This window comes from Vigna unguiculata, chromosome 11, assembly GCF_037176805.1.
Source record: "Vigna unguiculata cultivar grain cowpea cultivar isolate G323 ecotype 2 chromosome 11, ASM3717680v1, whole genome shotgun sequence".
Classification (NCBI taxonomy): Eukaryota; Viridiplantae; Streptophyta; class Magnoliopsida; order Fabales; family Fabaceae; genus Vigna; species Vigna unguiculata.
In genome coordinates this window covers 43,518,918-43,642,600 of record NC_140802.1, presented here as the reverse complement: position 1 = coordinate 43,642,600, position 123,683 = coordinate 43,518,918, and the positions used below count along the sequence as shown (strand labels likewise).

Genomic DNA, 123,683 nt, shown 5'->3' with positions numbered 1-123,683 from the left:
TGTAATTTCTTTTGTTATATTTCATTTACACCTTTTTTAATGTTTTTCTTTGTCTTTTCGTGTTTTATATGGGGCTGTGTATTACATTTAATATATATATATATATATATATATATATATATATATATATATATATATATATATATATATATATATATATATATATATATATAAAAGGTGATTCAAATGTAAAATATAGGGATTGATTATATTTCCAATTTTTTAATAAAATGAAAATTTATTTGTTTGTTTATGGTTATAAATTTGAAAAATAACTGATTTTTGTCACGAATTAATTCATTTAAGATATTTCATTTTTTTTTATCTTTTTAATATTTGAAAAAACTGAAATAAACTCATGAAAACTATTAAAATTTATTATTTTCTCTGCCTACGCTTATTCATTCTGAGCGTATCCAAGTGCTGAAGTGTGAAAATATGATAATATGGATTACAGTTTATAACACGCAAACACACAGATATGATAACTATTTGAAAAAACCAAATATTAACTAATTATAACATTTATGTCTTATATATTTAGAACTACTACATCTTGTTTTTATATTCATATTCAAATATTATATTAGATATTCTTGGAGTCAAATCATGAAGTCATATATCAATATTTATGTAATAAAATATTTTTTATACTATTGTCTACAGTATAAAATATCTAATACAAAATAGTTCCAGCTATTAAATTCAATCACTAAAAATATATAATATATTAAAATCTAGAAAAAAAATACTATTCACGATAATCTAATTTGATTTGATATAATTTCTGGATTTTATTTATTTTGAGAAAAAAAAAAACATTTTGAGAAAATGAAGTTTTTATTATTATTTTTAAATCAGATTCCTAACAGAAACATTATCTTACATGAGGGGTGGAAAAGTATAAATTTTACTCAGGAAAATATCACTGTTATTTTTATTAAATTAGTTAGTGTGATAACAATTTTAAATTTAAATAAAAAAAGTATTATTTCCTGATTATAGAAACTTGTATAAATAATCTTAATAACTATATTTTACCAAAATTAAGACAAATTTAATCATTCTTAAACATCATAATATTTAAGTATTCATATTTCCCAAAATTATGATTATCTGTTAAATACCAAAATCTTATTTCTATAGTAAACGCTTCCTTATGTTTATTTATCCTTTCACAAATAAAAGTTCCTAATTTTGACGTATTATTTATTTACTAGTAGTTTTAAAATAATAATTTATTTAATATAATAAATTGAATTAATTACTAATAGTTTAATGATTAAGAGGCTATTATAGTGCATTGTAATATTATATTGTAATATTCTATAATGTACTCGCAGTTTTTTTTTTTTTTTTTTAGTTTTTAAGTAGGCAAACTTATCGGTTCCTAAAAATGTGCATGATCGTGTAATTTGTCTATTTAAAAATTTATATCATTCTAAATAAAATATAGAAAAATAAAGCAAGATTATTTTTGAGACTTTTTTTTTTTTCAGTAACAAATGACAAGTGAAACAATTTTTTCAGACACCAATCCCTCGTTTTAAATGGTCATTATGACCATTGGTTTATATTAATGGAAATTTGTCTAAGGTCTAAGAAATACTAGCAAGTAATGGTGTGTTAAATAATAATGAAGGGCTAATTGATGAACAATAAAAGTAAATAGATGCATTAAAGCTAAAAGACTCGAAAAAAAAAAAAGTATTTGTTTTAAGCCAATGATGAGTTTATTTTAAAAACCATTCTCAGTTAAGAAACTATAGATATTTGTGATTCAATAAGAAGTATTAAAGATATGCAAGAGCCAAGAGGCAACAATCTCAAACTCTACTTGGCCGGTTTGAAACAATTTGAATGATGTTTGGAGAATCAATCACAAACTTGCATGTGTGAGGATGATTACAAAATGTCACAAACTATTACTGTTATAGAGTTCAAGAGTTCAGTTAATCATTCACCAAAAACTATCTCTTTATGTAAAACTCTCAACCGCTCGCACTAGGTAATCCAAATGTAAATCTAGGAAATAAAGCGGATAGTGTGATTGTTGATAAGAAATGTATCAAAGGCTTGCTTATCGGAATTTTTTTTCTATCTCACATTACTGAATGTTGTTTTTGCCACGAAGGAAGAAGATTATACTCTAAATTTGTCTTTATCTCTAGGTGTGACTTTTAACCATTCTCTCTCACGTCAAGATATATACATTTTAAGCATTTTGAACGTGAGACTAGACATTAATAGATGATTTAATAGCACATGTAAACCCAACTTGTAAGGATAAATTTTAAAACGCATACCATGTTAAAAAGTAGATTTTAAATCTAACTACAATCTTACAAAGCTGATATATAAAATAAAATTTACATTTACTTATATAACTAACAAACCAAATTTTGATGTTAAGTTAAACTTAAAATCGCAAATAGATCTTCTAACATGTCCAACCACATTTACTCTTCAAACATGTACACCTATGAGATGGAATCTGCAAGCCGAAACAAAAATTCAATGCGCTGCCGACTTGTGTTTCTCCATTACAGTTTTATTGATAAAGATTATTAGCAATTAACTGCGTTGTGTGATGAGTTGCATGAAGTATTATAATATGTTAGTGTGATGTGATGATGAATATGTGGAGGAGAAAACATGATCTAACCCGCTCTAGAAAATAATTCTTAGTAGATATTTTTACTTCATTTGTCCTATAATGGTTGCATCCGTGGAGCATATATAGTCATGCGCATGCAGGAACTGGAAATATCGTATATCCATATGTTACATGGTAGTTTGTCGTGTCAATAATTTTCTAGTAATCCATGTTGCAAACTAAATATCATTAAGTTTTGCAATATATACGCTAAAACTTCGTTCACTTGGCTAATTAACTTTTGCAATACTTAATACAAGGTTTGTACAAAGTGGAGTGTAAAAAAAATCCATGCCATGTGTATTTACAAGTTTCTGGATCACTCAGCTAATTAACCAAAACAATGTTTATGTGGTAAATGGACCCGGAGTGACCCAGGTTTGGAACGTGCTCAACTCCGGCGACTGTTCGGACACGCGCCACACCTTCACCGACTTGTCCAAGCTCCCTGTGTACACAATCCACCGCTGATCCCCTTTCTCGTCGCGAGGCTTCTCCGGCTGCGCCTGATCCTCCTCCACGGCGATACATTTAACAGGACCCACGTGACCCGTCAGAACCGAATGGCACGTGTGGAACCCACTCTCGTCGCGCTTCCACACGCACACTTTCTTATCCGCAGACCCACTGAAGAGAAGGTTCCCCGCCACGGCCAGGCAGAGCACCGCTTGCTTGTGCCCCCTCAAAACGCCCACGTGCGTGAACCCAAACTTCTCGTCCCTCTCCCAGAAGTTCACTATTCCATCGGAGGAACCGCAATAAAGCACCGTGCCGGCACGGTTCACCGCCAGCGCCGTAACCGCGTTCTCCTGCTTCAGCAAAACCCGGTCCAACACATGCTTCACCTTCTTCCCCTTCTCATCGCTCACCCTCCTCCACATCTTCACCGTCCCATCGGCGGACCCCGTCAACACGCACCCTCCGGACATCGCCACCACCGCGTTCACCGCATCGTCGTGCGCGTTGATCGACTCCAAGCACTTGAAATCCGCCACGCGCCACACCTTCACCGTCTTGTCCCACGACCCGGAGTACAGCAACCCTTCCTCCTTGTCCAGGCTGAGAGTCGAAACGGCGTCGAAATGCTTCACCTTCACCGCGTTCCGGTTCCGGCGAACCTCCACGTAATTCTTGGGGTTGATGGAACACTTCATGTATTCTTTGAACGTCGGCAAGCTCCCGACGCGTTTATGCTTGCTTGGATTCTTGGACGAGACCTTCCACACCCTGATCTTGCCGTCTTGGTGGCCGGTGAAGATTTTCCCGCCGGCGATTATTATGGTTTTAACCAATCCACTGCTGGATTTGAAGCCGGTGTAGTCCTTGAGATGCTTCCAGACTCTTATATTCTTGCTGTCGGAGCCGGTGTATAACAAGTCTCCGGAAACGGCCAAGGAATATATGTGACCCTCCTCGCGAACGAGGGATCCGATGAGGCTGTTGCCGGGAAGGTCGTCTTGGTGGTGGTGGAAGGGGTTTACGGCGGGTGAGGCGGGTAAAACCCACGGAGACTTGTTGAGAGGAGATGCAGAATGGTTTGGGTAGTTCCACGGGGACATGGAGTTGGGAGAGACATCATTGCTGCTATCTGTGTAGTTCCTGTGGGTGTTGTGGGGGTTGTATTGGAAGTTATCGTCATCGTTGTTGGGTTCGGAGTGCAACAAGGCTCCAAATTTGGGTCTGTGTAAGGCGTTGTGTGTGTTTGGCTCCACCAACATGGAGCCGCCTTGTGCGTTAGTCATTGGATAAGGAGAAACTAAGGAGAAATCTTAAAACGTTGAGATGTGTTTTCTGAGGTTGTTTTTGTGTGAAGGAATTGAAAGTTGAAAGTTGAGGCAGAGGTTTGTTCGGGGGATATATATAGCGAGAGGTGGAGGGAGATTGGGGCGATGGGTGAGCGACACGTGTGTGGGAGAAAATTGGCACGAGTTTTGGTGGGGAAGGAGTGCGATGTGGCGTGTGTTGGTTAATGAGAAGGCGATTTGTGAATTGCGATTGTTATGTTTGACTTTTGAATATCCATTGCGGGAAGAGAAGGGAAGGGATCGTCTAATGTTGACCTTTTTGGCTTGTCAAAAAGCCGCTTTTTAGCTGATGTCATCATGACGTTCGGGCATCTTTTCCTTTCCACATGCCGTGTCCCTTCTGCTCCTTATTTTTATCATTCATGGAGTCCCTTACATAGCACAATATATTAGAAGGTTGAATTCAACACGTAGAGTGGGTGAATTTAACTTCCTTGTTCCCACTGTCACAAGTGCAAACGTCGCAACCGTCCATCACCCAACATTCTTAATTACTGAAAATTCCTTATATCCCAAACCATGCATACACCAAAATATGGAAATGAAATTTCACATGACACCAGACACAGACAAAAATCTGGGATGTGAAATCAAAATGTTTGTTGAACCATATGCACTACGCTCTTTTAGGGTAACATTTAGATTCTAATCCAAAACTACCCAAAATGTTCGCAGATGGTGTTTAACTGTTCTTCTGGGTGAAATGTCTGCGCACTGTATCTGTCTACGTCTCTCGTATTGCCATCAAAACTTCAAACGTTGTTCAGTAGGACCACTAATTTTCTTAAGCCTAGCCCAGATCGAACTAATACGCGTGACCAAACATCTTCCTCTGTTGTCTTTCCCCTTTCATACTAGGAGCAAATAATTGTTTCAAATGTGAACTTGAATCTATGCTGAATACGAAGTTATGAACATGGGTAACGGATACTTGCTATATAAGTAAAGTAGGTCGCATCTATTTCTTGACTACCCAAACATTTTATGCCCGTTATAATTTAATCTAAGTCTACCGCTTCTTCCATCTCAAATTAATCTCTCCTCAAACATTTCCATTTATTTTAAAATACTTTTCATTCTGTAAAAATTATATTTTTCTTATAATACCTATATTTTATTATAATAAAAATACTCCTGTCAAAAATATATTTTGTTATTTAACTTGTATATTTAATATATTTATTATCTTAGAAATGAATAGCGTATAAAGAATTTATTATATTACGGAATCTTGTTGTACGGACTAGTTCTACATTTTCCCAAGGACGATTTAAATCTAGATCCCAATTCACAAGCATGACGAATATACACGTACGTTTACGTGTGTCTATATATCACGTGACAATAATTATATTATTACTATTACTATTATTATTATTATTATATTTTAAATTAATGTATTTTATTATTGCATATTTTAGATATAAAAGTTATAAGGAATTTGATGTCAGCATATATTTGTTTGAAATATTTTTTTTTCATCAAAAACTTTAAAATGAGTAAGCATTTAAATTATAAGGTTAGAATGTGTGAACGGTCTTATAATCTTTTAACTCTTTTGGATATTTTTCACTTCTCCTTTAGACCACAAAGCATGATAGTAAAATGTCAAATTTTATGAATCACTGTTTGAATAAATTCTGTTATTATATCACATTAAATGTTTAAGTTAAACTTTCTGGATAATATGTACAGTTGTAACTTAGTTATACATTTAAATGGAAATTTTTTATATGAAAGATGCAAATACTATTAGATTAAAATAATACTAAAAAATGTATGATTTTTTAAAATTTTAACAATATGCATATATTATATATCCTTATATTTATAGTTTTTATTTATCACAATAAAAGCAATGTTTCACTTGATGCTATTCCATAGCTTTATATTATATTTAACGTGTGCAATTTCTATAGTTTGTGATCAAGAACAATGCGAAATATGCAATATGATTTAATAAAAAGATTGATTATACCTTTTATTTTACAGGAAACATATGCAGAAAAGAAAAGAAAATATAACATAAAATAATAAAAAAATTACTTTTGTTAAAAAAAAGGAGAGTTTTTGGGGGACTTATAATAATAAGAAACTTATTTCCCCATATGAATTAAAAAATACACGAAAACCTCTCCTTTTCTTTCAGTTTCTTAAAAATTAAATATTTTTATAACGTAAAAACTGAAAAGATATATTTACCCTTACAAATATTGGAGTTAAAAGTTTGTCTATTTGGATTAAATTTAAACGAATACGCAAATATTTTCATTCAAAATATTTATTTAAAATACTCTATTCCACTCATCAATTAGTTTTTTTCTTTCTTTCTTTCTTATTGTAATAGATTCAAAATGAATGTATAGTATATATTCTCTACTTATGTTTTTCTCTTACAATAAATTATACTTATCTTTCATTTGTGTCAATTTTATTTTTTCTTTTCTTTTCTATTTAATTTTTAATTTAAGCAAAATAAATAAATGTGTTTTCCTGTTATTATAGTATCCTTTGGAAATGAAAGAAAGTTTTTGCTTCTCATCACATAATAAAACATCTAAGCTCTCACTTTCTTATTTGCAACGGGTATGCAAATGTCATCTAAAAGACATCATTGAGGTTTCAACACGTAGATAAGATAGCGAATTTAAAAACTATGGGGAGTTCATCTATTTTTATACATGTATATATGAAACGGGTAATAATAATAATAATAATAATAATATAATAAAGGAGATTCTATAGATGTCATCCGAAATCTACCGAATCTAATAAGAATTCGTGTTTGGATTTGGATATTATTATTTATATAAGCTTTATAGTTTAAATGGAATAGATGGCGGAAAAACTAATCGATTTTGCATAAATTTTCTTTGTATTGAATTCAATGTACATGCATAAATTATTTTATTTGTGATAGGCATAACATGCTTGTTTATATCATAGTTTCCTAAAAATGTAAGCAAACCTTTTTACCTACATTTTGACTTCATTGCAATTGCGTTAAGAATTGGGAGCCAATCATTTAAATTTTATACATTTAGTCTATCATAGTCGTGCAATTAGGTTAAGAATAAGAAGTTATTGCCAATTGTATTAATTGTTTTGTGATAAAGATTAAGTTTGACAAGCCACCCTTATATTATGACACGTTTGAGTTATTACATTATGTAAAAATAAAAAATAAAAAAATTAGTCTTTTTAATATTTTATATATATATATATACACTTTTTATCTAATAATAAATATTGAATTTTTAATAATTAGAGTGTAAAATCTATGATTAGGGGTTCGAGAAGAAATTTTTTTCATATAACTCCATATTTATATCTATAAAATTTAAAACGTTAAAGTATTAAATTTGTAACGAAGATGGAATTATTATTTAATATAAATTAATTTCATATTTATATTTCACCAATAAGACATGGATAGAGTAGAAAGGGTTGCACATGTGTCAGTGAAATTGGAGAGTCTGGAATGAACGTTACGCACGCATGGTTGAGTTCATTGAATGGCACCATGGTGGATCTATTCAAGTTCGTATAGTGGTGGTGATGTTAGAGTTAAACACTCGCGTGATTCATATTTCTCGTTTTTATGAGTAATCATGACAAAAATATGTTCATTATTAATCTACACATACGTGTCAGTTCCTAAAAAACAAAACATGTACGTGTAAGGTGTGAGGCCAACAAGTCAAAATCACAGACCTAAAAATGTTACCAGGAATTTGTCTTGGACACTTGGCGAAACATGCAGGCTTCATGTTTGGCGAAATGCAAACTTTCTTCCTCGCAATTGCATGTTCGCTATAACTCGCTCGTAGTTGCACCAAATCATGAATCAGAATCTTTCACTCCTGATGAGAATTATTTTTTTAACTTTTTTTTCTTTCCTTTTGTGTCTGCTGAGCATCAAACACGTTATCGTGAAACCAAAGTACGATTCTCGCAAACATACTTCAGTGGCAATCTAACTAAATTTAGAAGAAAATAATGTTGTTGTCGGAGTATAAAGTACTGGTTGTTTAGCAAAAACTTTGTGATTATTAATTAATCTGGGACAAGTGTCCCAGTGAGCTGTCCCGTTGCATCATAATTAATAATTAAGTTTGGGGACATTTTTACACGATAGCTACTTAATGCAATGACTCTTTCATTTGCGTTTTTTTTTTATAGAGATTCTTGCGTATGTCTACTTATTGAAAGAAAGTGAATCTCCAAAACAAACGTAGAAAAGTGAGTAAAAGAATTTAAAAGCCCTAAAAAAATGAGGTAGACCAAACAAATTATAGGCTTGCCGTCGCTAGCTACAAAAGAAAATATCTTGAAGTTTCTTGCACTTTTTCTTAAAGCCTCTTACACTTTTCTTAAAGTCTCTTGCACTTTATTTAGCATAGTTTGAAATTGAAGGAAGGGTTGGCGATGAAAAATTCAATCCTTTGCCTTTGGAACAGAATTTAGTACCAAAGAAAGAACAATGGGTTTATAATTATTCATTTTCTCTTAATTAATTTGGAGAGAAAATTGGAGAATTAAGTTATATACAGATATAACGAAAATTGTTCTAGTTAAACAAGATAATAATACACATAAGTTAAAGCATTTATCTTTTTCTTAATTTCGAGAATCCTTTAATTTTCTTTTCTAATGACCTCCTAACTTTTTATTAGTTTTTACTATTTAAAATCTCCTATTAACTTTCATTTGAAATATTTCTGTTTTACTACGCGACTCTTTTCATATTTTCAAAGATTATTAGATTGTCATAGAATCTAGTGATTCAATCGGTATTGGTCATAACATCATATAATTCGACTAGTCTTAATCTAAAAAAACATAAAATAAAATAAAAATCTTTTGTGAATATTAAATCCTAAATCCTAAATATTAAACCAATCGTGCATGGGTCTATCACCATACAAATAATATCATGGGTTATTTGATTTATTCTTTTAACTTTGCTTTCTTTTTCTACTTAAACAAAACATGTACCGTAAATGTTAACAAAATAAAACGCTAATGAACCTAAGCGCTATATTTGATGAGTTAACAACAAGTCAAAAAGTAGGTAAAGCTAAGAATGTTAGGAATTTATTTTGGTTAGGTAAAAAGAAATTCGTAGGTATTAAAATTTGTAATATTACCGTTTAGAAATTATTATACAAAATATCTTCCAAGTGTTCAAAAGCTAAATATATTTTCCAAATTTGATTGCTATTTTTTTTTTTTTAACTTTTAGGGACAAAAGTCGATTCATCCGAAAATTTAAGGACTAAAACATAATTATGTTAAAAAAAATAAAATAAAAGTAAATATTTCTAGAAAGTGAACATTTTCTAAAATTGTTTACGCTTTTAACAATAATTGAAGAATTAATGTTAGCAAAACTTATTTTTAATTGGTTTTAGTTTATTTTTTTACCAGATTTTGTTATAACTAAATACAAGATTTGGAACTAGGCTTCGGAACAAATGGAGGGTATTTGAAAATTCTTTTAGATTGGTTTTGTTAATATCTTTAAAGTTGCTTTTACTATAACATGATATAACTTTTAAGTAATAATAATTTTTTCTCATTAACGTTTAAAATCAGTTTTAAGCATTCCTGTTAACATTCTTTCTTTTCAAACTGATGAACTGTGTCTTTGGTTGTTTCAGTCAAAGTTTTTCTCAGGTGTGTAAAAGAACTGAAATACTCTTTGTGCCGTATCAGTGAGAAAATTTACTTCAAAAAAGAAGAAAACTTTTTGCTCCTGCATTCATCTAGTGATTTCTCAACTTTTTTGCGTGAGAACAAGAGGAACAGACATCAAGCATTAGGACATAGATATATTATTTAATGAATCTGATAATGATTTTAATATAATAATATTAGAATTTATGTTCGTTTTGATGACTAAATATATAGTTAAAGCATAATATCAAAATAATGAATTAGACTTTGTACATATATCTGTTACATAATTTAGAGTACAAAACATTTAAAAGTCATAAAAATAACAAAAACACACTTCTTCTGGTAATCTTATATTCCCATTTTCATTTTTCAGTGAATAGATATGAATGATTGCGTAGCAAGAACGTGAAGCCTTTGAATGATTGCAATTTTCCCTTTTTCTGTATACTTTCATGATCGAAAAATTATGTTAATGTTGACAACGTGGCGCTCGTCTGTTATAGTTTTCAATGAACTATGAAATTCTTCATTCATCCCCGAGAAAAAGCAGTACAAAAGAAGAAAGTAGCTGTTTCTTGTTTTTGCCCCAACAAAACACAATCATTCATTTCAACATATATGTCTGTCCCGCATTCTTCTTCTTGTGTTGTCCCACAAATTAGCCACAACCAATTTTAAAGCTTTTCCAGAAGACATTCTAATGGCCAGCTCCATTTCTAACTATCATTCCAAACTGCTATTTCTTTGGTTTTGTTTTACTGTATATATATAATTGATGTTCATTTTCCAGATTATGCTGTTTAAAACACTGACAATGAAATGACTACAGTAACTGATATAAATAAAACAAAGCAAATTTGACAGTACAGTATATTTATACATATATAATATATTTCAGTAGCATCTAGTTTAAAACTTTTTACTGAAACAGTGTCCATTAAGAATCCACAGTTTTGTCCTTTTGTGTATATATATATATTTCAAGCCGTTCTGATTAATTCATAGGTTCATGATGACATAAAGCCCAAATTTTACTGTTTGTGAATAGTGATCAAATAGTATTAGGACTACTTTTGATCATATATATATATATAGCTGCTAAATGAAATGTGAATATGATCAATTATCAGTAGCACTCGACATTTCACATGTGGACAAACTTGTAAAGTATGACGAATTATGATATTTTGATTATCATTATTTCATTTCAGTTAACAAAGATGAACTTTAGAATAAAAATAATAAAAATCAACATTAATTGGATTTGATGATGTGAGAAATGGAGGCATTACAGAAATATCAGAAGAGTGGAAGCAGTTCTAGAACCTGCATTGTAGTTGTAGATAGGAAATGAAGATCGAAGCTAGTGCTGTACACATGGCGCGATATTGGAGAATTATTGGAGCATGTTGTGGTTGGGATGTAAATGTGACATAGAAGAGTGAAGAGTGTGTCCAAGTAATCTAATCATTAACTTCACCAAAAAGATAACATTGTGGCTAGAGCCACCAACCGCTGTTAGTGCTCTACAGATGGCTATATTTTGCTCACTGCTTTGGCCCATTCACTCACCACACCCCAACCAAAAATCAGTGTCTCTCAACAACACATGCATGCAGTCAAGCTCCTCTTTTTGACTCTCAAACAAAATATCTATCATGTTCATCAATCATGGAACCAGGATTTCTGCATATCATGTTGCTTCATCCCTATCCCTGTTATCTCTAATATAATCAAGGATAATATACCAATGCAGAACCTTTCGTTAAGGATTTTAAACTCTAACATGTTACTGTGTTAACAACAATGTTTTAACAACAACAGAGATACAACACCAATGAGACTTGAATTCAACCATATAAGATATTGACATCATTCTTAACCCAAAACTTTAAGATAATAGGTTTATGGATCTTTATTTTTATATAATGTTCTACTTTCTCGTTTTTAACCACAGTAAAACTTAAACTCACACTTGAATTCTTAACAAATATGACCATTGATTTATGAGAGTCTCACATTGACTAAAGAAATAACTGATACTCAAAGTACATCTGTCACCATTCGTCGTGACTTGATCTACTTGATTAAACCTGACAAGTATATTACTGCCTCTGTGTTTGTTTTAGGGTAATTTCATGGATAAACCATTAGATGACCCAAAAACCTGTATTGGATGAAAGGAATATATATAAAGATATTATAATATTTAATGTTATTTATTTTGATTTTGAAGTTAGGATAATGACACTGGTATCATTATCATCAATCACAATTTAATTTATAAACTTTATCATTCTAATAACTTATGATTTTGAACTCTTTATGGGTTTAATCAAGTGTTTTATATTCTTTTATACTGATAGCTACAAGCATTATCACCTATTCTAACTTTTTCGTCATTGTATATCTTCTTCTGTAAATGGATTAATCTGATTCATAAATTTGTTTCTGGTCCTACAAGCGTTAGAAGTGATTTTGTGGGGATGTTGGTGTTGGCAATATTAATGAAAGAACTGTAGTATACGTGTCAGATGGTGGTATACACAGTTGAGAAGAATCAAGACAAGAGATGAATGATAAACCAATAATTGCAATTTTCTAGAGCTCTCACACTTCTTCAGCTTCATATTGCTCACTGTTTGCACTCAATTGGAACTGGAGCAACCTCAAAATCTGACGCATTTATATACATATAATTTAATTTTAGTAAACACTTTATACAAACTTACTAATCATAACAGTATTATAATTATTCAAAGATGACACATGGATATATTTATTCTGACTCTCAATAATCATTGATGACCTGAATGTTATTATTCTATGAGATCTGCAATGCATACTTTTGACAAAAGCATGGTGTATATAGACTTGGTTTTAATATATAATAACATGACTTATAATCTACACATTTTTTTTAACCTCTCATTAATTTATTTAAAATATCTTTTAATTTAGAATCAAATAACTAATTTTGTTTATGTCTTTAGATAAATATAAGGTTAGTTTATTAAAGCTAATCTTATCAAATAATTTAAATTTGTATTATCTATGGTGTGATCCTCCTACAAATAAACAAGAGTGATATTTCTACAAACAATCATGAAAATAACTCAACACTACAAAATTGACAAGAGAAATAAGCGTTGGGTTGGATCGACGAGCAAATAGAAAATAAACTAACCTCGAAGTATGAGATGGACCGACCTCAACGTCACTTTAGTTACTTATTCTAAAGATTTTTTAACATGTAGTTCACATCTTTGTAACATTAATTTTTTACTCACTAGCAAGTCATCTCTCACTTATAACATGAATCCACCAACTCTCAATTTTATGGGGAGGTGAAAGTTAAGGTTGTGAACAATATTTTTCTTGCTTATAAAATGTGAAAATTCATCTCGAATTGACACGACCAAAATTTACTCGATACATTACTAAAGGATTTTTATGTAGGAGATTACAGTTTTCTCTCCACATGATATCTCTTTCTAAGATGAGATTTGAGAGTGATGTAACCATTTTACTAATATACCTTCATTATTTTATTACAAAAATACAACACCATTGCTCGAAAAAAATTAAAATAATTTTTCAAATCAAATATATTATAATATTTTTTTTTCAATTAATAATTTTATTTTTCATTAAAAATAATTTAAAATTAATTACAACTTATCTAAATATTATTTTATGTTATTTTTAACACCAGAGACAATTTGGTAACTTTACTTTTTTATCTATTAAATTTTATTTTTTATTAATTATAATCAAATCATTCACAAACATTCACAAAATTTACATTCAAATTAATTTCACTATCACCTGTAAATCTCTTATAAATACAACATAAACTTAATCGTGAAATCCATCTAAATAAATCATCTTCTTCTCTCAAATCATTTATCCCATAATAAACACGCCCTAAGACTTAAAATCAAGTTCAAATTTTGCTTTCCTATCGCTGAACAAAATCCAATCAATTAACATGTACACTTTTAGTTATTTTATAATTGGTTTTACCAAAGAAAACTTTTAGGTCGCATTTGGTTGGCAGAAAAAATTGAGACCCAAAAATCATGATTTATGATAATTATGTTGGAAATCACCAAAAGAAAAATATGCTCAATTTGAAAAAAAAAACTGCAAGCAATTTTTTTTTACAACTGCGTGAAAAATATTTTTTATCATGCAAGAAAAAATGTCTATTTGAATATAAGAAACCTGAAAATTGATGGGTGTGAAAAGTATAAAGAGGAGTTCTATTAGTAATTCTTCAAGCATATGTAGGCCTGCAAGGTGAATACTTTACAAATTGGCTTTTCTCCGTTCTCCGTTATAAAGGAAAAATAAAAGAGAGAGTTCATTCTCAAAAACTCATTCCAAAACACTGTGTTCTAGAAAACTAATTCTATATTATATATGTTACGAAAAACATGTTTTAGAATATTTCTAGATCAATTAACCTGTGAAGCCACTTTTATAAGAGTAAAGTAATAATTTAAAAAATTATGGAGCTACAAGAAGAAAAAGCCTATAAGTTGTGAATAAGTCCAATAATGGCCCGATAAGAAAGCCCACATGAGAGTTTTTGTTGGATCTTTCTCCGAAAAGTTGAGCCCTCCCCCAAAAACTCTTTTTCTTCCTAAATATTATTTGAAAGAATTTGACATTCTTTCAGAAAGAATTGAATATTCATCATTTTTTTTGTAGGAGTTTATAGTTGTGGTATAGAATAAACTTTTTGTAGGAGTTTAGAATTCATCTTCAAATTACTTTTGTGGAAGGAGTGTTTGCAAAAGAAATTATCCCTTCCAAAAGTAATTATACTACTTAAAATCAAATAATTTTGATTTTATTTAAAAAAGAAAAAATGAATTTTTTTAATACTCTTTTCTTTTTAAATTTTTTTTCATACTTTCTCTTCAATTTAATTTTAGTCATTCAATTTCAATGAAAATATTATTAACTTAGTCAAAGTTCAGTCTTTGTCCATTCATCATTATTTTTTTTATTGATATTGATAGATAATCTTTTCTAAACTAAAGTCAATCATAGTTACTTTTCAATATTTACTATCTAAGCTTTTTTATTGACATAATATATATATTTTTTTTAATTGATGTCAGTTTGAATTTATTTTTCCTATCCACATCAATAATATTTTTGGATTAGTATTTTTTGAATTGATGTCAGACATTTTTATGTTAACATTAATAAAATATTTTTCAATTGCTAACATTTAAACTATTTTTTCAGTGATGCCAATTAAAATATAAATTAAGATTATTTTTCAGTTAATGCTAACACAGATTTTCTTAATTAATTTTGACTGAATTTCTTAATTAACGTTGAAATACACTATTTTCTAATGGTTGAGACTTTTATTATTAGATAAAATTATTGCTCAGCAAATATTTATGAGAATTTTCTCCATTAATACCAAATTCCTACATGTAATTTCTCTATCTAATTATAGAAGTAAAACACATTCTTTATTATAATTTGTTGCGTCATATATTAAACTATTTTATCTTCAATCATCAGATAAATATATTTCCATTATTTAATAAAAATATAAATGGGAAACATTATAATCTCTCAATTTCACAATCTCTCAAACTTAAAAACAATTTTATAATCTCTTAAATAAAAAATTAACCACAATATATGTTAAACAATTAAAAATGTAGACATATCTAATTATTTTCATTGTATTTCTCCATACAATATTCTTTCAAAGACACTGCTTTTTACAAAAGTGATTTATTTTTCAAAATTTTATTATCTTAGCATAATTGACACGCGCACACATGCATATCAAAGTGCTTGTATTTATGCTAACTATATAATATTGTAAATTAAACTTTCTATAATCTAATTTAATGATAACTAAATTCACTTTTTTAGGATCATTTATAACAGTTAATGAATAATAAATTTTAATAAAGTGAGATTAATACAGGGAAAACATATTTTTATTTTATACTATAAACAAGTATTATTCAGAGGGAAGTTGCTTTCGCACATAGTATAATTGAATTATGAGTCATAAAAAAGGATGAATAGTAGGCAAACATCATTCATGATGGAGCCCGCCAATGTCATGTATGTGTCATATGAGTCATACATAATATAATTGATTTATTATTAAAAAAAATCCAAAAATTGACATACGATATTTTATTTAACATTGTTATTATGTCATGGAAAAAATATGATTGTATCAAATTTTTTAAAATAAAAATTAAATTGAGATAAAAATAGAGGAATCAAATTAATATTTTGTTATGAAAATAATTTAATAAAAAAAATTAATAACTAGTTTTCTTAATGTGCCTTATTTTCATATTAAAAAATGTATAAGATTTTGGTCTGATAAGAAAAAAGGAAAACAATAATTGAATTCTCATACTCATCTTATCCTTGGCATAGCAAATTCAAAACATGGTACTATCATAATCATGTACTTCCATAAATTCGTGGAGCCAGTGGGCCAAAACTAGAGAAAAAAAATGTTAACAAAGCCAATAGTTTTCTCCCACCGAATATCTAAAACTTTCGAAGCATATCCAATTCAATTGACTGAGTCCTGTGTGCCACTACTGCATCCAAGGTGCTCCAAAAGCTCCTAGTTTTCACACACCCTTTATACTTTCTTCCTATATATACCACACTCTCTTCACCACCAACGTTCATGCAAAAGCACAGAGCAAAAAATCTACAAAGCAAAGGTTTTTACTTCACTGGTTTGCAGTTGCTGAAGAAAATGTCTGCTGTGGTAGAGGTGTGGGTTGGGGAGCTGGCAAAGCTGAGAGAAAAAGTACTTTCACGGAAGCCTTTCTCATCCAAAGCCAAAGAAGGATCAGAGAGGGAACAGGAGGAAAAGGAAGCTCAAAAGAAGAAGAACACTGCAGTTACGAGAGACAGTAGTGGAACCATGTCAGAGGCAACCATGTGTTTGCTTATGGATCGATTTGTGCCTTGGTGATATGTTTTTTTCATTGAGGATGTTCTTGCTGATTTCAAGGAATGAGCAATAGAAGAATCAAATGTTTTGTATATTCCATTTCTGTTTTATCTATCTGTCAGTTCTTAGCTTGCGAGTTATGTAATGGAAATGTTATGAACTGTTGTACATAAGTTCTGATCTAATCAAACATCATATTTGGTATATCAATTTTTTGTTGAGTTTAATTTTATGTTTGATTATATACTTCAGTTGTTCTGTTTTAGTTTTGTTGACTCAATAATATGGGTAAAATATGCAATTATAATCTGTTTAGATATGTCAGTGGATTTCATCTTGCAGAAAAGTTAAAATCAGTGCATAATTGGTGCTTGCATATGCAACCTAATTGGTACAGTTAAAATCAATTTATAATACTTTACATGAAAAGGTAAACAAGAATGACTTTCTTTCTCATAAGGGGTGCCTTTTCGTTCAATTGTTGGTTAAATTGTCATTGTTCTTGCTTTTATGAACAAAATATCTGAATCTGCTGCTAATTTCCACTTTTTTTATTCGCATAAAGTTTGGAGTAGCTTTTTACCAAGGATATTTTTTAAGCCAAAAAAATATCAGGGTCAAAAAAGATATCAGGTTCAGTACGTGACAAGAAGGTTACACTCAGCTCAACCCCAGTTCATTGATTTTTGTCACAAAACTCCATTCAACAATTTGCATTATAAAAGGGTGATATTTAACAATTTGTATCATCGTAATATAAAAAGGAGGGTAGGAAAACATATTTCAGCAGAGTAAAAGCAAAAAACTTTCATTCTGCAGCTGTGTCGGCAATGAAAAATGATCCTGTAGTTTCTAGGATTTGATGTTTGGCAAACTTTAATGTTGACTGGTTTTGATTTTACAAAATCAGTTTTATTTAAAACTATATTTCAAGGGAAGTGATTTGTGTTAACAAAAGTTTTATCTTAAACTTTGTAATACAAATTTATACACAAATTTAACCTCACATAAAAGTATAGATTTTGTTTATTTCTAATCAAACATGAATGAATTTAATTTGATTTATTATATCATACAAGAAATTGTCATTCTAAAGTCACATTTACAGAGCATGTCTGGGAAGAGACTACTTATATGGTGGTGACAACAATGTTAATCCAGTACTATTGACTGGTTCCAAAATGTGAGGAAAAAACTAGAGAATTTTCTAGTGGTGATTATAGTTATTAAATTTTTCTTCAGAGCTTGCCTCAAAAGTTGTGGATGTTATCTCAGACTTTTCATTTCTCAAAGAGGGGTCCCATTTTTGCCACACCATAACCTCTCTGGCATATCTGAGAGCTTCATCAACAGTAGAAGGTTCCAACCCAGTAACCCGTGAAACAAACAGCTTTTGACCAGTTAGAGAATTGAACCAGCTTTTGAACTTCATACCAATGTATTGAAAAGCACGTTGAGCCAGTGGAGGATGGTTGCTGCGTTTGCTAATAGCAGCGGTTTTATGGTTGTGGCTAATAACTGGATCAAAGTCAAAAAACCATTCACACTGTGTTAGAGGAACCTGTTCAATCTTTTCCTCGAACAGATCAAACTTGGTCAATATCAGAAGAAATTTGGTGTTGCTGAAGACTCTATGAGTGATGATGTTTTGAAAGAGATGTTTGGCTGCTAAAATTTTGTTGGTAACAGCTCCTTCACTGTCTACCGTGTACTCATCATAGTCAGTTAAGGCCACTGAGAACAAGACTACATCAGTGTCTTCAAACATGTCCAACCACTTGCATTTTTCTCCAAGGCTTTTTGAATTTACTCTGATGAGCTGATACCTACAAGCACAAACAAAGATTCAACAACACAGTCTCATATGGTTTATGCTTTGAGTGGCATAAATCAGCTAGCTTAGTTTTGGTTTGGAATTGAAAAAATGATGAAGTTCATAACTAAAAAACCGAACATTGTTATCTATGTGTAAGCTTAATGGAATGAGAGGTGACCTGAGTAAAGGATCATGTCGATACACAGGGTCCAATGAGTCCTCATGACCTGACACAGGAAATGAAAACTCCATGGAAGAAAGGCCATTGGATAAGGTTATCCCCTCAGCATACAAGATGTCCATCTCCAAGGGTTCATAATCTATCCTTGAAATTTCAACAGCCTGCATCAGAAGAAATATTTAGATATTTAATGAGATTGAGGTAATCTTGTGTTACATAATCCTGTATCAAACTTAAACTAACTCAGGAAGTTCAAATGGGATTAAAAAGAGGAGAAAAGACAAGTACTTTCTATGAAGTAATAGAACATTATTAACCGTGTGAACTGTGTCATATCAGTTATTCCAATTCTTTTTCTAAACAACTCCAGTATAGAGAATGGCAGCAGAGTAGAAAAAAAACACAACTTTATGAATTATGATGTGATGATGAATATGTGGGAGCTAGCTAAACATTATCTTACCCGTTCAAGAAAGTAGCTTGCAGTTTTTGGCAGATTTTTTATCTCATTTCTTCTGTTGTACGTGGCCTGAATGGCTGAATCCCTCCACAGTTCCTCCACCACTGGGGCATATTCACGAGCAGCTGCTGGGAATATTTCATCCAAGTTACCAGACATCATGTATTTGAGTAGCCAATCGGAGAAAGTTCTTAGTCTTGGACTAATGGAATAGGTTGTCGTGTCAATGATTTCTCCAGCAATCCCTGTTGTAAACCAAACATCAATAACTTCTCTCCTTAACATTATGTTTAGCAAATGAGGAAATTAGCAATAATGTTGTTATCAAAGACTGCATGGATAAGGCCATTTTGCTTTATGATGTTCATAAAGAATGCAAAAGGAAAAGGTGTTCAATGAAATGTGGACAAACACTTCATTCAGACAGCACAGACCTCCCAGTTAGTTTTTTTTTTTTTATATATTTAAAGAAACACAATTACCAGAAGAAGTTGATTCACCAACATGTTGTTCGTTACTTTTTATATACAAACTCTCTTCAAAAATTTCTCGCGCCTCTAGTATGATACCAAGGTACCTATACAAGTTTCTTTGAATTACCAGCTTCATGTTGTGGAGCTCGGTTCCAGAGAAAGGAACATTATACAGAAGCCTGGCCTGCAATATAAAAGGTTCAGTCTAAGTGTCACGAAACTCAAGCCTTCAACATAAAAATTACAGACAGTTATTCATGTGTCAAACAAATGCATTCAGCATGTTACCTGTTTATATATGGTACATGTTCCAGAATTGACAGAACCGACAAGTAAATATTTGTGAAGCATTTTCTGTTCAATGTTGTGTTCGCTAATTCCACTTTCTCCTTCACCAGCAGGAGTTAAGGAGCTAGAAGGAACTGGAAGGGATAGAATTAGAGAAGCAAGCTTCACTGTAGACTGTGAAAAGCATGAACATATATATATCAGAGTCATTGACATGGGATTTATACCTTAAGAAAAGCTAAACAACATGAATTACCTTCTCCCATATGTGGCCCTTCACATTCTTCTGTCCCACTTCCATGTATGATCCATCATGGCTCACCCAAAAGTCTGTTGTTCCATCACATGGCACTCTTGCCCACTGCAATCAAACAAAGTGATACTTACTTCAGTTTTAACAGTTTCAAAATATATACTTTGAAAGTGCACAGATCAAGAACCACCTTCAGTATCCATAGCTCTTCTTTGGTAATCTCTCGACCATTTATAGTTACTTCTGTCTTTCCATTGCTTGCATTTCTCTGCAAGTGACCCCCAACCTCCAACTGTGGGCTAATAATTTGACATGGTCGTTGACCTTCCTGCAGGATCAAGCAGTACACCATATTTGAGCTTTGCTTGTGAAAAACATAAAGGGTAAGTTCAAGTTCACTCAGATTGAACTAACAAAAAAGAGTATATCTATAAGCTTCACCTTTCCCCAAAAGCCAGATGCTTTATCATACCAATAGAAACCCGGTTTCAATCCTTTTGGGGGGTTTGAACAGGTCAAAAGCAGCGTGAGCTGATCCCAGTCGAGAGGTTCTCCATTCACAATAACATCTTCTGCTGGTATTTGATTTGTTTCACAAAACATCTCATCCTTCATGATTTGTTTCACTTCAGCCTTAGACAACAAGCACTTGAGCATCCGAGAAGGTTTTCCAAGCTTCCCTCGCATGGTCTCATCAATTCTGTGACCAATGCAAGTGACACATTTTCTGCCTTCAGGCATGGACCCCATTACTCTAACCACACACTTGCGACAAAACTTTGCACCGCAAACAATGCAAACCTCCCTCTCAGTTAGACGACTCCCTTTAAGGCATCGATAGCACGAACCCTTCTTCCCAACTCTCTCAGCATGCGGCCTCACACGTTTACCATTGTTACCACTACTTTCTCCACTTGCAGCTTCAACAATCTCTTCATCCTCCTCTATCTCATTTGTCTCAGGATCACGAAAAGTCACCACGGAGGGCCGTTTAACATGTTTTGGGTTAAAAGGGTCATCATCATCATCATCATCATCGTCATCGTGATCCTCTTGTTTGATTGACAGTGGATCAGAAGAAACAGAAGCAGTTGTTGAAGCCAATTCTGCATTGGTTTTTCTAAAGGGTTGGATCACTGGGAGGGACAAGTTGTGAGGGGGAGAACGAGCAACAGGTGCAAACGGGACTTGGTCAAGGTTGAAAGGAAGAACTTCTGGGACGGAGTAACCGAGAGGAGGACCTTTGTATTCCTCAGCAAAAGAGTACTCATAGCTGAAATCGCCACCATCATCATGAACAGAAGGCACACCGGGACGTAGATTTTTCAGAAGCGAAGCCATGTACGATATAATATATCATCCCAGAGTAAAAGTTGATCAAATCAACACAACTTGATGCTGCTTATGCTATTCCCCAACCTTCACTCTTGTTCTGATACGTCATATCATGAATTAGGAAACAGCTGAGTGAGTGGCAATTGGTGGAGAGTATATGAAGGAGACATGCGAGGGAAAGAGTGGCACAGGTTTTGGTTTGGTAACGAACAACGTATTCAAAACGTTGGAATGGAAATTGCTGAGAAAAGAAATGGACAACAACGACGGCGTGCGTGGAACTTTTCAAACTACACCAACAGCTATGGTTCCTGTGTTTTTATCCTTAAATATCTGTTGTCGTGTTACCTTTAAATAAATGCAAAGCATTTTTAAGTATATACTAGTAACTTTCTTTGAATGGAAATGTAATTTGCTAAAAGAAAGGAACAGGTCAATTGAAATTGACACATGCAGTTATGTATTTTAAAAGCATAGTCAACAACACCTAACAAAAATATATGTATATATCTATGAATGGCTAGTATTTGTTAACCGTAGAGACCAAAATATTAAATATAATTCATTAAAACGCGTGCTGGAATCTGGTTTTCCATATCTCTAGAAGGACCAAGTTTTTCTGAATTCAAGTAGAACATTCCTCTCAGAATAGATAATATCTTTATTTTTGTCTATTTTTTTGACTAAAGTTTGAAAGCTTATCCTTTTTTTTTTAATATAACCTTATCTGAACTTGGTATAAGCTTATACCGATGTTTAGCATAGTCTCCACATGCCTTTACACGATGAGTTACATATTCTATTTACCAGAGGTTACTGGTAGCGAGTACTAACAATTTGGGTGTAAAATTAAGAGAAGAAAAGGAAAATTAAACAGGTGATTTTATTAGAGATATGAAGGAGCAGTATATACACACACAGATACACATGATTCTAACTTTGAAAGGAAGAAATAAAGTGAGTGAAGCATTTATTGTTTTCTTCAAGGGCTAAAACATTGAACAAGCATGGAAAGTGAAGCATCCGAAAAGAGCAACCTTTGCTTGTTAACTTGCATGAGTTTGGCATCAAGTTCAGCCAACCCAGATGAGGTGTGGTCCTTTTTCTGGAGGGATTGAGCAGATTCGTGTTGAATGGAAGCAGCATCTTTTTCCCTTAGCTTGGATTGTTCTCTTGTCCATATATCAACCAGTGCAGACATGATTTCAAATCTACCGAATAAGCAGAAAAAGCCAAAAGCAATAATCAGAGAGCTAGTAAGAGAAATAAGGGACTGGAATTGAGATGACAGCAAAAACAAGAAAGACACTTCTGGTAATGTTTAGTTTGATGTGAGAAGTGTGTTTGGCTAAATATATATATAACGTGGGTGAGGTCATTGGGGTGTTAAGATTGGGATAAAGTGGAAATATTTGGAAACTGTGTTTTCTTTTTGTGAGTGTGCTTTGAAACTGAAACGTAAAACAGGAACTAGAATCATAGATATGCGCATGAAAATCTGATGGCGTGAAACCGTGTTACAGCGCAAAAGATAAACAACATGCGTGGCATTTGTGGAAGTGCCACTTGCCTTTGAGCAGGGTACGAGATTCTTCTTTTCGATCTAATATTTTGGTGAAGTTTTAAGTGATAGAGGATTTTGAGTTGATATATTGAATGTTCAAAATAATATTATTTTTTTTTATTTCAAACAGTGAAATACTAAAAATAGAAAATTTGTTAAATATTTAAAAATTATGTTATCTCTTGGTATCGGTAGATAATTTCTTCTTGGTCTTACTCTTTTACTAACACTCTCATTAGCACAAGTCACGTGACTTTCTTTTCTTTTATCATTATCCTCAGGATTTGATTTTCCAAATAAACCCAAGAGAATCGTGGGGTCAACTTCTCACTTATGTTTATTAGTTTTCGTTTTCACCTACCATATTTTTCTTCGGTATACCATACTAACTGGACATAAGCATATATTCATTTTTATTTATATAATTTTCTTTTTAAGTTTTATATGCTTGAAATTAATTGGATGTTCCCAATATGATCTTCGCACTACACACGTTGAAAACAATGATAAGGCCATTTTTTTTTCATACTTAATAATGAAGTTAATCTACACGAAAAAACAAATGTCCGTCTGTAACTTTCTTTCTAAACTAAATAATTCAAAATTTACGTCTCATTTCATTGCTTAAATATTAATCTGACATCAAAGTTTGACATTCCAAATTCCTTCATCCAACATCCAAAATCTAAAATGTAAGAGAGGTGTAGGGAAGAGGATGGCAAGAGCAATGTTAATATTTTTTTTTTAAAATGGTACTTTTAATTTTTAATATTTTTTAAATTATAATATTATATTTTTGTAATATTATCTAATATATTACATTATTATTTTGTCAATATCGATTCTATCGTATCATTAAAACTTTAATCTATCTTATTTTCAGAACATTGGTTTATTCAACTGGCAACGTTATTCCAATATCTTCGAAGAAAAAAAAAACTGGAATATTGGGATGCAGATGAAGGCAACTTTAGGTACATGGGAGTGGATAAAAAAGATGGAAAAAGAATAAAAGAACGAAAAGATGACAAAAGGAATTGAAAGTTACAAATTTGGTCACAAGCTCCAATCTTCTCCATGTAAAAACCACATAAGCTGGTCTTTGTTGCTGTGCGGTAGCCAATGAGAAACCAAACACGCTGCAATTACATGAGAGATCAGCAATGCGCAATTGATTACTTGACCTATCAACAGATAAATGCTTACACAGATACGTGTAATTCATCCTGGACGTGGGTTTAGCAATAGTATGATGCTCCAGCTAGAAACAAAACATTTTTTTCAGCCTTTCAAGAGCCGAGGATCCAAAACATGCTCCTCAATGAGTATGGCAATGCAAGTTGCAGGAGCTAAAAGCTACACTACACTGGTAATCGTTTTTCATCTCCCACGAGACCAGCTGTGAGCCCGGGACTTCACTGTGGGATGGTAGATGAAAGCCCACAAGTAAGGTCAAAAATAGTAACTCTGCCCCGACAAAACCTGAAATCAAAAGGAAGGCAGAAGATAGATCAGTAATTGTGATCAGCAAAATACTTCAACAAATGGCCAGATTAATGGGACCTGCAAAAACTTTGTTCTGGTGGCTTCCTGCGTCACCAGGAAAAAATAGCTGGCCTAAGGACCTATTCCTCACCATGGTCAACGCAACGAAGCTTGAGCCAAATTCTTGCGTAATATTGGGAATGGGACTTAAGATGCTCCAGTCTGAGGAACTTCTTGAACCTCAGATCCATGGTGTCCAACCTTCGTACATGTTGCATAGATTATCTACACTAGTGGCTTGCTTTAGTAGATAATCTACTTGCTCTGCAATATCAATTTCTCTGAAATCCAAAGAAGGCCCAACATTAATAGAACAATTCAGTAGAAGATTTTGTGATTGCGAAAATACCCTACCGACCTGCTTTCAGAGATATCTCGACCATCAATTTTCATCTCAACCCGCCTCAATACTGACAAGGCATAAGCATTTTTACCTAGCATAAAATGCAAAAAGCCACAAATGAAAAAGGGCATGTCAATTCCTTTTACATTCAATCACATAGGAAATTATGATGTCTGAACGACATAGTTATAATGAGGTACTAGTAGGCGTAAAAGATTATTTGGTGGTTTTTTTAGTACTGTTTCCCTTTTTTAAAAAAAAAAATACAGTTCATGAATATCATTGGATATCAAAATGCAATCTCCATAACTTGGTCTAGATATTGAAATAACCACAATTGTAAACTGAGATACCCAAACCTTGGTCCATAGTCAAATTAAAACTTTTTAGATTATTTTAACTGTGATCAAGGCAAGATCTGGACCCTAAGTCAGTCTCTTCTAAAACGAGCAAGGAAATGAAAGGAAAAACAGATCATAAAACAACACTTTCTTCTTACTTTTTTACATTTAAAAGAAGAAAAAACTCATCAAATTAAAGAAAAAGAAACTGTCTAATTTGCCCCACAGAATAATTGTGTAATCATTATACTGAAGGCAACCAGGGTCCACTTATATCCATTAGGACAGTGCGTTTTCTTTTTTATTAGAAATGGGTAACATTAATTTTTTAAGATTCATATTCTTTCATGTTTTTATTTATGGAACACCACTAGAGAGGGTTAAAAATCTTAATGAAAAACTGGTTATTTATTTTACTGATATGGGATTAATAAATTAAATAAGCAGTGCTACAAAAAAATAATACATAAAGATTTTGTGCATACCCCTTCCAACACGAGTATTGGCATTTACATTCGGAGCATCACGGTGTTCTGTAGCATTTTTAACTTCTTTTGCAGAAAGGGGCTCATTTGCTGAATCAAATTTGTCTATGTTCTCATTTGCTGGATTTTGGGAGTTAGCAGGCATGGCAGCAGTTTTATCACCTAGTAAAACTATTGCTTCAGAATGTTCAGTGGCCTCATTGGTTGACTTCACAGAACCAGAACCATTAAGATCAGTTTCTACAGGAGAAGATTGTGACAGCCCAAAGGGTGAGATTTCTTCCAATTCAGTTTGAGAGAATAGAGCAGTATGCATAAGACCTGTAGGGTTTCTACGACTAGACCCCTGTGAAAGCTGGTCTTTATTTCCTGCAGAATCATTCAAGCTATCAGGAAGACTAACTTCGGCTGCTGTCATGTCAGATTCAGAGCTAGTACAGCAGATGCTATCTGGGGGTGATATCCATCCCTTGTCTTCCAAACTAAGTCGAGAAAAGCCAACGAAATCATCAGTTTCACCATCTTCAGACCTAGAGAGACCCTCCCCTTCTTTACCATCAAATTCAACAGCCTCACCACCCCCACCATCTGATCTTGACAAAGTAGTATCCACTGATTTTACTTCCTGACTTTCTCCTATTCCTTCAAGCGCCTGAAAACAGAGAATATGGATCTTTCAAACTATAAAAAGAAAAATCCTTGGCCAGTCAAGATTTGACCGAAGCAGTGGCTGTTTATATACAGACGTATAAACACACACACATATATAGTAGATCAAGGACAAAGTTCCGCCCTATGATATATATATATATATATATATATATATATAGAGAGAGAGAGAGAGAGAGAGAATAGCTTGAAACTGTCAGATTACTTTGTGCAGGTTGCCAGCATGGACATTAGCAGTTCTTGCTAGCCTTGTCAACAATGAATAAAGTCCCTTTACAGCTAACATCAGAGAGGGTACCAAGGGCTTAAAGGTCTGACAAGCCTCCCTGATTCTTAAACAATATGATTGATATATAGCCTGTCCATGGATGTGTGATATTTCCTTCTTGGTCTCACTTTCCCTATCTATTGCATCAGCCATAGCAGCTACATCCTTAGACAGCACCGATTCAAGTGGAAAAAGGATGGCATTTGCCTAAAAAAACAAAACCAACAAAGTACAAAACTGACGTTAGGGAAGCTTAATATCAGGAAATATAAAATTGACAGCTAAGGCAAAGCCTAAAGGTCAATATATTTTACAAACTGAGAGACAAGAGGTAAAAACCTTTGAAAGGCCTTCCATAAGAGAAAGGTGGACACCAGCTGCCTCTTTCCCCAGATTGTAAACATCATGTATATCTTCAGTTATTGCTAAAACCTACAAAGCGAAGAAATATTTAGTTTCAAAAAAACAAAATACGAAGAGGACATAATGGTAATTAATGGTACCGATAGTAAATTATTTGTAATAATTGTGACTGTAATCATATATTTATAATAAGAAGCAGTAGATCTGGTGACGAGGAAGAGGAACAGAACCCTTATTCAAATGCATACTAATCCTTTTTATTGAATTGGGATATTTTGGGAGGGGGAGGGGTCAGTAATTTACCATTACCTTAAAAAGTAGGTCTAACAATTTCAGGATTGCTCAGAATGATCCATGGAGCCAGAATATTTTGAAAGAATTTCATCAAATTACATTTACGTTAATTTTATTTCATCTGTGAACAACTTGGGTCATGCTAAGATTTAAAGACCAGGTGCAAAGCATAATTTCATTAACCTAAAATCCTTTTGCCTACTTATAAACTAGCAGTTCTAAAATTATCTCTGTATAGAAACATGTGTACAATGCACGGATTGACATCAATACAAATATCAAATTCTTTAAATAAACTATCTGAAAGAATTAGTTAAACATTATACTTCACATTAACATACAACAACGATGAAATTTGGATACTACCTCTTCAAGCATTGAACCACTTTCTGAAGTTAGAGCAGTTTGGATCCTTGAAATCCGAGCAAAAGCAGACAGTGCAACACTAGCCTCATATGCACAATCCCTCATAGAAAGAACCGTGTTTTGTAAATCACCTATGAAAAAGGCAAAGAACGCAATTCAACATGTTAGATATTGTTTGATATTATTAAGATATTGTTAGATATTGATAACCACAATATCAAACAATATCTTCTATTTAATCTTTTTATTTTCAGTTACTCTTTTTACTTGTACCTCTCTCTATTATAAATAGATTACCCTATGTGTGGTTTATACAAAAGGGAGATTAATCTCAATCCATATTTTCTTTATTCTCAACATGGTATCCAGAGCTTAAGGTATCTTTTCTTTTTGTCGTTGCCTCTGCCTCTGTCGCCGCCGGACCACCGCCGGACCTTTGCCGGACTTTTGCCGGACCTTTGCCGGACTTTTGCCGGATCTTCGCCGGACCTCTGTTGCTGGAGTGCCAATTCTGACCGGCAACCTTGAAGCCGTGCCTCCTCCATGACGTCTTCCACTGCCTCTTCCCATTCTGAAAACTCTTCTTGATCATCTTGCCCCGAAAGCATCTACTCTCACTCCTGCTGAGAACGACTGTTGGGAAACCATTGATGCTCCATTATGTGTGGTTCTTAAGGGTACTCTTGATCCTTCATTAAAGCAACTTTTTCGTTCCTACGAAACGTGTGCTCAAATCTGGGAGCATGCCAAGTTATTATACACCAATGATACTCAACGTCTCTATGGTGTCTGTTCTAAATTTGCAACGCTTATTTCCTCTAAACATCAAGACTCTATGACTGATTATATGGGCAAAATTCATGCTCTATTTCATGAATTCAATGAATTATTGCCTCCTTCCCCCGACCCTGCCACGGAGATCGAACAACGCTCAAAGTTCTTCATGCTCGGAGCATTACACGAACTTGCTGATAAATATTCACATATTCGTGATCAAATTTTGGGTTCCCCGGTTGTCCCCACCTTAACTTCAACATGCTTTACTCTTTTGCGTGTACCAGAACAACCTAACACTGATACACCTGCTTCTGTTGATGATTCTTCTGCATTGGTATCTCATCGTGATGACCGGACTCGCCCTCGCAAACCGGGAAAAGGGCGTCCTAAGTGTGACCACTGTGGCAAGCTCGGTCACAAGATTGACAAGTGTTATGCATTACATGAGTGTGAACATTGTGGCAAGTCAGGTCACAAGATTGACCGGTGTTATGCATTGCATGGACGTCCTCCTCGCTCTGCTGCAGCTGTTCAGACCAACCTTTCCCCACCTTCCTCTACTGGGGATCCTCCTTCTGTTTCACCTGATACACCTGCTATGTTCAACAAATTTCTCAAATGGTATAAGGATCATGAGTCTTCTAGTTCCACTGCATCTATCGCTCACACAGGTACATCTTTTGTTGGTCTGACTCGATCTTCTTCTCTTGGTCCTTGGGTGTTTGATTCAGGAGCCACTGATCATATTACTGGTAACAAATCTTTGTTCTCTTCTTTATCCTCTCCTAATCATTTACCTTCTGTTACACTGGCTGATGGTTCTAGAGTCTCCTCTCATGGTGTTGGCACTGTTAAACTTTTTCCTTCTTTAACCATTGATAATGTTCTTTATGTCCCTGGGTCTCCTTTTAACCTGTTGTCCATTAGTCGTCTAACTTGTTCTCTTGATTGTGTTGTTTCTTTTACCCACAATTCTGTGTGTTTACAGGACCGGAGTTCGAAACAGGTGATTGGCACAGGATGTGAGTCTCATGGTCTTTATCATCTCCGTCCTTCTACACAAGTTGGTGCAGTTATGGAGTCTCCCTCTCTTCTTCATGCTCAGTTAGGTCATCCAAGCCTTGCTAAGTTACAGCAGCTTGTCCCTGCCTTGTCCAAATTATCTCATTTGGTGTGTGAGTCATGCCAATTAGGCAAACATAGTCGTACTTCCTTTCCTCGTAGTGTCACACGTGGTGCTTCATCCCCTTTTGCATTGGTTCACTCTGACATTTGGGGTCCTAGCCGTGTTAAGTCTACTTTAGGTTTTCAATATTTTGTTACTTTCATTGATGATTATTCTAGATGTACTTGGTTATTTTTAATGAAACATCGTTCGGAATTATTTCATATCTTTCAATCTTTTTTTCATGAAATTAAAACTCAGTTCGGTGTTTCTATTCGAGTTTTGCGCAGTGATAATGGCCGTGAATATCTTTCTCATTCTTTTAAACAATTTATGGCTTCTCACGGTATTCTGCATCAAACTTCTTGTGCTTATACCCCTCAACAAAATGGTGTAGCTGAACGTAAAAATAGACATCTTATTGAAACCACTCGCACTCTTTTAATTCATGGAGCGGTTCCTGAACATTTTTGGGGTGATGCTATTCTTACTGCATGTTATCTTATTAATCGCATGCCTTCTTCGGTTTTAAAGAATAACATCCCTCATTCCATTTTATTTCCTCATGACCCTCTTCATCCCTTACCTCTAAGAGTTTTCGGGTCTACATGTTTTGTTCATAATTTCAGTCCTGGTCTTGACAAGCTTTCTCCTAGATCACATAAGTGTGTTTTCTTAGGGTTTACAAGATCACAAAAAGGATACAAATGTTTTTCTCCTTTTCTTAATCGTTATTTTGTGTCTGCAAATGTCACCTTTGATGAGTTCTCCCTTTATTTTAAGAGTCAAACTTCACCTCTACCTCCATCTAGTTCTGACACCTCTTCTCATACCTTTAATGTTCCTCTTGTTTGTGACCCTCTTACTATGTCTTCGTCACCATCGGTTCCTGCTCCACAGTCCGCTTCTCCACCACCTCTTCAGGTTTATAGTCGCCGAAACCGATCACAACTACCACCATGTGACTCCACTCAAGTGCCAACTGCTCTGTCTCCTCCAGCTCTGACACCTGAGTCTGACCTTCCCATTGCCCTCCGAAAAGGTATGCGTTCTACCCGTAATCCCTCTCCCCATTATATTGCTTTGAGTTATCATCGCTTGTCATTACCTTTTTATACATGTCTTTCCTCTCTTTCTTCTGTGACCATTCCAAAAATTGTTCGTGAAGCTTTAGCCCATCCTGGTTGGCGTCAGGCCATGACAGATGAACTAAATGCTCTTCATAACAGTGGAACTTGGGATCTGGTCCCGTTACCGTCTGGAAAATCTGTTGTTGGTTGCAGGTGGGTGTTTGCTATCAAAGTTGGACCTGATGGTACTATTGATCGCCTCAAAGCTCGTCTTGTGGCCAAAGGTTATACTCAAATTTTTGGTTTGGATTATGGCGATACTTTTTCCCCCGTGGCAAAGATGGCTTCTGTTCGTTTATTTATCGCCATGGCTGCTCTTCAACAATGGTCTCTTTATCAACTGGATGTTAAAAATGCTTTCCTCAATGGTGATTTGCAAGAAGAAATCTATATGGAGCAACCTCCAGGGTTTGTTGCTCAGGGGGAGTCTTCTGGGATGGTATGTCGTCTTCGCAAATCACTATATGGCCTAAAACAATCTCCTAGGGCCTGGTTTGGAAAGTTTAGCAATGTTGTTCAACAATTTGGTATGACTCGGTGTGAAACAGATCATTCTGTTTTTTATCAACACTCGAGTGCTGGATGTGTTTACTTGATAGTATATGTTGATGACATCGTTCTTACAGGGAGTACAACCATGGCATCTCTCAGTTGAAACAACATATCTGTCACCATTTTCAGACAAAAGATCTTGACAAACTCAAATATTTCTTGGGTATTGAGGTGGCACAGTCCAATGATGGTATTGTTATATCTCAAAGAAAGTATGTCATGGATATTCTGGAGGAAACTGGGTTGGTGAGTTCAAAGTCTGTTGATACACCCATGGATCCCAATACTAAACTTCTACCAAATCAGGGGGAGCCTATATCTGATCCTGAGCAGTATAGAAGATTAGTTGGAAAATTAAATTATCTTACCGTTACTCGTCCTGACATTTCTTTTGCAGTCAGTGTGGTAAGCCAATTTCTTAATTCCCCATGTGAAGATCATTGGAATGCAGTCATTCGTATCTTGAAGTATATTAAAAGATCTCATGGAAAAGGATTGTTATATGGTTCTAATAACCATTCAAGAGTTGTTTGCTATTCAGATGCTGATTGGGCAGGATCTCCTTCTGATAGAAGATCTACATCTGGGTATTGTGTCTCCATTGGTGGTAACTTGATCTCATGGAAAAGTAAGAAACAGAGTGTTGTAGCAAGATCCAGTGCAGAAGCAGAATATAGAGCTATGGCCTCAGCTGCCTGTGAACTTGTTTGGCTCAAGCAATTGCTTCAAGAGTTACAATTTGGAGATGTTACTCAAATGACACTTGTGTGTGACAATCAAGCTGCTCTTCATATTAGCTCTAATCCTGTCTTTCATGAGAGGACCAAACACATTGAGATTGATTGTCATTTCATTCGAGAAAAGGTTTTGTCTGGAGACATCAAGACTGAATTTGTTAACTCAAGTGATCAGTTAGCAGATATTTTTACTAAGTCTTTACGGGGGCCTAGAATTGATTATATTTGTAACAAGCTTGGCACATACGATTTGTATGCTCCAGCTTGAGGGGGAGTTAGATATTGTTTGATATTATTAAGATATTGTTAGATATTGATAACCACAATATCAAACAATATCTTCTATTTAATCTTTTTATTTTCAGTTACTCTTTTTACTTGTACCTCTCTCTATTATAAATAGATTACCCTATGTGTGGTTTATACAAAAGGGAGATTAATCTCAATCCCTATTTTCTTTATCCTCAACACAACACATGCAACCACGACGTTCATATATCAACAGAGAAAGAAAACATGCATATGCATGTGTGAAATTTAATGTGTACATGAACAGAAACAGAGATGGCAAGCTCTACCTGAAGCTGACTTAGCTTTTACAGAGGCAATGCAGAGTTCATTGGTAGCAGTATATAATCCATTGGAAGCAGCTTCAACAGTGCATTGTGCAAGCTTCCACTCTTGTTCAGTACCTATCACAAGAAAAGGAGAGTACGTGTTCCCTTTATGCAGACGTTCAACTAATGGGGAAGTTCAACGACATAAGAAAATAGCAAACTCACGTGAATAAGAATGGAAAGTAACATCTAATCTTGTTAGTGCTTTCAAGTACACCTGCTGCCATGTCTTGGCATCAACGCTACTCCTAAAGGGATAAGGTTGGTCTGGTATAAGCAAATACCCATCTCTTGATGCTTCAAATTCTAACACTGACACACACAACTTCACAATGTCTGATGCCTTTTCTCTCGATTCCCATAAAATCTGCCTCCGATTCTTAATATGTTCATGGAACTCAGGAGGAATTCCTGAATTTGTTGTTGAAGTATTTCCAGAATTACTGGAATTTCCACAAGCCCAAGCCATTGCTCTCTCAAGCTGTCCTTCAGCCATAAGAGAATTTCGTTCACAAGACTGAAGACAATCCATTGATGTTGTGATTTTTGACACAGCAGATTGGACATTGTCCAGTAATTCAGATCGGTTGAGATTTAAAATGATTGTATACAAGCTGTCATCAGTATCTAGATACTTCTCAAATCTGATTCTTCTGTTATATGATGGGTTCAAACTAACATCATGCATCCATTCCATCTGAACTACCTCAAGGGCAGTTTTCCGAAGAGCTTCTTTCAACTCATTCACTTGTTTTTTCATGACAGAAGCAGCTGATTTTGCTGCTCTAGCAGTTTCATGTGCATTACAATATTCTTCGAGCATAAGTAAAACTTTTTTCACTGCCCCATCCTTTTTCCCCTGATCTAAAGCAAGTTCCTTTGATGACTCTGTAAGTTGCTTCAAGTACTCATTTTCTTTATCTAAACAAGCCAGTAAACTAGGAGCAACTCTTTCTTTTAAATAGTGACCAATGTGTTTCTGAAGTTGGATTTCAAGCTTTTTCTTCATAAAATTGAGTGATTGGTCAAAGCCTAGATTTTGCTCAACTGATGAAGCTACATCATGAATGCATGCATCAAGAAAAGAATCTATGACTCCTATTTTCCAAATAAAGAAGGAATGATTATTTAATAGACGTCCAACTTTCCAGACATATTCAGATAAAGAATTCCCAGAGTTTATCAAATCTGTCAAAGTATGAAATTTACTCGTGGGCATGGCAACTGAACCATCAGTCGTAGACAGCAAAATATCAATGGATTCCAATTCCAAGAAAGGCTTAACAAGTGAAGCCAGTAGTGCTTTGCTTCTCAAAATGTGTAGCTCCCTTTCTTCTTCCACACCAACAAGAGATTGAAATTGACAATTCACAGAAACCAAGGCATTTTTAATGTCTGTTTCTCTCTTGGTAAGAGAAGAAGTCCTTACATCCCTTTGATTCCAAGTTTGATGAAGTTGGTCCAGTTTTGCTCTACAAGCTTCCTCTTGGGATGCAAGTTCCTCTGCCTCTTCCCAAGAAAGATGATCTCTGCCCTTAACTGCAGCTTCTTCAAGGGCCAGCTGCTGCTCAGTAATAAGACCAACCTTAACAAAATAATTCTGTTCAAGTTCATTAAGTGATACTCTCTCCATTTCAACTTCCACAAGCTGCTCCAGTGCAGTTTCTATAGATCCCCGAACTTGTGAGATCAATCCAAATGCATCCATAACTTCTGAATTTAATGAAACAGCAGCTCGTATTACATCTGGCAGAACAACTTCTGTCATTTGACTAACCAGTCCCTTACAGGAAATTAAAATATTTTTGAAAATCGAAACCCAATTACTTTCAGAAGAAATCTTCAAACGAACTTGGTTAATATCAATAGAAGGGATGTCCTTTCCAATAAATTGGCATAGATCATGAACAAATTCTGTCACAAGATTACATTTTTCTACTTGTTCTTCAAACTCAGAAAAAATAGTTCCAGAATCATTCTGCAACATATTGTATTGATTTCTCCCTCCGGATGTATCATTATAAATATTTAATATTTTATGCTTAACCTCGTTATAAAGTGAACTCACGGCAATATTCAAAATTGAAAATGCTTTCTCCCTCTCCTCTTCTAGCTCACCTAAAGGTCTAGCATTGTTCATCCCACTGTCATATTTAGATTGAACAGAAGATATTCCAACTTCCTTCCTTAAAAGACCAATGGACTGCATGAATTTCATAAAAGTATATAAAAGACGATCCTTAGTTTTTGATTCTGATTCAGAGCCAATAGAACTCTCTATTTCAGCACACTCTTTTTGTAATTTTTCTATTTCAACTGCATATTTCTCCACTCTGAAACAGAGATCATCATGACTGCATTTGATAGAATCACTGTTATCTACATGAAACTTTGCAATAAGTTCAGAAGCCTGTCTTCTGGCAAGAGAGAGCATATCTGATGACAGGGCATTGATAGATAGTTGTAGAACTTGTGCCCAGTTATGCACTGCACTGGTTGAAAGGTAATTTAACGGTAGAATTCTTTGCAGGGCCAAGGAGTATGCTTGCAAAGAAGCTGTGGCAGAAGTTAGTCCATCACCCAACTCAGCTATGAATTGAGAAACTTCCCTATCTATATCCTGACATTGTGCCTGTGTTGGCTCAGGAACAACAGTTAGTGGAACACCTGCTACAATGACAGCAGATGTAAGAGATATGACCGCTCCCATGTTATTCAGCTTAAAAGAAGTATTTATTTCTGGGATTAAGTTACACCGTAAAGCATCAAGAATCCTTCCATGCTGCTCAGCCCAAGTCATTGCCTCCTGAGCTTTCTCAGCAACCATAGCCTTTGCTTGAGCAAATTCCCGAGCCTGAATTTCAAAAGAAGCTCGAATTTTCTCTGAATTACTGGTTGCTTCAGCAACAATTGACTTTGCAGATGTCTCATGCAATATAAGGCTTGACCTCTCCTGGTCAGCTCGACAGTACAGACTAGAGGCAAGCTCATATTTGTTTAGAACGTCACCAAACCTCTGGAACATACTTCTCAAAGTTAATTCAAATTAAAAAAATTATGAATTGAGAGAAAAAATAAACAAAGCCACAATTTAAATGTAGCCAAAAAATTTCATGGAATTGATTTCATCAATACCTCAAGTGCTGATTCAACAGCTGGCAGGCTAGTCAATAATTGATCATGGTGTTCCTATTCACAGATTTAAGGGGGAAAAAGAATCATTTATTAGTGAAGTTGAATAGATCTCAAGTAAATATATATATAAACACGTAGGTATACTGTTAGACAAATTTCACACGCTGGATTTTGTAATTGAAGGTTACAAATTAAAGAATTTAAATAAAAATCAAGAGTGCAAGTCGATTTCAAATACATCACAAAAATTCTAAAATGTATCATGTAATATCCATAAATTACACAATTGCTTGAAGCACAAAAGTATTTATGTGCTTGCACACTTGTTTTAACGCATCTGAACCAAATATCAACCACAACAAGGTTAGAACACTGCTTATCTAATTATGTCAGACACAAATATTTGCTTGTGTACATACCTGTAAGGGAACCCGAATTTCCTGTACTCGAGACGCAAATAGACTCAAGCTGACAGCCAACTCCATACCTTTTCTCTCTTCACCGCCAATTGCAGCTTCATCATGAAAATCACCCCGTGTCCATTCCACAAGTGGATCCCAAACAAACACTTCCAATAACATCAAAAGCACATCTTTGTTCTTCCTTAAAACACCAATAACTGTCTCGCAGTTTGATCTGAAACTACCCTCTATTCCAGTTAGCCCTAAAGCTGCTTCAATTATTTGGGTCAAACGGAAAGGAACAATCTCTGGAACTTTTAGTCTTTGTCCCTTGTCAAAACACACATTATAATCAATGTGTACGATATCCCCACTACAAAAATCTATAAGAATGTTGTCTAAATGCCTGTCTCCCAGTCCCAAAACATGACCAACCATACTCATTGCAGCAACACTTCCTGTATACCTACAATTGATGAGGACAATTATAATAATAGTAAAGCTAACTGCAGTATCAAATCTATCATAAAGTTTTGCCTCAGAAAAAAGTTCATCATTTGCCAAGCACAAGCTTGGAAGGAGGTACATTCAAATAGAATAGTCAACAGACAGAATTCCGTATTTGACAACTAATGATAACAAGGTCATGCCAAACTTCTTAACTCTATTAGAAAATAAATGAGCAAAAGCCTAGGATATGTTAGTATATAATAAAAGAACTAAAGCCTTCAAAACATTGATTGAACTACACTTATTGTTTTAAGGCTTTGTTTGGTAGAGAGAGTAGAGAAATAGGTTGAACAGAAATAAGTTGGTAGAGTGGAAATAAAGGAGAAATGAAGTAGAAATTAAAGGTGTTTGATTGAAGAGAAATAATACAGATGAGATGAGGAGAAAAATAGAGAGATGAGTATGAGCACATAAGAAATACTATGGTGGGTCGCACCATTTTTTAAAGTTGATTTCCTCTCCCATCAAACATACAACATTAATTTCATTCCCTACTATATTCTCAACCAAACAAGGTGTAAATGGAGAACCAAGTTCATGATTAATGTCACATATATCCCTGTAGATATGATAGTAAAAAAACAAATTCCCAAAAGCCAAATCCATATTCAGGGAACACCTTTAACCATTGAGTTTAACTATAAATGGCATAACCACAAAATGCGCCAGAGGTTCAGAAGTTCCTTTAATGTACCTCTTCAATTTTGAGCTGAAAGCTTTATATCCTTCACTAGCACACCACAGCTCCTGGTAAAGAAGATGCCTAGGCACCTCCTTCATGAGATCAAGAAGAACTTTACATTTGACTTCATGAGGCCAGTCCCTTCGGGAAATCACCCTCTTTATGCCTTTCTCTTTAAGTGCAGGTATGATCTTCCCGTAAAACATATCACTGGGACGTGGAACAGGTGGAGGAGCTGAGGATTTTGTATTTGCAGAGCCCAATGCCAAAAATTGTGCTAGCTGGACACGGGTTTGCCAAGATTTAAATACACTGTAAATACTTACGACATTGCCCGCCCACTGGATTAGGCCAGCCCGACCACTGATTGGAGTCACAGAATAATAGCGGATGGTAAGCGAATTGCTACATGCAGAAGATGAAGAATGCAGAAAACCATTTATAGCCTGCAATAATTGCATGATTCTAGCATCAAGGCGCAAATCTTCTCGTCCTTTGAGAAGATATGTGTACTTCTGACCATCTGAACCAAGTATACCTAGTTTCTTAGGCTTTGTCTTTGTTGATAAGATGGTAACTTGCTCATGAAATGAAGCAATTGTGACAACCCCTTGGTGATCAGTTGCTTTGTCAGAGTCAGGTACTTGCATTTGTTTCTCAAGACCTGGCATTGGAACATCTGAAGATGATAACAAAGCCAAATGTGGAGCCACTTCTCCCAAGGAAACTGAAGACTTCCTCTGATATGAGGCCAAGGATGCAGCAATACTATCAAAAGGTCGCCACACATCACCTATAGCTGCAGAAGATACTGGAGGGATTTTAAAGGATAGTATGGCTGATTTTAGTTGGTCTTTATACTCTTCCTGGAACCAAGCTTCATGAGGAGTCTCAGGTTTTCGAGACGTTGAAGCTAATCGACGCTCCAAAGCCACAACTATTGGAGCCATCATTGCAGAATATCGAGCAGAATTTATCTTACTCTTCTCATTCTGACTAAGTGTTACATTTTCTGCAATTCTTGCTGCCTCTTCTTTCAGTAAGTTTATCCGTCTCATCACATCTGCAAAAAAATATGGTTAGCCCTATTTCTCTTCACCTAATTATGCAATAAATACTCATGTACCTTCCTCAAACACCAAAAAAGAAGTCATCAATTATCCAATGCAATTCAATGAAATGGATCTCATGATCAACAAAATATTGGAAAAATTCAGTAAGCAACCTGTATGAAGATCCTGAAGAGTACTCAGCCATAACTCCTCCCAGAGAACAGTAACATTTCCGAGTTCATTTATCATAAGCTGAACATCCTGAACCAGTCGGGGGTAAAGTTCTCTCTGCATGGAACAAGTAAATTTTAATTATCCTATTTGCTAGTCCAAACAAGCAAGTTAACAAAAGGTCAGTATTAAAGCAGTAACAACGATAGAAGTGTTGGTCAAATCCATGAGCACATCACATCATGTCTAAATAAATATGCCAGGTCAAACTAATGAGTAGCCAACAAGATGCTTATTATGCCTGAAACTAGATTAGTTTTTATTTTTCCACCCAAATATATTACAGACACTAGAAATGAAACTACTAAATCCCTGAAAAAGATTAATTGACCAGTGACCACACTTCACTGTCTTTAAATGCAGACGTGACCATTGTCAGGTTGTGAGAATTTTGATGCCAAATTTTGAAGTAAAAAGAATACATAAGCTACAAATGCAAACAGAAATTTTCATATTACCAGACAGCCCAGCACATGATGAAGCTCTTCGGAAGGTTTCTCTTCATAAGCATTAACATCAACTAGTGTTGGGTACACTATAGAATATGGAGATTGTTTCGCCAGCATTGTTAGTAAACCCTCCAACTGCTTTCGAATCACTTGTTCAGGATGCGAACTTATACGTGCAAACAGTTGAGGTGTAACCTCCTATAAAGACAATTCCAGTAGCATTTCAGTTAACTATACTCCTCATAAAACAGAAAGAAGTTAAAGTAAAAACTTGAGAACGAGCATGCAACCTGCCATGGCAACAAAGGAACAACCAGAAGAGCAGATTCAAGGGTATCTTTCAATTCCACACCATAATTGAGAAGTATATGCAATATATACAATGTAGCCTTCAGGGTGTAGCTGCCAGCTTTTTGCTTCAAAGTCTCATATTCAGAACCAGGCACTTGACTATGGCAAATACGTGAAGATGAATAAGAAAGATATTGTATGTAACCATGAGCAGCATGTCCAAACAAGGACACTCTCCTCCTCCTCAAAGACCACCAAATATCAACAAAATTATCCAATGCAGAACTAATGTCAGATTCTCCAAGCTCAAAATTTGTGCTTAACAAACAAATCCTCAATTGAGAAGATACCATGTCTGAAAGACATTCACCACCAGAGTTTTCTGCACCTGATGCCCCTGCAGCGGTTTCTATAACATTCACTATATTCCAAACCAATTTCTGCAGAGGACTCTCACTAATTGAGAGCTCTGCAGAATCAAGCCAAGAGCCTCGTTCTTCTTGTTCATCTGTGAAACCTTTCATATCTATATTGTCCTGAAAAAGACACAAAACCAATGACTTAATTCTTTGCACCTCATCCTTAGTCAACTTGAATCTGTCAGGTAGAATTTCTGGAACAAGTATGGAAGAAAACGAGCATGAATGAAGGATAGTTTCACTCTGAACATGGAGTGAGTCTCTTGCTTGCTTAAAGCACCAAGAAGCATAAGAAATCCACGACTTGCCCATGGTGGGGCAAATACGAGAAGACAATTTTGTTGTTGTACCAACAATTTCCTCAATAATAGAACCCAAATTTGATTTACAACTTAAGTTTTCTTTGCTGCCATCTTTGCCATGTGGAGATGATTCAGCCAAATCAAAATCTGCTGCCATCTGGAGAACAACACCCTCTGGACTCCAGTCTGAATAATCTCGTCTCAACCAATCTGAGAGTTTCAAGCATGCTTTGGCCTTCAGAATCCTCTCTTCAACATCAGATATTATAGATGGTTTTGAAGAAAACATGCAAGGATGCAAAAATGACCAGAGGTTTGTGAAAGCGTCTTCAAACTTGTTTTCAGCATACTGTAGTAAAATGCTCTCATACTGCAAGTTTAAGACCAGAAGATTTCGATGCCTCTCCTCCGGGCAAGCAAATACATGATCTTTTATGTAGTTGTTCAGGCGATTTGCCAACAAAAGATTATTTTGCTTGCGCGCTAAATTATGTAAATTAATGCAGAATTTTAGAGTAACTGGAGAACTTGGGGAAATGGTTTTATAAACCCTTAGAACTTTCAGCCATAGATTACAATCTTGACGAATTTTACTAATGGAAGATGGCAGTGATTCAAGAGAATTTAGTATTGATGGTAGTTGTTTGGTCTTCTCATGATTTGTTTTAAGCTTGCAATTCTCTTCTACAAGGAAAATGCAGTGCAATTGAATTGCGAGAGGTGTTGCTTCAGCTAAGCCATCAAGTGGCAGAACAGAAAGTGGTTCCTCCAACATTGACCTAGCTTTCTGCAAATCATACAGTACCTTATCACTTTTTTCCTCCTTCAGGAAGAGCAAAGATTGCAAGAGCATCTGCTCACTCCGTTGCAAGGCTATTTTTGGATCAAGGGTAAGCTCACTATTGCTTTTAGGTGTCAAATCAAGGCTTGACCATGCAGCCTGATAATCACCCTCATCAAAACGTGCTAATGCATGGATTGCATTAACTTCATTTCCAGCCATTGTTAGAGCACCAGAATAACTTCGACCAGTATGTTTAGCACGAAGCTGTTGTAATTCTAACAGCCAGGTTTCAAGAGATCTCCAATCAGATACAGCCGTATAACTCTCAATTATGCGTGCTATGACAAACTGTATACCATCAGAACCAAGGGAGCTGAGTGACTCTTCTGTCTGTAGCAAGTGCGTAAAGTGAGCTGCAGCGTTTTCATACTCACCTCTTGCCTGATATATAAGCCCACTTATCCAAGAAAGTGGTCCAACAGTTCCACCCTCACTGAAGGACTGATTTTCGTCCCCAAGTAAGGAGAAGGTAATGGAAACCCATTTTTGAAGGCCAATCAAAGACTCTGGATCAGAACTCTTGCAAAGAGCTAGTGAAACATCTCTTAAAACTTTCAAGACATCTCCTCTATACCTTCCTCTGATATTGTGGAGGTTATCAGTTACCTGGGTCCTAGATTTGTCCTTCAAAGTTGACACAGAAAGATTCTTGAGCTCCTGCAAACGCAGTGTACAATACTGAATAACAGCATCGTTACAATGTACAGCCAATCCAGCATTCATCATTGGCTCACAAATACGAGAAAACCAATCCTCACATACTTTTTTGTTTGCTCGAAAAAATAAAGTACTCTGACGAGTCGCAGGTGGTAAAATGACAGACCCCTCATATGCATTATATACATTTTTCTTAAGAGCCTCAACAAAATCCAACAATAATCTCATTGGTAGCAAGTGAGCACCAGAAGACCCTATCATACTTAAGTTCCCATCGCTTTGCTCATTATCAAGTTGCAAAAGGTGTGCAATGTCCAAAAGCATACGTTCTAGAGCAGCAAATGTTTGGGTAGGGCCACCAAGGTTAGTCCGCAGTCTTGTAGCTATACAGTACCGAGCTGCTTCTTGTACTGCCCACCAGGCACCAGCCAAATTATTGACAGAACAGATTTTTTCAAGTATGTCTTCATCCACTCGTACATCCAACCATGGAGAATTAGCACCAAAAACTCCTGTTTCTTCAGGCAGACTTAAAACAGCATCCTTTGAACTCTGGCAACTATGAATAAGGCGCTGGATCCAAGAAGAAAGAGGTACCTTCCATCTTTGTGAAATGTAACTTAAGATCGACACAAGATGTTGGGAGTGCAGTTGCAGTGGCAACTGCTTCAGGGCAAATAATTGTTTCCAGTGCATCTTAGAACTGTTTCCTAACACAGGGTCAACAGGCCTAAATCTTCCATAATCATACAGACCACATGTGTATATAGTAGTAGGCAAAATATGGGCAAGAAGTCTTACATATGCATCCCGTATTTCTAAAGTTGGATCCCCAAGTTTCTCCAGTATGACTTCGGCTAAGGGATAAAAACACACAGGATGCAAAAGTTTTGCCTGCATAAACATCTCCAAAGTTATGGCAACATGTGACCTCACTTCCTGTTCCCTCTCAAATGTACCACCTAAAAGTGAAAAAACTAAGTTCATGATTACACCAGCATATTCACATGCTTCGTAGGAAAAACCACTAATGCTTGAGACCTTATTAACAGCCATTACACTCTCGCAGAACTTTTGTCCCCAATCAAGAACAACTAATTTAATTGCCAGAGGAGAAGAAACATGAAAGGCTTTTACAACGAACTTGCTGTACTTCTCCAAATGCTCAGTAATCACAGCCAAACGCTCATTACTGAATTGATCATCTCTGTCCTCCTTTTCAGTTGGAAACTCAACAAAAGTCTTCTCACAATTCTGTTCTCTCACAGAACACTTAATTAAGAAGTCAACTGAATTTATCCGCTCCAATGTCTTAACAACAGTGATCTGCAACTCCATGAAATCCTGGATTGGTAATTCAAAAGGATTCATCTGTTTTGTTATAAACGACTCTAACTTTTCTAACCTCCTGAGATACAACGAAGCAATATCCTTTTGTCCAATCAAACTGCTGTCCCCAGCCATGCAAACACACGCTAATAGTACTTTCAAATCAAACTTGATTAAGGCCAATAACTCAGCTTTTGAAAATGTTTTAGTATCTACAATACAATTAAATTCATAGGAATGACCATCGTTGTTTCCTATTAAACTCTTCAAGAGCTCCAGTTCCTCAATCAACGAGGTGACTGCTTCATCAACGACTTCTGTATTCGCATGCTGAAGCAAAAAAACGTAAGTAGCTGCAGAACTCCCAGTCACCAAATGATTTGGATGCAACCGCAGTTGAGAGACCGATGCATCAAACTTCAATAACTTCTTCACGGACAACGGAAGGAGCCCAAGCTTTTGCAACGACAACAACTGAAGATTAGTCTTCAAAACCCCATGAACTTGGAAAGAGCTAATCTTCTTCAACCCTGGCCGCTGCACTGTCACTCCAAACTCCAAGCTCTGAAACAAAATATCAACAGCAAGAGGATAAAAACTTGAAAACCGCTCCTGCAAAATCTCAGCCAAAAGAGTCAAACACTTCCACGAATCCTCAATCCAGTCAGACCACCCAAATTTCTGCCCAATCATAGACAAACACCGCAGCAATCTTGGCAGCAGGGCGCTAAGCGGCTCGCATATCTGTTCAAGCAGGTTCATCTCCAGTAATCCCGAGGCAGTGGACTGCAGAATAGTTGAAAAACAAGAAAGCAGAGCAAGAAGCCGCCGAAACTGCTGCGGCGTGCCTGGAGTTCCATCATGAAGCAAAACCTCCATGTCCCCCAAGAACTTAGTGAGCAATCTCAAGGACATGGGAAGACTACCAACCCAATGCTTCTGAAACTGCAAGAAGCTATCCAAAATAACACGCCTATCCGATTGAGCTAAATCCGGCATCAAAGCCCAACCGAGAAGCAAGTCAACAATGTCAGGGAAATGAGGCTGAAAGCACCTCATAAACTTCAACGATATCAAAGTAATAACACCAATAAGTCTGTGTAACAGAGCCAGAGAGGTTCTCTCATCCTCAAGCAACACCTGACAGGCCTTCAGAATAGGCAAAGCATACCTGTCCGTTCCACCAACGTTGAGGAACTCGCGGAGGCCTTCCAGCGCCAGTTCTTTGGTGCCATCGACTGCGACGGCGGTGCTCAGAGACGGCAACGCCCAGCCGATGAAGCGGTCGACGAGCATGAGGAGGTTTTGTCTTCCGTTGGAAGCGACAGGGATTGAAGCGGCCACGGCGCAGAGCGCACCGTAGGCTGTGACCGCGGCCTGCCGCACCTCGTAGCATCTGCAGGAGAATCGAAGTTAGTTGAAAACGGATGAGTAGTGTGAGTGAAGTGAGTTTTGAAATTAGGTCAAAAACGGAGTGAGGTGAAATGAGTTAGTTACTTGTCGGAGAGGAGTTGGGAGAAGGCCTGGGCGAGGAAAGTGGCGGAGTGAGAGAGGAGGAGGGAGTTGTGAGGGTGGAGGATGGCGCGGTGGAGGGAGTGGATCGCAGCGAGGCGAGGGGAGGGGTCGTCGTCGGAATCGTCCTTGGGGAGGGCCGCGGAGACGAGTGCAGCGAGGTGTTGGTGTTGCTGGTGTTGGTGAATTCCTTGCATCACTGCGTTTCATTGCTTTCTGCTTCCCATGTCCACCAAGTAACCATACTAATACCTTTCTGTCTTCCATCTCCTCTTCCCAAATTTGTTTTTCTTTAAATTAATAAGCCATGGGAAATATTTGGAAAAAATAAATTAAACAAGTTTAATATTTTATACAACATTTAGAATTTTAAATTAGTCTATCACTGAGTTGCAAATTTTGCGATTAATTCTTCGAAATTGGTTTATTACAGTTTGATATAAGAACATGTTTATGATAATAATATTTTTAAAATCATTTATTCTTATAAATAAAAAGAAATGAGATGGCACTTACTGAAATGAAATATGTACTCATAGAAAGCACATTCATTCAACATCCTGGTGACCAACATTTTAAACACGAGGGCAATAAAATCTAATTCTATTTTAACTATTTACTTTCAAAAAAATATAAATTGTAATTTATTGTCATAAAATATTAAAATATTCTTCATAAAACTATTGTTTATTTATTATTTCAAAATTAAAAATACGAAATTCATCTTAAGTTTCCAAGTGAGTTCGTTGGTAAAAGAGTTCTTGCACTTTTAGATTTTATCCTCATGTTTGGATTGAGAAAGAGGTTGGAGAGAAAAAATAAAGAAAATTGACATTTTATATTAGTTTTCTTATGGTATGGATTTATATTTATAGAGAAAAAATAAATTTCAATTTCAATTTTCAATGTTTACTTAATTTAATAAGAAAATTTATGACTTCTTTCTCTCTCTATATATATATACTTTTTTATTTTTTTTAATTATCATTTTAAAAACTAATTATCAATTTTTATATTTTAGTAACTAATTTTTAAAATTTAAATAATTAATTAATATAAATGTTTTTTTTTATTATTACACAATATTACTTATAATATTTTGGCTTAATTATGCAAATTTGTGATAAATTTAGAATTCAATTATGTCCTTACTAAATTTTTATGGTTGTTAACTACCAAATAAATTAAAATTTTTTAAATTGAATTCTCAAATTTAATTTTGGCTTAAATACCTTTTTAGTCCTCATTTTTGTTGCGGATGGTCCTCATGTTGACAAAATGTTTAAAATGGTCTTCATTTTCGCAATTCATGTTTTATTTGGTCTTCTTCTGTAACGCCGTTTAAATCATTAACGGAGCATAGGACAGGTGGCAAGTTTGTATTAGAATGTGTTACATGTACTGTACATATGGCTAATTAACCTTAATTTTTTTAATTTAGGAGAAATTTTGCAATTAGGAAAATTTATTCATCTTCGTCTTTCTGGAAGACTTTTAGGATGAGGACCATTTTAAACATTCGGTAAGAATGAGGACCATTTTAAACATTCTGTCAAAATGAGAACAACCCGCAACAAACACTACGAAAATGAAGACTAAAAAGATAATTAAGCCTTTAATTTTTCTTCTGATGTGGTTGTTACGAGTTGATAGGGTTATTATTTTTTCATGGTAAGTTATCACGGTATGTAATTTGATTATTTTGTTATTTTATAAATTATAATTTTATAATTTTATAATTGTATTATTAGATCGTCATATTGTTATATATGTTATATTGTTATTGTTATCGTCATAATGTTATATCACCACATCGTTATATTGTCATAATGTCATATCATTATATAGTCATATTATTTATGTTGCCTTATCATTATATCATGTTGTTATGTTGTCATATTGTTATACCATCATATTGTGGTATCATTATATTGTCATATCGCTATATTATCATATCGTTACATCGTCGTATTGTTATATCGTCATATCATTATACCGTCATATCATTATATTATCACATTGTTATATCGTAATATTGTTATATTGTATATCGTTATATCATCATGTGGTTATATTATCGTATTGTTATATATATATATATATATATATATATATATATATATATATATATATATATATATATCATCATGTGGTTATATTATCATATCGTCATAGTCATATTTTTATATGGTCAAATTGTTATATTGTCATATTGTTATATCGTAATATTATTATATCGTCATATCAACGTATCATCTTATTGTCATATTTATAAAATTATTAAAGTATACAATTTTAAAATTATAAAATTATAAAATTATAAATTATAAATTATAAATTTTTAATTATAATATTTAAAATAATAAAATTATATGTGATAATTCAGCTGATACGACGAAATAATAACTATGACTACTTTAGCAAAATATAAAGATTTATTAAAGATTAAAAGTTTCAAAATTTACGGGACACTTCCAACATAATTAAACCTAATATTTTATATTTCAATAACTAAAATTTATTTTACGTATAACTATATCTATATACACATTTTATTTTTTCAATTTTACTATATAATTATTACTTTTAAAATTTAATTATTTATAGATATTTAAAAAATACGATAACACATATGTTTACATTAATATATATAAAATAAAAATTCTTGTGTAATATATATATATATATATATATAATTTTGTTATTTAAATAATTGTTATTTTAAATTAAAATAATTATATTTTTATTTTAACTGTTAATTTAAATCTAATTATTTTTAAATTAAAATAATCATTTTATCAATTTTTTATATTAAAGTACTATTTATTTTAAGTTATCTATTCTTTAATTAAATTAATCATCTAGGCTACTTGTTTTCACCAATAATAAATAAATCACCTCTAATCACTTATTCATTTTTCACCCGAGTTATGCAAAAAAAAAAACAATAAAGAAAAAAAAACAACTGAAGGTTAAGAACTTTATTTATTTGAAGGACCCTCCCATAAAAAGGAAAAACAAAACTTACATTAAAGCAATTTAAATTGCATATCTTAGGTTTTGTGGTTTCGAGGGTGCGAAATTCTCCAAATTGAAGGGTTTAAATTGTAAATTTAGTTAAAGGCAGGAATCTCCTCTTTCGTTTTGCTGCCTATTGGCGTTGGTTTTGTTGTCGAGAGAGAAGAAAACCCTGCGAAAGGCGAAAGTCCAGAAAGAGCAAAACGATGTCGTATGACGATGTGGAGATCGAGGACATGGAGTGGAACGAGGAGTTGCAGGCCTACACGTACCCGTGCCCTTGCGGGGACCTCTTCCAGATCACGAAGGAAGACCTCAAACTCGGCGAAGAGATCGCTCGCTGCCCTAGCTGCTCTCTCTACATCACCGTCGTCTACAACATCGAAGATTTCCTCGCCGATTCCGACCAAAATCGACGGAACAAGGGTATCCAACCTTCCAAACAACAAACCGTAACCGTTGCTTGAATTTCAGGTAACTCACTGTTTCTCGTCCACATCTATTTTCCTTTTCCAGAATTAATAGTGCGCAGTGCAGGGAGAAAAAACGGAATGACTTATATGTTTTTATATTACAGTCATGCCTGTGAATTTAATTGTAAGTATATTGATAAGGAGAATTGTAAAGTTTTGGGATTTCTCTGGAAACACTTTTTGGAGAAGAAAATAAAGAACACAAATTAAGTAAATTTCTTTGTAAGTTAATGCTGGTGCATAAGTTAAGAGTCTGAGTTTGAAAAACTTATATAAAGGAGATTTTACAAATTAGCTTGAAAGATTTTTTTTTTCTTCTCTTTGAAGTGTTTATGAATAAGTTTATGCAAACAAACTTCAATGAATCATGATTGAACCGATTATCTTGGTTTAACGTTGGATGCTGGACCCATGAACTTTAAAAGGCAAGCGGAGCAGTTGGTACAAGGTCTAGTTATGCTGGCGTGTGTGGATTAATAGCGAATGGAGTTAGCTGGCTTCTGATGTGTTTAACTTTTCTTGGATGGCTCGCTGATTGAAATTGAAGTTCTGTAGTGTGCTCACTTTTGGCAGTTGTATTCCTTGACATGCATTTTGGTTTTATAAACTTTCGTTTTATTAATTGTTGTGTGTGGATGAGTGGCCAATTGCATGTGCTGTGTAACTTTGGGTGCAGGACTCTTGATTTTATATTGTAGGTTCTATTATCATTTTATAGATTTCAAGGAATTGAAAGTTGAAGGATGCTTGAATGTAGTTGTTGTAATCAGGTTACTTATTGTGGTTATTATTCTTTGAGAGCGGATTACTTATTATTGCTTTTTATTAAATACTGAATTGTAAATATGTTGTTTTATTTTCCTTAACCGACTGTGTACTTTGTCTTGCAGATGTCCTGACTTGTGGGGTGCGTAGTAGGTTTTGTCACGGCAATATACTGTTTTGCAGATCGGAGTTCTTGGTATTTTTGATGGAAAAGGGAGAAAAGAATTTAAGATGATAGATTTATTGCAGCAATAATGCTGCTGTTATTTGCCCTTCTGAAGGGAATAGGGAGCCAAAAATTTTGTCATTGAATTTGTTTGAAGTTTGATATATCTCATGTACCTGGCCTGTGAAACATCTCGTTGTAATAGTTAGACTTCATAATACCACCCGTTTACTGAATTATATAGCTGCTACTTATGTGCAAGTTTTCATGTTGAGCAAGTGACTCTTGCTGTTCTTTATTAGAATATTTATGTGTATTAGCTTACTGTTTAGGTTTCTTTGTAGAGTTGATTAATATAAAAGAACCTTGATTAATACAAAGGATTAAAGGACTCCAAATTCCAATCCAAGGAAGAACTAGACAATAGTGTAATCCAAATGATAGTGCAACCAATAATAGATAAATATGGTAGTCATTACAAGTCAAAATGGAAGAAACCATTACAAAAGGAAACTATAAGCATTAATTACTAAAAATATTTAGAGCATGTAAGGCAAGTAGTCCAAATCACTGGCAGATGAGTGTGTGTTTATTCCCTCCTAGTACCTATAACGTGCACCAGAAATGTTCTTACTACTTGGTCGTCCCCTGATATAACTTCACAGATGCATACATCATTGTTTTTTATCTTGTTCCTTCTACTAAAATTTGCCCAACCCTTGATACATATTCTATCATCCTGCCACCTACACACTTTTCCCGTCACTTCTAAGTATCTTTTTCTGATGGGTGCCTGTTGTGCCAAGTTGAGATGATAGTCTTGCAATTTGCTTCTTTGAATATCCTGTTGTGATAATCAAAGTAAGCAGCTATAACTTCAAATTATCAGAACAACCCCATTAATACACATATTATACCTTACGCCGGCAGTGTTGGCAACATTTAAGGGTAATCTTTTCAGGAAAACTGAGGGAAAAATCTTGAATGGCGATTCCTGGAATATGCTGCAATAGAAAGGAATCAAATCAAACCAAAAGTGAAAAGTACAATAGATGAAAAAGTGAAATTGCTTAAACAGAGTCAGGACATGGGGAATCAAACAATTAAGACTTTAAACATGAACACAATATTAAAAGGGCATACAAACCAAAGGGAATTTAATTAGCAACGGAAAGTAGAAGGAAGAAACAAAGACTTAGAGCAAATTGACTCACTCATCTAACAGTGCTTTAGTGTCTGAAAAGCCAATAGCTATATGCACGTTAAAAGGACAGAACTAGAACAAACAATATTAGAATTCTAAGTTCTAACCAATTCGTTGGGTCTACTTCTGTAGAGTTTTGCTTCAAAAAAATTATTCTCTGGCTGAATGCACGTTTCTGGATCAAATTCATCTTCTTTGAAAGGGTCTTCAGTCTGGGGGTAGGAACTTGTTGCAGTGTCCTCTAAGAAAGATAAATCAGTGGGTAAAGGCTGATTCATGCACTCATATTAAGACATGGATAAGAAAAAAACCTAGTTTTCGAAATTAGTTGAAAATTTAATTACTTCTGCAAGCTTTGCGATAACTTTGACTGGTGTATCCAACAGAACCAACGATGATTTCTTCTTCACTCTGTTCCTCCATCTCTGTGTTCTCATCAAAATCACTATCGTCATTGTCGTCATCATCGTATTCCTGATCTTGGCTGTCTTCTTCCTCGTCCTCTGTGTCACGGTCCTCAGCTTGTTCCTCCGGTGTTATCACTGTCTCTTCAACTTCTTGTCTCGCTGCTCTCTCTTCTTCATTCCCCTCCTCCTCCTCCTCCTCCATCTTTACCAGAGTTTTCTCACACTGTGTTGATTTTTCAAGGATTGTGACCCTGAACTCATTAACCCCATCATATCTAAATACCAGAAAATCTGCATTTCCTAAGCAGTTTTCTGCATGGAAAATCTTCCACCCTTCATCGAAATATAATCTATCTCCAAAAAACCGTGTTTTAACATGCCACACTCTCTCACTACGATTCCTGAGGAGGACATCCTCAGGGATCCTTCCCTGTAACCCTTCCAGCTTCACAAAAGCATTTGGAATAAGCTGCAATTTAAGAGAAGAAAAAGAACAATGCTCACTGAAGATCATTACTTGAGATCTTATAATACTTTGATAGTGTTTGGAATCAAAAAAACTGCATTTGTATGTTACACTACTAAAGCAATACATAGATATAACTAAGTTCTTACAACTCTTACTATTTTCAATAAATTTAACAATCCATACAATGTATCACAATATTCTGAGTAGTACTCTAAGAACACCAATGTTATAGTTGCAGAAAGTACCATTCTTTCAGAGTGTTGCTCTTGAAGGAAGACTTTGAAGAAGTCTGGGTGCTTCTCTGCACCAGTCATCGTGCTATTGCTGCTGTCAAAGGAATTTTGAATTCTTGAATTTGTTAAAGAATTTTGGATCCTTCTATGAAAGGCTTAATCTTTTCATAACACAAGTTCTGAAAATTTAGCATCCTCTTGATATTCAAAACAATGAAAATTTTCAAATAATTTGATCAAGAAATTGAATGCACAAAGACGTAATATTTATATGGTTTAGAATCCGAAGCACGTGATTTATTTATATAATCGTAATAAGATATATTTCAAATTTCACATCATTTAAATTTTTATAAATATATTATCCATAATAAAATTTTATGTATTTCTAAATATCATAGTATATTATTCATCAAAATTAAATGATGGGATAAATTTTTAAATAATTTTGGAATTGCTTAAAACTTTGTATCATAATCTAATTAATAAGAATATGAAGTTCAACTGTTTGCATTAATCAAATTTACATTTCATAAAAAATATTAGATATAATTTGACTAAGCTTTTATGCATGGTGTAAATATATCCCAACCTTATATTATATTATAATACTGTTTATTTCCTAGTTTTTTTGGGGGAAAATGTATTTTTTAAGAGTTCATTTTTAATTGCATTCATATAAAAGAATGTTAGTCCAATAAAATAAACTAAAACATTTTCTCAACACTAAATATTTAATATTTTTTTAATTAATACAAAAAAATAAAGAAAACTACTAAAAATGATTAGATTAGTGTACGTGAAAAGAGAAAAAAAAAAGAGATAATAACAACTAAATGACCCTATTATATCAGTTCAATTGAACTATTCATAATCTCTATTTTTAGGATTTTCTTTATTAAAATAGAATTTTTACTTTCAAGCTCTCTATATTAATTATGTTTGGCTCATTTGTTTTCATTTAAAAGAAATCCCGTTCTCTCTTTATTAGGGCCACTTACCTTGTAATTATGTTTAACACTGCAAAAAGATTCGTAATTTATTTTCTGTAAAAACAATTAATACAGTTGTTCATCATTCACCTACTAAGGTTTTATTTCTGAGTTTAATGTCAAAGGACAAGTTAAATCACACACAGGTTTAATTAAAGAAGCTCTTTCCTTTTTTCTTTTTCTTTTTTTCATAAATGGACTTTTGATAAAGAAGAACTTAAACTTTTCTTTTTTTCTCAAAAATAATTTCAACACAAACATATGCATGCATGGCAGTAGAAAACTGCTGTTTCTTAACCAAACAAAAAACATTAACAATGTTATGATTAAAGCCATATCAAAACTAAGGATAAACTCAGACAAATGAGTCATTCATGTTCGCAGCTACCAAAACAAAAAAAAGAAAAGAAAATCAAACTAAGGTTTTTACAAAAATGGAACAAACATTGCACAAGAAAAAACCCATGTAATCAGGTATTTTTTATACACTCAAAGTGTTAAAAACCAGTTCTTCCCAACCCTTTTGAGTCTTTAAGATGGAAATGTCCTCACTTTCGAGCTAAAAGTTTTCCAGAAGGATGAAAAAAGCAAAAGAAGAAGAAAAAACTAAGCTTTATATTTGTTCTTAAAATTTTCAAATCATAAATCCCATTCAATCTTTCTTTTTTAAGAAAAGGGTGTTATAGAAGCACAAGGTTTGGTTTTAAACAAGTCTTACACGAAGCATTGTGAAGTTAAATACAGTGATACTGCAAACCCTAAATACAAATGGTACAGAGAGATCATACCAGTGTATGGCTCAGTCACCTCAACGAACAAGAATCAAAGTTAACATTAATCTGTGAAAGTTGGAACAGGTACGAGATTTGGAGCTGTTACACCTTGATTATGCAGAAGATGTTATTGCAGAAGCAACTATATATTCACATGCCCTAGTGCTTTGAACCACACATATATAGCAGAAGCACTTATCTTTGGGATCTATTTGTTTTCTTTGAGAGGTTTGGTATGAAAGATTTGAAGAAGAAGCAGAAGGGTAGGGTAAGGTTGTGGGTTTTTTGTGCAGGCTTCTCAACTTTACGGTAAGATTTTGGAATAATGAAAATATTGGTTTCTGTGATCTGATTCTTATTATCACAAAAAATTAATGAAATGGAAGATAAATTTATTTTTGGTTTCTTCAAGACTCCAAGAAACTTCTGTTTAAGTGTCTGATGAGCCTCTCATGATTGTTGTGATTCTTTCTTTTCTCGGAAAATGATTGTGAAAACATGTCACACAACATGGCATGCATGGTGCATGGTGCATGTCCAGTACTGCACCAATTATTTCAGTTCAGTGTAGATTATGGCAATTAATCTTCCATTTTTATCGTGTGGTCCATCTAAATATTAATGATTCTACGTACGAAATGCTATATTTTAACCTCAGCAAGCATCTTCTAAGTTGCTTTTCTATTTTATGAATAACGTGTATGGACAGGATTGACCCTATAATAAGCTATAATTAACCTTAATGATATATAAGTCTGATTTTTATTTCAAGAAAGATAATTTTTTTTTGTATTACAGGAATTAAAGGGACAACACTAGTTAACCATAGTTGAGTAAATATCAAATTAAGAATGATTTGGCATATGATTCTTCTAATATTGTGAGCTTAATCCATGATTCAAAACAAGGTTCATGTGTCACTTAACTTTGAATGAGAGCTATAGGAAGTTATTGAGAGATTAAAACCATTTTTTTATTATCATTGTTACACGTGTACTATATAGGAAGATCATAGAAAAGAATAATAAGGTTTAGAAATTATATTCAACAATGAATTCAGGTGAAACAATGTCAAAGTGAAAAATTTTAGCAGTTTATCAAGTTGTAAGGTAAGTTATTAAGTTCGTTCAAGCTGAAGGCAAAGCCAGAAACACATAATCTTTTACCACTTTGACCAAAGAAATACCATGTTGTGAATTTTCTAATCACCATATTCACTTCTTTATTTCCTTTCTAAAAAAATACTCTCTAAAATCATTCCAAATGTGATTTTTTTTTTTCACTCTGTTAGTTTGTCTTTCCAAATTTAAATTCCATATCGCTTTGTAAAAACTTGCTTTCGGATCTAATTTTTAAGTGTATTCGTATATTCCAATATTAATTTTTAAAATATATATATATATATATATATATATATATATATATATATATATATATATATATATATATATATATATATATATATATATATTCTAAAGTTATAATTTCTGGAGTCTACTGCTTTATGTTGGAATCATAATTGTTTAGTTTGGAACATAATGTTAGAACAATTACAAATAGGCATACAAAAGTTTAATTAATTTCAAAATGGACTTTTGAAAGTTTGACTCTTCGGAGTTTCTAAAGGACGTGTGCTGTGTTAAGAATTAGGGAATTGATATATCAACTGCAGAATTGATATTTATTTAAATCAAAAAGCAAAGAAAGAAAAAAAAAAGTAGTCTGATCTCTTAGAAACAGTAGGGTATGAAAAGTAAATACTACTTAGATAAACTTCTTGAAAATAAATAAAAAATGCTTTTTTTTTCATTTGTTAAAAAAAATTTATAACCTTAAAAACAAAATAACCTATTTTTAGTGTCTCCTTGTATATCCATCCATCCATGTCACAGAAAAGATGAACATGCAAGTAAACTCTCAGACACAACTTACTGCAATCAACAAAAACAGTGAACCAAAGCAATATAATTTAACTTGAAACTGAAAGGAAAAGAAAAACAGCAATAGGAAAAACATTGACTCGGTTTCTGATGAGCTAGATTGAACAATCTATTTACAACCCAAGTCAAAAGAAGATGAATGAGAGAAAAGTATGAAAACTATAATAACTATGTTCCACTCAAGTCACCCTGAAAAGTGCATCTGAGTTCCACACATAAGCAAGGGATTATTTGATACAGTCGAGCTATAAGTGATGAACCTGCTGCTAATTTCTAACCATTTTAGTTGAACTAAGGTGTTGCTGCAAGGGAGTGTTCAGCAGTTTAACTGAGCTCAGGTTTTGGTTCTGCTGCAAAGGAGGAGGGTTCAACAATGCAACTTCCTCAGTAATGCGAAAGATGGTAACTTGCAGCACTACTTCTTTCACTCTAAGAAGCTCAAACACACACACATCACCTTCTCCTAAATTGTTCTCTAATGAAAACTCAAACCAACCCTGGCTTAACTTGGCTCTACCTACCCTATAAAGGCAGCGAACTGGCCACTGTCTCCCATTAGAAATCTGAAGTTTAATAAACCCAGAAACTCCATTCAAATGTTTTTCTGCAAAACATGATGGCAGATACTGAAAAAAAAAAACACAAAGATGAGTTTTTAGTGTACAAGTTTAGCTGAAAAGTTATATTTGTAGTGTCAAATTCAAAGGCTCACCATTATGCATCCCCTGTATAGGTAGGAGGGCCTTAGGACAACCCTACAGAAAGGATTAGGTGGTTCAAATGCTTTTGCTGCATTGATGGCCCTCTCTCTTTCTTCTGCTGTCACAGTTCTTTTTCTTGCAGAAGCACTTTCATAAAATCTGAAGCGCATTTCAACTTCCTCTTCTTGCTCTGCAGAGGCTTCATGTCCATCTGCACTTCACAAGTTGTATTGATCTTAAAATTCAGTTTGTAGATAAACAGATCACAGAAAGAAAAAGGAGTCAAAAGGGACCTGTTTTCCGCTTCTTTCTTGCAGTTTTCTTCATCCTTTCCTCCATGGAAGCACGTAGTTTCAATTCCTCAGTAGATTTTTTAAACTCCACCGCGTTAAATTGAACTCCTATGTCTCTGGTGAATCGATTATCCAGTGAATTGGCACTTTTGGAACAATGCGTATCACCACCCTCTCCCCAGTTTATGCTGTTGAGTTTAGATCCATTGAACAGATTCTGTAATGCTGGAGGTGTATAACTCTTTGCAGGCAACATTTTATCTACTGAACCAGCCAGAACTCTATTTTGCAATGAACTTGGAGCAAGATGGGAAGGTTGTGAATCCAAGATTTCAATGGAATCTTCATCATCCATTTCCTCAAAAAACTTAAGATTTGCAAAGTGAGGCCCTTCATTACTGCATCGTATGGCTGATTGATAGTTTATCTCAGAAGTAGCCAAATTAAAAACATGAACATTGAAACATGACTTTCCTTCGTATCTGAAAACCAACAAGTATCCTACGCCAATGGAATAGTGCTGAATAAACTCTTGCCAACCGTCACGGAACCAATACTTGTTGTCTACCTTTTTCAACCCTACACGCCAGACACTACCATCAGGAACAGAGAGGGTAACAATTGGAGAAAGTTCACCTCCATATTTCCTCATAAAATCATCTGGAAGCCTCTGCAATTCATAAATCAAGTTTGATTCCAAATATTGGTAATTTTTTGTAAGACAAGACCTCAATGATGTTCTAAACTCTAAGAACCAAATTTATCTAATGATGTACAATAATGTACAACGGATGGTACTATAAGTAAAAATGGTTTGAGATGTGTGCAAAACTCAACTTCAGATTCTTAACTAAACTAATTCTCAAAAGAAGTTCAAACCCCGCTACAATTCTAGAGCTAATGTGACCGATGAAGCTCAAATATCAAAGACAGAATTGGATTCAATACAGATTCCCTTCCACAAATATTTTTTAATATAATTGCAGAATGGATATGGATTTACTTCAAGTTCAGGTTCTTCCTCTATCAGTTCCAATGTAAGTTGTGAGATACTTACAAATCTCTACCTAAGTAACACAGAATAACTATTTTAAGATCAATTTGAGTGTATACTGTGAGAAACACTGTTCAAATGCATGATTACTGTTTCGTACTAACTAGAACCTGTGGGAAAAGAAATTGGTAGTGCTCAATCAAAAGATAGATGTTATATACATATATGTTAAACATGTGATTTCTCAGAATTCCCCCAGCTAAAGCTTATTTCTTCTGTAGAAGAACCAATCACCAAATCATGGTCAACCAACAGAGTCTAATTTCAAGAAAACCAAAAAGTCTGGCTATTTTACAGGGTGTTTTTCACTTAGGAACGTGGACAAAGCTGAAAAGCTTACTAGTGAGATCACTGTTGAAAAAAGACATAAAATTAACCAATCACACTTTATTGACTTCAAGTTCTACACTAATTTCGAGTGAGCCAACACAAAGAACTCTGTCTTCCAAAATCCCAAGACCTTGTCCCAAAAGAAATTTTCTGACTTTTCTTCACAACCACTCAACCAGTCTTCTGCAGTAAAAAATTGGAAGCAAGCTAATCATGAAATAAACATAACAAACCCAGAAATTTAGGTTCAGAACTCATAATTCCACTAAAATAGTTCTTTATTTAACTAAAAGAACTAATTAGACCAACATGCACTTTTCCTCCCAACCCTACCAGAACAAACAAGTACTGTACAGATAGGAATTGGTACTCACACTCCAGATGGAATTTAAAAAAAAATCCAAACTTGATTAACGAGCTGACAAAGTTTGGGAGATGGGAGTGGTGGGTGTGAAGAAAAGGCGTAACCCACAATCATTATTTACCCCTTTCACTTTCACTCAAATTCCTCACACACCCAATAAACAACAACAGCAGCTCCAAAAGGCATAAAAAAAAACCACAAAATAGGTGGGAAGAATGAGAGAAAATTTAGGTACCAGTTGTTTGGGTTGGAGAGTGGAGGGTAGAAGAAGCTTGTGGAAAGAAGGGTGCGTCATTTCCTGAGTGTGTCGGAAGACAGAAAAACCAAACCAAAGTGCTAAAGCATTTGATCACCCTTTGATTCAAAGATGATAGCTTTGGGCTCTACCTACTGAAAATTTTCACCTTTCAGATCCACTTCACCATCACTCCCTATTCTCCAGTCCCCACTCTCCTCTGCTTTTTGAGTCAAACAATGGTTTTTTAAAACCTTAAAATAACAACAAAAAAAAACTCAACTTGACATATATGAAAACCTTATTAAAAAGCTAAACGAGTGAGAGGACTCGGTGAGTCACCACCACCTCAAACTGAAAGTCTAAGCTTTGATTTGTTTTCCCAGTTTGGGTTTTGCACGTTACTTTCTTCTGAAACCCCGTTTGTTTTGTTTAGCTTTCACGTTAGGAAATTGGAACAGGGGGTGTTATTTTCAACACTTGTTGCTTTTGGTCCCTTTGATTCTTTGTTACCTGTTGTGGAAACAAACACAGAGCCACGCCACCTCCATTTATAGCTCTCCCTATAAAAAAATAAAACGACAATACCTTCTCTGCCCAACTTATGTCATCAATGGACACAGTGCGCACTATTTTCCAACCACATTCAATTTTAGGTCACCATTTGTGTTATTACACAAACACTTGTGTTCTTTTCTGTAGCGTGCCGAGTGGCACAAAGTTTAGAGAAACTGTTCTTGTGTGCAGAAACTATAATTTTGTTTTTGCAGGTGTTTATGCTTAGAAACCATTAAAAATAACACGAGGGTTAAATATGTTTATTTTTGTTAACTTTTATCGTTTTTTTATTTTAAAATTTTAATTTTGTTTATTTTTTAATTAAATTTTATTAAATTTATTTCACATTTAAAACACGTTTTTAAGTAAATATTAAAATAAAAATGAGTTAAATATATATTTTAAAATAATATATATAATTTCATATATTAAAATTTAGTAAATTTTTAATGTTATTTCTAAAGTGTTATTATCATAAAGCAAGTCATGATATTTTAGAAAACAATATCACTAAATAAATTTAAAATAATTAAAATTTGATTGCAAAATATTTTTTATAATTTTATTACTTTGTAATAAAAGAATAAAATTATTTTAAGTTAGAAAGTAAAAGAACTATGGTAGGAGAATATTGTGAAAGGGAGGGATTTAAAATTATTGTTTTAAGTAAAACCATAACATGTACCAAAGTAAATGTTTGAAAATTGTCGGGTGTAAAAGTTTGTGCTAATAAAGACATCAAATTGTTTCAGTTTTTAGTTATGAAATATTATTCACAAATATAAACGAACTTCTTAATAAATAAAAGATTACAAAATTATTAGATTAGAAATAGGATTAAATTATAATATATAATTAAAATAAACTTTATTTCATTTAATCAATATTTTTTAAGTTAAATTAGACTTAAACTTATTACTTTAATTAAAAGAAATAAATATAAACATTAAATAAATATACTATTATCATTTATTAATTTTTATTATATACATATATTATTAATTCAAGTTGAAAATCAAAACAAAACTGACAATTCTACTTTATTCAAGTTTTTAGCAACTTGTTAACTTTATCAATTTTTACTTCCAATCTCAACATCAATTCAAATACTCGCATCTCAATGATTTACTTTCAAAGACTAATTTCCTTAATTTTAAGGGTAACATATCAATATTTCAAACTAAAATAATTCAATTATATACCAATTCAACTCCATTAATTAGGAATACTCATTTTCTTTTCAACAACTAACATTACACTAAGTTCTAATCTTCTCATCCTCTACCAAAATTACAGCTCAACTGAAATGAAGTAAATATATTATACTCATTGTTTTTTTTCCTATTTAATTTGAAACTAACGCGTGTTATAATTTTTCTCACGACCAATTAACATTTTATTTTTTTCTTCAAAACTAAACACATTTTTATTTTGTTTTATATATAGAAAGTGAGAGATGATTTTTTTGTCACATATGTGTTGTTTCAAAACCTTAATCAATGTTTTCATTCAACATCAATAAAGAACAACACTTTTTAGCATCCTAATAACATTTTAAACAAACATTAACTCTCTAATATTCCCCTTTTGCATTTTTTTTAATGAAAACCATAGCTCGTTTTTTCTTTAAGCCAATTCCTTATTTATTTATTTATTTTTACATAATTCATTGCTTAAGAAACAGAAACTTTTCAGGAATGAGCTTGAGAGTATCCATAAAGTGAAGTAAAAAAAAAAGTGCTACGAAAGCAAGAAAAGAAAGTCCTTATCCGAGTTCTAAACATGTAAAGATCCAGAATTATCAGAAAAAGATATTGTGAGACTTTATTCTGTTCTTTCACCACACATCTTTTGTAAAAGAACAAAAAATTGCAGAGTGAGGAAATGCAACTTTTTTACACGTGCCAGCATGAGGATAACAGATGAAGAACCACGAAAATTGAAGATAACAAGGATCCATTTGTAACTTTTCCTAATGTCTCATATTTATGGCAAAAGGGATTGAAAGTACATGATAAAAAGGTGACATCTATTGGTAATTCCTTGTTTTGTAAAGTTCTCACACTCCACCATTTTCTCTTTTTGCTGTTTTTGAGATACGATTCTCCCAGTAGTCTGAGATTTTGCTCAAAAGAAATCTCCACAAATTAATGATAGCTTGTAAGCACAGGAAAAAAAGCTTGAGTTTCTTTCAACTTTAATTTTGGATTGTTAAACTCCAATAATCCCTGTTCCAGCTTTTTTGTTCTGCTGAATTTTTAAGAATGTTGGATTTTCTTATACCTTTAATTATCTTTTGATCTGAGAACGGATTGTAAGTCCAACTAGTATGATATTATTCTGCATTTGAAACCTAAACAGTCTTAAGATTGTGAAAGATAAAGGTCTATGAAAAAGCCATTATTAATTTTTATCAAATAAAGAGGGTTAGACTTATTAGTAGTTATACTGGATAAAAATTCATGTTCTCTTTAACATGATCATTTCATATTCAACAGGATGAAAGAATCTAAATCGATTATGAGTATGCTATGTACAACACATTTTGCCAAAGGAACTTGGATTGCAATGTGTTACGAGAGGGTTGAACGAGAAAGGAGTACTAAGTATATTTAAATTTTTTGATCTCGACTTCTAAGTAATATAAAACTATTAGGTGTACCGATACACAACGTGTCCTTTGATGAAAAAAGAAGATATATAATAGCGTTAAGATCGACAGAGATAAACATCATGAGTAACACAATGAAAAAGGAAGTAGTTTCACATAATGATAAATTGAAGATAAATCCAATGCAGTATTAGACATTTGAAACAAAGCTAAGGTTTGTCAAAAACAGTGGATCCAGATTAACTTGGTGCACATCTGGTTCTGAATATGTGAACCTTCATATGGAGGTCTTTGTTTTCTTCAAGTTCAAATATGCAAGTGTCACCTCTCATGAGCTTGTTATCACGAACGAATTTTGCCCATCCTGTAGATAAGTTAGCATAACTTCTACTTTGAATTTTAAAATAACTCACTTGAACTTTCCAGAGTGTTCCTTCGGAATTTCCCATATGGATCTGTTTCACTTCTTCAGGAATATACTTTCTCGCAAACTTACTAGCAATAGGCTGCAAACAATGATCATTACCCACAATTCATATCCATATTATGTGTTCTAAATATCATAGGTGTGTGTGATATGACTCATATGTTGCTCAGATACGGACACGGATACAAATATGACACGGACACATATACAGAAATACGGCTAAATTGAAAAATATAGGACACGGGACACGATGTGTATATACATATTAGGTTTGAAACTGTCAATTAATGCATTGTCAACTAATACAAAAATGAATCTAATCTATCTATCTAATATCCGATATGCGAAAAGTAGTGATAGAATAAGATTTGTTCCTTTTTTTAATCATCAAAATCATATCAAAGATAAAAAAAATATCTTTCAGATGGGACATAATGTGTCCTATAAGTATCATACGAGTGTCCGTATCCGACACGTATCGGACACGGGACACGCCATTTATGAGACGTGTCAGAGCATCATAAATAAACACCCTCAAATAATTGTGAACCATTTTGTTAACACATGTCACTCAATTCTATAGTGAAACTAGTGCAGAAAATAGATTCACACTTACCAATATGCAACGACCTTCCACATGGCATTTTGTCATGACGTGCTTCCAATGAGGTTTGCAAGAGGTAAAGGACTCGGCCAATTTCAATGCTTCCGAACTTTCAATTTCAATTGGGGATTCCTTCGGCTGAGACAAGTCTGTTGCAGAAAAAAAATACTTATGAAATGAGACATGTTTGAGGATGTGTTGAGACAAGTTTTTACGTGTATGTTTACCTTTTTTACAAGACTTTGATTTATGGAGGGATGAACCAGCAGAAGTTGGAATAGTCTTCTTAGGTATGGTCGTAGGTTGTTCTTGTGTTGTTTCTTTGACGCATAACCTCTCCAATCCATTGGTGCCAAAAATTTGAACATGGAAACAGTTATCTCCATGATATTCAAAAAGCAAGAGCTCATGAAGCACCAATGAGTTATCTGTCACAAACTGTGGCCAACCATTTTGCATATACACTTCACTTCCTTTCTTTACAACACTTACTTCCCACTTCTCATCAGAAGAAGGGATACTCAGAACTGCATTACTCAACAACTCTTCATTCAAATTCTTCAGAAACTCCTTTGGAACTTTCTGCAAGTTATCACAGAAAACACTAGGATACTCTTCAAACCAGATTTACAACATGCTGCATATATATATATATATATATATATATATATATAAACCTTAAATATCAAAATTACTTCTCTTATGGAATATATGTATAGGGAAATAATCTGATTTTAAAATTACTTGGTTATAATAATATTTTGTTATCACTATTTTACGGGATTTTCTAAAAGTAAATAAACAATTCTAGATAATATTAGTTTTTCATTATTAAGTAAAATTTTAACTTTATAACTGCATGTATAATATTATGATAAAAAAGGTGAAATTTATTTTAATGTTATTTTTTTATATTCTATTTATTACTAAGAGAGTTTATAGTTTTCCACAGGAAGAGGCAGAAACATGAAAAAAAAAATGAAAATTGAGCTTAAGTGATGTTTCAGATGTATTTGGAGTTATTGAAATGAGTTTGATCTAAAAGTCCATCTTAAAATCCACAAAAATAGGTTATCAAGCTAAAGATGTTAGTGTCTAAATTAAATTGAATTATTTTTTGTCAAGTTTATTTCAGTTCCAACTTAGATAAACTTAGACAAGATAGAATTATTAACTTATTGCCCGATTCGTTTCAAAAAAGAATTATTATATTTAAAAAAATTAATATTAAATTTTAAAAATAAATAAATTTGTTATAATTTATGTTTATTATATATAAAATAATTACCCTTAAAATTTAAATTTAAATTCAACAATACAACTTAAAATTTTAAAATATATATTTACTTTTTTTTTTTTAGTTTTTATTGCTTTTTAACCTTTTAAAGTAGACCAAAAAAATAATTTATTGGCTCGACATGCGACGTCTGCCCAAAATTTTGTAATTTGTTTAAGAAGTAGATCGAATAAACTGGATTCATGTTTTTAATCGTTTGTTAGGTCAAACCAAACCATTTGACAACTTCTTTTCGTCATAAATTTAACAATTTTTTTCAGCAAGTTTGTGATGAAAAGCAAAAGAAAGATTTTCAATATAAATAATAATACCAGATCAATATCTACTAAACTGAAAAAAAAAACACGTAACAAAACTTTCAACAATAAATGTGCTATACAAGATGCAAGAGAAAGACCAATTAAAACTATTTATAAATGATATCATTACAATATTGAAACAATTGAAGGATATCTACAGAATGTACACATTCTCAAATGAAATTGAAAAATAATTTAAAAAAATTACTTATATAATCTTATCATGCCTATTTAATAATTATATTTCGTAAAGGTGATCTAATTATTTAGTAGGAGAAAAAAAAAGTATACATAGACCGCATTAAAATGCTACTTTTAAGTATTCAATACACTGTTAACAAATAAAAATAAATATATCAGAAACAACAGTAAATCAAATATAAATAAATAATTTCCTACCATCCTTTATATTTATTATTTTCATACTATAAACATGTTGTTACATATAGAGAGAGAACAAATTAAAAAATGACCAGTATAATATTTTTTTTTTATTGAAAAATACCATAAGGAGTGTAGTCAAGAAAAATACCATAGTGTGAGAGTGTTGCTCTGGGAAGAAGATTCTGAAGAAATGAGGATATTTTTTGGCACCACCTTTCATGAAGCTCTGTATATTCAAAACTATTTCAAATCCTGAAAATTTTACACCCTTCTTTAAATTCAAAACAATGCATAACTCAGTACAAAAGTAAAAATGCTAAAGGTATCAATTTTTCTTAAAAAATCTTAAACAAAAATCAGGATTTGGGTTCAGAACTTTCATTGCATCCCACTGCAGATAGTTCTTAATGAACATGTACTTTTCTTTTCAGGCTTAGCAGAATAAACCAGTACATATCAGAAATGACGTAGAAAAGTTTGAGAGGTGGAAGAATTGTCAGAAAAAAGAAGAAAGCAAGAGAGATTTCAATTTCAGTATCATTTCATCGGTCATAAACTCAGACATGAGAAAGAGAAACTCACAAATGCAAGATCAAAAGATTGAAGTAGCAGTTACAGAGTTTAAAGCATATGCTGACCCTTTGATTCAAAGATGAAAACTTTGGGGAAATTCTTCACCTTTCAGATCCACTTCAAAATCAAAGTCTAGGTTTTGATTTGCTTTCCCAGTTTGGGTTTTGCACTTAACTTTGTTCTGAAACCCCGTTTGTTTTGTTTTTAACACTGGTTGTGTTTGGTTTGGTCCCTTTGTTTCTCAGTTACCCCTTGTGGAAGCAAAACACAGAGCCACGTCACCTCCATTTATAGCTCTACCTATAAAAGAATAAAACGACAATGCCTTCTCTGCCCTATTTATGTTCATCAATGGAAACAGTGCCCACTGTTTTCCAACCACATCCCATTTCTGGTCATAATTTGTGTTATTGCACAAAGCACAAACATTTGTGTTGTTTCATTTTATGTACTATGTTGTGAGTGCCATAAAGATATGTTTGAAATAAAACAGAGTACCTTATATAATATCCCAGTTTATGTTTGAAAATTCATGTAAACATTTCCTAAATGTTAATACTAGATAGTTTGCACAAATGAGAATTCCTTTGAGTGTAAGAAAACTGTGTTCTATTAACAAAACTAAAAGTTCTGTTAAAAGTTGAAATTATTACTACCTATTGTTAAATCAATGACTTGAATTAGAAACGTTTAGCAAAATTTTAGTTATTAAATCTGATCATAATTGTAAAATTAAGATGTGTTAGATGATTTATAAATGGATACTTTAATCATGAATTTATATACTCTAATTCGCCTTCTAATACATTATAATGAAATTATTATACTATAGATGAATAATAATGTCTAAGATTTAACATTGTTTATGACACTATCTCAGTCTCATCTCAGCAAACTTGTGTATCTATAACATAACATAAATCAAACCTAGTAATTCAAACTCATTCTTAAAACAATTTTGGGGAATAAAATCCTGTTCTGAATATGTGAACACTCAAATGGTTTTGATCTTCAAGTTCAAATATGCAAGTGTCACCCCTCATAAGTCTGTTATCACGAACGAATCTTCCCCATCCTGTTGTAAATCGAGTATACCTCTTATTTTGACATCCAAACCAAGTCACTACCACCTCCCAAAATTTTCCTTCTGTGTTCCAAAGAATTATCTGTTTCACTGTCTCAGGAATATGCTTCCTGGCAAACTCAGTAGCAATTGGCTGCATGCAAATCCAAATTTATACCACACATTAATAGTTGTTCTATTCTAAAGGAAACTGTGACTGAGAAGTGTATGATATAACTCTGATAAACTGATATCCGAATAAAGAAAAATGATTTGATTTTAGCTTGTGAAATAAGAATGTCACTCAATTTATGCAGAAAATAGATTCATGGTTACCAATGTGCAGTGATCTTCTACATTGCATTTAGTCATGAGGTGTTTCCAGTGAGGATTGCGAGAGGTAAAAGAATCTGCTAAGTAGCATGCTTCTGAACTCTCAATTTTAACTGAACTCTTGAGCTTTGGAAAGTTCTTAGAAAATGAGAATCTGCTGCTGTTGCCGAAAGACAGACCTATTACATACATAAGACAAAATTTAAGACAAATCTACAATGTTGTTTGCATGTTCTTCCTTTCAAAACATTTGGCCAATTGAATTTGTCACTTTTTTGAGTTTCTATAATTACCACATATCTGTAAGAAAGTATAACAGTTACCTTTTCTATAAGACTTGGCTTGGTGGAGGAATGAACTGGAAAAAGTTCTTCTGTGTGTGTTCTTCTTTGTCCTCACCAAACTTGGGATCAGAACCTGGTCTTGTCTTCTCTGTTTGAAACCTAGTCTCTCCAATCCATTCTTACCAAAAATCTGAACATGGAAGCAGTTCCCTCCATGATATGTAAAAAGCAAGAAATCATCAAGCATCACTGAGTTGTCTGTGAGAAACTGTGGCCAACCATTGTGCATATAAATGTTATTTCCTTTCTTCAGAATAGTTACTTGCCAATTATCACCAGAAGGACCAATAAAAACTGCATTTTGAAAGTCTTCATTCAAATGCTTCAGAAACCCCTCTGGAACTTTCTGCAAGTTATGACAAAGAACAAACACTAGGCTTGAAACCAGTATACCACATTCTACAAATACAGAGATTTCTCACAACAAAAGTGTGTAGCATAAGAACAACATAAAGGAAACAAGAACATCACCTGTAATTTGGTGTTGTTGATGATAACGAAGAACACTGGATTGCCCCGATAATAATCCATCTGCCACATCTCCCTGTTATTTCCTTGTACGATTAAAGCTTTTTGATAAAATGAAAAGTCTCTCATTGTCATAGTTTGACAGAAGAACAGAGATCAAAACACAAAATTGAAATAGTAAAGGTATATATATAATCTACCCACAAATCTTATAACAGTAAGAAGTAGTACATGTTCATGAAAATAAGAAAAAACATGTACATTCCATGTTAGAAGACATGCATAGAGAGAGAGGAACAGAAAACCATACATGTATACTACATGCTAGTAGATCTGCATTCAGTTTGAGAAAAAAGAAAGAGAAAAGACACAAATATAAAGAAGATATTACTGTACTATCATTTGACTAAAATGGAAGAGATAAAAAATAATGATGGATATAACAAAAATGATGCACTGTACTAATAGAATTATGTCTTAATAAAATTTGAGACCCCTTGTAAATTTTATATATTATTCAACATATTTTTAGTGAATGAAATTTATTTACTATATTTTCATTAATTTCAATATTGTTATATATTAACTACAAATTGTGATATCTTATAAAAAATAATAACATAAAAAGTAATAGTCAAGTTACTTAAATAAAAACTTAAATTAAAAAAAATATAAAAAAAAAATTGAATACTCAATTTATTAATAAAATTTAATTAAAAATAATCAAATTTATAGGAAATTTAAAATTTAATTAAAGTTATAATTATTATTGAACGAAGTAAAGATCAATAAACAAATGTGAAAATACTTAATATAATTTATTGTTAAAAAATGATTAAATAATATATGTACTTGTGATAATAAAAAAATGTTAAAAAGTGTTCAATGACAATATTTAGTAATATTAACTACAGGTTATATTTAATTTTTCTTAATGATAGTAATATTTTAATCTGACTTTGGGTGAAAATATTTTAAGAGCAAGCATAAGACTGTGTAATATTAAATATCAACTCTCAAATATAAACAATTGCCGATAATACGAAAAATCATCATAATCCCTTCATTTTAAACTTTATCACAATGTTTCCCAAGTTATGTGGGCACTAATTGCTGATTTAATTACATAAATTATACAATTCGTTTATATAGAGAATTAGCATACATTTTTTCTGTTACTGGGTGATTAAAATTTAAGATTTTTACACACATATTAAAAAATAATAATCACGTCAAGATAAAAGTTTTTATTAAAAGCTAATTTTATTAAAATATTCCTACTTGTTTTCTTACTACTTTTAAAAATATGATTAAGTATTTGCAAAAGTAATATTTATTAGGAGGCCAAATTCGAAAACTTTAGTATTTTTCTATGACTTTAAAATGTGAATCAATATCAACTTTTTTTAGTGCTAAAAAACCATTCTGAGCAAGAATAAACAAAAAACACACACATAGAGATGTCAAAATGGGTTTCAACCCGTGAGCCAACCCGGCTCACCACGGGTTCGAGGCCGGGTTGGGTTGAGAAAAATTCAACTTTTTTAAAAGTGGGTTGAATTCAACCCGACTCACTTAACCCACGGGTTAAACGGGTTCGAGCCGGGTTGAAGGTGGGTTGGCCAACTTAACTCACCAACATTTTTTTACAATTTATTTTTTTTATTTTTTTAAATTTTCTTTTAATTTTTATTTTTTTTTAATAATTATTTACTACTCCTATTATATTTGTTCACAATTTCATATTTTTAAATGCTAGAATGTTGCTTAATTATATTTAAATAGTTTGAATGTTTAATTAATTTGATTGTCAAGTTATATATATGTTGATACTTTAATGTTTAACTATAATCTTTATAGTAAATTATTCAAGTAAACATCTTATAAACATTTTTTTTCTAAATTAGCATGAAGAAAATGTATAGTTTTTTTATTTATATTTTGTTGAATAGCATGACAGAAAATTTGTAATGTTAGCCATGCTGTTTTAGACTAATGGGTACTTTCTTGGAAATAATTCTTCATATATTAGTGATGAGCATGATCAAAACATTGGTTCTTAATTTTACTATGATTGTCATCTAATGGGTTACTTAAAAAATTATTTAAATATTTGAATACTAAAAAAAATAAATAAATAATTTTTTTAGGTGGGTTGGTGAGCCAACCCACTTAACCCACCAACCCGTGGTGAGTTGAGTCGGATTACAAAATTTCTGACTCACCAAAAAGTAAGCTGGGTTGGGTTCATTCATTTTGAACCCGGCTCGTGGTGAGCCAACCCGTGTGAGCCGGGTTGGCTCACTTTGACATGTCTACACACACATACATATACATATTGCATTATTTTCTTCTTCTGTTGCAAATATAGGATAAAATACAAATTCACAAGGTCTAATACATTTGTAGGACAATATGGAAAAAAAAAACCTAACAGACAACTCTCAAATTCTCTAAATTTATGCATCCTCTTGGTAAGGCAATATTTGTTTGTTCTAGTTTTCTCCCGAGAAATTGGCATTTACCTGTCCCAAACAGATAATTGTTTCAACTACCAAAATCCATTATCTGGTAAAAGCCAATCTCCATAACCGCTTCTGAAACAAGTTTGTGAGAAATTCATCATTTCTCGCTGGATTAATTAACCTTTTTCCATGTCTTGGAAACACAGACACACCAACCCTCATCTTTAACATTCTTAAAATCAAAACCTTCATTTTCGGGGAATTCAGAGTAGTTTATTGCTTTGTAAGTAATTGTTGTAATTATCTTTGTCTTTTCATTTAAATACATTTTCCCATGCTAATTCTTATTTAATCTCTATCATAGATTACATTATGGATTACTGCCCCACAAACAAATCCTTAAATCACAAATCTTAATTGACACCACTTTGTTTCTATCACCACAAAATTTGTTCTTTAATTTTCTGTCATCATGCATAGACCTGGAAAAATAAACCTTTCGTTTTTTTCTCAGAAAACGATCATGCTTTTGAAGATGGGGATGGGTGAAGCTTTTGCCATGTCCAAGATAAGGAGGGAAGATTTGGTGAAACGGGTGGTGATCATGGCTGTGATGGCCATGTTTGTTGCTGTTTCAGCTGATACAAATGATGTTTATAGTCCATGCCTTGATGCTAAAGTTCAGAAAGGAGATGGTTTTACATTTGGCATTGCATTTTCAGATAAGCACGTTTTCGCCCCAGATAATGGTCCACAGCTTTCACCTTGTGACAAACGCCTAGAGCTCACAAATAAAGGAGCACAGGTTGCTGCTTTTAGGCCTAAGGTTGATGAAATCTCCCTACTTACCATTAACAGAAGCACAATAGACCCGGTATGCAATTTTATATTATCATGATTCACAATTCAATGTTTTGTGTATGCTACATATGGATGATATTATCCGCAAAAAACTAGTTAGGATAATATGTTTGGTGTTAGAGTTGGTTTATAAAATTCTGTAGACCTTTTTCTTCTGTAGTTCCTTTCATTATCATGTCTCTGGTAGTTGCATCAATTCTGTCATGGGGCATTGCATTAGATAAGGACATTTTGGGATATGTATGGTTTCTGTTTGAAGAAATGTTTCTGCTATGTTATGATATCAAAGGTGAAGGGTCTTGTAGCTACATATTCTTCAGAAAAATTTTGGGTGGTAGTTCTGAAATAAATTTTGTGACTTCATCAGGGAAGAAATGGATATATGGTTGCATTTGCTGGGAAGAAATATGCAGCAAGGTCCCTACCTATTATGTTTGCTGACCACAGTCACATAATTACTAGTTTCACTTTGGTAAGTTCAATTGACATGCTCAAGATTTGGCTTTTCTAGGAAGGTTCTAGGAATGTGGTTTTGAATCTGAATGTTGATTGATTAACAGGTTCTTGAATTTCAAGAGGGTACCCTTCAAAACTTGTATTGGAAGAGTTTTGGTTGTGATGCATGTCCTAAGGGAAGTCGTTGCCTGAATCAACAAGACTGTGCAGTGCCTAACAAAGAGTGTCAAAAAGATGGAGAGGATATCTGCAATATAGGCATACAGTTGACATTCTCAGGGACTGACAAGAATCTGGATGCTTTAAATTCTTGGTATGAAGTGAAAAATCTACGCCAGTACTCCCTCTATGGTTTATTCTCTGATCTTCGTGACTCCATCATTGGCCCATATGAAAAGCTTTTTTAAGTTTATTATTTCAAGCATATATGTAAATGAGGATATACCTATTTAACTGTTCTTTCTGAGTTTAAATTGCTTTCTCTTCACCCTTCACATTCATAATCAATCCCCACAACATCCCACACTGGTATATCTTCACAAAATATATCGGGATGCCAAAATAGATGTACAAAATTTTTGGGTGTCAAATATATAAAATATACTAAAATTAAAAGAATTTCTATATGTGCAAAAAAGAAATTATGGGGTGTGGGGGGATTTTCCACTTAACATGTAATTATGTTGATCCTAATCTCAGGAAATCAGTTTATGCAAAATCAAATAGGTACATTTAATTGAACAGATCACAGACTTCAGTAGACAAAAAAATGAAGCTCATCATTTGACAAGCCCTTAATAAAAAGGCCCTGTATGAGAATCAAAGTTTGTAACATATGACACTAGGAGGCAGTAATATATAACTCAGTCACTTTGGTATCCCTTCAAACTCAGGATGAAAAATCTAAAAATGAGTTTCTTGTACATTTTTTCTTGCAAGGCTCATAACAGAATATTGCAGCCTATTTTTATGTGTTGACCAAACTGACCAATAAATAACAACTCTTTAATCTGCAAATTATGCTCAACAACTAGATCTCCCATCATTAGAATCTTACTAATTTTCAGGCTCAAGTGTAACATTGAAGCCAAAGTCATTCCCTGGAGTGAATGACTTCTTGAGTTGTTCTGCCGTTTGAGTAGTGCTTATCTTCCAGTCCTTTTCATCCATGTTTTCCTGGTATTGGATCATGAAATGTGGAAATAAGTTCATGTTCATGACACCCACATATGAAGTGGTAAAAATCACTTGCCTTTTTCACATAATCAGCCATGGTAGAGTTTAATATTTCTTGTATTGCAAATTTGATAACCCGTTCTTCCCCTAGCATCTGAACAAGGAAGTCCTTTGGGATCTGCATGCATTTCCTAACAGGGTTATCTTTGAGGAAGAAGCAAACATGATAATGGTCTATATACAAGACATAATAAATAATAATTCATCAGATATACAAAATAACTTGATTGGAAATCACGCACCTTTGATGATTTTCCTGGAGCAGTTCGAACATCACATGCACAATTTAATAATACAGTAAAAACTCATGAACTGCATAGTTTTATTCTGCTACAATACAGAACTATGATCAACAGGAAAGTGCATCACATGTAAAATCATATCAACATCAAGAAATAAGTATTTGGATTGGAAAAGGAAGTGCTTCAACACAAATGCTAACGCCTTGTGTTCAAGCAACTCTTGAGGATAAATTTTGAATGAGGGATAAACAATTGAATTATTCAGGATAAGAGAAGGCACTGCATCAATCTTTATAAAAAATGCAGCTTCTTGGTTCTTACCTCCTTTTTGCATGCGAAATCCTGGAACCGGTGGGGCAGTACGACCTAAGTTTGTTACGATTCTATCAAATACTTTTTGTGTTTGATCACCAGTCAAGTCCACTCTCAGCTGCCATTTATTCCATAAGATAGTTATTGCAGCACCAGACCAGAAAGTAGTAGGGTACAGAGATTGGGAACATAGAATGAGAACATAAACAAACATGAGCTAATTTCCTGAAAGAAGCAGAAAACAATTCTACACTGAACCAGTTTTTGTAGCATGCTCACTTGTATCTTATTTTCATCTTGGGAATCTAGTACTATTTTGGCATTTGTTAACACGGCTGAAAGTTCGTTGGAATCTGTAATTGATGCTTCTAAACCTACAAGGCAAGAAGAACATGATGTATTAATAACAGTACAACTCTAACAAAAATCCACAGCAAAAGTGGGTATACATGCATTGAAGGCAGTAAAGTTCAAAGATTTTAGGGGAGAAATTTTAGGGTTTATTCATTCATATATTTGAAATCCAACAGAGGAACGGGTCCAAAAGTCACCTGAATTAAGGGCTGAAATTGGTGCATTGAGATGTCCGAGAGTTGTTTCAATGGGACTAAAAAATCCACCCAAGCTGCTTGGAAGAACATAAAAACAAAACAAATTATCCAATAAGGTTCCTAAGTATCATTCACAAAAAGTATTGCAGAGTGAAGTAATTGGGTACCTCCTCCTCTTGAACATACTGAGACTGAGAGAAACAGTGTCTCTGGTTTTTGCATTTGGAATGGCAAGAACATGAATGCAGCAGGTTCTAGCTCTAGTCGTAGAGAAAGGGCATGTTGTGAAAGAAGGAACTCCAAATATTGTGGAATTGGACTTGGAAGCCATGTTCGTGTTCATGTTCATGTTCATCTTCATGTTCATGTCGTGTCTCTCTCCCACATATGAGTGGTGAATGATGATGTCTTATCCTTTACTCAGTTACTCTTTTTGAGGTTTTTGCCGCAACAAGGTGGGGTCCAGTTCGGTCCACCATCCAATTTCAGTTTCCAAGCTTCATACCATTAAATTGAATTCAGCACAAATTTCAGTTTTTCAGTGTTATAAAAGTTAAAAATTATTTGAATAATCATCGTGATCAATACTATGATTAACTGAATAAACCCGACTTACATAGATAATTCTCCGGACATCATGGTACTCTTCACTTTTCTTGGGAAATTGAAAAATTAATTGGTCAGCGTAATAGATCTCTTTAGTATCATGCATGTTTTGTTATAAAGGGAAAGTTTAAAAGAATTAACTTTGAAAAGTTGACGCTGCAAAATCTCAAGTTTTTTCCCATTTAGAATCTCTTCCCAACATATCTCACTTTCCACAAAATCGCTTCTCAAATAAATCACAATTAATGAACGAAGAAAAAGAAGTGCTATATAGAATAAATATTATCAGTCATTCTCACCTAACCATTAATTATACAACCAACTTTCTTGCATAAGGTTTACAATTAATTTCAACTCAACCCAGCAAAACTTAACAAAGAGAACCTAATATCTAATAAAATCTCATTATCTCACACTATTCCTTACTTGGACCAAGCTTTGATATCAACATTTCAAACTTAATATTGGAGAATGCTTTAGTCATAATATTTGCAATCTGATTTGCTGAAATGCAATACTTCAGACCAATTTCTTTTCATTTCTCTGTCTCACATGACATTTCACCTTGACGTGTTTTGTTCTACCATGTTTGATAGGATTCTTTACAATTGCAATGACTTACTAGGTTCATCATGTAATTTTCCACATCATTCAAAACTTTTCTAAGCCAAATGACTTGATTTGCAGCTGATATATACTCAGCTTCAGCTACTAATTAAACTACCATATCTTGTTTTTTTTTGAATTCCAAGAGAAAATTCCACTATCCAATAAGAAAACATAACTTGATGTACTTTTGGAATCGTCTAAGCTTCTTGCCGGCCACTAACTGCATATCCTTGAAAATCTCCACTCTCATCCTTTAAAAACCATATAGACCATAGTTAGTTGCATCTTATCTATTTTAATACTCGTTTTGTTGCATGATAATTAGCTTAACCAGGAGAATGCATAAATTTGGACAACAAACTTGCAACAAATATTATGTCTGGTCTAGTGGCAATAAGATATAATAGACTTCCAATTAAGCTTTTATAAGAAGAAGCTTCTACTTTACCATTATCATCATTGAGTGACAACTTCTCATTTATCACAAGGGACGGGTTCACTAGTTTATTGTTCTGCATGAAACTTCTCTGGAATTTCTAGAGCATAATTTATTTGAGTAATGAAGATTCCTGTATCAGATTAGTGTATTTCCATTTCAAGAAAGTAATTCATTTGTCCCAAATCAATCATTTCAAATTGAGTTTTCATGTCTCGCTTCAATTTGATCAAGGAATTTAAACTATTACCAATGACCCACAAATCATCAACATATAATGATACAATGATCTGCACTTCTTTGCTTGACCTTTTTATTAGGGGTAGATCTTGACAAACAATTTTGGAGAGCCAAAATAAAACATTCAAAATTTATATATATATAATTATTGTCAACAATATACTAAAAATAAGTACACAATTTAGAATAATTATAACTACAAAAGAAATCACACATATTTAAAGGATTGTTGTTCGCTCCTTCAAATTCTTGAACTCGACAATGATTGAATCAAAACTAAAATTTTGAGTTTTTTTTTTCAATGTAAATAATCATATTGTCAGCAAAAAAAAAATCATCTTCCATTTTATTCTGAAATTTTGTTTTGATAGTCTTCAGTGTAGAAAATTATCTTTCTCTTGTAGTTGTAGAAACAGAAATAGTTAAAATAAGAAGAATTAAATGATCAATCAATTAAAATGTCCTTCACTTTACTATTCTTGCCAAAGATTGACACAAGCATGGTTAATAATTCTTCAAATTTGGATGGTTAGGAGCATCAACAGTAATTTTGAAGTTATATTTGATATGAACCCTATTTTAAATAAACTATTTTAATTTCATCTCTTTGACTCATTATATATTCTTATATTTAAGGACATTTTTTTTAATTACATTCCAATGAATTAATATGAAACTCTTCACCTATAATTTTTTTAATCTTAAGAAATGACTCTTTTAGTTAAATAAAATTAGATCATTAGTATTATGCTTAAGAATATGCGAAAAAATTGAGTATCTTATTTTCATATTCATGTAGTTTCTCTTTTATAAATCTTAAAAAATAATATATTGTTTATTCTTTATCATTGTACCCGTCTTTTCTTAAAAGAAAAGTTTAGAACTAAAAAATAATTAATTATAATTTATTAAAAATTGGAAGACGTAATTAAAAGAAAAATTGAAAATAATTAAATTATAATTAAAAATCTATGAAAAAAAAAATATAGGAAAAAGTTATAAGTTAAAATTAATTCTAATTATTGAACTAATATTTCGTTAATGATTAAGAAAAGAAAGAATTGTGTGTTTCTCTTCAATAATGACAAGACAGTTTTGGTTATGAAGGTGCACTATGATAGAAGGGAGAAATAGTCTTGTTTTAGAATAAGATTTCTCTCTAATTCATAAGAGAGATGTCAATCTCATAAAAGTATCACTCATTCTCACCTAACTATTAATCATACAACCAACTCTGTCCTTGTCTACAATGTTGCCTGACATGTGCAGCATGGATGACTGAGTAAGAGAGCATAGAACTTTGTGAGTGGACTGCACGATAAGATCAGCACCTTGGTGGAGAGCTGATTTGGGTAGTTTTGAATGAAATCCAAAGTGTGCGCCATGAGCTTCGTCCACGATCAAAGGGATTTTATGAGAATGACAGAGCTCAGAAATGGTGGTCAAGTCACTGCAAAGACCATGATAAGTTGGTGAAGTGATGAACACTGCTGCTGCTTTTTTCCCTTCCATTTCTAGTTCCCGGATGGCTTTCGATACCTGCAACAAAAATTCATAAATGATAACAAATCTGTAATTGCTATGAGGTTAAGCTTCAGCATTAACATTCTTACCTGAGATGGAGTGATAGCAGCGGCAATGTCCCAATCATCGTGAAAGTGAGGAATGATGTACTTAGGCACTGCACCAGACAATACCAATGCAGATATGGCTGGTACATGAGAGTTCCTAGGAAGAATGAGAACTTGCCCCGGAGAACATGTTGCCATTATGGCTGCTTGGATTCCACACGTTGTACCTCCGACAAGAAACCATGTGTGTGAAGATCCGAACAGTTTTGCTGCTTCAACCTGTGCTTCTAAAATGGGACCGTGGGGAGCAAAGAGATAGTCAAGTTCTGGAAGCACAGGCAAGTCATGAACAAAGGCTGTTCTTCCGATGAGTCCAGTCATGGAAGCAGGTGCAGCGTTCCCTCTGTTGTGTCCAGGAAAGTGAAAACTCGCAGCATTTTTTTGGGCTGAAGTTTTTAGTGCAGTGACTAGAGGCTGAACCACATTTTGGTGAGGCATGATGGAGACTCAAAAACCAGATTTGGTCACAAAATGCTGCAAATAAAAATAAAGGAGAGGGAGAATGCAACGGAGGTTGGGTATATCACTATCGTTTTCCTATTGAGAAACATAATAAATCTGGTGGTTGGACTTTGATAGATCTTGTCCTTGGATAATGGATAATGAATGATAGTAACTTTTGATGCATGAATGCCGACAAACTTCAGGTTGAAAATAAAAGCTCCCACCACTACCGATTATTGTATCACGGTGACAAGACGCTTTGTCTGTTCTCACTCGCTATAATATAGACAATTTTCAAGCAAAGTAGTTTCAAAATTCAAACTGAAGAGGTATGGAGGAATGGGTCCAAAAGTCCATTAAGGGCTGAAATTGGTCCATTGATCAGACGTCTGAAATTTGTTCCAATGGTACCAAAAATATTCACCCAAGTTCAATGGAACAACATAAAAGCAAAACAAATAAGCCAAAAAGGTTGCTAAGTATCTAATAAAGCATGCTTTCCATCATGTAAAACCAAATCGGACAATCATACGGTAAAATTCAAAAATGTAAAATATCGTACACAAGTCATACATTTGATTAATGATGATTAATGAGTTAAATATGCAAGATTAGAATGTGTTTCTTTACAAAATTGTTACATTTTAGTCATAAAATTTTAAAAATAAATGAATATAATCCTTTAAATCAAATTCTTTAAACTTTTTTCACGTGTCAAATGTGTTTTCATTAAATATTAAAATGAGAATATGTCAAATGATATAAACAATTCAAATACTTGCATGAAAGATGCGTCTAAACAAAATTAAGGCTTAAATACCTTTTTGGTCCTCATTTTTACCGAATGTTTTAAATGGTCCTCATTTTCGCAATTCGTGTTTTATTTAGTTCTTTCCTGTAACGCCGTTTAAATCATTAACGGAGCATTGTACAAGTAGCACGTTACATATGGCTAATTAACCTTAATTTCTCAATTTAGGGGAAATTTTGCAATTAGGAAAATTTCTTCATCTTCGTCTTTCTTAAGCTCGGATTATTTGCAGAGGAAGCAGCTAATACTTGTCATTTCATCATTGGATTGCATTTGCGCTCTTCATTTCAATTTTACAATTAATCTTCTTCTTCCTACAATCCCATTATATAGGTATGTTACGGTCCCAATCTTCTTCCTTTACCTCTGGTTGTAATCGTTGGAGGCAACCGTGTTGTATCACTTCGTGCACTGTTGGTGGTTCAAGGAGAAATGGATTAACCCCGATTTGTAGCTACGGAAAGATGGCAACTTTGAGGATGTCAAGAACTCCAAATAATATTGGTAGAAAATTTTTGGTACAATCTGTTTTTATTTTTGTGTTAATAATAAATTGGTTTTAATTTTTGGTTTATTGATTTACAGAGTGGTGGTTCCAATAATGTGGGTTGCAATGTTTTCAAATGGTGGTGTTGATAAAAAGGATGTAATCATCATGGCACAAATGAGGTAGATTAATGATTTGGAGAAGTTATTGAAGGTTGTTGAGAAGAGGCTGCAACTAGTAATAGGGTTCACGTTATTGTGTGTAATCTTTTAAAGTCCAATATGTAAAATTGAAATAAAGAGCGCAACTGCAATCCAATGATGAAATGACAAGTATTAGCTACTTCCTCTACAAATCCGAGCTTAAGAAAGACAAAGATGAAGAAATTTCCCTAATTGCAAAATTTCCTCTAAATTAAAAAATTAACGTCAATTACCACACCTATACAGTACACGTAACACACACTACTGCAAATCGTGCCACTTGTACAATGTTCCGTTAATGATTTAAACAGCGTTACACAAAAGGACCAAATAAAACACGAATTGCGAAAATGAGGACCATTTTAAACATTCGGTAAAAATGAGGACCATCTTAAACATTCTGTCAAAATGAGGATCATCCACAACAAACACTACGAAAATGAGGACTAAAAAGGTATTTAAGCCAAAAATTAATTAGTAATTTGATTTCTATATCTAGATTTTTTTTATATTTATTTTTTACTCAACTGAGTTCTTATTGTTGTAAAAAGATTCATTATTTCTTATGTTAAATTGATGTTAACTGATAATTCACATCATTATGTTTTAATCTTGTTTATTTTTTATCTTTAATTGCTATTTTATAATTATCTTTTTAGATATTTTAGGTTTTATTTAATAAAATTGAAAAAGATAATTATTTGATTTATATTTTGCAAATTAAGATAAAACTCGTGAAGATTTGAAGAATATTTTCAAGATTGTTAGATACAGGGAAATCTATGAAGATTAAAAAATGTTTTCAAGATTATTATTCAAGTGGAGATATGAAGGATTAATAAGAATATCAAAATAATTTGATTATCAAAATTTATCAACAAGAAAAAATATTGATAAAATTGGTTACTCCAATACAAAAACAAGTACAAATCTTAAGCTTAGTACAGTTATGAAAAATCTATAAATAAGGGGCTAGACATATGGACATTAAAATAAACAAAATACTTTTTCTTTTATTTTTGGTATAAAAAAATAATTTTTATTAGCATGCACATGAACATTAGCCTTAGAATCTATAAACCAATAATTTAACTTAAAAAAACAAAACTTAACTCAGAGCTAATGACATGGTACCTTTGAGATGGAAAAACAACGACAACACTCATAATAAAAAAAACATTAACTCTAGGTTTGGAATTAGATTAATAAATTTAAACAAAGCTTGTGAGAAAAAAATATGGTTCTCCTCAATACAAAGTCACACCTAAACAAATTTTAAAAAAAAATTATATATTTTTTAAATTATATTAAATATTTCTAACAAATTATTAAAGGAATAAAGTCACAAATTATTAAAGGAATAAAGTCACCGGAGATTGGATTTGAGTATATTGATGAGTTAATTTTGACTTGAATATGAAATTGAGATGTTTGTGTATATACAAGAATGAAATGATTGAAATCTAGTCTTCAGGATTATAAATACTCTATGTTAAAAATTTTGTTGCACATTAATTATTTGATAAAAACCCAAAAGAGTTTTTTTTTTTTATTTTTGTTATTTTTGTGTATTTGAGTTGTAAATTGTGAGAGTTATTATGTGTTACACAATTTTATAAAAAGGAAGGAAAGGATGTTTATTATTTACTACATGGTGCTTTTGCGTTTCCACTAAGAGTAATAGTGAAAATTAAAACTAATTAAAATCTAATTAACACACTTATAACTTGAAAGTCTTAATAAAAATAAAAAAGTAAAATTTGATATAAAAAAAAATCCTTAAACGCATCATTTAAAGTTTTTTAGTCAAAGATTATATTATGAAGAAATAAATAAGTTTATGCTATTGTATTATTAAGCGCATCATTTAAAGTTTTTTAGTCAAAGATTATATTATAAAGAAATAAAGATTATATTATTTTTTGTATGATAATAAAAACTAATAAAATTCTTATTGTTGTTATTATAATTACAAAATTAAATATGAATAATTTTTATAATTTTATTATAAATAAATTTATTTATTTTGTCCGTAACCTTTTAGTTAAGAAAAACGATTAAATTGAGAAAAAACATTAAGTTTAAAAACAATTGTCATTAAGAAGATAAAAATTATAAAATAATTATTTAATTTTAAAAAATTATTTAAATATGATAAAATTGAAAAACAACCATGGAGAACAAAGAAAAAAAAAATCTTTTATAAATATATGCATATCGAATACAATAGATATATGATGATAAAAAAACAAAGAAAAAAATCTTTTATAAAATATATCAATACATTTATTTTAAAAATAATAATATATGATGATATATGTATATTGAACCGTGTACAAAAATTTTTAAAAATATAATAAATATGTGATTATTTGTGTGTGAATCCTAATTAAGATCAAATATATTAAAACTATTATCATAAAAATTATAAATTATTGTCATCATAAAAATATTATTTTATAAAATATTTTACTAATACAATCTTTTAAAATAATGGATACAGATACATAATTTAACTTGAAATATATCGTAGATAAGCATAGATATAAATATAAATATATAGATAAATAAAAATATGAATATTCTTTTATAAGTTAATGTTACGTGACCACCTCTCTTTTTTTCACAATTGTGAGTGTCCACAGTTGTTGCTATAAATGAATTTCATGAGTAGAGACATTATTGTCCTTCTCTATATTCTTTTTTTCTCTACCTCTTTCTTTTTTGGAAAATGATATTTCAACAAAAATATTTAACAAGTTTTTTACAATGGTAGCGTGGCAACGGTTTTTTTAAATTTTTATTACCAAAATGTAAGTTAGCACATGCGACGAGAAAGAAAGGAAACTGAAATTAAAATGTAAGTTAGAGAGAGAAAGTGAAGAAGAGAGAAAAGGGGAAAGTGAGGGTGCGAAGTGAGAAAGCGTTTCGAGCGAGAGAGAGGAAGCAAGGTCGCCAGAGTTTTCAGTTCACTGAAAGCGTGTCTCCAACAAGCATTTCGCCGTCGTTAGTGGAGGATAGTTACAGTTTTCGGGTAGACTATTCCTATCATCCAGAAGACGAAGCTTTTGGAGTTGGTAGTGTTTTGCGAACTCTGCGGCCACCTTCCTTCGTCGGCGGCAACCATTTGCTTAGTATTGTCCCTACTGTTCGTCGTATCAAAACTTCAAGTGATTTATTCACTAAAACTATGTTAAACATCGTTTTAGGGAGTACCGCAAACGTATGTAGGGAGCTACAATACAATGTATGTTTAAAATGTTTCAGCTTTCACTAAACTCAATCAAGTGTATCATTTTGGAACATTGAACATTCATTTAGTCTCTCAAAATGTAATTTCTATCATCAAATGGACATTCAAAGGAGCACTTGTCTAAATTCAGTATAGGGAAAGCATAGTATTGTAACCAAAGTGGGGACTTACTCATTAATATGTGGGGAGTTACATGTATGTTTTTTCCAGTACAACGCGGACTGGAGTGAAGGTCATTTATATACTCAATTTGGATAATTGTTCATTCATTAAATGATTTCCAAAGTCTTCTCCATGCACCCAAGCTCCATGAACTGAACTGGGATCTTTGTCAAACAACACAAAACCGAAATAACAGATATCAAAACTAAGTGGGGAGTAAGGAATACCTATGTGGTGAGTTACGCAAAATTTTTTGACTGTACAGTGCAGACTTGAGTAAAGTTCATTCATATACGGTAATTGCATCATTGCTCTTTCATTCAATCATTGACAAGGTCTTCTCCATCACCCATGGTCCATTAACTAAACTGGGTGCTTTGATGAACAAGACACAAACCAAATAAAACAATCCAAAACTAAGTGGGGAGTAAAGAATAACTATATGGGGAGTTACGCACAATTTTTTTACTGTACAGTGCAGACTTGAGTAAAGTTCATTCATATACGGTAATTGCATCATTGCTCTTTGGTTCAATCATTGACAAGGTCTTCTCCATCACCCATGCTCCATTAACTAAATTGGGTGCTTTGATGAACAAGACACAAACATAATAAAATAATCCAAAACTAAGTGCGGAGTAACAAATAACTATGTGGGGAGTTACGCATAATGTTCTGATTGCACAATGCAGACTTGAATAAAGTTCATTCATATACGGTATTTGCATCATTGCTCTTTCATTCAATCATTGACAAGGTCTTCTCCATCACCCATGGTCCATTAACTAAACTAAGTGCTTTCATGAATAAGACAGAAACCAAATAAAACAATTCAAAACTAAGTGGGGAGTAACGAATAACTATGTGGGGAGTTACGCACAATTTTTTGACTGTACAGTGCAGACTTGAGCGAAGTTCATTCATATACGGTAATTGCATCATTGCTCTTTCGTTCAATCATTGACATGGTCTTCTCCATCACCCATGGTCCATTAACTAAACTGGGTGCTTTCATGAACAAGACAGAAACCAAATAAAACAATCCAAAACTAAGTGGGGAGTAACGAAAATCTATGTGGGAAGTTACGCACAATGTTCTGACTGTACAGTGCAAACTTGAGTTAAGTTCGTTCATATACGGTAATTGGATCATTGCTCATTCATTCAATCATTCACAAAGTCTTCTCCATCACCCATGCTCCATTAACTAAATTGGGTGCTTTGATGCACACGACACAAACCAAATAAAACAATCCAAAACTAAGTGGGGAGTAACGAATAACTATGTGGGGAGTTACGCACAATGTTCTGACTGCACAGTGCAGACTTGAGTAAAGTTCGTTCATATACGGTATTTGCATCATTGCTCTTTCATTCAATCATTGACAAAGTCTTCTGCATCACCCATGGTCCATTAACTAAATTGGGTGCTTTCATGAATAAGACAGAAACCAAATAAAACAATCCAAAACTAAGTAGGGAGTAAGGAATACCTATGTGGGGAGTTACGCACACTTTTCTGACATACAGTGCAAACTTGAGTAAAGTTCATTCATATACGGTAATTGGATCATTGCTCTTTCATTCAATCATTGACAAAGTCTTCTCCATCACCCATGCTCCATTAACTAAACTGGGTGCTTTGATGAACAACACAGAAATCAACTAGAACAATCCAAAACTAAGTGGGGAGTAATGAATAACTATGTGGGGAGTTACGCACAATGTTCTGACTGCACAGTGCAGACTTGAGTAAAGTTTGTTCATATACGGTAATTGCATCATTGCTCTTTCATTCAATCATTGACAAAGTCTTCTCCATCAACCATGCTCCATTAACTAAACTGGGTGCTTTGATGAACAAGACAGAAACCAAATAAAACAATCGAAAACTAAGTGGGGAGTAACTAATAACTATGTGGGGAGTAACATTTATGTTTTTGTATGGACAGTGCAGACTTCAGTCAAAGTCATTTATATATGGTATTTGGATCATTGCTCTTTCATTCAATGACTTACAAATTCTTCTCCATAACCCAATCTCCATGAACTACACTGGGTGCTTTGTCAAACAACACACAACCCACAAAACAACAAATCGAAAAATAAGTGGGGAGTGACACATAACTAAGTGGGGAGTTGCATGCAAAGTTTAGTCTGTTCAGTGCAGACTTCAGTAAAGTTCATTTACATATGCTATTTGGATCATTCATTCATGAATTTAGCAATTTACAAATTCCTTTATCCATCATTCATGCACTGCCTAACATTCACATAAATGACAATTGACTAATTCGATTAACTCCCCATATCCTTTTTCTTTTAACAAATGTCCCAACACAATATTAATTGTACGCTCGGGAAGACGAATTCGTTGTCGTCGACAACTTCCTCTACGACCTGTCTCCGGTAACCCACCCAAACGATGACAATGACTGCTATTTTTCACCACTAATCTCCAATGCTTCACTCCTCTCACTCTCTCATTCCTGTTCTCGCTTTATCCCTCTTTCTCTCTATCTTTCTCGCTTTCCTGTTTCTCCCTTTGTCGGTTTCTCGCTTTCTCCCGTCCTCTCTCTTTCTAAAATCTCACTTTTAGTGAATCAGAAACTCTGACGACCTTGCTTCCTCTCTCTCTCGATACGGTTTTTCACTTCGCACCCTCACTTTCCCCCTTTCTCTCTTCTTCACTTTCTCTCTCTAACTTACATTTTAATTCCAGTTTACTTTCTTTCCGCCGCACGTGCTAACTTACATTTTGGTAATAAAAATTTAAAAAAATCGTTGTCACGTCACCATTGTCAAATACTTTTGTTGAAATATCATTTTCCTTCTTTTTTCTATCTCTTCCTCTTCTCTTCTCTTGTCTCTTTCATTTCTCTTTTTCTCTATTTCTCTATTATACATCTTTTTCTCTGCATTGTCTTTCTTCTCTTTTTTCTTTAATATCGACAAAAATAAAAGGTTTCGATGTGAATTATAAATACTATCCTTTTAAGTATCAAATATTTAAGACTATATATTTAGATTTTAATTTATATTTAAGAAATATATCAGGAAATAATTTTACACTTAAAAAATTAAACTGATTTATTTTAAAATTAAAACAAAAAAAAAATTAATTTACCAAATAAAAAAATTTTAAAAAGAAAGTTTAAACCGAACGTTTCAATAAGACTCTAGAAAATACTCTAGATGAGAAATGATTTCTAAAATAGACAATTAATTATTTTATTAATTAAAAAGCTTAATCATAAATAGATATTAAATAATTAAGTTTATTTATAAAAATTATTATTTGTCTTGAAACTGAATCATGTTTGTCTTTTTAAGATTTTGACTCATCTATCAGTTTGTTTGAAATTCGGAGCATGTCATAGAACTTTTAGTGACAAGGTCTATATTTCTATTGGATCAGTTTGTCAAATAAAGTAAGTTTATTTTTTTGCTCTCTTTAAATTCTTTATGGTGTTGAATGTGTGGTGTTTATGGGTTGCATGTATTTATCTAAGAGTTCTAGATGAATATATGATTGGTTAGAATTGTTAAGGTGAGATCAAATTGTTGATATGATTTTTTTTTTTTTTGCAAATATTGCTTCCTTTGTGAATAGGGGTAACTAAAAGGAGAGAAGATTGTGTGCACTTGCACATAATCCGGTAAGAAAAGCTAGATATTTGAAATATGTATGATTGTTGATGAACAACATAATGTAAGGAGTTGATTGGTGTAGATGGATTTTGTTTGTGCCTATTATTAATAGTTCTGAATGGTGAAACTTGTAAATTGATTAGTAAATTGAATGATGACGCATGTTTTTTATTTATGAGGCGTTTCAGTAAAAATAAGTAAGTTTGCATCAATTAACTTCTAATTAACTATTTTATACCTATATACGTATCTTACATCAATTTACATCACATATCTTACAATAAAATATATATATATATATATATATATATATATATATATATATATATATATATATATATATATATATATATATATTGTTTTTAGGGGACCAAGTTGTACTTTACAAGTCTGGTGGACGGTCTCGATGTTGGGATGTCGGATGAATCTTCTAGCTCCGAGGGACTCTGGTCACGGTGCATGTGTGCCTGCAAAAGACACTCCGATGCCAAAGTCAGTGCTGGTGATGTTAGTGGTTTCAGAGAATATTTAATGCGTAATCAATGCATAGAACAGTGTGCTATTTATACCTTTTTTACCTGTGGGTCCTACCTGACATGGGCTTTCTGGCCCAATATTCCTTTTCTGGTCATTTTCAGATCCAATTGTGAGGAGGGAATTTACCAAAAGGTCCTTTGGGGTTGGCTGTATTCGGTATTCGGTCATGAAGATCTTCGTAGGTGGGCATTTCTTGCCAATCTTGATTGTCTAGATGGTGATTGGACTCAGGCTGCTTGCCTTTGGCCTTTAGTGTATATCGAACAATCTGGAGGAGGGGACTCGGTGCAGGGTAGGCGGCTTTTGGGAGCTGTTGGCGACCGTGCATTGCGGATGGGGACGTCTGGAAGAGTGCGCGGCCCAAAGGGTCGTTGGTGGCCGCATACTTTGGGGGGCATCATTTAGTACAAGGTATGCGGCCTAGAGTATACCTGGTGGCTGCATACTATAGAAGAGGATGTCTAGTGGAAGGTATGCAGCCCAGGTGTTTGTTGAGGGCCACATGCTGTAGAGTGGGTATCCAATACAGGATATGTGGTGATTAGGTTTGCTGAGGTCATATACTTAGGTATGGTTGGAACATATATTAAATTACATTACTTTAAGGTACATATTTAACCAATTATATATTAAACTGTAATACTTTTAAAATAATAAAAAATTATAATTTTTTTTATAATATTTGGTACATTTGATTTTAAGTTGGATTCATACTATAATAATCATTTATTTATTAATTTTTACACATTTTTTAATATATCTACCGCGTATTATATAATTTTTAAAATAAATATATCCACGTATTAAATAATGACGTATCCCCGTCATCATAGTCTTGAAGAGAAAAAAAGTATATATTTATTTTGTTTACCGACTGAATAAAATGTGAAGTAATTAAGACAAGGGTAGTATGTTATTAACCCATATGGCGGAAGGTCAATGCTAGAAAATTTCTTGAGCTATGGAAATCCTTGTACACTGTTATAACGATAACGTTGTAGCGTGATACAAAGACCAAACACCACTTTGGAAAGTTTTATCTTAAGCGTGCGCCTTCCCCGCTCATAATTTACCGCAAACAAGTATCGAAGAAAGCGAGGAATCAGATGCTCCATTAACTTCAGCACCTTTACTCGTAACATGAATCAGATAATCAACAATCTTTTCAGTTACAACCTCACCAGGGATCAACACTGGTACACCAGGAGGGTACGGACATATAAGCTCCCCTGCAACCTCACCAATGCTCTCTCTTATTGCCACTTTCCTTTTACTTGCAAAAAACGCATCTCTGGGGATCATACTCATCGTTATATCATCAAAGGGTGCATGAACATTATTCACCATTTTCTTCTCAGGTTTTGAAATGGAGCCATGTGTTGCAGCCAAACGCTTTATACCCAACACAAGCCTGTGGACATGCTCCCTGCAAGTCCCGAGATTAAGCACGTAAGTAAGAGATCTATTCCCAACGAGTTCACAGATGACTTCGTAATCCTTGTATAACATTTCGTCTGCTTCGGAACCTGATAATCCAAGATTCCAAAACCCCACAGTGAGACGCAATGGATCAACTGCGGGAGATGCTGGAAAGCTTGAACTCTCAAGTACTGAGATTCCAGGGATTTGTTTTAGCACACGCTTTGCTTCATCGGCTAATTCAATTGCTCGGTTGAATACAGAATCAGGGTTCTCACTGATTTGAGCTCTGGCAGCGTCAAGGGATGCCAGAAGCAGAAAACTAGGGCTTGTGGTTTGGAGAGTTCGGAGACACCCAGAAACTCTGTCCTTGTCTACAATGTTGCCTGACATGTGCAGCATGGATGACTGAGTAAGAGAGCATAGAACTTTGTGAGTGGACTGCACGATAAGATCAGCACCTTGGTGGAGAGCTGATTTGGGTAGTTTTGAATGAAATCCAAAGTGTGCGCCATGAGCTTCGTCCACGATCAAAGGGATTTTATGAGAATGACAGAGCTCAGAAATGGTGGTCAAGTCACTGCAAAGACCATGATAAGTTGGTGAAGTGATGAACACTGCTGCTGCCTTTTTCCCTTCCATTTCTAGCTCCTGGATGGCTTTCAATACCTACAACAACACCCTCACAGAACCGGATAAGCTTGATGCACAAACAAAATAGTATATGCTTATTATCAAATTGTTAGGAATCGAAGTGTGAGTCTAAGTCTCACATGGACTAGAAATGAGAAAATAGAACTCTATATAAGAATAAGACACATAAATAAGTTTTGGATTGAGAGTGGTGTCAATACCTTATATAGGCTCAAGTGTATATATTACCTTCTACAATAAATAGGATGCATAAGATATAAAATTATGGGTTAAATATGTTTTTGGTTCCTCACGTTTCAGTCAAATTTGGAATTAGTCCCTCTTTAAAACTTTTAACCAATTTAGTCATTTATCCTTAAAAATGTGTGAATTTAGTCCTGTTAACCAAATTTTGTTAAATTTATCTGATGTTTCAAGCGCATTTTATGATAGTATTTGAATTGTTTAGTCCGTAAGACACATTTTCGAGTTAATGTTAACTCAAATATTATCATAAAATGTGTTTAAAATGTCAAATAAACTTAACAAAATTTGTTAAGAAGGACTAAATTCACGCATTTCTAAAAATGAAGGACTAAATTAGTATAAAGTTTTGAAGAGGAACTAATTCCAAAATTTATTGAAACTTGAAGGACCAAAAACATATTTAACCCTAAAATTATACATGAAAAAAAATTCACAGAAATAACAAACTTGTAATTGCTATTTTTATAACAAAAAATATATAATTAAAATTCATATTTATTTTGTTTTTAACCTAATTAAAAATTTATCTTATTATTGGTCAACGCAACATTATCCAACATTCACTTTCCTGAATGAATTTTACTTAAAATAAAATTTAATTAAATGAAGGATACATTTTTGCTACACCATAAGGAATTTCAATCCATTAAAATAAAATAATATTTTCTATCACCCTTACGACTCTTATATATGGTTAGGGTTGTAGGGTTTTGCGCAATGATTAATTTTATAACTTGATTTTCATGAACTAATTAATTTGTCATTTTTTATATTTTATTTTATTATTACAAAAATTCATATTTCCTTCAATTTTGTTATGAATTTTTTTTTAAAAAATACTTATAAATTTTATTATGAAACTACTAATTTTAAAATATTTGTGTAAAATACTTTTCACAATAAATTTTATAGAAAATACTTACAAATTTTATTTGTAGAAAATAATTATTCATAAAAAAATTATCTATCAATCAAAATTTTTAGAAAAAATAACAGGAGAAAGTCTTTTCTTACAAATATTTTTAATAAATCTGCAAGAAAATAATAATGTAATATGAGAATTTTTAGTGGTGTTCGTATCATGATCTTACAATTTATGATTTTTTTAATCCCTTACAATCTTAATCTTAATCATAATTTTAATTTTAATTAACCTTTGTTTATTCCCGATATAGGTAATAAAATACTTAAGAATCTAATAGTGTTATATATGTTTGTAGTTAATTAACAAGTACCAAACCCACATAAATATATTAATTGAATATTATTTTATAATTCAATTGCACTTTACAGTATATTAAAATATGTTAAAACAAGATAACAAAGTTCTATATTATGTAATCTGTTTATAAATACGACAGAAAGTTAAAATGACTACCTGAGATGGGGTGATAGCAGCAGCAACGTCCCAATGATCGAGAAAGTGAGGAATGATGTACTTAGGCACTGCACCAGACAATACCAATGCAGATATGGCTGATATATGAGAATTCCTAGGAAGAATGAGAACTTGCCCCGGTGAACATGTCGACATTATGGCTGCTTGGATTCCACACGTTGTACCTCCGACAAGAAACCATGTGTGTGAAGATCCAAACAGTTTTGCGGCTTCAACCTGTGCTTCTAAAATGGGACCGTAGGGACAAAAGAGATTGCCAAGCTCATGAAGCACAGGCAAGTCATGAACAAAGGCTGTTCTTCCGATGAGTCCAGCCATGGAAGCAGGTGCAGCATGTCCTCTGTTGTGTCCAGGGAAGTGAAAACTCGCAGCATTTTTTTGGGCTGAAGATTTTATTGCACTCACTAGAGGCTCAACCACGTTTTTCTGAGGCGTCATGGAGACTTAAAAACCAGATTTCGTCACAAAATCCTGCAGATAAAAGTGAGGTAATTAGGAGTTATATTCTTATATGATTATGATGCACCACTGTCAATTGCATAATATATTTCCCCATTAAGATAGATTTTGTGGTTGGATACGATCTTACGCAACAGAAAAGTCAACCGCTTCGGCGCTTTGCCATTATTATTGGATATCAGATTTTAAGAAGGTAATAATGAGATTTTAAGAACATAACTTTGTTAGGTATTGAAGCTATAAAGCCAATTAACAACTATGACTTTGGCGATTTGCCATCGGATGTGAGATAAGTCTGAGTAGTAGTTTAATTTCTATGTGTAATTTTTTTTCTTTATATTTATTTTTTGATTAAAATACCTTTTTAATCCCACGTCAATTTTTTACAAATAAGTCCTAATTTTGGTTTTGTTTTCAAATAGGTTCCAATTTTCGTCAATTTTGTTCAATTGGGTCCTTTTTTGCTAATACCGTTTAAATCATTAACGGCCATGAACAGTGACTGTCACGTGTCACTTCGTGGTTTTTTTCTATTTTTTTATTTTTTTTTTAACTTTTTTTATTATTTTTTTAAATGTACACGTGTCAACCCAAGAGTGTGTCACGTGTCACTTCGTGGTTTTTTGAATTTTTAAAAATTTTTAAAATTTTTTTTTTTAATTTTAAATTTTTTTTTTAAAAGTCAATGTTCTAAATTCAATTTGGTCCTATATTCGTTATTTTTGTTCAATTAGGTCCCAATTTTTGTTAACATTAACCAATTTGGTCCCTCTCCAAATTAAAACCAAATTTAATTTTTATATTAAAATTCACATTTTTTATTAAATATTTTTATATAATATATTAAAATTCACATCATTATAACTTTGATATAAAAATTAAATTTGGTCACATCTTCGATAAGGACCAAATTGGTTAATGTTAACAAAAATTGGGACCTAATTGAACAAAAATAACAAATATAGGGACCAAATTGAATATAGAATATTGACTTTGACACGTGGCACACTATTGGGTTGACACGTAGACATTTAAAAAATATTTAAAAAAATTCAAAAAAAATAAAATAAAAAATTCCAAAAAACCACGAAGTGACACGTGACATGCTTTTGGGTTGACACGTGTACATTTAGAAAAAAATTTTAAAAAAAATTTAAAAAATTAAAAAAAAAATAAAAATAAAATAAAAATAAAAATAAAAAAATTCAAAAAAACCACGAAGTGACACGTGGCAGTTACTGTTCATGCCCGTTAATGATTTAAACGGTGTTAGAAAAAAGAACCCAATTGAACAAAATTGACAAAAATTGAGACCTATTTGAACACAACCAAAATTAGGACTTATTTGAAAAAACTTGACGAAAATTGGGACAAAAAAATATTTTAACCTTATTTTTTACTCTGTTGAATTTCTATATTTTGTAAAAATATTTAATATGTGGGATTTATTTTTTACTCATTTGAATTCCTATATTTTGTAAAAATATTTAATTTGTGGGGTCTTAAGTTTAAATTAATGTTAACTATGTCAGAAATGTTACATGTTAAAATCAAGATTTAAATATTTTCATATTAAATTTTAGATCACTTTCAACTTTGAAACCATTCTAATTGACATATAATACCGTAAAAGATGACCAATATGTTAACACATTATAGATCTAAATTTTGACGAGTAACACTTTATAATCTCGTAAACACCAATTAAGTAGAAAAAGTTACATTAAATTTTGTTTATGAAAATAAAGACTCAATTAATTTTTTTTTTTTGAAAAAAAAAATAGGAAGAAAAACAAATCAAAATCTATATTTAGGAATCATGTTACTAATCAAGCCTTAGAAATAAAAACTAATTAAAATATAATTAACTTAATTATCACCTGAAAGTCTTATATTAAATAAAAATTAAAATGATAAATAAAAAATATTATTAAATGTATAATTTAAACATTTGAAGTCAAATATTATAGATAAATGAATAAGTTAATCTTATTCATCAAGCTAATGAAAACATATACGTTATACTTAGACGTAGGTGTATTTTTTTTATGGTGATACAAACTAATAAAACTATTATTTTTGTTATTATTATAATTATAAAATTAAATATACATATTTTTTTATAATTTTATTATAAATAGTTTTTATTTATTTCGTACGTATTTTTTTTAATTAATAAAAATGATTAATTTGAAAAAAAAACGATTAAATTGAAAGAAACTTGTTATTTAAAAGATAAAATCAATAAAATAATTGTTTTAATTTAAAAAAATTTATTTAAAAAATAAAATTAAAAAATAGATGTAAACATGAAAAAATCGATAAATTAGAATTTGAATATTTTTTATAAGTTAATGTTACGCGACCATTTTAACTACAGTGGTTCACTGTGGCTTGACCTTTCGATACAATAGTTAGTCAGTGCCACTGTTGATGCTACAAATGAATTTCAGTAGCCACATTATTGTCCTTTCTCTTCTATGTATCTTTCTTCTTTTTATCTCTTCTTCCTCTTATCTTCTCTTGTCTCTTTCATTTCTCTTTATTCTTTGGTATCCTTCTCTTTCTCTGTGTATCATAGTGACCTGGTTGGCCCACTATCTTAAAAAGTCGTTAATTTAAGATAAATGCACTATTGGAACCAGATTGGTCGTTATCATAAAAAGCCATTAACTTAAACTAACCATTAGACCTAAAGAAATGAAAAAAGTTATTTTGACATTATTATTGTCAAATAATTACCATTTGATACCAACTTTTCCTAATAAAATATTAATTTATATGAGTGTCAAATGGGAATATTTATGTCAAACTACAATCGTTCCAAAGAAATACTTCACAAACCAATACTTCACAAACCGTAACTAAATACATGACGACATATTGAGTTAGTATTTCGTAAATAAACATGAATAACTATCTTATATATCGACAAGGTCAGTCAATTAGACAAATTTATTAATCATAAAGACGATATTTACACCAATCAACCATATAAATAAAAGTAAATCCCATCAATTAAATATACACATCTCATTAACACATAATTTGATATTTGACTGAGAATTTTTTTCTCTCGTGTCGGAACCTTATTGTATTCCAATCTTATTGATATATATAAATGTTCTTAATTTGAAGACCCGCCCTGTCATATCAGATTCTTTTTATGGGACTTTCTTACATAAAAGTCTCTAATTTTAACACATTTATTACGACTTCAGCATTGGAGATGTTATTTTTATTTTAAGAGCATTTGTATAGATAATGTTTAGCAGTTTTTACTTCTAATAAAAGAATAATAATACGCTCGGTCAATGCATATATCCTTGTTTAATGTTGATCTTGTCCTGATAAATAGCAAAAATTACATTACACATTTAATTAAAACCAATTCTATAAAATCATGGTGATTCAAAGTAAATTTTGCAGCCATATATCCATACATGCCCTGCATCGTCCGCGTTATGAACATAATGGTTTATGATGACTAAAATAATAACCTAAAATACAAAGCAACATAGTAACCCACTAGATCTAAACACCACTCCACCAGAATAGTCCAAAATAGCAGCAAAGTAACCCAAAATTAACAAAAAAAAAAAAAAAAATCACCAACACAGCTTGATGATGACCTCAACAGATCTACACAATCTTGACTAAAAAAGAACACATGATACGATTCAGCGTCAAAGTAATACTTGCATGAAACAATCTTGACTTTTATATCTCACACGACTTAACTAATGTTGAAAATTGAAAACATAAGCAATTTCTGAGGAGCAGGATGAACATATGCAGTGTGACTCTGGTATCTGCCACTGACTTCTCAATGTTTGACCTTCCCTGTCACCCTAACGTTCATAGCATGAAAAAATCTGAAACCAATTCTTCCTATTCTCCATGACATTCTCTAAATCAATTTTTTCCAATTAGCTACACATACACAATTAAAATACAATTAGTTGCAATTTTCTTTCAATATTTATGATTGCGTCCAGGTTGATGCTGGTTTGCATCTGGGCCCTGCCAATAGTTTTGGTCCTTCCTCAAGGATTAGCATTTAATTGCCCAGTCTCCTGACTCAATGAGTACGATATTTAACACATCGTAACCCAGTAGCATTTCCAAGAGGCAAAATTTGAGTACCCTTTCATTCTTATCCATTAAAATGAGAAAAGTTTACCAACAATTCTGCCTTTGCTATTTGCTAACTACTCGAGAATTTCCTCAGCTGCGTAAACCATCGTCAACTGTAAAATAATCTTTTGGTGTGATGCAAAAATCAAAGGCCACTTGGAAGTGTTAACTTCAAAGTACTTCTCACCAGCTGGTTTACTTTACGTTGCAGACAACTACTGAAGAAAGTAAGGGATCAGATGCTCCACTAATATCAGCACCTTTACTCCTAACATGTAGAAGATAATCAACAGCTCTTTCGGTAATAACCTCACCAGGGATCAATACTGGTATGCCCGGAGGATATGGACATACAAGCTCCCCTGAAACCTCACCGATGCTCTCCCTTATTGTTACTTTTCTTTTACTTGCAAAAAAGGCATCTCTGGGGATCAAACTCATGATTATATCATCAAAGGGTGCATGAGCATCACACACTTTCTCTTCAGGTTGCTGAAAGGAAGAATATGTTGCAGCCAAATGCTTTATTCCCAATAGAAGTCTTTGGACATGATCCCTACAAGTCCCGAGATTAAATGCGTAAGTAATAGATTTGTTCCCAACAAGTTCACAGATAACACCATAATCTCTGTATAAGATTTCGTCAGCTTCGTAACCTGATAAACCAAGCTTCCAAAAGCCCACAGTGAGACGCAATGGATCCATTGCAGGAAAGTTTGAAAAGCTTGAATTCTCAAGCACTGATATACCAGCAATTTGTTTTAGCGTGTACTTTGCTTCATAAGCTAATGCAATTGCTTGGTTGAATACAACATCGGGGCGTTCACTAAGTTGAGCTCTGGCAGCATCCAGGGATGCCAAAAGCAGATAGCTAGGACTTGTGGTTTGAAGAGTTTGGAGACATCTATCAATTTTTTCCTTATCTACAATATTTCGTGACATGTGCAGCATAGATGACTGAGTAAGAGAGCATAGAACTTTGTGAGTTGACTGTACAGTCAGATCAGCCCCTTGCTGGAGGGCTGAGTTAGGCAGTTCAGAATGGAATCCAAAATGTGCACCATGAGCTTCGTCAACAATCAAAGGAATTTTACGAGAATGACACAGCTCAGAAATCTTGCTTACATCACTGCAAATGCCATGATAAGTAGGCGAGGTGATGAACACCGCTGCCGCTTTTTTCCCTTCCATTTCTAATCCCTGGATGGCTTTTAATACCTGCAAAAACACCAACATAAAAACAAAAGTGAGATCGATCCAGATAAGATTACTAAAAGAGTCCTACTACTAAGGAAAGTAAAAAGTCCCAGATTCAGAACAATGTCTCATCTTCATCTGAATCACCTGTAATGGAGTGACACCACCAGCAATGTCCCAATCATTCTGATAGTCGGGAACAATGTACTTAGGCACTGCACCAGACAATACCATAGCAGATATAGCTGATATATGGGAATTCCTCGGAAGAATCAGAAATTCTCCCGGGGAACAGGTAGCCATAATGGCCGCCTGAATCCCACAAGTAGTACCTCCAACAAGAAACCATGTATGTGACGATCCAAACAGTTTGGCTGCTTCAGTCTGTGCTTCCAATATGGGCCCCTGGGGACAAAAGAGGTTGTCAAGCTCTGGAAGCTCAGGTAAATCATGCAAATACGGTCTCGTTCCAATGAGCCGAGTCAAGGAAGCAGGTGCAGCACGCCCTCTGTTATGTCCCGGAAAGTGAAAACTGGCAACATTTTGCTCAGCAGAAGCTCTCAATGCACTGACTAGAGGAGGTGGCCCATTTTGCCGAAGCACCGGAGTATCGCCGCTCAAAACGCGGTCGTTTGAGGTTGATAAACCCCCAATGCTTTCATCTAGCACAGTTGGTGCTGGTGCAAGGCTTCTTTCCTGCGCAAAATAAAATTCAACACTTTGAACAGCATTCCATACCCCCAACTAAACCACTTTTGGATTCTTCAAAAAAATAAATAAATAATCAAACCCTAACAAATGCAATGCATGAGCATTAGTGTATAATATAATAAATCTGCCCCAAAATTATATGTGTTTGCAATTTAACCCGGAAACTCGACTAAATTTGTATTCCAGATGTTTATCTACTGAAATTGAGAGATACATGAAACAACGATGGTTGAGGTTGAAAGATTGCAGGGTCTGAGAAAAATGCAAAGAAGCTATAGAAATTGTTGTTATGAAAAAGACAAAATAATGGATGAAGAGAAAACCTGAGAGCAACGAAGCGGAAGCGTTGGCGAAAGCCTGAGAGTTGAAGTGTTTGCAAAGTCCTGCAAAGAAAGAAAGCAAAGCGAGTTTGGGTTTTTGGGATTGCAAGAGAATGAGACTGAGAGTGTGGGAGACATCATCTTCTTCCCACCCCTGCTATAACCTTTTGCAGGCCTTATTCCACTTTTCATTTTTTTTTTTTCAGTTTCTTTTATCCACAATGTAAAATTTAATTTAATTCAGATACTTAAAAATAATATTTGGATTAGATAGATCATAATTAAGTTCAATATTTGGATAAAATACTTATTTTATCATCTCGTTTTTTAAATAATTTGTCTCAAATTTATAAATGTATGGACACAACACAGCTAAGTCAGTCATTACTATCATTACCTCATACGATATTGTTGCTATCAACCATAGATTATGTTAACATAATAAATTAATTATTTAATTAAATTTTAGGTATTTCAATAATTTTATATATTTTATTTCTTAGTAATCATTGTTAGTTTTTCTATCTCTTATTCAATGTTATTGTAATTATTGCTCAAACGTTAACATGTACCACAAATTTACCATAGTATAACATAATTAAGAAAATTAAATTGAGCGAAAAATTGGAAAACCGGAATAATATACAAAATATTAAATAAAACTTACAAAGAAATAAACAATATAAATACTTCAATGAGAATGAAAATAGGTTAAGTATTAAAGTATGAATATTTAAAACTTCCAGTCTAAAATTATGATAACTAATAATCCTTTAATGCATCTCTCGCATGTGTTTAAATAGTTTTTTCTTATAAAAAAAAAAAACATCTTTTAAGAACAAAAGAATATTATAAATATTTAAGTAGAGTATTTAGACTTTGAACCCATTCACATAATATTCCCTTATTTATTGAGAAATTTTTGGGTGCAAACCCTTTTCATTTATCTTGCAAAATTTAATTTATTTTCTTGTTCCCATTTTTCATAGAACATTGTCATCGAACCAATACTTTACAAACTTTTTTCAAATTGTTCCACCACCATGACTTGTACTTGATCTCCTTTCCTTTGTTCATATTTTTCCATTTTTTATATTTTTATTATATGATCTCCTCCACACATCATATTTTTCAATTATTAACCTCCGCCATTTTTTAACTAAATATTTTGTTTAAAGAATTTGAGTTTAATTCTAATCAAAATTGTGTAATTTCTCATGGTATAAAGAAAACTAATATTACCACTCACCAAAAATATTTATGTGAGCTTTATTAAGGGATATTTACGTGAAACTCGCTCTAATATGCAAAATGAATACATTTATAGCATTTTAACGAACTAAGTAAAAGCAATTTAAAGTTCGCATTTGTTTTGCAAATTATTTAAAAAAAATGTAAAAACATCACCAAGTTATTAGTTTGAATAAAATTTAAGCAAATAATTGTAAGAGAAAAATAAAATAAAATAACTAGGCATTTTTTAAATAAGTTAAAATCAATCTATCATCTTTTTTAATTTAAAAAAATTCTCTTATTTGACCGTTTACAAACTCTTATAAATTTATAAAAACTTTTCGTATTTTTAAATTTATACACTACACAACCAGTCGAGATTTTTTTTTTGTCCTTGTGACTTCAAAATATACTGGTACTTTAAAAAAATATATATTTTAAAACATTAAAATAAATGTTCATTGTATTTCAAAAACAAAATAAATAAATAAATAAATAAAAAAACCCAACAAAAATTCCAAATTCTACCAAACCTATGTCTAAATAACTAATCCAAATTAAAATTTACCTAGAGGGGGGCTGCACAGTGTCTGGCTAGTTACGCCATCACTAAAGTCAAACACAAACACGTTAGACCAGTCATTTGGCTTTCATGTTTTTACACCTACAAATCACACCACTGTCTATCCACATTTAATGCTTTTTTTTTAATATTAAAAAAAGGAACTTAATCAAAATCCAAAATTAATTTCTCCATAGTAGGTTGTCTGAAAATTATTATTTTTAAATAATATAAGGTGTTGTTTATAAACAATATTCTTTTCTAAAATAATAAATTATATATATAAATAAATGAGTGAGTGTACAACTCATTTACTATTCAGAGTTATTTGAATTCAAACCGTATCGGATCACATATTGATATAATTTTACATGTTCGAAATGTATAGTATATATTTTAATGTGAAGAGTATCTTAAAAATCATACATCATACATATACATAAAGTTAAGGTAAATTTTAAATGCATAAATATATAAGATACACCTTATAAACCTAAACCTGTTTTCTAAGATTAAGGAAGACTTAAATCAGTTTAATATATATACATATATAGATATACAGAGACAAACAAACCAAAGCTATAAAGTCAAAATCTAACCCGTGAATTACGTTATTCTATCGTAGAATGGGACATACTCTAATACTGTGTCACCAAGTTCAGATTGAAATTTCAAGCACAAAAGTTATTTAGGGTGTCAGCACTTCCTTTCCAAAGGTTCAATGTCCTGTAGCCAGCACTAACACTATAAATATACACGCCCTTTGTGCTCATAAATCTCAACCTTATAACAAACATTACATAGTTGCTCTTGTAACAAACATTACATAGCTACGATGAACAAGGTTGCAGGGTTTGTGACAACCTTATTGATGATGGTGATGCTGATGGTGCCAAAAACCGCGAGTGCCGAAAACATAGACAGAATCGTGACACCACAATTCTTCGACATGATAATCAACCAGGCCGATGGTGATTGTGCAGGGAAGAACTTCTACTCACGTGACGCTTTCCTCAAAGCTCACAGGTCCTACCATCGATTTGGTGCTCTTAATAACGAAGATGATTCCAAACGTGAAATTGCAGCTGCTTTTGCTCATTTCACCCACGAAACTGGACGTTAGTATGATGAATTTTTACATATAGCAGAACTTGTTCAACTATATTACTTCAACAGATGAAGATATTAAGTTGTGTTATGTTATGATATATGATTTGATTGGATTGGATGCAGATTTTTGCTACATAGAAGAGATTGGAGGAGCGTCAAGGGACTACTGTGATGAAAGCAACACTGAGTTTCCATGTGTACCTTACAAAGGGTACTATGGTCGTGGACCTATCCAACTGTCGTGGAACTTCAACTATGGACCAGCAGGACAGAACATTGGTTTCGATGGGTTGAATGCTCCGGAGACAGTGGCCAATGACCCTGTCGTGTCCTTCAAGACAGCATTGTGGTACTGGATGGAGTTTGTGCGCCCTGTCATGAACGAGGGCTTTGGTGCAACCATTAGAGCCATCAATGGCCAACTTGAATGTAATGAAGGAAACCCTGACACTGTCCGTGCTCGTGTTTATTATTACACCAAGTATTGTTCTCAATTTGGTGTTGCTCCTGGTGACAATCTTACTTGCTAAGTTATATAGATATATAAGACTATATATCTATATATGTGTGTACCATATATATGATGACACGTGTTATAGTTAATAAAATAAACAATTCAAAGGCTCAAAAATTTCTTTTGATTATTGTGATTAGGAAAATTATTAACTATAGCTTCCTTTCTGCATCTAAGCTGCAACAACAACAATTCATGCAAACCACTACCATTATGTTTTCAGAGTTAGTATTGGAAATACAAATATCATTTTAAGTCTCACTTAAAAATAAAAAACGAGCACCACCAAGATTGTTTTAAATTTTGGATTAGAGCTTATTTTATGTGAATTGCATGCATGTCTTATTCGTGTTCTAATTTTTAATAAATCTTTCTTTAAAAAATAATATGCAAAATCAACAATAAACTATGCCTCCAATATAACATATTTAATTCTGATATATATATATATATATATATATATATATATATATATATATATATGTCCATTTTTTATTAAAAGTTTTATTTTTATATACTATGAATGTAAATATTTTATATTGTTAACCAATTAAAAACCACGGATGATTTATAATACTTATCGTAAAAGTGAACAAATTTATAATGTTTAACAATTATGGTTGGATTAAGAGTAGACTTTTCTATACTAAAATCAAATGAAAAATATGAAAAAACAAAATAGAGCAATGGAAAGGTTAAATATAAGATAATAAAATACAATTTTTTACATAACAAAAGAAAAAAAGTAACAAAATACAAATTACTTTATTTTGTCCATAAATTTCTTGTACATGTAATTGCACTATGTAAGTTGCTAATGACACATTATTTTGTAACTGATTTTAAATTATATGTTGCATTATTTATAACATCGTTTATTGTTCGAGATCCAATTATAAGTCTTAAGTCTCACGTTAAGTAAAAATGATAAAATTGAACTGAAAGTGATATCAATCCTTTATATGTGGATTAGACTTATGTTTTGAACTCGAAACACCAATACTTATACATGTATGCTTGATCTTTATGCAATTTTCTATCAAAAAAAAATAAAATCTTTCTGCATTTCAAACCACACTTATGAAAGGATGGATAATGATTAAGAATTTCACTAATCTATCATGGAGTAGTTGTAACTAATCAAACCCTTTGTGACTTAAAATTGATTAATGTGAAGCTTTTAATGTAACCGCAAAGAAGCCGAAAGTGTGAATATCAACTGCTACATTTTCACTTACTTTTTATAGAAAATAGAAATTAGAAAATAATACTATTAATTATGCTACCCTATAGAAGTTCTTTTATAAGTTAAATGAATTTATTAGTAATTGAAAACCCAAGAAAAGCACAAAATGGTCTAGAATATAGGCATACTAAAGTTTAATTAAATAGCTATTAGCAGTTATATAGTATTATAGGTTAGCCCACAGAAGATTACTCACACCTCCGTCCCGTATCATTTATGCGTTCTGTAATAATGGAATGAAATTTCTAGCTACGTATAGGTTGATGTCATATCCAAACTTAAGCAAATTTTAAGATTAAATATGTTTTTAATTTTAAATTCAGATTGAAATTTGAAATTTGATTTTTTTTTTTAAATTTTGATGTAGTCAGATTTTCAAATTTTAAAAGTGAATAAATATAACATTTTAATTTAATTACATAATTTTTTTTACAAATTAAATGGTGTTTAAAAACTAATACTACAAGAAAAATGTCCAGTTAATAATTAATTTACAAAATAAAAAATTATTATTTATTAAAATAGTTATTGTTATGAATAAAAAATTAGAATTGATTATTAAATTAGTCACTAACTAATTAATTAGAAACTAATTTATAAATCAATTCATTTGGTAAGAACTTTAATAACTAATGTTTAGTGACCAATTTTTATTGGTAGTTACAATTTTGATAACTAAATTTTAGAAATCAATTTAGAAACTCGTTATAACTTTTTATTTATAATAACTACTATTTTAGTCATTAATAATTTTTTTTTGTGAATTGATATTTAAATTGGTCAACTGTATTGATCACTAAAATTGATATTTAACTAGACATCTTCTTGTAATATAAAAATATATTTAACCATATTTTTATTATTAAAAGGACAAATTGAATTTTACTTACTTCTTTCTTTCACATTATACTTGCGTTCAATAATCTTAACTCGATTCATATTAAATACTCATTATCAATTTTTAAAAAAATTAAAAATATTTAATAATAATAATTGTTTTTTATGAGGATGTCTTTGTTCATTTATATGTCACTTAAATACTTCATGGATCTTGCTAATAAGTTTGTAAGAATGTTTAAGAATCGATTAGATAATATTTTGACTTAACGGATATAGTAAGTTAAGACACTTGTTGTCATTCTTTATACTTAATTAATTCACAATTAAATTTCAGTAAAAATCTTTTACTTGTTCGCAGTAATTTATACAATTAATATTTCTTTTTTTTTTCAACTCAAATACATTAGCTTAAAATAAGAAAAAAATAAAACCACATTGTAATCAGTCTTTAAGTTTACGTTAAATATATATATATATATATATATATATATATATATATAAAGAGAAAGTCATTGTATTAAATGATTTTCAGTATTACTTGATAGATTAATTCTAATTGTTAACTGTGAGAAATTATCATATGACTCAACTATTACTATACAGATATTAATTAATCTTTATTATATACACGATACCTAAGTATTATAGAATTTTTTTATAAATTCAAAATTTTGAATAAATGATACACAAAGATGAGTTGTATGAGAATATAATTACTTGATAATTTAATATTGTTTTTTTTTCTTCAGAAAATACCAATTAAAGAAGTGAAAAACAAAGACTATTATATCAAGCAAATTTTCTGAAAATCTGTTATTGTTTTTTATATATATAAAAAACTCTTTTGAAGTAGAACGATACATTAATTATTTTTTGGTTAAAATATATTCAATTAAATAAGATAACTTTAGTAGTTGTAATATATTTATTGCTATTAAAGTCCGCCCACTTTTAAGTTTAAATATTGATGATTTTTATTGGAAAGTATATTTATTAAGTAATTTATTATATTCAACTAATTTAAATTTATTTTAACTAAGTGCATTAATTGAAAGGTTTATGAAAGGAAAATAATATATTTTATATGCAATCAATTCATCATTCCTTTATAATATTAACATTTATTCAAGCACTTACTTTTTTGACAAAATACCCTATTATTGTTCCATAAATCAATATACAATTAAATATATTAAGTATCATTTTTTTTTTCTGACGAGAAAGCATGCTACAAATAGAAGTGAGTGTGGTCTGAATTGCCAACATTCTCTATCGAAAATAGTGATAACAGTGTTTGACAAAATTCTCCACCAGACGATGTGGAACAACAAGGTGCAAAACATGAACAGTGTAGTAAAGAGAGTGATGGTGAGTTTGTTAGTGTTGATGCAAGGTGCTTGCTATGGCAGTGAGAAAGCGAACCATGTTTCTGTGCCTGACATTGTCACAACCGAATTCTTCAACGCCATACTTGACGAAGGTGATGATGAAGCAGATTGTGCAGGCAAGAACTTCTACTCTCGACAAGCCTTCCTGCATGCTCTCAATTCCTACAAACAGTTTGGTCGAACTGGTTCTGCAGATGACTCCAAACGTGAAATTGCTGCTGCTTTTGCTCATTTCACACAAGAAACTCAACGTGAGTCTTTCTCTCCATCTCCCACAGTGACGCTGGTTTTTATCGTAAATCGATCTTATCTATAATCGATGCGAGAGTTTCAAGAACATAATATTTTTTGTATTGTAACTCTACTTTAACCTTAAAAACATTAAAGACATCTAAAACTTCGTCTAACGAAGTACGTTGAAAATTTCACGTCGATTAGAAATAAGGTCAATTCATAATATATAATTGAATATAATACTCACTTTACAAATCGATTTTGTAGAATTAAATTAAAATTTAAAACTCACTTGTAACATGGTATCGTAACTACGAATAATTTCTAACATCTTTTATGCAATTCACAGATTTTTGCTACGTAGAAGAGAGTGAAGGTGAATCAAAGGACTATTGTGATGACAGCAACAGTGAGTACCCGTGTGCCTCTGACAAGGAGTACTACGGGCGTGGACCGATTCAACTGAGATGGAACTACAACTATGGAGCAGCAGGGGAAAGCATTGGTTTTGATGGGTTGAAAGCTCCGGAGACGGTGGCCAATGACCCTGTGGTGTCGTTCAAGACAGCACTGTGGTTCTGGACACAGAATGTGAGCCCTGTGATGGAGCAGGGGTTTGGTGAAACCATTAGAGCCATGAAAGGTGAAGCTGAATGTGATGGAGGAAACCCTGATGCTGTTCAGGCTCGTGTTGATTACTACACACAATACTGTTCACAGCTTGGTGTTGCTCCTGGTGATAACCTCACTTGCTAAATGCATAATCCATGGATAGTTCCAACTTGCAGTGTTGAAAAGTTTTATAGGGAACAAGATCGATGCATGTGTCTTATCCTTCATCTATCACATATCATATATGCTGTAAAATAATGAGTTCTGTGCGTGAGATAAGCTTTCGCAAGAATTATGCTCCTTTTCATTTGCTCTATTGTTATAATATTAAGAGCTATGTTATGTTGCTTCCAAAGGACACAAGAAGAATTCTGCATGGATACGTTTACACATTTCATTAGTTATTTTTAGGTATGTCCTGCAGCAGGGATGGAAAATGACAATGGTTAATGGTTATTTCTATCTTTTGACTTTGAGTGCGCATCCGAAACATATTTTGTCAAGGTAAAGAAGTAGTTTTTTTTATTGGTAATAGATCCGAGACATATTTAATAGTTAATCTCTCGATTTTTGCTTAACCGAAACTTAATAAATATCAAAAATTTAAAATAAAAAAAAAATTGAATATACTTTCTGTATCAGGTTTAATTTAACTGAGGCAGAAAGTTAAATTTATTGTCTCGAATATAATTCAATTGAGACATATCAACATTTAAAACAAAGAAAAATTCAGAATAATCTTTTACATCAATTTTTTTCCAAATCAAGACATAAAAATTGTTTTAAATTACAAAAATATCATCACATCTTTATATATTTTGTTTGCACAAGAATCGAGACATATAAAATAGCGTTTAGACATAAACATGAAAGTGCATTAGTGATAATTAGTATTATTAGAGATAGAATAGAAAATAATCCAGTGATTTAAAGAAAAAAAATCTACTTATATATATTAATGAAGGTGATTAATAATTGAAGTTTTTTATATGCTATCACATGGGTAATAATTGGGTATTTAAGTTTTTTACAGACTCATAGATAACACTCTTTAAGGGGTGGGAGATATGAAGGTAAAGATCATCTACCCTTATTATAATAGTGCACGTGTTTGGTTTCTTTTCGTATTTTCAATAATTAAATTCAAAGGTTAATTTTAGGTAAATTTTTTTATATGTTTAAATATACATTAAGGAATCGATTTTTAGATTAGAATTGAGGTGTTAAAACAATATCTTAGACTTGACTTTGGAATTGGATACCATGTGATAGGGGTCCCACTTATTTATTTTCTTTTCTTTTCACTATTTTGGTGAGGGATGGTCCCGTTGTTGAGTCCAAAAAAATCACGACCCCTTTTTTAATTGAGAAACTGTACAAACATAATAAATTTATATAATTTTCATAACAAAGAAATATAATTAAGAAAATGGTTATGTGATAAAAATGTCATCATCAAAACGTTGTCCAAAACTTTATCCAACATCTATTAATATATCTTTCTCAAATTATAGATTCTTTTAACCTTAAAAATCTTTAAATTATAACTTTTCAAGTTAGTTTAACTCCACAAAATTAATTACAATTTTTTAAATTAATTCAATTCTACAAAATTAAATGCTTATACTTATTTAACTTTACATTTAATTTAACCTTACAGAATTTATACTCATTTATACAACGTTGTAAATTTGTTTGATAAGATCTTTAACATTGATTTTATTCTTGATGTTAAATTGTTAGTTTGAAAGTTGATGAAGTCAATATACGCAATATGGGTTGAATTTTGCAGACATCAAAGTTGACAATTCAAAACTTCAATTTGAGAATGCATTTAACGAAGAGATTAATTTTGTCTGCGCCAAATCAATTATTTATACGACAAAGTTTGAGCATCATCACTTTTAACATATCACTGTTCATTAGCTGAAATAGATATAGAGAACTGATGTAATTAATAAATAATCCTATTATTTAATAAAATATACATAAGTGTGTACGTGTTTACACGTCTATAGACTTTTTATATGTATATCTTGACCTAAAGAAATCACACTGAAAAAGGAAAAAAAAAATCAAAAACCAAACAATGAAATAATTGAAGAACTATGAATGTAAATTATATGTCTTCAACGCAAAAATGACTTTTTAACGATTAAATTTTGACAACTTTCTCTCATAACTTGAGGTGATATCTTCTAAGTAATTTTTCAATTTTTTTATTTTCTTAATTTTCTATATTTTAAAATCATTCAAAAGATGTCATCTCAAATTCAGATTATAAGAGAAAGTTGTCAAAGTATCATTATCCGAATAAAAAACGTGTGTTTTAGGGTTTAGGATCATACGGTATGAAATCAATGACCTGGACCTTTAGGGCTTGGTCCAGAAGCCAAACGTTGCATCCAAAACGCCATGGTTTTCTTGGCTTGTTCGTAGGCTGAAGAGGTGTATGTTTGAAGGTTATTAGCTCTTGCAAATGCAAAGTCCTCAGAGTGAGATAAAACCCTCGCCTCCACCCTACTTTCTCCGATCAAAATAGCAACAAACACAACAACAGCTACCAAATTCAAAAGGGTGCATGCTTTTGAGGAACTCATTGATGGAAGGTTTGGTGAAAGCTAGAAAAGAAGGGTTGTTGTGGTATAGCTAGGTAGCTACTGCTGCTACTGTATCTCAAACTATTAATTGGAAGGAGCAATGAAAGCTTGTTTTGTGGTTGTGTTGTGGCTTGGTGTTGGTGTTGGTGCCATTTTATAGTGAGTGAGGAAAGGAACAAGAAAGTGTGTTAGATTTGTGCTTCTCTTTTTGGACTTCATTAGCCTTTTCGGTGGACATGGGTTTCAATGGATTACGTGTTGACCAAGGATTTTTGGAAGTTGCCCAGCAATACCAAATTTCATGTATTTCTATATTGTTTAGTGTACTATTATAACCAAATTAAAAATATCATTATGAATTCTAAAATCAAATAGTAAAATGGTATTTTGACAACTAAATTTAACAACTTTTTTCTACAATCTGAGGTGACATCTTCTAAGTGACTTCTCATTTTTTTTATTTTCTCATTTTTCTATATTCCAAAATCACTTAGAAGATGTTACCTCAACTAATAAAAAAAAGTTATCAAAATTTAGTCCGATCAAATATACTTTAAGTGTAAATTATAATAAAAAATGTAAAATATAAGATTTTTTTATGGGCAAATATTAATCATTAGTATTTTTATTAAATGGAGAGTTAAATTTACGATTTCTCTCATATTTTTTTTTAAACTTACTAAATCAACCTTATATAACTTTTAAGTGTTAGTGAGGGAGTTGAACTCATAATCTTCTCTGACCTTTCTTTCCAACTTACTGCTAAATCTGATATATATGTAAACTAACCATACTTCAAAGGAATTATTCTGAACATGTAAAAATAAGCACATGTGGAAAAAAATTGTTTTATACTTAAAGATAATTAATTGATAATGTAAAGTTATTTACACTAATAAATGTAAAAAAAAAGTATATACTGTAGAATTTGGTCATAAATGGTGTTAAGTCAATCTAAAACATGTACATGATTTGGTTGGAAAAGAGAATACACGGTTTGATGTTGAATATGTGAAAGGGTTTAAAAGATGAAAGAATTGATAGGTAAGTTTTGGCTAACAGTGTTGACAAAGAAAAGGTGCAAATATGTTATGTTTTGAGTGATGTAGCGTGATAGGAAAATGAAAGAATAATGAGTAAATATGTTATGTTTAAAGTTGAATTGACTAACTCATATTTGACTATGCAATAGGAAAATGAAAGAATAATAGGTTTCACCTAACCAATTTATTTAGAATATCTCAGATATTGCCACCTACTTTTTTTTTTAGTTTTTCACTAAGGAATTTAATAGCAAGTTGGATCTTTCTTCGTGTTCTAAATTCCAACTAACTACTCACTTTTTTTTATTTTATTTTTTGCAAATTAGGGAGAGAAAAAAAATATAATGGGAAAAGAAAGAATATTTCCAAAGACGTGTTATTAGGGCTATCCAATGGGACAAATAGGAAAAAAAAAAAAACAACAATGAAGGCACAGCACCTAACCAGAATCTGCAATTGTCACGAGTAATATTTTAATGGTTAAGTTAATTAAAAATTGCATACAAAATTATAAAGTTGTGTTTTAACACTTAAAAATATTAGTGGAGTTAAGTGTGAGTTGAAGTCACACTATTAATTAAGAATGGTCAAGAATAAAATATGTAAATAAAATAAAATAAAAAACTATACGTATATTGTTTTAAAGTCTTAGTTTGAAATTTATATATTATCTCTTATATAAATGGGTTTGTAGTTTATTTAGTCTTGAATTTATCTTGTATTTTTTCTAAAGAAAGCCAACAAATGATATAAAATCATTGAGTTGTAGTTAGTACATGTCATCTTGTGATAAATTCAATATGCAACTTTAAAATTACTAATAATATTAAATTGTTTAAATGTGATTCGTTTATTTGTTTTTCATGTATTTGGTTTTTTATTCAATTGCCTACACGGTAAATATTCGTTTAAGTTTGTACTCATTTAATTTATGTTCCATCTAAATTCATATTTAAAAAGAAAAAATTTTCGAATTAATAATTTTGTGTTATTATATATATATATATATATATATATATATATATATATATATATATATATGAGAGTGAAAGTACATGAATAAAATAAAATAACAAATTTATCTTGGAGTATATCTTTTATACCTATCATATATCTTATATCTCTCATATTTTTATACTCCCTACAAATTCTTAAGACTCATAATATTTCATAATATAATTATATGATCTTCAATATTATTCTATATTATAATACGACTCTTAAAATTTTATAAGTTTGAATTTCAATTAAGTTCATATCAAATTCTCAAAATGAAAATACAGACTTAAACGAACGATATAGAATTTTAGATATTTTTTAATTAATAAATACTATATTTTAATATGTTAGTTTTCGTTAAGAAAAAATTGAAACTTATAAATTTTCTTTCCACTTTTATGTCCAAATCAATGTATACCTCTTATAAAATCTAAATTCGAAATTATCTTCTAAATAAATAAAGTTTAGTACTAGCTAATATATTGGAATATAAATATACAATTTTCCTAAACATTTAGAATAAAATCTTTATTTGTTTATGGTCATCTCATACTTGATTCCCGATGAAAATCTTATCCATACAAATTTAGAATTTAAGTAAGGACATAAATAAAATTCAACACAGTAAAATAAAAAAATTTTAAAACTTTCTAAGAAGAAATTATTAATATTTATTAAATATTTATTAAAGAATGAACTAGAAACGTTTTAGTATGAATAAAAAGCATAGATGTGAAAAGAGAACAAAAATAAAAGACGTAATTTTCAATACAAGTCGTGTGTCTAATATTGAAATTTAAAATTGAGGAGAGACTTATGGAAATGAATTATAAAAACTAAAAGATATAATATTTATTGATACAACGTGTCAATATTTAAATATCAAATTCAAATTAGGAGTGATTAAAACTATAATAATTTTAAAATAAAATTTTATATAAAAGAAAGACATCATCAACGCATTAACATTCTAAATTTAAATCAAATCAATATAAATTAGACTTAAGTAGTAGTGTTTGAAATTGATAAAAAAAATTGTAAATGATAAAAATATAGATACTCAGTGGAAGTGAAGCCACTTGAGGGAATAATGACAAAGAAAACAACTCTCAAAATACTATTTTTTAAGAAGGAGGACTTCATTTTTGTTATAGAGTCAATTTTCTCACTATACTATAATATTAAATAATCATATATTATTATATTATAGTCGTTTTGGTTTTGATAAATTAATATATAACCAGGTCGTATTTAGACTATATAGTATACAGAGTTGAAGTTCTTTTTTTAACTAATCTTAAACAACTTTTCTCGTTTTTCATTTTCGATTATTTTAACAATTCTGACATTAAATATTTCAGTTCGTAGTTTGAATGCTTCATATGTTTTGTTTGTCCGTTCACATTGAGTTTCTAGCTTATGCTTGCTCAAACCAACACCAAGAATTGTTGCCATTCTCTAACAATTTGACTCTCTAAGTATGTTCTTACGTTACTAAGAATTGTCCACAATTTTATCCGTGTCATTGCTACACGCAAAAGTTATAGATCCACGAAATTTAAATATTCTTATCTCCCTTTATCTTCGGATACATCTTTTAAGGATAAAATCGAACTCAAACGCTTCAAAAAAGACAATACATCTCAAAAATGTGATGATTGTTCCTAACGATGGCTGCCAGACAAACTTGAATCAGAATCGAAACATTATTTATAAATTAAATTAGTTAAATATAGGGACAAAGGAAGGATGTTTACATATAGAGTGTAAAAAGAAACTATGTGAGTGCAAAAAGAAATCCCCTTATTCCCGAAGGTTACATATTGGGTCACAGCCCGGACCAACCCGAGTCCATGCAATCTGATCCACATGTTTGGAAAGAAAATTACTTTCCGCACCCACTATTGTTTCTTCATACACCTCCCCGTTGCAGGATAAGGATGAAAGCAACCTCTGCGTTTGGGGACATGGTCGCAAGACATCGTCGGAAATGTCTGCCATAGCTTCCTCTCTGCTTCTCCCACTCGGTAGCCCCATTTCTTTTTCTTCCTCATAATTCCCACTTCTTTCCTTCACACCATAACTCAACAATGCATAACAGGCTTTCCAAAAAACACACAAAAAGAAAAGTTGTGTTGTGTTCATATACATTATTCATACGAATCACTAAGCAGTTGACGATCATAGACTGTGAAATCAGTTTTATTTCTGCACAGTGTTGACCCAATTTCCTTCTTCAATGGTAGAGTTGTTTTCTGAACTTCGGTTCCCATTTGACAGGTTCTACTCGTGGTAAAGGTCCCTCTTTTACTCCTCCTCAGAGCATTTTGGTTGACAAATTTCGAAGATTAGTTGTTAAAGTGGAGTCCTCAGAGAGAAGGGAATGCAACACTGCTATGTTTAATGCCAATTCACGTCGGAACTTTCTTGGGTTGGCTCTTGGAGTCTCGGGCCTCTTCATGGGTTCATTGGATGCCAGTGGAGCTGGTTTGCCCCCAGAGGAAAAGCCAAAACTATGTGATGAGACTTGTGAGAAAGAGCTTGAAAATGTATGGTGAGATTGCATAGTCTCCTTATTTGCCTCCTTTCTGTGCTTCTCTCTGCTTAAACATTGACGGTGATTGATGTACATTGCTTACAATGCATCACTTTTGTACTGTGATGATAGAAGACATGTTTCTGTAAGATGATGAATTGTGTCAAATATTGGGAAGTTTACATGAATGTCGCAGAAAATAGGACAATTTCATTGTACTTTCTTGTTTCTAAAAGTGGTTAATATAGATTTGTTAACCTACAGTGATAAGGTTTTTAACAAATTATTGCTAGTCACCAGCAAGCCCCTTCGTTGACTTGATAAAATTTAAGCCTTAAGTTCCTTGCACAGTGCCTAATCTTCCTCCTAATTCTTTCTGGTTAATAGAATCTTACGTTCTTATTGGAATGAGTAGAGCTTCTTATAGTTCTACATAAGATACTACATGATGTTCAATGTCATGCAATGAAGAATCTGTTGTTTTTGGTAGAAATATTTAACCGATGTGATGTGATAGCATTTTATGTTGAAGGTTACACGTTTTTTGGAACCTTAATCATCACTAGATGATAGGCCAATGGATTTTACACTACTAACACTTTAAGAGCCGTAGTTAATGTCAGTTTTTGTCTTTGAATGTTTTATGCAATGAAGGTGCCTATGGTAACTACAGGATCTGGCTTGCAATACAAGGATATTAAAGTAGGGCAGGGTCCTAGTCCACCAATTGGATTTCAGGTATGTCAAATTTCTGACTACTTAAGTTGGATTTTAAGGAACAACTGATTTTTTTTTTTTATTCTTAAATGGTCTGATTGTGTATTTACTTTTACCTTCTATTTAGAAAATACTCTACAAATTTGTGATGGCATTGCATGAATGTGCTTGCCATCTACTGAGTTCTTCAAAATAGCATATGCCTCTGCAGATCCAATGTGGCCTTCTTTTCTTCCATTTGCATCAAAATTAACCTTTGGGGCACTGCATAACTTTCTCATGCACTTGAATCATTGGAGGCATATTTGGAAAGGAATAGACCACCTCCTTTCTGAACTTGCTGAAGTTTGATATTTCTATGAAGATTAAAGTTTCTTCATTCTTTTTCAACCTTTAATAAACTTCAAAGTTATATTTATCAGGAGTAAAGTCCTCAGTCAGTAGATGATTTTTTTCTCAATATACCAAGACTGTCTTCATTTCCACATGCCTCTTTGACTAATGAAATATAATTACAGGTGGCCGCTAATTATGTTGCAATGGTTCCATCTGGACAAATATTTGACAGGTATTATAAATTTGCGTCGGTATTTCTTCAATCCATGAATTGGTACTCGTGAAATGGTTTTTGTTGTTTTGCATGCATGCGAAGTTTTATTTGAATGTGCAGAATTACACAACCATGCCTAATCATACGTTGGACATCTAAATATTTTATTAGTAGAATCGTCAATCAACCATATTTAGCAAACAGCCAATACACTTGGACTGCTTCTGATGTTTCAATTTGTCCATTCCTTTTTCAGTTTGATGTTAACTTCCAATTTTGGTTTTGAAGATTTTCTCTTTGAATCCTGATTAAAAAATTTCACCTCTATGTATACTCACATCACATGGATGCACTATGCTGAAAAATGAATTTTAAGCCTGTGAATATACCTAGATAGAAGTTCTTTATTTGTGTTTCTCTTGTCCACCCTTTCCAATTTTACAGTTCACTGGAGAAAGGACAGCTTTACATTTTCCGCGTTGGTTCTGGTCAGGTAAACTCTGGATATTGCTTTTCTTGTTTATATCTTAAAGTTTAAGAATTTCTCGAATTTGGATTTTCTGCTGGATTTTTCTGTGATGTTCCTCTGCTATGTCTTCAAAATACATTGATGGACACTAATTTTGATATTTTAAAATATATTAAAAAGATTTTTAAAATATCAACATCAGTGTATTTTTAAGATCAACATATGATAGCATCAAAAAATCTAATAGAGAATCTGAACTCGAATTTCTCTTTCACCGTAGTTAGTACTCAAACTTGGCAAACAAAAGCTTTGTGGCCAAAGTGTTTGACAATGCTTTTGAATATTAACTGATATTCAGCCCAATGAGTGACAGGTTATAGCGGGACTTGATGAAGGTATTCTGAGCATGAAAGTAGGAGGGAAGCGCCGACTGTACATACCTGGATCAGTAAGCTTCCATTTTTACGGTTCAAGCTAGATTCCCCAGAAATTATTAGATGGTTTTTGAACATGATGAAGACCAATTTACATATAAAACACAATTAGTTTTTTTTTATATAAATAAAAAAAAATGTAGATACGTCCCGGTAGTGATCGGAATCACCTGAATCGTGTAATATGTGTCTTTTTACTTCTGAAACATACATTGAATGCATTGAAAAAAAAATACTGCAACTTTTGACTATGAACACTGTGCTTGAAAATTGCACTGACAATCGAGAAGAAGCACTCAATGCTATGATAATTTTCATTTACTGATACAAAAATGGCTAATGCTCTGTTCTGATTGTTGACTATATATCTTTGTGTTTTATTGGCAGTTGGCATTTCCAAAAGGCCTTACTTCTGCTCCTGGAAGACCAAGGGTGGCTCCAAGCAGTCCAGTCATATTTGATGTTAGTTTGGAATATATACCGGGGCTTGAAGTGGATGAAGAATAAAATAAGGTTGTCCATTCTAGATTTGATTGGACGTAATCAATCTTGATTTGTATTTGTAACTATCACCATTATATACAATCGTTAATTCTTTGTGAGAAATGAGCATAAAATCTATGCTGAGTAACATTGTTATGATATCTGAGTTCAGATATAACAAAAATCTTCCTTATGATAATACTTAAAGGGCTAGCATAAAAATACATGGAGTTAACAGCCATTTCCATATGCATAATGCTTGTACAAGTCTCCATTAAAATGTTGCATACACAAACTGGGTATCGATTGTTGTTCTGGAGTATATATCGTTGATACAACAGAAGTAGACTCACTTTGTCTATCATTTGTTTTTGTCTCTCCTTTACAAAATATTACAAGGTCACATACAAATAGAAGTGGTTTACAAGAATAGTTTAATAACAAAAAAGCACCACATAGTGAGCAAGAGCTGAAGTAATCTGAAAATCAAGAAAAAGAGAAGGTAAATTTGAAGAACTAAACCCAGAAAACAGCAAATGCCGGCTCAGCTAATTAAATGGCTGGGAGAGTTGTTGAACATGGTGTGCCACATGAATGCTTGTGAAAGCACCATCTCAAGCTCCTGATGAGTCCAATTCTCTGTTGGGAGGTTCTGAAGGAACATTACCAATTCTTGGAAATCAAATTTCTGGAGCTTGTCTGACCACTAAAGGGAAAAAAAGAAAAAGAAAAATCACTTCCTACTAAAGTAATTATTACCAAAAGCAAGAAGAATGTGCAAATAATCTAAGCAACTACATAAATTCATCATGAAACAAAGAAATGCATAAAAGATTATGCGTGTAACAGTGGCAATAGACAAACAGGGAGTACAAGTATATATAGGAATGTTTGCATCATTTAGAAAGCAATTTTGATCCCCGTTGGAAATAATCTAAGCAATTTTAATACACGGAAGGAAATATATACAAAAGGCATTTATCTTAAGCGGTAGAAAGTGGGGCAAAAGCAAAAGAGAAACGTAAGGGTAAAGAAAATGTAAATCACGCCTAGCTTTTATCCTACGTGCCAGAAGAGCTGAAGAAATATACACCAACAAATTGACCAGCAGAGAGACTATTATCAGAACAGTTGCAAGATGAAATCTGATTCAGAAGATTCAGATAGAATGGCTAAGGAAACCTTGCTCACCGTTAGAAGGAAGCTGGCAAATATATATATTAGGAAGTCTGGTAAGTCATCTCCTTCAGCTAAATATGTATCCCAAAGGCGCGTAATGAGATGGAATGGTATCTAATTATATAATAAGACATCGTTAGTAAAAGCATAAAATCATCTTAAAATTTTATCCCATACAATGTTTCCATTCTGTCATGTTATCAATTACATTATGTTTTTACAAATCTATCCCACTTATAAGAAAACAAAATATCAAAGCAAACCTCACGGATGAGAAGACAGTTGAACCAGCGGAAAGCAAACTGAAGAAATTCAAGTCCCTGATCCTCCAAGTGCCGCGAAACAGGCTCTGGTGCAGCTCAAAAGTTTCACTAAGGCACATCAGATTACATTTGAATACATACAATAATAATAATAATATAGCAAAAAATATGAAATTCCTTTTCTTCAGTAAATGGGAAATGTCTAGTCGAACTTTCCAAGCCCTTGTGACACCAAAACTGATTCTACTCTTCTGTGTAGGATAAGAGTTCCAAACAAAAACACACAGAATTTTAACCACAATCATAATTAATTGCAAACAACCACCTAGCCACCAGAACATATACTCATAACAAGTCTTAGGTTAAAGAATTCCAGCAGGGAGAATTTTAGGTGCAAATTACAGGTGCTTTACAACTTTTACACCTATTTCCAGGGTTGAGGGTAGAATGGTAATGTTCCATGTTATCAGGTTCAGTGATTCATTCTCTTCGTCCTAATTGTTCATATTCTTCTGTTTGTCCTAATGTTCGATGATGCAAAATATGTGAGTATTTTTACTCTAAAAAGTTCAAACAAATTATTAATATCTTATTAAAAAGAGCGAAGTCTTGCTGCTATATAGTACCAAGTAAATGACACAAACAACATTACAACAAACCAAATATATCTTCATAAATAAAGGAAGGAGAAGATTCGTGTGAAACATGAAAATTCAACACACAAGTAATGTTAAAAATTTCGAATCAATGACACTTAAGAATATAAGTGTACCAAATCAATAAAAAGTTGTAAGGCCATTAAGTTTCATAATTACAACAATGCTTGAAGGAAGACAAAAGGCCTTAGAAAAAGGTTACCATCAATCCTCCTGACCAATTCCTTCAACTTAAAAACAAGCCTCTGAATTCCAGGTTGAGCGAATGTGTAATGATCTTGCATACCATCAAGCAACTTTGACAAGCAGCAGTAGCAGTCTGCCTCTACATTAGAGATTGTATCTGGTGATAAATCAGACATTGACCAATTATCTATATCCCCTTCAAAATACTCTGATAAGAAAACAACCAAGAACGGTGTAACAAGATCATTTATCCCCTGAACATATCCACTTGCTGGATGGCGAATAGCCCTGGTAAAAGATTGGGAAATTATGTCAGTGAAATAAGATAAAAGAATAGATCTGGTATGCATTTGTAAGTCAATAACAAAGGCTGAAGAGCTTCAGAATATCTATTATGGGTAAAGACTGAATCCAGAACAATTCATGCTGGCATAATTGTTAGAGCATATACAGTGGCTTCTAAACCAAGCTAATTTTCATTCAGCCGTCATTCTGTTTGTAACACCTCTGTCAGTTGGTTATACTGGGTTGTTGACGATCAGCACTAGGATTTTGTTTCATATAAAGACTAATCACCTTTGTATGACCAATGAGATTTAACAACATCAGAAATCATTTTCAGTTTTCAATTCTCCCTAATTTTTCTCTTTGATCTCTTCCCTCTCAATACAATCCTATATTTTCTCCCACTTTATTCATAATTAGTTTTTCAATCTTTGAATCACTCTGAGACAGTCATGGGAAAACTAGATGCCTAGACCACAAGATCTACTTTGGTTCTGGCATTATTTTTCCGCAGGTCATTGCTCAAAAAAGCTGCTAAGAAAGCAAATATACACAAGACTAAATCAACCTTTTAAACATCTTGTGAATCTGTAGCACATATGCATCAGAAGGTAACTAACCATTTGCTGATATCTAACAATGAAACCGTTTCTAGAACGAATGTGTGATCATTCCCCTCCCAAGGCCTCTCCTGAGTATAATCTAGTCCATAAAACAGTTACCAGTTTACTTAAACAAGATGTAGCAACTTGGAAACACATTGCCTAGACCAATAACACTTTAACGCTTATATTTTTCAAGACTAGTTGAGTACAGTACCATAAAAGAAAGCAAAAGTCCCACAGTCTAGAACTGGTATCTACTCAAATGGTTGTTACATCCATAATGGAAACAGATCCAGTACACCAGTATTTGTTGGGTTCACATTGGTACATACCCAATACTAAGGAATTTTCAACTTAACAAAAAAATCCATAACATACAGCAGTAGACTACAAATAATATCTGGCCAACAAATGAGTAACAACAATATCTAACCAAGCATAAAGAATACGTTCCAATGATTTCTGAACTTGCGATTGCTGGAAGAATGGAACATCAGGCACAGTTCTTGGACAATCAACACCAATCTAACAAATATAAAATGACAACAATCAGAAAGAAATACATTATTTTCACAAATAATCAATATAGGAACATATGAAACTTGAGAATACCTGACGAAGCATGTTGACCTCATCATCTGAACGTTCTGTATCTGGAATATCGTAATACTGAGATATACAGTCAAGATACTCAAGGCGCTTCCTTCTTAGAACTCCCTCCCTTCTATCTGAATTAGGTGGTGCATATCCCTGTTGTCAGTATATCTTTAAATTTCCAGGAAGGAAAATTGGTATACATAAAAAAAAAGTGTGACAGGGGTAAATAATGTTGAGCCCTCACTCAAACTAATCTCTATAGTATAAATCAATTAAACTTTCTTTTCCAAAATCTACTGTATATTAGCGTTTCAAAACATTCTGTAAGCAGCACCTAGATCAATTGCAATAGAATAATTTCATGGCTAATCCTCTGTCAAACAAAAGTTTAATCAAGGCATCCCCTAGATAAAATAAGAATCCATACAGACCTGAAAACTTGTACACAAAACAAAACTCATTATCTTTACACTTTGTATGACTAGGAACCACCATCAAAGGCATGAATGAGAGAAAGAAAAATAGCTGAAGGACATAGAGCTTACCAACAAAAGTCTCCACACTTTAGGACGCATATTGTCTGGAACACCACTCCATGCTAATTCACGCAACTTGTCTAAAATATAGATTTCAAGGAGGAGATATTTTATTGGGGTAGACAACAGTAGGTTTTCAAAAGGCTTAAGAAAAGATAAGACAAAAATTCACATATGATGTTAAGGGCATGGTTCAATAATTCAGTTTCTGTTGCAATTTATCTTTTATCCTTACTGCTAAAATTATCCATAGGGAAAAGGCAACCCCGTTATGGGTATGTTCATAAGAGCTCACCGCTTAGGATCCCCGTACTGGTTGCAACCAAGTACGAGATATAAGGAAAAAGTCAACGAATGATGCACAAAAGAAAATACAAACATGGAAAGTTAAAATACCTAATATAACCACTGTCTCGGAAAGAACCTTAGTGAACTTCATAACTCTTGCAGAGTCCGTAGATCTTGCACCCACAATAGACTTGGGGATTTCTTCAGGCAGGTTGCCTCCAAAGGAAGTCGACACTTTTAGCTTACTGGCATTGGCAATACTAATTGGTTTGTCTGTACTCGGAAATTCCTCCTGCATCAAGAGTAGAAATTCCACTTGATGAGCTGATCATATCAGTCTCATAGAGACAGTATAAAATGATATAGTTAGGAATAACACTGTCACCTCTATTGGCCCATATGTGTGATCACTTAGACCAGCATCATTGTGAGAAAAGCTCCTCTTGTAACTTGGTGAGGATGTCTTTGAGTTTGGATTATTTGATATCTTTGAGTTTGAGTTATCCGGAGGGTCTGACCTACGGCTCAATAATATTTTACCAGGAATGCTGCGCCCCTTGAGTAACCTTTATAAAGAAGGACCATAGAAGTTGCCACTGTCAATCATAAGGGTACTGTTCGAAGAACTTGTTTACAGTTCATTTTGAATTTATGTTATTGTTTACTAGAGTTCATAATGAGTCTGTAAGTTGATTTCAGCCTTATAAGCCATCGATTAAATTGCTACTATCAATATCAATCATCAATCATAAAGATACATTTAGAAAAACTTATCTACAGTTTATTTATTATATTACAGACATAAACAATTGTGCAATTGTTTACTATAGCTTAAAACATGTTTGTAAGCAATTTTCAGCTTATTTAAATGAGCTTTTCACGATAACTTACAGAAACAATGTACAAACTCATGAAAACAGTTTAATCTTTATATCCCATCATTTCCTCCACTGTTTTTGGCCCCTTCTCTTCAACCTTTAGTTCCTTAAACCACAAGGAAGATTTAAGTAAGGGAAGCTGACTCTATTTTGACATTTAAATTTAAATTAAAACAAGCAAAGACTTGTCTAGATTTTGGGCTATGAAACTATATTAAATGGAAAACCAAAACTAGATGAATTTTGTTATTTTATGTAAACTATAGTGTTTGGTTGTTGTTTTGGTGGAAAAATTACTGACATACAAGCTGTAGATAATTATATTAGCTTTCAAACAAGATAAGAAACAACTTGATATGATTAATATAACTATAGATATTGTGTTAAACTCTACAAAGGTCACTTAAAGAGTTTGTGAATTACAAGTTAACAAGTTGTGGTTACCTTGGAGAAAATATGACATGACACAAGTACAGTGTAAATGTTGAGAGGATGGACATGCAGAATTTATTAATAATCTGAATCATATAGATGAAGATATCAAGTGACGGGAAAGGCCAATAAAGGTTTTTGCTACCTATTTGGAAATAAGTGTGCGAGTAGGTAACCTACCATAGATTAGTTACTATAAGGGACTTGTCGAGGCCATAAAATCAGTTGATTTTCGAATAGTCAATTTGATAATCAAGTATAGTGTGTAAAATTAATTACCATACGGAATTGTGGTTAGAAGATCAATTCATTTCCATACGTCTAACTTGATGGTCAAGTATTATGTGTGAAATTAGTTATCATATGGTTTGAATTATGGCCAGATAACCAACGGATTTTCATATTGGAAATTTGATGACTAGGTATTTTCTGACCATTGATATGATTTTGAGTCTTGGAGTAGACATGGTTGCGATTGATTTCTTTTATCATGTCAAATTTTGTGTTTCTTTGTATATATGCTCTTGTGTAGATATAAAGATTTCCTAGCTTACCCTATTCGGTTGTTTGTTTTATAGCTATGATATACACAGGACAGGAGCACAAAACACTGCAGGTATAAGGTGGTCTGGTATACAAGAGTATAGAAGTGTTCCAGGGTTTTGAATTATTATTCCACCTTTCTTTTGTTGTGCATGAATTATTAGCATGATATAGTTTTACGACAAATGTTATTAATCAAGTTCTATTTCAATTGATCTATCGATTATGTGTGCATATGTAACTAGTTATTTAGTAGTTTATGTTCTTTAAAGTGATGTTTTATGGAGGTAAAATGAACTGAGTTTATTCCCTAAGCTAAAAAAGCAATTCAGTTCTCTCATTTGACTTCTCCAAAAGCTGAGATGCATAAATTGGTTTCAGTTTACCGGAGAAGTTCAACTCACATTATCTTTTCTTATTTTTCTTCTTAAAAAAAATAATCCGAACAAAATTGTGATTTTCTAAATGCAGCCTAAGCTAATACACTAAGCTTAGAGCTTCAAGTTGTCGGTGAAACTGATTAACTGAGTACAAAATTCAGAAGGGGGAAATAATAATATCGTCCAATTAACCAATCCACTGAAGAGGAAGAAAATGAAAACTTCAGAAATAAGCTTAGTTATGAAATCAACTAGAGAATACAAAAGGGATAATAAAACCACGATGAACCAATAGTAACACCCTCCATTTGAGAAAAAATAAAAAGAGAGGAATTGAGGGTTACCCTTGAACATTTTTTAGGGTCTGATTCAACCTGGAGTCAAGCGTAGCAGCTGTGTTACGCTCATCTTCTTGGTGCTTGTCCATGCTTATCACAGTTTTCGTTGTTTGTTTCAGCTACTGCTCTTTTCTTACGGAGGAGAATTGCTGAAACTATCACTCGTCCATGGTGGTTGTCGTCATCTATTACCGCCAAAAGAACATTCTAAGTTCCAAGTGAAAACCCACATCGCTACGCTTTGTGTTTCTTTAATTCGCAGTTTTTCGTAATGGCTTTGTGTTGTGTATTTTTGTTTTTTTCTTTTCTGTCAGTACCCTTTCGACCGCAAGCGCATTCCTCTGGCCGAATAGGTTACATATTTATTTAACATCTTAAAGAAATATTTTCTTTTAATCATTGAAAAATGTTTTAAAGGCGCGGTTCAATCAATATAATATAGTTCTGGATTTTAAACTTAGAAAAAAGCTTTTAAAATAATTATGTTTTCCTTAATATATGTTTACTAAAAAGGACTTGTGTGATAAGGAACATTTTTCAAAGTTTTTCACCGAAACTTGCAATAGTTAAAAAAAATCAATTATTTTAAGAAAACTTGTGGAGTGCAAAGGTGGAAGTTGGTTATCAGTTCTTATTTTATTTTTATAAATATTTTCAAATTATAATTATATATTATTATATCATTTATATTAATTTTAGAAGAGTTTTTTTTAAATCTGAAAAATATGTGGAATTTTTCTCTCCAATTTGATTTTCTTCTTTTTTAGGTCTTTTTCCCTGCCTTTTTTACCTCCTCTTTTCCTATCTTTTAATTGTTTATCTTTTCCAAAATCAAATTGTACCACAGTAAAATTGAAAACCCAATAATTAAATAAAATAAAAAACAATTATCTAAAATTCTTAAAGTTACATGTAATAAATTTAAAAATTCTTTAGAACTTAATTTGGGGAAGTGTCCTTAAATTTGACAATATCCACCAAATCAAATTGATTTTGCATAATATTGTCATTATTCCAAAAATAGATATATAGAATATGTTTACAAATTCCTCCGTAAAATATATTTACAATTTTTCCACATGAGAAAAGCATAATCTATAATTTTGAAAGATGAATAATATTTAATTTGCTAAAAGGATATATACAATACAAAAATTATATACCTAAATAATCACCACTTTCTTTAGGAAGACCATCAACAGTTCAAGAGTTCTATTGCTTCGTCACTCTCTCCCTTGCACTTTTGTGTCACATATGATCATTACATGTGGATAAACCACAACACAATAAACAATATGATAAGTTAGTGTAATCTAAAATTTGTGAGTTTTAAATAAAAAGACAATATGCTAAGAGTTTAAAAAATAACTACATAGCTTTCAACAAATCATACAATTTGCATCCAACCATAAATGCTCAGCTTTAATAGCTCATTTGTTGGGTATTGGGCTCCCTTCCTATGTTGAGAAAAGGCCCAAAATTTGAGAAGCCCGTGTCTCACTTAAACCTAGTGGAGAGGAGGCTATAAAATAAAGAGAGAGGCAGAACAATAGAGTCAGAATACACTGAAAGCCCTAACACATAGAGGGAGAGGTAGAGGGAAAATTCTGTTCACGTTTTTCATAGAGCTGTCGCAGTAAATTCGGCGCTGCGGATTCGTTCACCGTTGGATCGGGCTGAAATTTTTACAGCAGGTTCGGAACTCATTGCTCTTCATTCTGACCGGTCGGATCTTTAATACGAGGTCTGAGTTGAGAGATATTAATTTCGCACTGCAGCAGTGATTTGTAGAGGTTTTCCTCTCTTGTTCTTCTCTATTTGAAAGCTTTGTTGCTTTGTTATTTGGTTGGGTGTTGGCACTAATTTGTGCTATTGATTGAGA

The 123,683-nt window shown here is 32.6% G+C and overlaps 19 protein-coding genes and 1 pseudogene across 29 annotated transcripts; 7 read left to right on the top strand and 13 right to left on the bottom strand.

Moving 5' to 3' along the window:
• Positions 1-2,860: 2,860 nt before the first annotated feature.
• Positions 2,861-4,491, bottom strand: LOC114168585 (protein JINGUBANG pseudogene; annotated as a pseudogene).
• Positions 4,492-16,683: 12,192 nt separating this feature from the next.
• LOC114169191 (stress-induced protein) lies at positions 16,684-17,326 on the top strand. Its single transcript, XM_028054229.2, has one exon. It carries the CDS (start codon positions 16,844-16,846, stop codon positions 17,135-17,137), a length of 294 nt encoding a protein of 97 aa, XP_027910030.1. The 5' UTR covers positions 16,684-16,843; the 3' UTR covers positions 17,138-17,326.
• An 837-nt stretch (positions 17,327-18,163) lies between these two features.
• Positions 18,164-23,506, bottom strand: LOC114169190 (extra-large guanine nucleotide-binding protein 1-like). Its single transcript, XM_028054227.2, has 8 exons — positions 21,029-23,506; positions 20,778-20,915; positions 20,591-20,695; positions 20,335-20,508; positions 20,056-20,230; positions 19,577-19,818; positions 19,111-19,274; positions 18,164-18,942 (listed from the first exon to the last, which is right to left on the bottom strand). The coding sequence occupies exons 1-8, from the start codon at positions 21,926-21,928 to the stop codon at positions 18,324-18,326; spliced, it is 2,517 nt and encodes an 838-aa protein (XP_027910028.1). The 5' UTR covers positions 21,929-23,506; the 3' UTR covers positions 18,164-18,323.
• An 830-nt stretch (positions 23,507-24,336) lies between these two features.
• LOC114169335 (uncharacterized) lies at positions 24,337-45,208 on the bottom strand. 3 transcript variants are annotated; one of them, XM_028054451.2, is made up of 17 exons: positions 44,938-45,208; positions 39,889-44,836; positions 39,608-39,796; positions 39,092-39,206; positions 37,879-38,929; positions 36,693-37,140; positions 36,274-36,327; positions 33,304-36,154; positions 33,100-33,213; positions 28,161-28,291; positions 27,477-27,569; positions 27,075-27,344; positions 26,201-26,852; positions 25,390-25,465; positions 25,123-25,312; positions 24,693-24,968; positions 24,337-24,625 (listed from the first exon to the last, which is right to left on the bottom strand). In XM_028054451.2, exons 1-15 carry the CDS (start codon positions 45,147-45,149, stop codon positions 25,213-25,215), a joined length of 11,304 nt encoding a protein of 3,767 aa, XP_027910252.1. In that variant the 5' UTR covers positions 45,150-45,208; the 3' UTR covers positions 24,337-24,625; positions 24,693-24,968; positions 25,123-25,212. The 3 variants fall into 3 exon arrangements, with proteins under 3 accessions (XP_027910252.1, XP_027910250.1, XP_027910249.1); XM_028054449.2 differs by having other exon boundaries at positions 24,337-24,968; positions 25,050-25,312; XM_028054448.2 differs by having other exon boundaries at positions 24,337-24,968.
• Positions 28,996-31,887, top strand: LOC146881926 (uncharacterized). The gene is made up of 3 exons (XM_085668864.1): positions 28,996-29,787; positions 29,926-30,108; positions 30,886-31,887. The coding sequence occupies exons 1-3, from the start codon at positions 28,996-28,998 to the stop codon at positions 31,885-31,887; spliced, it is 1,977 nt and encodes a 658-aa protein (XP_085524990.1).
• A 2,834-nt stretch (positions 45,209-48,042) lies between the features above and the next one.
• Positions 48,043-49,613, top strand: LOC114168437 (CSL zinc finger domain-containing protein). Its single transcript, XM_028053251.2, has 2 exons — positions 48,043-48,444; positions 49,334-49,613. Exon 1 carries the CDS (start codon positions 48,177-48,179, stop codon positions 48,435-48,437), a length of 261 nt encoding a protein of 86 aa, XP_027909052.1. The 5' UTR covers positions 48,043-48,176; the 3' UTR covers positions 48,438-48,444; positions 49,334-49,613.
• Positions 49,614-49,812: 199 nt separating this feature from the next.
• On the bottom strand, positions 49,813-53,816 carry LOC114168433 (B3 domain-containing protein REM20-like). 3 transcript variants are annotated; one of them, XM_028053239.2, is made up of 6 exons: positions 53,468-53,816; positions 51,700-51,866; positions 50,923-51,454; positions 50,686-50,819; positions 50,292-50,378; positions 49,813-50,218 (listed from the first exon to the last, which is right to left on the bottom strand). In XM_028053239.2, exons 2-6 carry the CDS (start codon positions 51,766-51,768, stop codon positions 49,964-49,966), a joined length of 1,077 nt encoding a protein of 358 aa, XP_027909040.1. In that variant the 5' UTR covers positions 51,769-51,866; positions 53,468-53,816; the 3' UTR covers positions 49,813-49,963. The 3 variants fall into 3 exon arrangements, with proteins under 3 accessions (XP_027909040.1, XP_027909039.1, XP_027909041.1); XM_028053238.2 differs by having other exon boundaries at positions 51,700-51,781; positions 53,468-53,815; XM_028053240.2 differs by having other exon boundaries at positions 51,700-51,778; positions 53,468-53,815.
• Positions 53,817-55,402: 1,586 nt separating this feature from the next.
• Positions 55,403-58,711, bottom strand: LOC114168432 (B3 domain-containing transcription factor VRN1-like). Its single transcript, XM_028053231.2, has 4 exons — positions 58,370-58,711; positions 56,387-57,056; positions 56,105-56,304; positions 55,403-56,018 (listed from the first exon to the last, which is right to left on the bottom strand). The coding sequence occupies exons 1-4, from the start codon at positions 58,427-58,429 to the stop codon at positions 55,659-55,661; spliced, it is 1,290 nt and encodes a 429-aa protein (XP_027909032.1). The 5' UTR covers positions 58,430-58,711; the 3' UTR covers positions 55,403-55,658.
• Positions 58,712-61,536: 2,825 nt separating this feature from the next.
• On the bottom strand, positions 61,537-65,491 carry LOC114168435 (putative B3 domain-containing protein Os03g0621600). 5 transcript variants are annotated; one of them, XM_028053245.2, is made up of 5 exons: positions 65,132-65,323; positions 64,698-64,801; positions 62,797-63,151; positions 62,582-62,718; positions 61,537-62,044 (listed from the first exon to the last, which is right to left on the bottom strand). In XM_028053245.2, the coding sequence occupies exons 2-5, from the start codon at positions 64,767-64,769 to the stop codon at positions 61,778-61,780; spliced, it is 831 nt and encodes a 276-aa protein (XP_027909046.1). In that variant the 5' UTR covers positions 64,770-64,801; positions 65,132-65,323; the 3' UTR covers positions 61,537-61,777. The 5 variants fall into 5 exon arrangements, with proteins under 5 accessions (XP_027909046.1, XP_085525220.1, XP_085525218.1 ...); XM_085669094.1 differs by having other exon boundaries at positions 62,582-63,151; positions 65,228-65,491; XM_085669092.1 differs by having other exon boundaries at positions 62,582-63,151; positions 65,132-65,352.
• A 391-nt stretch (positions 65,492-65,882) lies between these two features.
• LOC114168434 (B3 domain-containing protein Os11g0197600-like) lies at positions 65,883-67,721 on the bottom strand. Of its 3 annotated transcripts, none has more exons than XM_028053242.2 (5): positions 67,641-67,721; positions 67,334-67,406; positions 66,842-67,208; positions 66,522-66,697; positions 65,883-66,339 (listed from the first exon to the last, which is right to left on the bottom strand). In XM_028053242.2, coding segments are annotated over exons 1-5 (888 nt in total). In that variant the 5' UTR covers positions 67,643-67,721; the 3' UTR covers positions 65,883-66,069. The 3 variants fall into 3 exon arrangements, with proteins under 3 accessions (XP_027909043.2, XP_085525217.1, XP_027909042.2); XM_085669091.1 differs by having other exon boundaries at positions 67,334-67,393; positions 67,641-67,657; XM_028053241.2 differs by lacking the exon at positions 67,641-67,721 and having other exon boundaries at positions 67,334-67,608.
• A 2,065-nt stretch (positions 67,722-69,786) lies between these two features.
• Positions 69,787-71,748, top strand: LOC114168436 (uncharacterized). Its single transcript, XM_028053250.2, has 4 exons — positions 69,787-70,078; positions 70,310-70,669; positions 71,024-71,128; positions 71,217-71,748. Exons 2-4 carry the CDS (start codon positions 70,319-70,321, stop codon positions 71,517-71,519), a joined length of 759 nt encoding a protein of 252 aa, XP_027909051.2. The 5' UTR covers positions 69,787-70,078; positions 70,310-70,318; the 3' UTR covers positions 71,520-71,748.
• A 122-nt stretch (positions 71,749-71,870) lies between these two features.
• Positions 71,871-73,891, bottom strand: LOC114169036 (uncharacterized). The gene is made up of 7 exons (XM_028054051.2): positions 73,621-73,891; positions 73,454-73,527; positions 73,182-73,276; positions 72,912-73,020; positions 72,591-72,604; positions 72,365-72,466; positions 71,871-72,288 (listed from the first exon to the last, which is right to left on the bottom strand). Exons 1-7 carry the CDS (start codon positions 73,818-73,820, stop codon positions 72,169-72,171), a joined length of 714 nt encoding a protein of 237 aa, XP_027909852.2. The 5' UTR covers positions 73,821-73,891; the 3' UTR covers positions 71,871-72,168.
• Positions 73,892-76,480: 2,589 nt separating this feature from the next.
• Positions 76,481-77,623, bottom strand: LOC146881925 (uncharacterized). Its single transcript, XM_085668447.1, has 2 exons — positions 76,958-77,623; positions 76,481-76,883 (listed from the first exon to the last, which is right to left on the bottom strand). Exons 1-2 carry the CDS (start codon positions 77,411-77,413, stop codon positions 76,554-76,556), a joined length of 786 nt encoding a protein of 261 aa, XP_085524573.1. The 5' UTR covers positions 77,414-77,623; the 3' UTR covers positions 76,481-76,553.
• Positions 77,624-87,473: 9,850 nt separating this feature from the next.
• LOC114168136 (uncharacterized) lies at positions 87,474-90,734 on the bottom strand. The gene is made up of 2 exons (XM_028052870.2): positions 90,221-90,734; positions 87,474-88,611 (listed from the first exon to the last, which is right to left on the bottom strand). The coding sequence occupies exons 1-2, from the start codon at positions 90,677-90,679 to the stop codon at positions 87,586-87,588; spliced, it is 1,485 nt and encodes a 494-aa protein (XP_027908671.2). The 5' UTR covers positions 90,680-90,734; the 3' UTR covers positions 87,474-87,585.
• Positions 90,735-94,328: 3,594 nt separating this feature from the next.
• Positions 94,329-97,260, bottom strand: LOC114170688 (uncharacterized). The gene is made up of 3 exons (XM_028056217.2): positions 97,069-97,260; positions 96,182-96,730; positions 94,329-96,055 (listed from the first exon to the last, which is right to left on the bottom strand). Exons 1-3 carry the CDS (start codon positions 97,255-97,257, stop codon positions 95,033-95,035), a joined length of 1,761 nt encoding a protein of 586 aa, XP_027912018.2. The 5' UTR covers positions 97,258-97,260; the 3' UTR covers positions 94,329-95,032.
• Positions 97,261-99,631: 2,371 nt separating this feature from the next.
• LOC146881924 (endochitinase PR4-like) lies at positions 99,632-100,601 on the top strand. Its single transcript, XM_085668648.1, has 2 exons — positions 99,632-99,978; positions 100,094-100,601. Exons 1-2 carry the CDS (start codon positions 99,696-99,698, stop codon positions 100,498-100,500), a joined length of 690 nt encoding a protein of 229 aa, XP_085524774.1. The 5' UTR covers positions 99,632-99,695; the 3' UTR covers positions 100,501-100,601.
• A 3,225-nt stretch (positions 100,602-103,826) lies between these two features.
• Positions 103,827-105,280, top strand: LOC114170411 (endochitinase EP3-like). Its single transcript, XM_028055888.2, has 2 exons — positions 103,827-104,209; positions 104,542-105,280. Exons 1-2 carry the CDS (start codon positions 103,888-103,890, stop codon positions 104,946-104,948), a joined length of 729 nt encoding a protein of 242 aa, XP_027911689.2. The 5' UTR covers positions 103,827-103,887; the 3' UTR covers positions 104,949-105,280.
• A 1,470-nt stretch (positions 105,281-106,750) lies between these two features.
• LOC146881923 (uncharacterized) lies at positions 106,751-107,554 on the bottom strand. Its single transcript, XM_085668826.1, has one exon. It carries the CDS (start codon positions 107,402-107,404, stop codon positions 107,162-107,164), a length of 243 nt encoding a protein of 80 aa, XP_085524952.1. The 5' UTR covers positions 107,405-107,554; the 3' UTR covers positions 106,751-107,161.
• Positions 107,555-111,352: 3,798 nt separating this feature from the next.
• Positions 111,353-114,794, top strand: LOC114169283 (FKBP-like peptidyl-prolyl cis-trans isomerase family protein). The gene is made up of 7 exons (XM_028054359.2): positions 111,353-111,473; positions 111,727-111,995; positions 112,637-112,720; positions 113,218-113,267; positions 113,694-113,742; positions 114,092-114,166; positions 114,540-114,794. The coding sequence occupies exons 1-7, from the start codon at positions 111,437-111,439 to the stop codon at positions 114,657-114,659; spliced, it is 684 nt and encodes a 227-aa protein (XP_027910160.2). The 5' UTR covers positions 111,353-111,436; the 3' UTR covers positions 114,660-114,794.
• A 63-nt stretch (positions 114,795-114,857) lies between these two features.
• LOC114169282 (uncharacterized) lies at positions 114,858-122,146 on the bottom strand. Its single transcript, XM_028054358.2, has 10 exons — positions 121,808-122,146; positions 119,616-119,796; positions 119,339-119,522; positions 118,952-119,022; positions 118,422-118,559; positions 118,243-118,334; positions 116,936-117,207; positions 116,078-116,163; positions 115,827-115,928; positions 114,858-115,341 (listed from the first exon to the last, which is right to left on the bottom strand). Exons 1-10 carry the CDS (start codon positions 121,888-121,890, stop codon positions 115,180-115,182), a joined length of 1,371 nt encoding a protein of 456 aa, XP_027910159.1. The 5' UTR covers positions 121,891-122,146; the 3' UTR covers positions 114,858-115,179.
• Between the last annotated feature and the right edge of the window lie 1,537 nt (positions 122,147-123,683).

Coding starts and splice junctions, on each gene's coding strand:
- LOC114168435 (XM_085669094.1), bottom strand. CDS start 64,769: ATGAAAGGTGGTGCCAAAAAATATCCTCATTTCTTCAGAATCTTCTTC. Junction 63,152..64,697: donor AGCAACACTCTCACACTATG/GTATTTTTCTTG, acceptor GATAACTTGCAG/AAAGTTCCAAAGGAGTTTCT. Junction 62,045..62,581: donor TGGAAGGTCGTTGCATATTG/GTAAGTGTGAAT, acceptor CATTGTTTGCAG/CCTATTGCTAGTAAGTTTGC.
- LOC114169282 (XM_028054358.2), bottom strand. CDS start 121,890: ATGGACAAGCACCAAGAAGATGAGCGTAACACAGCTGCTACGCTTGAC. Junction 119,023..119,338: donor CGAGACAGTGGTTATATTAG/GTATTTTAACTT, acceptor TCTATATTTTAG/ACAAGTTGCGTGAATTAGCA. Junction 115,929..116,077: donor ACTGTCTTCTCATCCGTGAG/GTTTGCTTTGAT, acceptor TTATATAATTAG/ATACCATTCCATCTCATTAC.
- LOC114169190 (XM_028054227.2), bottom strand. CDS start 21,928: ATGGCTTCGCTTCTGAAAAATCTACGTCCCGGTGTGCCTTCTGTTCAT. Junction 20,696..20,777: donor AAGAGCTATGGATACTGAAG/GTGGTTCTTGAT, acceptor GTTTGATTGCAG/TGGGCAAGAGTGCCATGTGA. Junction 19,275..19,576: donor CAAGCTACTTTCTTGAACGG/GTAAGATAATGT, acceptor CTTCTGATGCAG/GCTGTTGAAATTTCAAGGAT.
- LOC146881924 (XM_085668648.1), top strand. CDS start 99,696: ATGAACAAGGTTGCAGGGTTTGTGACAACCTTATTGATGATGGTGATG. Junction 99,979..100,093: donor TTTCACCCACGAAACTGGAC/GTTAGTATGATG, acceptor GATTGGATGCAG/ATTTTTGCTACATAGAAGAG.
- LOC114168434 (XM_028053241.2), bottom strand. CDS start 67,465: ATGACAATGAGAGACTTTTCATTTTATCAAAAAGCTTTAATCGTACAA. Junction 66,698..66,841: donor AGCCAAGTCTTATAGAAAAG/GTAACTGTTATA, acceptor TGTATGTAATAG/GTCTGTCTTTCGGCAACAGC. Junction 66,340..66,521: donor TAGAAGATCACTGCACATTG/GTAACCATGAAT, acceptor ATTTGCATGCAG/CCAATTGCTACTGAGTTTGC.
- LOC114169335 (XM_028054449.2), bottom strand. CDS start 45,149: ATGCAAGGAATTCACCAACACCAGCAACACCAACACCTCGCTGCACTC. Junction 39,797..39,888: donor TTCCTTTGTTGCCATGGCAG/GTTGCATGCTCG, acceptor TTGTCTTTATAG/GAGGTTACACCTCAACTGTT. Junction 39,207..39,607: donor ATCATGTGCTGGGCTGTCTG/GTAATATGAAAA, acceptor TGTTCCATGCAG/AGAGAACTTTACCCCCGACT.
- LOC114168136 (XM_028052870.2), bottom strand. CDS start 90,679: ATGACGCCTCAGAAAAACGTGGTTGAGCCTCTAGTGAGTGCAATAAAA. Junction 88,612..90,220: donor CTGCTATCACCCCATCTCAG/GTAGTCATTTTA, acceptor GTGTTGTTGTAG/GTATTGAAAGCCATCCAGGA.
- LOC114169191 (XM_028054229.2), top strand. CDS start 16,844: ATGCAAAAGCACAGAGCAAAAAATCTACAAAGCAAAGGTTTTTACTTC.
- LOC114168432 (XM_028053231.2), bottom strand. CDS start 58,429: ATGACGCACCCTTCTTTCCACAAGCTTCTTCTACCCTCCACTCTCCAA. Junction 57,057..58,369: donor CTCTCCAACCCAAACAACTG/GTACCTAAATTT, acceptor TATGAATTGCAG/AGGCTTCCAGATGATTTTAT. Junction 56,305..56,386: donor AAGAAAGAAGCGGAAAACAG/GTCCCTTTTGAC, acceptor TGTGAAGTGCAG/ATGGACATGAAGCCTCTGCA.
- LOC114170411 (XM_028055888.2), top strand. CDS start 103,888: ATGTGGAACAACAAGGTGCAAAACATGAACAGTGTAGTAAAGAGAGTG. Junction 104,210..104,541: donor TTTCACACAAGAAACTCAAC/GTGAGTCTTTCT, acceptor TGCAATTCACAG/ATTTTTGCTACGTAGAAGAG.
- LOC114170688 (XM_028056217.2), bottom strand. CDS start 97,257: ATGAAAAGTGGAATAAGGCCTGCAAAAGGTTATAGCAGGGGTGGGAAG. Junction 96,731..97,068: donor TTCCGCTTCGTTGCTCTCAG/GTTTTCTCTTCA, acceptor TATTTTGCGCAG/GAAAGAAGCCTTGCACCAGC. Junction 96,056..96,181: donor GTGGTGTCACTCCATTACAG/GTGATTCAGATG, acceptor GTGTTTTTGCAG/GTATTAAAAGCCATCCAGGG.
- LOC114168437 (XM_028053251.2), top strand. CDS start 48,177: ATGTCGTATGACGATGTGGAGATCGAGGACATGGAGTGGAACGAGGAG.
- LOC146881926 (XM_085668864.1), top strand. CDS start 28,996: ATGACTGATTATATGGGCAAAATTCATGCTCTATTTCATGAATTCAAT. Junction 29,788..29,925: donor CCTCTCATGGTGTTGGCACT/GTTAAACTTTTT, acceptor GTGTGTTTACAG/GACCGGAGTTCGAAACAGGT. Junction 30,109..30,885: donor TGTCCAAATTATCTCATTTG/GTGTGTGAGTCA, acceptor CTTTATTTTAAG/AGTCAAACTTCACCTCTACC.
- LOC146881923 (XM_085668826.1), bottom strand. CDS start 107,404: ATGAGTTCCTCAAAAGCATGCACCCTTTTGAATTTGGTAGCTGTTGTT.
- LOC114169283 (XM_028054359.2), top strand. CDS start 111,437: ATGTCTGCCATAGCTTCCTCTCTGCTTCTCCCACTCG. Junction 111,996..112,636: donor GTGAGAAAGAGCTTGAAAAT/GTATGGTGAGAT, acceptor TATGCAATGAAG/GTGCCTATGGTAACTACAGG. Junction 113,268..113,693: donor TCTGGACAAATATTTGACAG/GTATTATAAATT, acceptor CCAATTTTACAG/TTCACTGGAGAAAGGACAGC.
- LOC146881925 (XM_085668447.1), bottom strand. CDS start 77,413: ATGCCTCACCAAAATGTGGTTCAGCCTCTAGTCACTGCACTAAAAACT. Junction 76,884..76,957: donor CTGCTATCACTCCATCTCAG/GTAAGAATGTTA, acceptor TTTTTGTTGCAG/GTATCGAAAGCCATCCGGGA.
- LOC114169036 (XM_028054051.2), bottom strand. CDS start 73,820: ATGAACATGAAGATGAACATGAACATGAACACGAACATGGCTTCCAAG. Junction 73,277..73,453: donor AATTTCAGCCCTTAATTCAG/GTGACTTTTGGA, acceptor CTTGCCTTGTAG/GTTTAGAAGCATCAATTACA. Junction 73,021..73,181: donor AAGATGAAAATAAGATACAA/GTGAGCATGCTA, acceptor AATAAATGGCAG/CTGAGAGTGGACTTGACTGG.
- LOC114168433 (XM_028053239.2), bottom strand. CDS start 51,768: ATGACTGGTGCAGAGAAGCACCCAGACTTCTTCAAAGTCTTCCTTCAA. Junction 50,820..50,922: donor TTATCGCAAAGCTTGCAGAA/GTAATTAAATTT, acceptor TATCTTTCTTAG/AGGACACTGCAACAAGTTCC. Junction 50,219..50,291: donor GCCAACACTGCCGGCGTAAG/GTATAATATGTG, acceptor TTATCACAACAG/GATATTCAAAGAAGCAAATT.
- LOC114168436 (XM_028053250.2), top strand. CDS start 70,319: ATGCTTTTGAAGATGGGGATGGGTGAAGCTTTTGCCATGTCCAAGATA. Junction 70,670..71,023: donor ACAGAAGCACAATAGACCCG/GTATGCAATTTT, acceptor TGACTTCATCAG/GGAAGAAATGGATATATGGT. Junction 71,129..71,216: donor TAATTACTAGTTTCACTTTG/GTAAGTTCAATT, acceptor ATTGATTAACAG/GTTCTTGAATTTCAAGAGGG.